The sequence below is a fragment of the Diabrotica virgifera genome, chromosome 1 (assembly GCF_917563875.1).
Source record: "Diabrotica virgifera virgifera chromosome 1, PGI_DIABVI_V3a".
Classification (NCBI taxonomy): domain Eukaryota; kingdom Metazoa; phylum Arthropoda; class Insecta; order Coleoptera; family Chrysomelidae; genus Diabrotica; species Diabrotica virgifera.
The window spans coordinates 135,430,117-135,574,295 of record NC_065443.1 but is presented as its reverse complement, the minus strand read 5'-3'; positions in this window follow the sequence as shown (position 1 = coordinate 135,574,295).

Here is a 144,179-nt window from a genome sequence, read left to right as displayed (position 1 = left end):
AAAAACCCAAAATAATGATGAAAGCCTGACAATTAAAGGTAAAACTTTAGAACAAGTTGAAAACTACAACTATCTTGGCACAATAATTAATCACACAAACGAGTACTCCAAAGAAATCACAGTTCGATAGAGAAAGCAAGAATTAAATTCAATAAAATGAGAAAGGTACTTTGTGCAAGAGAACTGAAATTTGACTTGAGAGTTAGGTTGGCAAGGTGTTATATTTTCTCGGCCCTGCTTCACGGGATAGAAGAATGGACACTTAACGCGTCGACTACTAAAAAGTTGGAAGGATTTGAACTGTGGGTTGTATAGAAGAATCCTGAAGATATCATGGACCGAGCATATAACCAACAACGAAGTCATGAGAAGAGTCAACAAAAGACTGGAAATATTGGAAACCATCAAGACACGAAAGCTGCAATACCTGGGGCATGTTATGCGTAATGAGAGATACAAAATACTTCAATTGATTATACAGGGGAGAATCCAGGGCAAGAGAAGTGTGGGAAGGAGAAGAATCTCATGGTTGTGTAACTTAAGGGAATGGTACGGATGCACATCAACCGAACTATTCAGAGCAGCAGCATCTAATATTACAAATAGCCATGATGATTGCCAACCTCAGTCGCGGAGATGGCACGTGAAGAAGAAGAAGAAGATCTCAGTCGCTGGTGGTCTTTTGAGATGTCTGGTATGTCTTGATGGATTGGTAATTGTACGTTGGCTACAATTTTCTGGTACTCTCTCACTAATGCTGCTGTACGGCGTAGATCTGGTGGAGCAATATTGCTCAAAGTAGGCAGCCATCTCACTGGGGTTGATTTTATTGTTCCAGTGATTACTTTCATGGTTTGATTAAGTTGGACATCGATTTTGTTTGTATGTGTAGTCTTTAGCCATACTGGTGCACAATATTCTGCCACTGAAAAAACCAAACCTAGAGCAGAGGTCCGAAATGTATCTGCAGAAGCACCCCAAGTTGTTTCAGCAAGTTTTGTTATTATGTTGTTTCTTGTTCTCCGTAAACCTGCTGCGTTTGTAAGATGACTTTGGAAGGTGAGTGTTCTATCAAGTGTGACGCCTAGATATTTGGGGTTGTTGTTATGTTTGATAGCTGTATCATTTAGAGTTACATTGAGAGTATCGCCCGCAAGTCGGTGACAAGTGAAAGTGACAGGTTTCAGTTTTGCTTATTGTTAGGACGTAAGCGCCAGTCCTTAAAGTAGTTATTTAGTGTAGTTAAGTCCTCGTTTAGAGCTTGATCTCTTGCTTCTTAACTATTAACTTGGAAGCCAATGGCTGGGTCGTCTTTTAAAGGTGATTGTTCTATTAAGTGTGACGCCTAGATATTTGGGGTTATTGTTATGTTTGATAGCTGTATCGTTTACAGTTACATTGAGAGTATCGCCCGCAAGTTGATTCGACAGGTGACAGATACGTTTTGCTTATTGTTGGTACGTAATCGCGCCAGTCCTTAAAGTAGTTACTTAGCGTAGATAGGTCCTCATTTATTTTGTCTCAGGTATATCTGCCGTATAAAGGTTCAATAAAACAAGAGCTAGCAGTGAGCTTTCCGGTAAGCCGTTGGTAAGTTTTATAACGTTCCTCCGTGCATCATTCATATATACCTGAAACAGTCTGTTAGTTAGTAGATTGTTTATCAGCTGACAAGTTTTAAGTCATGTACAATTATGAAGTTGTAAATGCACAAAACGGCCATCTAAAATGGGGGTACCTTTACATCTTTATTTTTAATTGATGGATTCGACCGTTACTTGATGGAAGTTCATTTTATCTCACAATAAAACACTGAAAAACGTTTGTTTTCTATACTTCCACAAAATTTATTACAACTATGTTATTACTACAGCTGTTTCGGCAAAGTGCCTTTCTCAAGTGATATATTTTACAATGGGTTTGCCTTTTTAAGTCTTTAACTGAAGAGGTTGAGGAGTGGGGAGCTGTTTGTCTCGAGTTGGTCATTCAGAATTATACCTGTATTTTTCAATTTATTAATTTCCATTGATTCTAAAAGTGATAGCTTAAGGCCTTTATTTTGAATATGTAGACACATTCTATGTAGACACATGTCTACATATTCAAAATAAAGGCCTTAAGCTATCACTTTTAGAATCAATGGAAATTAATAAATTGAAAAATACAGGTATAATTCTGAATGACCAACTCGAGACAAACAGCTCCCCACTCCGCAACCTCTTCAGTTAAAGACTTAAAAAGGCAAACCCATTGTAAAATATATCACTTGAGAAAGGCACTTTGCCGAAACAGCTGTAGTAATAACATAGTTGTAATAAATTTTGTGGAAGTATAGAAAACAAACGTTTTTCAGTGTTTTATTGTGAGATCTTTATTTTTGATATTCTCGAACTAGCGCCCTATGAACATAATTATCACCAGCCGCCACTGGAAATTTATCATGAAGCTTAAACATATGTTTAAGCTTCATGATAAAGTTTCACATATACATATTTACGCCAGTCAATGGGAGCAAGAATAGGATATTACCTCCGAATTCCATACTACAGCATGGATTTTAATGAAATTTTGGGCCTAGCCTCTACTTATCTCCTAATTCAAAGTCTACCCTATGCCGATGTGTGCTTTTATCTTGGGGGCGGTTCTCACTCCTTCTTAGGGGTGGAAAATTTTTTGGTTAAAATTACCACGGAATTCACTAGAGAACCTAATTCTGTGCAAAAACTGTTCTATAATTTTTTTTTTGAAAACTTAATACTTTTTGAGATATTCGTGGTTGAAAATTGGCCATTTTCAATGAAATATAATACCTTTTTGAACGGTTTTTGCGAATACCTTAAAAACTACGCATCTCACTAAAAAAAACTATATTAAACATTTTTGTGGATTATAAAAAAAACAAAGAGACACTTGCCTTCTAGTTATAATACAAAAAGAGATATGGTAGGTGAAAATAGTTTGTTTTTTGGTACATTCTCAAATTGGTGTATTCAACTTGAAATAACAGAGAAACGGTCGATTTTAGGTGTACAATGCTACTTATACCTTTTGTAGTTCTTGAAAAGACCTTGAAAAGAAAACAGTGGCGACGCGTGACTTTTTCTAAAGTGTTACCAAAACCAGATGCAAAAAATCTTATTTAAAAAAATGAAGATATGGCTAAATGATATACATATAGCTTCAATAATATCATTTTGTATATCACTTGAAACTCTCGAAAAAACAGTTGATGTTTCTAGATGTTGGCAAAATTTTTGATCTTTTTTGGCAATTAATGTTAATAATTCCCTGTAATTGCCTCGAATGTCAGAGCCGTCGCCCTCAAAATGACCACGAAACGCTAATTCTTGTTCGGCCAAAAAACATACGGTACATATCTATTCTAAGTTAGCTAAGGATATACGAGTACCTATCTATTTTTTTAACAAACTCATTATGTATAGCAATATTTGCTTTAAATGCTTGGTTAAGAGAACTTTTGATTTTTGTTTTGCCAAACTGAATCAAATTGGGTATACATCTTACATGTAGGTAACGGAGAAATTTCATGTCTCTTTTTTAAAACTCTAAAACTATTTAAATCGTGAACCTGGTCCACCCATTTTTCTGTAAAAACCAGAAGACATGGCCAACAATACAGTCTATTTTTCTTGCAACCACATAACCAAGGATTTTCACTGTATAAACTAAATTTAAAATATCGAGCTAATTTTTTAAATTCCTTTTTTAAATTGTTTAAAATAGGTCTTTCATTTTCAATAATCTCATTTTATTTTTCAATCAGAATTACTTTTCAAGTAGTTGACCGATTACGCAGCGACACTCATCCATGGTGAACTGCACGCACACTTTTTATTATAGGTACTGTTAGCAAATTTAAATCTGGTAACAGCCCTACTGATATACACAGCGCGCTTACGCCCATCGCTCCTTCAAAATTTTCACACTAGCCGGTCCCGAGCCGCCCGAGCGACAGCGATATAACCATTAATTTTCACCACAAATGAGACTGGTAACAGAATATAATAAAGTGCAACTGAGTCACATAAACTCGCCAATATTTTCGTGTGTCTGGCTATTTACTGAATTAGGTACTATTAACACATAATATAATAATATATTTCTATTGGTAAAAATAAAATAAAATAATAAATGGAATTATTCATCGTCATGAAATACATATTTATTTGCAATATTTTTAACTGTTACCAATGGTAACAGTGGTTACATGGAAGCTTCGCCAGTGCCTTTAAATGAGCTATATTAAAGATCCATTACATTAAAACTAAGCGAGATCTGCTGCAAACAAAATTGATAACTAATGTATTAAAAAAAAATGAGAAGAAATTTTAACCCCCATCCACCAAAATGTAAATGCATCGTTTTCGTTCCACAATACCTTTTATTATAGTGTTTTTTCTATGTTCAAAAAGTTAAATGGGGTTAAAATGAATGGTTTTTGAAAAAAAAAAGATCAAATTTAAGAGAGCATTTTTAAATTTTCTTAAAAATCTTCTTTTTCTCCATGTACCTTGAAAATGATAAGAGATACAGTAATAAAAAATAAAAAGGAAATTTTTTTTCTGAAAAGGCCCTACATTTTTGTGTGGTATCTTTTTTTCGTATCTCTTATATTTTTCGAGTTACATCGAGGAAAAGAAGATTTTTAAGAAATTTTAAAAATGAGCTCTATAATTTGATTTTATTTTTTCAAAAATCATTCATTTTAATCCAGTCCAACTTTTTGAAAATAGAAATACCACTATAATTACCACATTTCTTCTTAAAATACATTAGTCATCAACTTTTTGCAGAATATCTCGCTTAGTTTGAATATAATCGACATTTAGTACTGATCATTTTAAAGGTCTCTTCAAGTACTACAAAAGATATTGGTATCATTATACACCTAAAATCGACAGTTTCTCTGTTATTTCGAGTTGAATACACCGATTTGTGCATGCAGCAAAAAAACAAACTATTCTTACCTACCATATCCCACTTTGTGTTTTCACTAGAAGATTTATGAAGGAACGAATCTCTTTGTTTTTTTTATAACCTACAGAAAAATTTTATATAGTTTTCTCGTTACATGCATAGTTTTTAAGGTATTCGCAAAAATCCGTCCGAAAAGGTGTTATTTTTCAATGAAAATGGCCAATTTTCAACCACGATTAACTCAAAAAGTACTGAGTTTTCAAAAAATAATTATAGAACAGTGTTTGCTTAAAATTAGGTTCTCTAGCCTCTTCCGTGACTATTTTAACCAAAACATTTTTCACCCCCGAGAAGGGGTGGGAACAACCCCCAAGATAAAAGCGCACATCGGCATAGGGTAGACTTTGTTTCTTGAGCTATTCCCTACTTACTGTAAATATCAAGTAAATCGATGTAGTAGGATGGAATTCGGAGCCAAATACCCTCATTGACTGCCCTAATTGTAGTACATATTAAGGATTTATATAAGTAATTAACCTAAAAAAGATGTTCAAATTTATCAACAACACCTTATAAAATATTTAGGTATGCATCTCGTGAAAAGACACGATTTCTCGAGAAATCCTAATTGAACCGCCGGTCTAAACAAAGACGAACAGTACCAGATCCTCCAAAATATAATCTAATATACATGACTCCTCTGCCTACCGTTAAATCCATTAGAAAGGCAACAATCGTGTTATTTCGACCTAAATCTTTCTTTCATGAGCCTTTCGGGAATGCTCGTTTCCAATTCAATTTTCTGTCTACTTATTCGGTAGAAGGGAAATTAATTATTCAGATACAACACATCCCTCATCAATCTTTGGATAAAGGTTATGTCCGAAAAGGCACTAGTGATAAATAGGTCGGAGCATATAACTGCTCTGGATGCACCGAGTCGGATTTGGGCATTTTAAAAATAATATCATTTATCATCATAAAAACTTTTTTAAAAAATAAAATGGACATTCATCGAAGTGTGGCGCTTACTAACTTGTGAAAATATACTAAGTGTTGTATATAGAAGTATAATTTTTAAATAATTACAAAATGAATAACAGATATTACCTATTTTTATTTATTTAGCTCATTATACAATAGAAGTGATTTTAAAAATAAATTTAACTTAACCTAGCTTATAAAAGACCAGATCAGATGGGAGAAGATCTTTAGGACAGTCTAGGAAAAGGTGGAAAGATGCAATCAGAGAAGATCTAGAGAAAATGGAAGTACGACAATGGGTAATAGTGACACAGGACCGACAAACATGGAAGGCAATAGTAAACACGGCAAGGACTCACGAAAGATTGTAACGACATTCACGATGATTATGATGATGACATTATAGTATAAATGGACAAAAATGCATAGATGCTAAATAAAATTTAAGTAGTAACAGAACAAGACAAATAGGTCATCTGTCTAAAAGATGGACAGATGACCAAAAGCGAATATGCGGAAAATTGGATGCAAGTGTTTTTTTCTTTTACATCCTTCTCCCTAATCTTTTCTCCTTCGTAAGGATGTAGTGGTGTCAAGTCGTTTGACTATTTCTGTCCAATTCTCTCTCTCCTGCGCGTGTTGTTTTGCCTTGGAGAATAAGTCACCAGTCATGTCCTTTATTTGGTCCGACCTTCGTAATGCAGATCTTCCTCTGGATCTTCTACCCTCTACGTTGCCTTCAACTATCATTCGTTCCATGCCTTCTCTTCTTCTAGTTATATGTCCAAAATATCTCAGTATATTTTGGTTGATAGTTGTGGTGAGTCTAGTTTTTATGTTAAGTTCTTCTAATATTGAATTATTTGTGCGATGTGCGGTTTATGGTATGCGCAACATTCTCCGGGAGATCCACATTTCAAATGCCATTATACGTTTTGAATCTGCTTTTTTGATGGTCCAAGACCCTGAAGCGTAGGTGGCGATAGGAAATATTAATAAAAAAAATAAAAAACAATAAAATCCTTTATAAAAGGTATATACGCTCTGAGCTTCACTGGTGTCGCTCCTGGCGGATTACTAATTCAACTTTAACCGGTAATTTTTAAATTTATTATTTAATTGTTATCGCTTAATATTTACAACGCTAAAAAGTAATTAAATTGTAATCGATTTTTTTAAGATTTTGCTAATCATTTTGACGTTCTATTGATAAAATATGAATTTCTTACTTCGGATATTTTCACAATTATCATGAAGATGGCGCTAAGATTTTTAGAATAAATTATAATTACATATTACGGAACATTAAAAAAACTTAAATTCATTATTTAAAACGTAAGTATATTTAAGGTAAAAATATATACCACAGCTTTGACCAACTAATATTTTTTATAATTAATGTTTTTAATTTTAATTTTAAATTAATCACTTTGACATTTATGTCAAATTTCCGGTAAACGTTTACAGACTTGCCACTACTGGCGTTCGCGAATTTGTAAATATCCCCTCTACGTACGAGCTCACAGCGTATACGCTCTGAGCTTCGCTGGTGTCGCTCCTAGCGGTTACTAATTCAACTTTTACCGGTAATTTTTAAATTTATTATTTAATTGTTATCGCTTAATATTTACAACGCAAAAAAGTAATTAAATTGTAATCGATTTTTTTAAGATTTATCTAATCATTTTGACGTTCTATTGATAAAATATCAATTTCTTACTTCGGATACTTTGACAATAATCGTGTAGATGGCGCTAAGAGTATAATAGATTATTTATAATTAGATATTACGGAACATTAAAAAAACTTAAATTCAGTATTTAAAACGTAAGTATATTTAAGGTAAAAATATATACCACAGCTTTGACCAACTAATATTGTTTATAATTAATGTTTTTAATTTTAATTTTAAATTAATCACTTTGACATTTATGTCAAATTTCCGGTAAACGTTTACAAACTTGTCACTACTGGCGTTCGCGAATTTGTAAATATCCCCTCTACGTACGAGCTCACAGCGTATACAGTCGGAAAAATGAAAGAATACCCATGAACGATCACATCAATCACTTATTTTATATTTGCTGTCTTTTTCTATAAATAACAAACGTTTGTTACAGAAAAAGACAGCAAATACAAAATAAGTGATTGATGTGATCGTTCATGGGTATTCTTTCATTTTTCCGACTGTATTTAAAATCCCTAAAAAGGGCTACATCACAGAACTAGTTTTCGATTGGTTGACCAATCATCATCAGGGCTAACGTGAAATTTATATGCTAACCACCAATATATATTTTTACAAAAATATGTGGGTCAAAGCCCTTTACAAGTGATCCGTCAAGGAAACATCGCTTAAAAATGCTAACTTAAGCATGGATGTTAGAAATATTTCGTTAATACGCCCAGGTAACATCTGAGCTATGGTTTGACTTGTTCACATAGTGACAGTATGGCAGCAACACTTGCTGTTTTGAAATATTAATGCTCGAACGAGGCGTAATTTTGTGTTTTTTGTATTGTCAGTATTCTTCCATATTTTTGTAAGTTTGGCTGTTACCGATCTGGCCATTATGATCATAGTGTGTTCACTATATATATTGAACAGAATGGGGATATTATACAATCCTGTCGCACTCCAGATTTTAATGTGAAGTTTTTCGAAACTATATTATTAACTCTTACATTAGCGGTGGTATTTACATAAAGTGCTTGTAATAAATAGATTAGATGTTCTGGCGTACCCATTTCTCTAAGTATATACCAGTTTTTATCCCATTTTACGTTATCGAAGGCCTTGGAGTAGTCAACGAAACACAAATATGTTTCTATGTTAAACTCTCGAGATTTTTCGATAATTTGACGAATATTAAGAATGTGTTTTCTTGTTCCTTTACCTGGGACGAATCCGCCTTGTTCTTGGGGAATTTGCGGTAAGAGAATTGATTTTAATCTTTCATTGATGGTTGTTAAAATATTTTGCTCGCGTGAGATATTAACGCCACTTTACGGTAATTACTACAATCTGTCGGAGAACCCTTTTTATATATGGTTTACCCCAGTCATTTGGCCACTTTCCGGTATTCCAGATCTCATTGCAAATTATAAGCATTACTTCCGTCCCTAATTCTCCCAATTATTTGAGTATTTTAGCTGTTATTCCCTCTTCTCTTTGTGCGTTTCTACATTTTAGCTTTTTTATTGCCGACTCAATTTCTGGTTTCAATATTTGATGTTCTTTTTCATAACTCCTTAACTTCCTTTTACAGTTCCTTTTACATAACCTATTATTATGAAGAAGTTGTGTAGTTATCTGATTTGGAGTCACGTTGATGTGGGTGAATTGCACTGTCGTTTCTCTTTCTAGGTTTTCCTGACACTGCTTCTCATATTAGTGTTTGCATTCAATGCTTTTAGCGTTACAGCCTTTCAGTTATTTCCAGCATCTTGACTACTTAACTTAACTTTAGGGGCATGGACGTAATGTTTTAAGTGCGTTGTAGTAAAACCGAACCAAATCGTGCGGTAGCATTGAAAATGATATTTGAGTATCGGCTTAAGTACAGGACACAGATCAATTTTAACTATTTAGAATGGGAAATAAGCCACAATATTATTAAAAAATGATTTTTATTAACGTTTCGACGCCCAAATCGGGTGCCGTTGTCAAAATACAAAATACTATTAATATAAACAAAAATGTTGTTGCTTAGTAAAAAAATTCTTCTAATAATTTATTTAATTTGACTCATTTATATCGGCAATTCAGATACATATGATACATTTCAAAGTAGAAGACTTTAAAATGATATTGCCAATATTTATGAGTTGCGTTCCTGGGACGACTTTACTGAAAGATAGTTCATTCGATTACATGAAATCAACCCCAACTCAAGAATATCCGTCACAAAAAATCATAGCATGTGATCTGTCTTTAAAAAGACAACCACATGCAACGGTGACATTAAAATTCTCGCGTTAGAGATCTCATAGTAAATCACGAGGGAAAACCAGGAAAAACCTCGTGATACTATCCCGACATCGTAAGTATTTGGTCTTACATTTAATTTACTCTCAAAATTAATACCAAATTCTGACTTTACTATAATTTTGTTTAAATTATAAATAATATCAATAATACATGGGTATATAAGTAATACTAAAATATAAAATATGTACTAACTCGACTATTGACTTACTAATTGTGGTATTTTCTTTCTATTGACTTCCTCTTTCAGTATGGGTATCCACATCCTACTGCATTCCACCGAGGAATTTGCGACACAATTGGTTTCGTTTAGCATAATTAGAGCCGCTTCTTTGATTTTTCTCTTTTTATATTAGTATAAGTATAATATTTATACTTATATATATTATAATATATATAAGTATAAATATTATATATAGTATAATATTTATATATATTATACGGGATAGTATCACGAGGTTTTTCCTGGTTTTCCCTCGTGATTTACTATGAGATCTCTAACGCGAGAATTTTAATGTCACCGTTGCATGTGGTTGTCTTTTTAAAGACAGATCACATGCTATGATTTTTTGTGACGGATATTCTTGAGTTGGGGTTGATTTCATGTAATCGAATGAACTATCTTTCAGTAAAGTCGTCCCAGGAACGCAACTCATAAATATTGGCAATATCATTTTAAAGTCTTCTACTTTGAAATGTATCATATGTATCTGAATTGCCGATATAAATGAGTCAAATTAAATAAATTATTAGAAGAATTTTTTTACTAAGCAACAACATTTTTGTTTATATTAATAGTATTTTGTATTTTGACAACGGCACCCGATTTGGGCGTCGAAACGTTAATAAAAATCATTTTTTAATAATATTGTGGCTTATTTCCCATTCTAAATAGTTAAAATTGTAAAAATGCCACAAAAAAATAGCTTCAGAACAACACAGATCAATATTTTTAATTTTAACTAATGATATGCTTATTATGAGATGTGTCCACATAAACATATAATTGGATTTGCTGATGATACTGCTATTATCTATGATGCTGAGGCCTGGTATGACTTAAAAACAAAAGCAGAAACTGATCTACAACTAATAAAAGAAGGGTTTTTCTACAAAATACTAACAATAAATTTTAAGAAAACCCTTTATCTACCGATATTTAACTCGAACTTGACCATTGATCTTTTCAAACCCCTTCAAATATCACATAATAAACAAAATTTTTGTATTAAACCTGTAACAAATGTTAAATATCTAGGTGTTATTATAGACACACTCCTAAAATGGGACTCTCACAATTAATATATCATTAAAAAGCTACAGTTTATCCTGTATAAATTTAAGCATCTCAAAAAACACATAGTTGGAAGAGGTAGTGAAGAAGATATCGTTGGCAAGTTTGGTTTAGGAACGAGAAACGACCGTGGAGATAGAATGATTAGATTTTGCGTAGAAAAACAATTAGTAATATCCAACACTTTTTTTGACTTGCCTAAGCGACGACTTTACCCCTGGAAATCTCCCATGGACACTTGTGGAAGAATAGTAAGAAATCAAATTGATTATATCTGTATATCAAAAAGATATAGAAATGCTATCTTATCCTCCAAAACATATCCAGGAGCGGATGTACCCTCCAACCACAATTACTAGCAGCTAAAGTATTACTTAAATTGAAAAAGATTAAAAAACCCAAAATATCTCCTAGGATCAGCAAAGATAAACTTTCAAATGCGGAAGTGTAATTAGAAGATCAGTTTCAGAAATTAGGAAATAAAAATTCAGAAGAACAATTATGGGAGTCATGCAAAGAAACATTGAAAAAAGTCCAAGAAGACCATCTGATGGAAAATCAGCGTAGGGATAAGGAACAGTGGATGACAGAAGAGATATTGAATTTAATGGATGCAAGAAGAAAATATAAGAATGCTAATCTGACAGAATACAAAAAGCTAAACAGTATGATTCGAAGAAAAATAAGATCAGCTAAATCAGAGTGGCATAAACAACAATGTAAAGAAATTGCGAACTACGAGCGTATCTATGAAGCATTCAATATGCACAAAAAACTGAAAGAAGTTGCAGGACTGAATAAAAAATGTAATCTTCCACTAATCGAAAATAAAAACGGAAAAATTATAATCGATATCGAAGGTCAACTAATACGATGGACAGAATATACAAAGGAATTATTCGATGATGAAAGAAGCGAACTAGAAACGCTAGATGACATGAGCGGTCCTCCAATAACTAGGGAAGAAGGTCAATACGCTATAAAGAACGCAAAAAACGGCATGCTGAAGTGCAATAACTGAAATCAGTCATCGAATATATATAAACAATTGTGTAATGTGGGTTGCCTATCCATCTCCACTAACAGTATACGCAAATACATTTTTAACAACACTTAGCTTACTGAATTTCAAATGATAATTTTCACAATGGAGTGTGTCGTTACATCATTTTAATTTCAACAAGTTGTAAACCATAGTCTTTAAATATGACAGGCTAATTTTTCAACTTCCTGTGAAACTGTCATTTCTGTCTTGCCATCGCTCTAAGGTCTCCACCTATTTCATTGTCATTTGCTACCAGACTTTCACCATGTAATCAAGTCACACCACAGCTCAGATGTTACCTGGGGCATAATATTAAAATAGTTTAAACATCCATGCTTTAATTGGCATATTTAACTGATGTTTCCTTAACGGACCACTTACACGAGGGCTTTGACCCACATATTTTTGTTAAACTATATCTTGGTGGTTAGCATGTAAACTTCACGTGAATATAACCGACAGATTTTTTAACCATAGTCAAAATTTCAATCTTTGCATTATTTTATCAGGTTATATTCATTTTAGGTAAGCACTGATGATGACTGGTAAGCCAGTCGAAAACTAGGTATGTGATTGTGACGTAGCCCTTTTTAGGGATTTTAAATATATACCTTTTATAAAGGATTTACCAATTTTTTTGTATTACATGGTATACAGCCAACTACAGGAAAACTTTTTCCTTGTGGGTTTGAATAAAAATTGCGAAGTAGTGAACACGGTTAAAAGGCGCAAATTGGAATACTTTGGTCATATAATGCGTCACCCCGAAAAATATGACATATTCACCTTGTCATGCAAGGTAAAATAATGGGAAAAAGAAGTGTGGGCCGCCGTACAACTTCTTGGCTTAAAAACATACGCCAATGGTTTGGGAAAACTAGCACTGTACTATTTCGTGCGGCTGTAAATAAGACAATAATTGTTCATATGCTGGGCAACATAAGAGCCAACGATCGACAAACGGTCTCGGCACCTTAAGAAGAAGATTTATTTTTCGACTTTTTTTTTTATTATATTATAGCTGAACACTTTGGTTTTTTTTTATATTGTTAATAATACGATAATCAAAAATAAATGTAATTTAATGTCCATTATTCATATTTATATCATTATATCCATGTTAACTTACACGTTTATTTTCTTGAACCTTGCTTATTTCATAAAAACTTTGGTTATTTTTGCGACATTTTTTGGCGTATATAAGTGCTTAATTTGACCTTTCTGTCATGCTTATAATCCGTACTTTAATTATGACCTTCCCCTGCTCTATCCCATTTTTATTATAAAGAACTGAAAGTTTATTCATTTAATAATATAGAACAGTTTATATTATTATCCCTGAATATAACATTTTAACCACAAAAAACAAAATCAATGCAACCTAATAATTTTCTTTACCTACTTGTTTTGTTACGCCCGGCTTTAAAAACAGCCATTATGCCGTCACAACAAATTACACATTACACAGCACTAAAATAGCTTTCAAACAATATATTACTTACCTTACCATTTTAGTTTTATGAAAAATGTCTAAGATAGAAAACGTGTATCAAGCCGCCTGTCCTATATTTTTTATTTGTAGACTGTTTGGACATTGTTCGCTGAAATGCACAAAGGCAGGAATATCTATAGATAAAATTGGATTTACTTGGTCCGCCATACTCTTATTTCTTTATAGTACCGTACCTTTCTTCGATATTTACATGAGGGATACTAAGGACAAAGATGAAATTTATCATATAATTGAAGTGGTGAATGCACACGTTTTTATACTGAGCACTTGTAACTCTATTTTGATGGAAATGATCAGTAGAAATAAGGTTAGTGAGTTAATCTATATACAGAGTCTGTAAAGTGGAATAAATTCAATATCTCAAATACTAATTGTTTTTTTGGAAAATGCTCAGACCCGTCGAATAGTATTTCAAATTGTCCTTTTTGACATTCAATAATAATGTATACAGGGTGTCCCAATTTAGAGATATGACGTCATCGTCGATTTTCTTAAATGGCAACACTGTCATTTTGATAGCTAATTTGATAGGGTTTGTAAAGTTATACATAACTGCAAAATATCAAATTTTTATTCTCTACCATTTACAAGATAATAGAAAATAACAAAGTTATATCTGTAATTTGGAATATATTCAATAATTAAAATACTAACTGTTTTTTTGAAAAATGCTCAGACCCGTCGATTAGTATATCAAATTGTCCTTTTTGACATATAATAATAATGTATACAGGGTGTCCCAATTTAGAGATATGACGTCATCGTTGATTTTCTTAAATGGCAACACTATCATTTTGATAGCTATTTTCATAGGGTGTGTAAAGTTATACACAACTGCAAAATTTCAAATTTGTATTCTCTACCATTTAGATGATAATAAAAAATAACCAAGTTATGAAAAAGAAGTAATCAACTAATAATTGAATTTAATTATTTCAATAAATTAAGCAAAAACTCATAATGTTGCCCTCAATTATTGTCAAATTGTCAATGGGCAACGTTATGAGCATTTGCTTAATTGAAATAAATAAATTCAATTATTATTTGATTACTTCTTGTTCTTCATAACTTTGTTATTTTTTATTATCTTGTAAATGGTAGGGAATAAAATTTTGAAATTTTTCAGATGTGTATAACTTTACACACGCTATCAAAATAGCTATCAAAATGATAGTGTTGCCATTTAAGAAAATCAACGATGACGTCATATCTCTAAATTGGGACACCCTGTATACATTATTATTATATGTCAAAAATGACAATTTGATATACTAATCGACGGGTCTGAGCATTTTTCAAAAAAACAGTTAGTATTTTAATTATTGAATATATTCCAAATTACAGATATAACTTTGTTATTTTCTATTATCTTGTAAATGGTAGAGAATAAAAATTTGATATTTTGCAGTTATGTATAACTTTACAAACCCTATCAAATTAGCTATCAAAATGACAGTGTTGCCATTTAAGAAAATCGACGATGACGTCATATCTCTAAATTGGGACACCCTGTATACATTTTTATTGAATGTCAAAAAGGACAATTTGAAATACTAATCGAAGGGTCTGAGCATTTTCCAAAAAAACAATTAGTATTTGAGATATTGAATTTATTCCACTTTACAGACTCTGTATAATAAAGAAAGTCGAGTTATGTTAGTTACACCGTTAATAACTCGAGAACGGCTCAACAGATTTTTATGAAATTTTACACGTGCATTCTACCGGACTGGGAATAGGTATAACTCTGATTTCATGCCCGTACGTCATAAGGGGTTTGCCCCCCTGATATATTTTTTTAATTTTTTGACAAACCGCTTTTTCTTAATTTTGTATGATGTAGAAGCAAAAGATACATACAATCCTAAATTTTCACTTTTTTATCTTCAACCGTTATTATTTAATAGCCATTTAAATATTTTACATCTTTGTTACCATACTCCTCCAAAACGAATTGACCGATTTTTATGAAATTTGGCAGGTAGACTCCCTGCTAATACTAGGAGTTCCTTCTCAGTATGCAAATTGGGATATATAACTGCAATCTGATTCCATGATAAATAAAATTGCTAATAAAAATTTTTTTGAAATATTTTTTTACTTGAGAAAAAGTATTGTTTATAAAGAAAAATATATTTTGTGCCATATTGACTAAAAAACATTCGAAATATGTACTTATATTACTAATTGTATTACTATAATTTTGGCGTATGATATCCACCACAAGAAACAACAAATAATAAACTATAAATTACGATCTTCCTAGAACGCCGATTATAACGAAACTAAATCCAGTGTAAAGCACATTCCAGTGATAGGTTAGATAAATAAACAAAGACAAAAATTAAATTTTTAAATACATTTGTAATAGAATTCTTATATGTGGCGTACAAAAATAGGCCAGCGCGTGTAGTTAAAGGTTAAGGTATGAATTAAAATAATAAAATTTATTTTACTTTAAAAACTAAACAGTTTTTTCATTTTCTTAGGACAAAAATATTTAGTTACCTACTACATTCTCATATTTTGACGTTTATTTGTGTCAGTAAAAAGGATTTGTCAATTTTGAGGTTAATGCCCCTTAATGCTAACAACCATATTGTCATCGAGAAAGCTCAGTTGCCTCAATTATCTCAATATAATACAATGTATGTATTTATGTATCTATCTAAATCTATATATTGTATGTTCTCTATGTCCAGCTGAACGATTTACGTACTGTATACGTGGAATATCATATAATTTGTCATATTATGTATTGTTTTTATGTATTGTACCCTCGGAGATCGCTGGGAAAATTTACACTCAAAATAACAAAATCCAGTTTGGCAACACTGTATGAATGTTGATAGTAACATATCCCTTTTAAGATAAACAGAACTGTAATTTAGTCCAGACAAATTAATATATTTTTTAGCAAAAATGAGATTTTTCAACCAAATACTTTTTCAAATATGATGTGCAAAATAATTTTTAATTGGGTTCTGCTAATGAGCTTGCTTTTTTATCATTAAAGTAGAAAAAATTTAAATTTCACTCATTAAATCGTTATCGTCCAGTTATCGTCTTAATTATTTTAACTTTTAATAACCGTCGACTAATTCTGAATCATTAATGAGCTGTTAAAACATTTTATCTGTAGCGGCTTCTGGAATGCCTTAAAACTATCGAATTTCATTCGACCATACCAACAAATTTTGCATTATTGTGAAAAAATATTTGGACATATAATTTTTTTTAACCGAGCAAATTGCATTTCGATCAATTTTCATGTCTAGCAATTTATTTTCGAGCAGTTGATTTTGAGTAATTGATTTCTAGCAATTGCGTTCAAGAACTGATCTAGAATCACAATTATGACAGATTATTTAATTATGACACACTAAGGTGCAACGAAGTTGACTGGGTCAGCTAGTTTACGAATAAACTTAAAGTTAAAATCAATGTTATTACAAGAATTAATATTAAAATTAAACTCATCATGCTACCGGGTTGAAATGCGTCGATATTCACATGGCCCGAGCTTTCGACGTTCTCTATGACGTCATCTTCAGGGCTTCTAAAGTCTTAGTCTACTGAAACTCCAGACATGATACTCTTCACTGCTCACTACATTTCTACTGCGTCCAACGTTTAGAATTTAATCAATCCTTTCTTCCATTCTCCGTCCTCTCTTTTGTCTTCCTCTTTTCATTCTTATTTGTTTTTGTATTTTGTAATTTCAAATTCTTGTCCCTATTCATCTCATTGTTCGTCTTTGTATTTCGTTCGTCTTCTTTATTTGCCTTCTCTTGAACATTTATATTTATAATTTTTTTTTTCAAAATCCAGTATATCAACGCCAATACGAAAAATGTTCCATTTGTTCTTTATGTGTCTTTCCATCTCCCAGTGGTAGGATATACCCGTAAGCTTTTTATGAAAATTAGAATAGAATAGAAATATGCTTTATTTTCATGGAAAATTGTACAATTTTATAGACAAAGCTTACAAAAAATAAAACAATAACAGACACATTTTACTAAAAATATATAAATCGTCAATATAAATAAAAAATAATGAATTAAAACAAAAAATGAAGTTAAAGACAGACGTATTCTCAATCATTTATTGTAACTTCCGACGACCGGTTTCGCTCTCTATAATATGCAGAGCATCTTCAGGTCAACGGTCACTAAATGCTACAAATAAAAACCAGAGTTATTTTGTAGCATTTAGTGACTTGTAACCGTTGACCTGAAGATGCTCTGCATTCTTTAGAGAGCGAAACCGGTCATCGTAAGTTGCAATAAATGATTGATAGTACGTCTGTCTTTTACTTCGTTTAAAATGAACTCTCACATGCAACCCATTCAACATTTAAAACAAAAAACAATAACAATATATTGCAATATTTAAAAAAAATTGCAAATTGCATAATCTACCTTAATAAGTTTGATAAGTTATGGCTACTGTCTTCTTCTTTACGTGCCATCTCCGCGACGAAGGTTGGCAATCATCGTTGCTATTCTCACTTTCAACACTACAGCCCGAAAGAGTTCAGTTGAGCTGCATCCAAACCATTCTCTGAGATTTCTCAGCCAGGACATTTTTCTCCTACCTATGCTGCGCCTTCCTTGAATCTTTCCCTGCATAATTAATTTTAGGAGTTCATATCTATCACCACGTGTTATATGACCCAAGTATTGAAGTTTTCTTATTTTGATGGAATCCAGTATCTCCCTGCTGTTCTGTATCCTCCTTAGTACTTCCTCATTGGTTATTCTGTCTGTCCAGGGATTCTCAGCATTCTTCGATACGTCCACATCTCAAATGCTTCCAATCTATTGAGGCATTGTTTATTGAGAGTCCATGTCTCCACACCATACAAAAGAACAGAAATACATAACATTTTAGTACTCGCTTTCTAAGATCTAGGCTGAGGTCTCTACTACACAATGTTTGTTTCATATTAGTGAATGCACTTCTAGCCTTTTCTATTTTAATTCGGATTTCTTTGGTATAATCGTTTGTTTCACTAATGTTCGTCCCTAAATAGTTATAATTCTGAACTCGTTCTATCGTCTTATTATTTAAGTGTAGATTGATGTTTCTAACTAGGACTACTCTATATGATACCCAAATATAGAAAAAAAATTTTCCTTATACATAAGTTATGTTCATTTATATCAAATATGATGTTACAAATGTTAATGTTTAATTTGTGTTTAATTTCATTTCAATTTCTTAAAAAGATTTCCAATATTCCGAATAATTTCAAAATAATTTCTATCTGTCTATAGTAGCAGTAGACATTGCCACTTTCTGTCAACTCGTTCTGATTATGGATTTAAACTGGCTTGTCGCTTCTACTTGGAACTTAATTGATTGTGACCACCTCAAGGCATGTACATAAGTATTCTAGTTGTGATTCTATTTTCGTTGCGGTAATGCGTTTTCGTTTTTCTGTTGTAGAAAAATCGCCAATCAGGTTTGGAGCAAAGGACCATGTATGGTTGAGGTTTTCTGGTTGGTCGTTAGATTTCCTAGTCCATTTTATGGATACATTTAGAGAATTACACCTGTTACTGGGGACTAAGTTCGTGGATTTGCGGTTGGTATTATTATATTGTTCATTTTTCTCTATGAGGTTATTTTTGTTCTGAAGCTATTTCCTTGTGGCATTTTTATGATTAATTATTTATATGGGAAATAAGCCACAATTAAAATGAAAAAAATAATTTTATTAACGTTTCGACGCCCAAATCGGGTGCCGTTGTCAAAATACAAAATACTACTGAATAGTAGTATTTTGTATTTTGACAACGGCACCCGATTTGGGCGTCGAAACGTTAATAAAATTATTTTTTTCATTTTAATTGTGGCTTATTTCCAATATAAATAATTAATCATGAGGGTATTTGTGTTATGTTTGTCACCTCTGGACATATTTTATTTAATAGTGATCCATAAATCGTAAATATTCCGATTTTTTTGGTTTTGGTTTGGCGATTTACTACAGGGGCGCCCTTATAGAATATTTATTGGATTTAGGATTCCTTGTTGTGAAGAAAGAAGTATGTAATTTCCCTAGGAGAATACTCCCCTTGGAGATTAAGAGTTCTTAATAAAATTTCATATTTCTTAGCCGGAATTTTGATTCTTTTTACACTTTTAGTAAAGTAAACTATTTATTCGATAACAGTTGCGTTTATATAAATATTATTTAAATCGTGACAGTGAGTTAAATTTTAGGATCTGTAATTTCTGTTTATTTTATTTGCGCATTCGTGTCGTTCCGCATTATATCCTATTTTATAAGTATTTTCTTATGTTTCAGATGATAAATTTTTTTAACGAGATACATAAGTTCGATCAAACAATACTGAAACCGAAGTCATACTTTAGGGATTCCATTAAATTGACTCTTACCATCGCCTTTACTTTTACTCTCATAGCCATCTATGTCGTGTTGTGTGATGTTATTTCCTTTTTACCTGCCAGTTACAACATTTGGGCATGGAAAGGAATATTCACATACAATGCACCTATTATAGCAAACAATATGGTGTTGATACAGATAGTGGGCGGTATATATATTTTGTATAAAAGGTTTTTATGGATCAATAAGGAAATTAGAAGGTTGAAGAGAAAATGGAATAGCAAATTAATTAAAAGTAATAAATTTATTGAACGTGGAACAGAGAATATGTAAGTATGTATTAATTATTTTGCTACTGCACTTTTGAACTGCACTTTTTGAAAATGGAAATAAAGCCAGATAAGACCCAAGCAGTTATCTTGCTGCACGTGCGAAATAAACAGAAAGAAGGTACAAACAGTCCACAATAAATAATGCTTGATGACGAAGGTGCCCAGATACGCAGCTAAACCGTGGTCTCTAAAGCAACCAAATCTTTATGATATATTATTAGAAGCTGCAGAGATGTAACGTCTGTTGAAGCTTTGCGTAGTTTATATTTTGGACTAGTTGGTAGTAAACTTAATTACTGCGGCGTGGTATAGAATCCTAATCATGCAGAACTTGTCTCTAATCTTGAATCTGTTCAAAAAAGATTCTTAAGATATTGTTACTTCAAAAACAGATATCCGGTTAGAGGCTACAGCTATAATTTACTAATTTCTGAGTTTGGATTCCATTAACTGCGTAAGTAGCGTGAAATAAACGGCCTAATATTCATCGTCAAAATTGTCAATTGCCTAATTAATAGCGATGTTTTGCTTAGTCTTATAGACTTTAATGTACCATGAGCTGTGTCACGTTCGGGTGTAACTTTTCATATTTCGGTGCCTAATTCGCAACATAATTTCTATTTTCCGATAAAAAGTATGTGCAGAAGTGTAAATAACTTAGACTTAACTAAAATAATTAAGATCTGTGGACATTTTTTTTCTTAGCTTTAACATCTTTAAACGCGAAATATGCAATTGCTTATCGAATTGATGTCATGTTATTTTTCTTTATTAAGGTCTTTGTTTTATTATTATTGTGTATGTGTGTTAAGGGGGAAGTCTACTGTGACAAGGGAAAAAACGGACCGATTTTCCGGATTTTTTTTCTAACAAAATATGACTCGTACATTAAATTAAATTAAACCGTCATCTTTTTATATATTCAAGTATTTGTAAAAAAATTTTCAGATCGAAATATTCAAAATGGCCGTCGTGGCACTCCTTCAAGCGCAGGTCCGTTTTTATTTAGGTGCCCAAACGGTGTACATGAATCTCACGTCTGGGTAATCTGAAACAAAAAACAAAATATAGTTATCATCTACATAGTATTGACTATCGTCTGACGGAGGATTTTGTCGATAAAAAATTTTGGCGCCAAAAAAAAAATTCTTGAAATTTTTTTCTATTTTTTTGCCCAAATTTGATGTTATTGTTGTTTATAACAATTAAACAAAAACCGATATCAAAAAAATCCTCCGTCAGACGAGAGTGAATACTATGTAGATGATAACCATATTTTGATTTTTGTTTCAGATCACCCAGACGTGAGATTTCATGTACACCGTTTGGGCACCTAAATAAAAACGGACCTGCGCTTGAAGGAGTGCCACGACGGCCATTTTGAATATTTCGACTTCAAAAATGTTTCACAAATACTTGAATATATAATAAAGATGACGGTTTAATTTAATTTAATGTACAAGTCACATTTTGATACAAAAAAAAATCCGGAAAATCCGCCTGTTTATTCCCTTGTCACAGTAGACTTCCCCCTTAACAACAGAAAAATTTTTGGTTATTCTTTATTTTATTTTATATTGTGTCATCAAGTGTTCCGTCAATGTAGTTTTCTTATGTACACCTTTATGGGTTTATACCTGAGGGATGTATATTTCAGTAAATAAATAAACAAATAAATAAATAAATAAATAAATAAATAACTAAACGTATCCTGTACAAAGACCAAAAGCTGCTTGCTAGAGTACTGGAGATAATGTAAGAGAAACCCAGGGAAAAATTCGCTTAGTTTAAAAATCAGCCAAACCAGATCCTGCGAGAATCAATAAGATACAATATTTTACATAGATTTAAACACAAGACCAAAGCAACAAGTAATATTAAATGCTTAAACCTGTAATAAGATGCCAAAATATGTACATAGATCTATCCTAAGGATCAACGAAGTTTAAATCACAAGAACATCAACACCTTAACCCGAGTCAGGTACTAGGAAAACAAATAGGTGTAGACTTCTTTCAAGAATATAAAAAAAAACAAATAAAAAATGGCTCTAAACAAAACAAAGTAACAAAACGGCACAAGCCACAAAAAATACTATTGATAACAAAGACACAAACCGCAAAAGTGAAAGATTAAGTTAGTAGAGTAAACAGAGACGTATGTTGCCTGAATGAAACAATATGGAAAAATAAAAATATTGGAAAAGAAATAAAAGGAAGAATTTACAATGCAGGCATCAGACCAATAATGACAAACGCAGCGGACACACAGAGAAGACAAACATATTGCTCGAAACAGCAGAGATGAAAACCCTTAAAAAATCGATGCTACACTATGGAACACAGTTAGGAGTATAGATATTCGAAGTAGGTGCAAGGTGGAGAACATTAATAATCGGGTAAGAAACAGAAGAGTAGAATGGAATGACCACATAAGCCGAATGACAAAAAGTACAGCATTAAGGTTCCCTAATAGGAAGACGATCCGTGGGAAGACCACAAAAACTAACTGAAGTCACATTGAAGAAACAGAGAAACATGTCCATACAAAAGAAGAAGAAAAACAAAAAGTAAAAAGGGTACGGAGGAGCAGGACTATTGCGCTTCTATGGCGCTCTAGCTCAACTAGAATTATTTCATGTAGAAGTTTTTGTACCCCGGACTCCCATGTGACAAACATTTTGCCGATTTGTAGCCTCTGTAGTGCATCATTGAAAGACTATGGCGTTTCGATTCTTGGTATAAGTGAAACCCACTGGAAGGGGACAGGACACTTTCGTAGCATTTCCGGAAACATCGTATATTTCTCGGGTAATGAAAATGAAAGCAAAAATGGTGTCGCAATAATAGTTTCCTCAAAACTCCAAAAACTCTGTTTGTGGATACGATACAATTAATGATAGAATCGTTCACCTTAGGATTCTAGGCTCAACTTGTGTCTTACACATTATACAAGTATATGCCCCTACATCAACAGCAGACGACATAACTGTGGAAAATTTTTACACAACTTTGGAGACAACACTCGACAAAATACCAAACAAAGACATTGTAATGATAATAGGCGACTTCAATGCCAAAATTGGTAGAACTAAGCTTGATAATCATATGAGATTCACCTTGGGTCCTATTGGTCTTAGGGAAAGAAATGAACGAGGCGATAGATTAATAGAGTTCTGTGGCCAAAGAAAATTGTCTGTAATGAATACTTACTTCCAACACCACCCACGAAGACTCACATACATTTGGAAATCCCCGGGCAATAGAACAAGAAATCAGATAAATTTCATAATGATCAATTCAAGGTGGAAGTCCTCAGTTACTAACGCAACAGCTTATCCAGGTGCAGATTGTGAAAGCGACCACCAACTCCTTGTAGCTGTATTACGAATACGTTTTAGGAACAAACACAAGCCCACTCCTAGAACTCCCAGGTTTACAGAGACTGAACTTTTAACTTTCAAAGAAAGAATAACCCAGTATTAACTGAGACAAGTACTACCCCCATAGATGATATCAAGACTTTCTGTGGAGGTTTTAAAAGTGATATATATTAGATAAAGCTAAGAAAAGTCGCCAACCCATAAAAAACAACAGTCGTAAACCATGGATCAGTGACCAAACATGGAAAATTATAGAACAAAGAAGGCAACTTAAAGTTGGCAGTTTTGATTTTAAAGACTATCGAAGCTTATCAAGAGAAATCCAAAGAAATTGCCGAAAAGATAAAAACAAATATGTGTCTAACATTTGCCAGAAAGTAGAAATCCACTTCCATCGAAATGAAACAAGAGATCTCTTTCAGAAAATAAGGTTACTGGCTCGGGAATTCAAGCCCAGAAATTACGCTATAGAGGATGAGACAGGTAAAATGGTAAGAGATATGGAGGCGGCTTGGAGACTTGCAAGAAATACTGCACAGAACTCTATAAAGCTGAAACATCTAACATTAATCATATAACAGCATTGCAAGTCTCAACAACAAACCTAGAACCAGATATTCTAAGATCTAAGTCGATGAAGCCATAAAACATTAAAAGAAATAAATCACCTGGTTGCGATGACATCACGGCAGAACTTTTACAGAACATGGGTGAACAAGGTCTCCAATTAATGTGGAGACTGTGCAATCATGTATGGAGAATCGGCAAATTGCCCAGTGATCGGTGTACCGCACTATTTACTTCCATTCATAAGAAAGGCGTAACCACAAAATGTAGTAACTACCGAACCATTTCACTAATTTCACACCCAAGTAAAATTCTGTTGAGAATCATCAAGTCTCGCATGCAGACATACCTGGATAGACAAATACCACAAGAACAGGCAGGCTTCGTGAAGGGTAAAGGCACAGGGGAACAAATTCTTAATATGCGACAACTCATTGAGAAAGCACGAGAATACAAAATTCCGATGATCATCTGCTTTCTGGATTATCAGAAGGCATTTGACTGTGTAAACTGGACAGTTTTGTGGAAAGTTCTACATGAGATTGGGGTTCCTGATCATCTGTCAGCTCTGGTGAAAAGCCTATATGAGAACAGTGAAACCAGAATAAGGTTTGAAAACCATAAATCCGATCCTTTTAAAATAGGTAGAGGAGTCCGACAAGGATGTATTCTATCTCCAAGTCTTTTTAATTTCTATGGGGAATATATAATGAGAAGAGCACTCGACAAATGGAATGGCGGTATTTATATCGCAGGAAAGAAGATCTCAAATCTCAGACATGAAAAGGATACAACATTAATAACTGCATCCGAAGAAGAAATGTCCAGCCTGCTGCAGCTAGTGGAAGCTGAAAGCAATAGATGTGGTTTCAAGATCAATAAACAAAAAACAAAAATTATGATAGTAGATTATTCAAATTCACTTCAGACAACAGGAGCCTTAGACCAGTTTGAAGTGGTTAACGAGTTCAATTATCTAGGATCCTACATCAGTAATTCAGGATCTTGTGAAACAGAAATACAGAAGATCGCTCTTTGTCGAAGAACACCAAAATAAGATTAGTACGTGCCTTAATTTTTCCCATATTTAATTACGGATCCGCAATATGGACAATCAAATCGGACGACAAAAAAAGGATTGAGGCCTTTGAAATGTGGTGCTGGAGAAGAATGCTTCGGATCTCATGGACGGAACACAGAACAAATCACTCAATCCTCCAAGAGCTTAATATTCAGACTCGACTTTCCTCTATTTGCCTCTCTACCGTCTTAAAATTTTTCGGCCATATTGCAAGAAGAAGTGATGATAATCTTGAGAGACTTATAATTTCGGGAAACGTTGAAGGGCGCAGAAGTAGAGGTCGCACACCTACTCGATGGACGGATCAAGTACAGAAAGCCAGTGGAAAAACATTCTCTGAATCCATGAGGGAAGCTAAGAACAGAAGCCGATGGAAAGATATATTTGCTCGTATTATAGGGAATCACGACACTCAGCAATGAGGAAACGACTGAGGAGGAGGAGGAGTGCATCATTGTGTTCTAGATGGGTGAACGATGGTCTAGATCTAGAGCGTTGGTGCGAGGTGCAGTGGTTAGTGATCCAATCGAATCAATCTCACTCACTCCAATGAATTGTAAGATCTACATGTTATTTTATAATTATTTTATAATGGCGCATTCCCAGCTCACTTAGCTAAGTTAAATATTATCCCTTCTGGGTTATGCTTATGTGATAATATATCACAATGTGACATCAACCATATTCTTTTCAAGTGCGGTAAACATAAGTCTGAAACAGATCAGCTCTATTTAAAATTAACAGATCTTAAAATTCAGACTCCCATAAACATCACCCATTTACTTTCTTTAGACAGTAGAGAAATATTTGAGCTAATATGTAACTTTCTTTTTAAAGTTGGATATATTATTTAAAAACCAATAACCTTTACTACCATTCTGTGGCTAAAGGACTAGCTTCCAAGCCAACTCTTCAAACACACACACACACACACACACAATTATAATGGATGTGTATGTCTCATAGTCTGGATCCGATTCTATTGCTTGCTTGTTTGAAATATGCAGGTAGAAAATCATACTCGCTCGTAATAAATAGTTCTAAGAAGGAAAACCTACACTCATAAGTAATTTTAAAGTGGGGTGTGCCAAAATAACTGAAATACTTACGGCTCGAGGGTTAAATTAAATGGAATTTGACTTAATATTAAACTATTTTTAAAATTAAAAAAATACTTTTAAACATGATCTTTTTTAGGATTGACGAAGACACATTGACGAATCAACTGGAAGGCATTCGATCGAAATACCAAAATATAAATACCCTAACGGAAACACTTAACGAAATTTATTCCACGAGAATACTGTTCCTTCTATTAAGTATCCAATTAAGCCTCATAACAAACACTTTATTTTTTGCCAGACAAAGGAATACAGCATATCAGCGGAAACAGCATCCTCTTTACTACTTAAAAAGTGGAAGTATGTTGTTGATGAACGTTGCCTATTTAACGACTATGTGTGTGATTAGTTCTTTGATGTCAAAGGAGGTAAATGTTTTTGAAATTTGCGCAATGATGAAAAATTTGGACCAAATTACCTATTCTGTGCTTAAAAAACATTGTGTTGGCTTTGGTAGATCAAAAACTGTAAAATTTACAGTTAACATACATAAATACATTTTTAATGTATGTATGGTTTGTACATTTGTTTGCGATGTTAAATGTTGTTTGATTAAATGTTGTATTATACTTTATTCCAGTTGCCACAAAAGACTTTTTTGAGCTTTTGATATAAACTTTTCACTCTATTAACCCTCTATTAACCCAAAAAACTGTTGTGTTAAAATGGTTAATTTTAATTTATTAAATATTTTACCAGTTTTAAATTTCCTTTGATATTTTAAGATTCATTTTTTTCGAATCCTGAGAAAGCTAATAAGTATTTTTGAAAAATTTAAACGCAGAATGAAAGATTACGTTATTGGCAAGGGCCGAAAGTCCCTGAGAACTTCTATATTGTTTATTTTAATAAGTTACAGGGGTGAAAAACTAAGAGAAAATTTAGTGTGATATTTAATTTAAAATATCTCATTCAAAATAAACTTTTTATTTATTCTAAGGGACTTTCGGCCCTCGGTAATAATATAGTCTTTCATTCTGCGCTCAAATTTTTCTAAAATATTTATTCTGTACATGGGAAGCATACTATCTTAAGTCACATTTTCATAATTTTACAGGAGGAGCACTTAAACATTACATTTTATGTTTTTTCAAAAAATGATAAGTAACTAATAATTTTAGCGGGAACCATTGTCGGTATTTAAAAATAGTATTATATATAGTTTACTGTAGTATTATGAAAGTATAATAAAGGTTTAAAGATAATAAAATAATGGACTTAGGATATATTACCTCTAAATTATAAGACTCCTTATATGTATAATACTTGTATGCTAAGTCCTCATAAATTGGTTATCTGTGTAAAAAAACTCGGCAATATTTCTTTATTTATTTTATTTAGATACAACTAACACACAACCATGACTTACGGCACCGAAACATTATCATTAACGCAGGCCACTGCAGCCAAACTTCGAGTGGCTCAAAGAAGAATGGAACGGTCACTACTTGGACTGACTCTCAGAGACAGGGTCAGAAACGAAGAAATCAGCAGAAGGACGCGCCATGTAGCCAGAATGAAGGACGGGAGGTGGACCTAAAAAATTACAGTGTGGAGCAGTCGAGGTAGATCACCTACACGATGGACAGACGACGTCAAGAGGATTGCTGGGAATTGGTTTCAGGAAGCCTAAGATCGACAAAACTGGAAGAAATTAGGGGAGGCCTATGTTCAACTTTGGATGCAGAAGGCTGGATGATGAACACACAGTTTGAAAATTACACGTCATCATTATCGTTAGCACAATGTTATCGTTTAGGATTCTGTGATACTACAGAATCAATAATTGATTGTTTTGTCTTACTATTTGGCTCATGAGTTCTCCTGAGATCCCGTTAAACCATGCCGCTATCCTGTCACTTTGATAAAGCAGTCTTTATTACTTGTTGTGAAATACGTAACGTGTTTAAGAACATAGTTTTACATACTAAAGTTCATTTATTGTTAATTACCAAAGAGTAAATTAAAGTATTTGATCTTAGCTAAGATTTATCTCCTGAGCGCAACCTATGTCGTTCTGTAGGTTTCGTTTGGACACAAGATAATATAAAGTGCCTTTTGATGTTATGGTCTGCTGTATCATTCCAGTATTTTTTAAAAATATCTTCCCTTTGAGCTTCAGATAATTTTGAACTACTTTTCATGCGCCTAGATATTCCACATGGCAATTTTAAGTTTTAGCAAGAAACATTCCTACCCTTCTCACTAACATAGGCCCTTCCATCGGCATAGTTTCTCTTTCTCTGATTCGCCTTCCATTGAAGAAAATGTGTTCGTTTCGTTCCTCTCTGCTTTATTTTTGTTTTATTGACAACTTTTTTTTTGGTCAACAGAGGGATTTATATGTCTCTTCTACTGTATTCGTTAAGGAGTCTTGTATAGCATTAGATGTACACCTTCTGGCAATGCCGATAAAGGTGCAAGATATCTACCTTCACTTTGATCTGAATCAGTGTCTGAATCTGGTTGACAATCTTTATCCTTTATTGAATCATCGCTGTCACTTTAATAAAGATCTTACTACAAAGGCACTTACCACAGAAATTATGGTATGGTATGTTATGGTACATCGGGGCAGTGCCCACTTGTGAGCCCTTCAGACACTTAGACCTCCTACGGCGGATCCATTGTATCACCCCTATCTTACGGACCAGGTCCATAAGAAACTAACGTTCATAAGAAACTGAGCATCTAAACACCCAGAAAGTTTGTCTATAGTGTTTTTATTTTGTAACCCTAGCTGATTTGACGACTGCATCTTTGCCGCATCTATCGCCAAGTTCTTGATGTGGATTTCTTTATCTGCACTTTCAATAGATATTTTTGTTACAATGAAAGCAGAAATAAAATAATTATTAATAAAGATAGCTGTCGATCGGATAGCTCAGTGCGACTAGCGGCTGACCCACACTTCACTTCGCCTTGAGGTATGTGAGTTCGAGCCCAGCCCATGCCATCGGAAAAACAAAAAGGCTAACGCGCCAGTATAAAATTCTAAATATGAATCTGGCGCTTAGACTGGAATATGCGGGCATCTGATCGACCTATGAGGGAGCAGTACGGCAAGGGATAAGGGCTTGCGGCTCGGTGATACTTCCCCATAGATCCCTACCGAAGGGCGTTGACGCCTAAGAGCGGTGTAATACATACATTAATAAAGATGTTTTTTACTAACATTTAGAAAAGCAATAAACATTTCATTTACATTTTCTCGACTGACTGAAAAATAATAATTTAGTGATAAAGACTTACCCTTCCGTAATCTGGGGTCTGTGTTTAAAGGCAGGTATATCACAGAGCGATAAATCTAAGATCCTCAAAAGATCTTTTACGAAAAGCCATTGTTAAATAGATAAAACAATGTACATATACTCACTAAATACCTTGTCTAAAATTGTTTGGTTCGAATTAAACTGAATTGAATACAAATAATCTTAATAACACGCTTTCGACTTTAAATCTGTTTGGTATGCTGCTAGGTTAAAAACTAAATATTATATTAAAAAAAAAACAAACAGTAAATCCTTTATAAAAGATATATTTATAATATTATTCGGAATGCTCCTGACTGTCCTTTTTCGTTAAAGGAGTGCTTAGTACAATCTAATAAGTCAAGTAAAAATTAAATCCCTTTTCTAAAATTCGTAAACGCAATAAATTGGGGCAGTCTGTAAACCATAAAATTAATACATAATGTAAACAGTCACCACTTGATGTGAAGTTAAAGATTATACTACGCATTTAATTTGAAACTATTAAAAAAATATTAAGTTTTAAGCAAATACACTCGACAAGTGCATATTTTATTATGTACTTGATGTATTTTCATTGAGAAGCATATAATCCTATAATGGACTTAGGATCCAATTTATAATATTTCATTTGGAGGAATATAAGTTTAAGTCCAGATAAGATTATATACCTCTAAAGCAAACTGGACATAGTATACATAGTTTCTTGTTTAATTTAGTTTTTAAAAGCGTTTGGACTTAGAATAGTATTCCCCTGAATAAAATAGGGTATTCCGATGCCGGTTATGCGATAATGTATTTTTCTGAAAAATTGGACTTAGGATAGTATGCTTCCCATATACAGTATTGTTTTTTTCAGGATTCGAAAAAAATTAACACAATGTCCGTGGTAATATTTCCAAAGCTATCTTTGTCATACAACGCACTCAGTCGAATAGAATATTGTCAGCATACTGTCAGTCAGACAGTGATAATCAGTGACAATCTTAAATATTTGACATGGCATCGGGAATATTTTGAGTTGTTGATTAAATAATATTGATAATATAGTGTATTGTGATTAAATAATATAGTGATTTGATAAATAATTGATTTAAGACGTGAACTTAATACAATAGTTATTTTCCTAACAAGTGCAGAAAGTCATTCTTTTCCGCACGCGACTGTAGTTTGCCGAACGACGCGAAGCGGGAGTTCGGCAAGCAGTCGAGTGCGGAAAAGAGACTTTCTGCAAGAGTTAGGAACAGTATTTTTTCTAAGAGTCTTTAAAAAATTACCAAATCTTAATCAATTAATTTAATTAATATGAAAATACATACACAAATTAATTCTTTGACAAGGTTGTCAAAACCAAACTTTCAATATAATTAGTTAGCATGACGACGATCTTGGTTTCCATGAAGATGATTCCATCATTCCTTGGATGAGTCCAAAACGACTGTTATCGTCTACCGATCTGACTTTCGAATATTATGTCAAAATAATTTTATTTCATCGAATCGTCGCATTAATTTCATTAAAACAGGAACACAATAAGATATATTTGAAATAAATTAGTAAATAATATCTAAATATTAGTTTATTGCATGTATTATAATTACTTTAAGGCCACATTAACATATCTAAATTAACACGCGTGCGGAAAAGTAAAAACCGCGTGCGGAAAAGTAACACGCCTGCGGAAAAGTAACACGCGTGCGGAAAAGTGAAACTTTCTAAGCATGCGAAAGTAGACATTTTTGCACGCTCGTAGAAAAAGTTATTTATTGTGTATTCTTTGTGGAAAATCCTGGTGTATTCTCATCAGGATAATATATTCTGTGATCCAAGTATTTTGTTAAAGATGTTCAAAATTGTAAGCGTTCCACAGTAACAAAATATTATTAAAAAATCACACTTAAACAGTTTTCCTTTTATCTCGATTGAGTATTAGTTTTTGTTGTACATATAAATTATTACAATCACTGAATACATAGTTAGTGAAAAAATTATCACATTTATTAACTGAATTAATAATTTGCAATTATAAAAATAACAGTTATACAAGAGCATTCAAAAGCCATCTCTTTAAATTAATGATGACATTTTCAAGTAGAATGACATTCTAGTAATGTTTGCATATCAATACCAGTGTGAATTTTACTACACGTAATTTGCCGTGTAAAGACAGAAAAGTAGGGATACCCGTAAAATATTTGCGAATTATGTACCGATGGCCTTAAGTAAATGCGATTTTATTTTGTAACTCAAAGCATGCATTTGTTACTTTTGTGAGTTGCGTATTTAGCGGTCCCATGACATCTCGTAACGAAATGGTTCGTAACCCGACAAATGGTATCGGACAATTTGTAACGGAGACAGTCAACGGCGACATTTTGTAACGGCGCGCAGCGACATGACAGTTCGTAACTGTACATATTCGTAACGGTGAAGTTGGTAATGCCCATATTTAATTTTTTTTAGCAAATTTAGCTTTACTGATTAATAAAAAAATGCATTTTGCATACATTCCTATACTAAAAGTAATGTCACTTTTTAAGACCACTTCCATTTAGATACATTTCACACATATTCTTGCATATATTTATGTTAATACGTCAACTAAAGAATTTTTTTAAATTTCTATCTTGAATTATCTTTTTAAAGTTGTTAAACTATGTGTGAAAAATAATGTGAAATGTATTTACCATAAGACCATAATAATTAATACTTACCATTTACATTACCAAATTATATTATTTATGTTGAGCCACTTTTACAGACAATAATTATGTCCATAATTACTTCTCCACGAAATATGAAATGTGTTGAAAAGGTCTATCCTGATGCTCGTTAGTTAAATTTATAAAATTAATCGATAATTTCAATAATTGTAACTGTATCTAATAAAAGTTAGTTTCCACGTTAACAAAAATAAATAGAATATTTCAATTTTCACGTTACGAATTCTCCGTTAGGAATGTGTAGAGTTACGAACTGTCGCGCTTTCGAACTGTCGCCGTTACGAACTGTCGCCGTTACAAATTGTCCGTTACCACTTGTGTGGTTACGATCTGTCTCGTTACGAGATGTCTGGTCATGGGTACCCCGTCAAAATAGCCTTGTCAAAAAAGCTCCGACAAAATAGCCCCGACATAATATCCCGCACACAAAATAGCTCCGACAAAATAGCCTTCAGACAAAATAATAATAGCCAGCAAAGGAATAATAGCCCGCCGACAAAATAGCCCCGACAAAATAGCCCCGAAAAAAGCTCCCTTCAGAATTAATCATGAAATAATTCCTTAAAAATACATTGTTTCGGAAATGGTAATTATCCTCTATTCAGATGTTTATCTTAACCACATTAAATAAAAATTGTCTTTTCAGAGAACTCGAGTCCTGTCTTTCCTGCCTCTTGGAAGTTTGAATATTTAAGTTAAGCGAAAATCAAGGTTAATTTATAATATAAACATTTTTTTCTGTTTTCGGGCAACAGTAAAATGCATTTAAAATTAAATAAATTAAATACATTCTTCCTTTTTGTCAAATAATTTAAATTAAAAAAAGTTTTTGGACACCTTGTATAAATAATTATGTAATTGTTTATAAGAGGCTGTTTTAGCCGGGGCTATTTTAGCCGGGGCTGTTTTGACCGGGGCTATTTTGACCGGGGCTATTTTGTGTGCGATCTACTTTGTCGGGGCTATTTTGTTTGCGGGCTATTTTGTCGAGGCTATTTTGTGTTCGGGCTATTTTGACGGGGCTTTGTTGACGGGGCTGTTTTGACCGGGCTATTTTGACGGGTCACGCTGGTCATGGTATTTAGCATTTCTAAAAGCGCGTAGGCGCAAAATTTCGAGCCAATGCTTTTTAAATGCATTATTTTTTTTCGAATCCTGAGAAAACTAACAAGTATTTTTGAAAAATTATTAAGCAAAATTTTGTAATAGGTATGGGACATCATTCTTCTATTATTTTATTTATTTATTTATTTAGCGTGTGGCGCCTGACACATTTACATTTACATATATTTTGTATAAGACAATACATAGGTTCACACACGTACATCTAACTTATTTACATAATCTATCGACTCTGGAGTTGCCATCAGGAAATCCTCTGTCCTGCCATGATATGACCTTGTGTTCTGTGATGTGATAGATGGTTTGTGGTTGTCCACAGTCACAGAGTGGGGATGGTCGTTTACCCCATTTGTGCATCATGTAACCACATCTGCCGTGTTGGGTTCTGATTCGGTTCAGCATAGACTATGTGTTGCGGGGTAAGTCAAAGCCTGGTGATTTTTGTGTAATGCAGGGTAAGTTGCTATTTTGTTGTTCCATCCATTCTCGAGTCCATGTTGTCGTTAAATTGAACTCATTTTCCACAGCCACCTTTGCTGTTTTTATTGGTGGTCGTCTGGAGCGTAGACAGTTACCGTTGGCGGCATCTATATCTTGATGGACTGGCAGGTTCTCGTTATCTACTATCTTTCTGTACTCACTAGTGAGTGCGTGTATGCGTCGTAGTTTGAGTGGTGGAATGTGGCTCAGTAATGGGAGCCATTGCGTAGGGGTGGATTTGATAACTCCAGCAATCATTCTCATTGTATTATTCAATTGGGTATCTACTTTGTGTATATGTGGGCTGTTAAGCCATGCTGAAGAGCAGTATTCCGCAGTTAAGGAGACTAGGCCCAGGGCAGACGATCGCAAGGTGGAAGCTGATGCTCCCCATATTGTGCCGCACAGCTTCTGGATGATGTTGTTTCTGGATTTAAATTTCTCCGCTGTTTTTGTCAGATGTTCCTTGAATGATAGGGTTCTGTCAAAAGTCACCTCAAGGTACTTTAGTGTTTTATTGTAGGCGAGTGTGGTGTTCTCGAACTGAATATTGAGTATTCTTCCTGCAAACTTGTTATTTAGGTGGAAACTGGAAACACTATGTGTAAGTCCGCCGTAAGGATTTCTTCTGTTTCTTCAAATGATTTACACCTTGTTGCAAGGACCCAGTCATTGGCGTAACCAAACTTCCTTGATCTGGTTTCCGGTATATCAGAGATGTATAGGCTAAAGAGAAGAGGAGCCAGGACAGATCCCTGAGGCAGTCCATTCTTCAGTTTCATTGGGGTGCTGATGTCAGATCCCATGACCACTTGAATCGTTCGGTCGGCTAGCATGCTGTTGATTATTCGAGCGGTGGATTTACAGGGGATTGTACGGAGGAGCTTGTATATCACGCCTTCTCTCCAGACTGTATCGTAGGCCGCTGTTAGGTCTATGAATGCGGCTGCAGTTTTAAGTTTTCGCTGGAACCCTGCCTCAATAAATGTGGTAAGTGAAAGAACCTGATCTGCGCAGGCTTCTTTTGGGTAGGAAACCTGCCTTATCAACCAGTATTGTTTCAAGCAGCTTTGGGTAATTCTATTGTAGATAAGGCGCTCTAGAAGCTTAAACGTCACCGATAGTAGGGCTATTGGTCTGTAATTCTTAGGGTTGTCATCATTTGGTTTCCCTGGTTTATTATTCTAAACTGTTCTAAATATAGGAAAACATAATTAAAAATATACATTTAATATTACTGACGAACGATAGTTTTACTTTCAGTATTACCAATATTGAAAATAAACTTTTATTATAACTAATCGTCTGGTTACACCATTCGTGGCTTCTAAAATTTGCAAGCCAACGAATTGCCGGAGCTAAGAAGGCCGAGGGAGATCTATCAAATTGTATTTCACTTCTTGCCTGTCCCGCACGGTAAAGTATATTATTATTGAATTTGTAATTGGCTTTTAGTCCATTTACTCACGGTCTTTGCTCCGTATTTTAAAAACCCGCTTCGATTGACATGAAATTTGGCATACAGATGGTTAATTTGTCAAAGAAAAAAAGTAGTATTGTAGCGATGTGTGCGTATAACCTAGGATAAAAAAACATACGTTCAAGAGAAGGGTTGAGTCGTATATACACCGTGGGCCGAAATAAAGGAGTACATTTTTTAGTTCAAAATAACTTTTTTGGTTTTTGGGTGATTTAATTTATTTTCGCAGGGCTAATAGCCTAACACGTCCTCAACGTGATTGCAAATTTGGAAGCAAAAATAACGTACAGAGTCGGACTTATAAAAAAAATTATATAATGGTGCATTTGAGATCGTTGCAAATGAAAACTGTCTTAGATCAAATTGAACTGATGTGCTCTTTTGGTAGGTTAATTATCCAGAACACTTCAGTAAAGAGAAAATTTTTCAAAATGACCGGATTCACAAAATATCATTTTTTTAATTAAATTGGGAAAATTTAACATTTTAACAAATAACACATTTATCAAAACAGTTTAATAATTTTAAAACTTAGACTAAAGTATAATGAATGTGGCCACCATTATTGTTTACCACTTCTTGAAGTCGTCTGCGCCATAAATTGATAGTCCCATTTATTACATCCTGTCCAAAATTGTTCCAAACAAACTGCATTCTTTCTTGGAGCTGTTCGATGGTTTCAAATTGTTGTCCGTCATACAAATTTTGTTCGAAAATTCCCTAAATTGAATTGTCAACCAGATTTAATTCTGGGCTGTTAGGTGGCCACATTTCTGGCTCAATATAGTCCGGCCACTTTTCACTCAAGAATATCCTTGAATTGTGGGAAGTATGCGAAGGAGCACCATCCTGCTGGAAAGTGCAATCATAACGTACTTCTTCAATTTCCGGTAATAGGTGCTGCAAGATTTGTTCTTACCCCGGCATCAACAATAATCAGATCCTAGTTTATTTTGCGATTTTCCTTGTTCCAACAGATTGGCCAGGTTGCAAATTTCCTAAAACAACCTTTATATATCTTTCTCTGGCAATATTTTCTTCAGTTCTTGAGCTTCGCTTTCCTTCTCTTCAACTTTTATGTTTAATAGACCCATGGGTTTCCCTTAGATGTCTTAAGAACTTTCCTATCGTTCCAATATGCCAATTTTTCTCAGGAAATGCATTTACAATTTTTCTTGCAACCATAATTATATTTTTCACGGTAATATTCAATTAATAATCTGTCCTCTTTGCTGAAAAGTGGCATTATGAACTGGCCAATTTACTTATTAATGGCAAACAAATTGCATGGCCAATGGCAACCTAAGCAGTAATGGCTTATTAAGTAAAATTGACAAATTTGAGCGTTTTAGAAATTCTTAAGAAATTTAAAAAAATTACTACTAATATCAGGCAAAAACGATGGAACAGATGTAATTTAGTGTTAAGAGGGTTTCGTTCGGTGAACATATTAGAAAAGTAATCGAAAAAGATTTCCTAATTTAAGTAAAAAATGATATTTCACAAATTAGGGATTTTTTTTAAATATATGGCGAAGGCGTGTTCTGAACATTATTTAAATAAAAAAATGATATTTTGCGAATCTGGTAATTTCGAAAAATTTCGTTTTGGTTGAAGTGTTCTGGATAGTTACCCTACCCAAAAAGCATATCAGTTCAATTTTAGCTAAGACAGTTTTCATTTGCAACGAGCTTAAATGCACCGTTACATAAATTTTTTTATAAATCCGACCCTGTACTTTATTTTTGCTTCCAAATTTGCAGTCATGTCGAGGACATGTTAGGCTACTAGCCCTGCAAAAATAAATTAAATCGCCCAAAAAACAAAAAGTTATTTTCAACTAAAAAAGGTACTCCATTATTTCGGCCCACAGTGTATACTTAGGAAAAAAAATATAAATATCCAAGCTAACCTAAAAGCTGATTTAAATAGATTTTTCTTAGCATGGAAGCTGGATGAATACAAACAGCGTTGGTGACTGAAAAAGTTACTCGAGAGCTATGTAAAGCAAAATGCTCTAAACATTAAACTTGACCATTCCACATTCAATGAAGAAATAAGAAAAATAAGGATCAAATGGAATTAAGCAGAACACATAGGAAGAATAAAAGGCAACCGTTGGACGAGAAGCGAATTGTTGAATAGCAATCAAAAGCAAGTAAGAGAAGTAGAGGCGGACTTCAAAGCAGATGGACTGATGACAACAACGAAAAGAAATAATGAATGGACTCACTTAAGGTTAGGTACATCCTACGTTGGATGGAATAGCTTTGATGATATAAATGTTGTATTACCTAATTGTTTTTTTTTTATATTTATATTTTTTTATCTTTTAGGCCCAAAATACAGTTCATATCTTACATACTTTAAAGAACAGATCAGAAGATTTAAATGAGACCGTAAGTATTTAGTTGTATGTTATTGCAGTTAATTATAGGTTTTATTCTAATTAAGCACATCTTAAAAACTCTATAATCTTGTTTGTAAGCATATACGCTCTTCAGATAGCGATATATTGTATCACTAAGCTACTCTTTGAATATGACTCTTCCAAGAGCTTTAGTTTCCTTAGCTTTGAAGAGCTAGAGCTCTTGTAATTAATTTTTTTTAAACCTTCAGAACGCTTCTATTTATAAAAATGGAAACTTTTATGCCTATTTATCTATTCTGTCTAAATCCCGAGCCAAGGATTAGCGGCGTGTAATTTGGGTTGCTTATATAAACTTGAATCAACGAAATGGGCCTTGAGTGTTATTTAAAACGCCGAAAAGACCGTTTAGTGATAATAAAAAGGGTGAGTTGTGATTGCGCGCAGCGGTCAAATACCTCCTGCCCTGCGGTTCTCTCACTCTAATACCCGTAAGTTAGGTTTGGACCGAAGGGTTAGGTCTTCCTCCTTTCAGGCAAAAACCGATATTTACTGCGGTTGCATGATATTTAATATTAAAATAGTATTGGATGTGGTAGAATGTAGACTCTTTGTATAATTATCAATTGAACAGTGAAGCTGTTAGATCAATTTTCCGATTCAATCATTTCTACTGTTCACAGTTCTGTGTTTGTGTTTGCTTTTGAGTAGGTATTTCATTTTCTTGACAACGAAAATGTTCGGTGTGGAAATAATTAATAAGTGCTTGGAATGCGGAAATGTGTATAAACGTAAACATGATTTAAAAAGACATGTAAAAAGTTCGCATCCCGACAAATTGGATGCAATTGCCCCTTTAAAAGTGCTTAAAGGCAACGTCTATAAATTTAGACATAAGCCAAGTTTAAACTTTCATGCCAAAAAAATGCACAAAAATGTCATTGATTTGTACAGTTGTAATTTTTTGAATAATAAACATTCGCGATTCAAGTTTATATAGGCAACACAAATTACACGCCGCTAATCCTCGGCTCGGGATCTAGACTCGAGTCTATTTATCTTTCAGAGATAAATTTATTCCATAAATTGCGAATTCTTGTCAAATTCAAAAAACGAACATTTTTCAAATCTTTTTTTTAGAAAGCGGTGTATTCTACCGACTTGAAGCAAGAGTATCTTTAAGTATTAGAATATCTCACAATTTATTAATCCAGTGTCAAAAATGCATAAAAGTTAACGACAAAAAAGTTAAAAAAAAATACTTAAAAGGCGACATCTTCAAAGAGTTCTTAGGAGTTCCTAAAGGATCTTCCTAAGGGAGCTACCCTTAGGAAGCATTTTCGCACTAGCTGATTTGGGTTCAAACTTAATATCGTGAGCCCAGTAATCTACAGTTAAAATATTTCCAATTATTAATGAAACGTCTTGTAGTTATTAGAGTTAACAGTTACATAGAGTTTTTAGTTTATTTCATACTAATTTCAGGAATTATATGCTAAGATACTACAGTCACCGGCACAAAATTCCGCCACTAAAAATTATTGAATAAGTTTGATTATTTCATTCATAGGAGATTCTGACCAAAGTGATGAGTTTCAACCGTCAAATTAATATTTAAAACAACTGTTTGTTTAATTGTACTAATTTGTACTTACATAAATAAATTACAATAAAATTTTGGTTTTGAACAGTTTTATTCATGAAATAATATCAACAAATTGCACTCGATCTCTAAAATTAATATAGAATTCTTGCCCTCGTGACACTTTAGACATAATATCACTCGCCTTCGGCTCGTGAAATTAAAACTGTCAAGTGTCACTCGGGAAAAATTCAATAATTTTAGAGCTCTTGTGCAATTACTACTGATTATTTCATTCATAGGAGATTCTGACCAATAGAAAGCTACAGAAATCTAAATTAAATCGATAATTTTTGATAATTTCCTGTCGTCAAGTATATTACGTCCGATGCCCTTCGTTGCTACCAAAAAATACATTCAGTGACATTAATGAAAATTAATGTTTTAAAAATTATAAAAGTGATGACTTTCAACCGTCAAATTAATATTTATAACAACTGTTTGTTTAATTGTACTAATTTGTACTTACATAAATAAATTACAATAAAATTTTGGTTTTGCAGTTTTATTCATGAAATAATCGCAATTGCACTCGATCTCTAAAATTAATATATAATTTTTGCCATCGTGACACTTCGACATAATTTCACTCGCCTTCGGCTCGTGAAATTAAAACTGTCAAAGTGTCACTCGGAAAAAATTCAATAATTTTAGAGCTCTTGTGCAAATACTACTGATAATTTATAACTTATTTGTACTACGATTTTCAAGATTCTTACATCAGTGTGTAGGTTATATGTATTGACTTGGTTAATTTTTTTACAGGTAACAAAAAAAAAATTGCTTAGATGGCATTATACAGGGGCGAATGAAAGCGTTGTATTTCTTCTTAAATTTAAAAGATTCTGTGGAAAAATTCCTTGTCCGCCTTGCATCTCCGTCTTAAATCTGTACTTTTAGCTCTGTCCCATAGAGTCTTACCATCGATTTTTCGGAGGGTTGTCATCTCCGCTGTTTAGAGCAATATTTTTGTCCTCTCTGTGTCGGGTCGTGTCTCTGCCGCGTATGTCATTATTGGTCTGATGACTGTTTTGTAAATTCTGCCTTTCAATTATTTTCCGATATTTTTATTTCTCCATATTGTGTCATTCAGATAGTCATTAGATAGTGTGATGGCTAGATATTTAAACTCCATCACTTGTTCTATAATCTGACCCTCCAGCTCCAATTTACATCTTATTGGATTTGCTGTTATAACCATGCATTTTGTCTTTTTTGGAGAAATTAACATGTTAAATTTTCTGGCGGTTATGTTAAATTAGTGCAGCATACGTTGTACAAATATATATTAAATATATTATAATAAAAATATAAATTGTCAAACTTAATCAAAAAATTTTAGCTGCGGAATTTTGTGCCGGTGAGTGTATTTTGGATTTGGATATCTTTAAATTACCAGTTTCCACCTATTTGTTTATTTCTAAAACTTTTAGTTTTATTTTAAGAGATTCTTCGTGGCGTATTTGTTTACGGATTCGCATAAAACCTAATATATCTTTTTAAAACAGAGGAGAAAACAAGCTACACGAATTTATAACGATTTTGTTACTTTATTATTAAAATTATAGCACAATAAATAGGATTAGGGTTGCATCTTACACAGCTTGTTCTCTCGTTACGTGCATACTTCTTATTTCTTAAATGGAATTTATGTCTTGTGTTTTACAGTTTAAAGCACTAACACTGGGTTTTATTGTTCCTGTTAAAAATACTCGAGGATATTAGGAAACTATTGCTAGGTTCGTTTTTAATTTCAAATTAAGTACTTGAACATACGGTGTATTATAAAATAGTTGAAGAGATAGAAGAGCATTTTGCAGGTGATGAGTAATATGGACAAACTATACGGGGATATGTTGAATTAGTCGTGTACATGACGGCGGACACCTGAATGGGGGACGAGGGTAGTTATAAGGAGTCAAATTCGCGGTTTTTATTATTTTTTTTGTGAAGCTCATGATTGAGGTAGTGCGCCAAAATTTGGGAATAAATAGGCAATGACTTAACTAAGCAAAATCTCCAGGGGCGGAACGCTACGTGGGGGACAAAGGGGTGGGGGCAGGGGTGAATATAAAAATTATAAGGACTTTTTTGTGACGTTTGTGATCGAGATAGTGCACCAAAATTTGGGAATAAGTAGATCATAACGTAATTAAATAAAACCTTCAGGGACGGAATGCTACGTGGGTTACATAGTGGTGGGGGCAAGGGTGAATAAAAAAAATTATAAGGGATTTTTTTGTAACGGTTTGTGATCGAGAAAGTGCACCAAAATTTAAGAATAAGTAGACCATGACGTAACTAAGGAATGTCTTCAGGGGCGGAACGCTGCGTGACAGTTTCTTAGTTGGTTTGATTAAAAAAAAATCATTCACGATTTGATTAGCCAAAATATACTAAGGATTTTTCGTAAAGCTCCGTTGATGGTAACTGGTATTTTTTTACTATGGATGCAGATACCTTTCTAATATTACGGCCATATAATAATAGAGCTTTCAAATTTAGGTTAAAGATACTAGAAGAATAAAGAATGAATTTTGTCTCCGGAGAATTGAAAATGGAAGGTACCATCACGTGTGTCCAAATGACTACACCCTTTAGATTTCCACATTACACCTATATTTACTGATTAATTCTTCATATTCTAAACTGGAAGAACAGAAAACATTATTTAAATAATTTTACATTAACTACAGCTGAATATCTAAGTTTGATAATGAACATTTTTGAACCTATTTTGTTACCACGAGACGATATTTTAGCCTTAAAAAAAAGTGTATTTTTATGAAACTGAAACGAACAGCTATTATGTATATAAGAAAACTGTTTTAGGTTGAACATTTTTCCAACCAAGTAATGCAGTATCGAATTGGAATTTTCGTCTGTAATATGTTTCCGTTGAACTCGTCGATTATTTTTGCGGTAAGTGTTGAATGTACAAAAAAAACTAATAGACAACATAAAAACTTATAAATACATATCCTTCTATGAATTTACTGAATTCGCCTTGCAGCAATATATTTTCTTCCTTTTTCATCAGTATCTAGGGGACCCGCTACTTCAGGGGTGTAATTTGAAATTTTGATTTTTAGTCATTTTCAGGGTCAAAGGGGGGCAAATGCCCCCTGACCCTATCAACTGACGCCCCTGCGCTACTTCGATAAATATATTGTGACTTTAAAAGGTATAAACGTCCTAAAAATGCACTGCGTTCCAAAACTAGAATTTCTTTATATTCTTGTATGTCTTAATATACGTGTGAAATATGAAAATCAAATATTATATTGCATAAAAAAATCTGTGGTTAATAGATTATTTCCGAAGCCATCTACCACTTTGACACACACACACACACACACACACACACACACACACACACACACACACACACACACACACACACACACACACACACACACACACACACACACACACACACACACACACACACACACACACACACACACACACACACACACACACACACACACACACACACACACACACACACACACACACACACACACACACACACACACACACACACACACACACACACACACACACACACACACACACACACACACACACACACACACACACACACACACACACACACACACACACACACACACACACACACACACACACACACACACACACACACACACACACACACACACACACACACACACACACACACACACACACACACACACACACACACACACACACACACACACACACACACACACACACACACACACACACACACACACACACACACACACACACACACACACACACACACACACACACACACACACACACACACACACACACACACACACACACACACACACACACACACACACACACACACACACACACACACACACACACACACACACACACACACACACACACACACACACACACACACACACACACACACACACACACACACACACACACACACACACACACACACACACACACACACACACACACACACACACACACACACACACACACACACACACACACACACACACACACACACACACACACACACACACACACACACACACACACACACACACACACACACACACACACACACACACACACACACACACACACACACACACACACACACACACACACACACACACACACACACACACACACACACACACACACACACACACACACACACACACACACACACACACACACACACACACACACACACACACACACACACACACACACACACACACACACACACACACACACACACACACACACACACACACACACACACACACACACACACACACACACACACACACACACACACACACACACACACACACACACACACACACACACACACACACACACACACACACACACACACACACACACACACACACACACACACACACACACACACACACACACACACACACACACACACACACACACACACACACACACACACACACACACACACACACACACACACACACACACACACACACACACACACACACACACACACACACACACACACACACACACACACACACACACACACACACACACACACACACACACACACACACACACACACACACACACACACACACACACACACACACACACACACACACACACACACACACACACACACACACACACACACACACACACACACACACACACACACACACACACACACACACACACACACACACACACACACACACACACACACACACACACACACACACACACACACACACACACACACACACACACACACACACACACACACACACACACACACACACACACACACACACACACACACACACACACACACACACACACAACACACACACACACAACTTTATATTGTGCTTGGATTGTATTAAATCTTTATATATTTTTTCTTTAATATTCTAGTATTCTGCTCGTAATTCATTAATAATTGGCCAATTTTTATTATTTTTCATAACTAGTACTTCCTTAATATTCCCTGGTATACATCAATATGTCAAGTCTGCCAACCACGCTCATGTGCTGATGTTCATCGAGAGTCTTGATAATGAGTCTCACAACGACAGACGTTACTCGAGGATGTCCAATTTAATACATAAGATTATATCCTTCGCCGTACACATATAATCCTCATTTGGTCATTATATTTTTGAATGTACAATAATATTAAAAAAAAAAATAACTGCGATAGCATAACTGCGCAAATAACTGCATACCTGTGAATTTTAACAATTCGAATTTTTTTGCTTCTTCATTTGTGCTATTGTTGTTACCTATATATTCGTCTGTATGTCTTTTTTAAGGTGCTTTAGCTCTTAGTATTTTAACATTTATCTTCTTCTATTTTAATTATCAAATTAGTATTTTAGCTCTTAGTTTTTAAACTCTTTTAGTATTTGTATACCGAGTAAGTAAACCATAGGGAGGTAATATGTCTAAACAGATAATAATTCGTTCGCTTTGTAAGAGTTAGTGTCGCCATGTGGAAACGTTTCATATTATTGCTAAGAGTTCTTCCTCTATTGCTAAAAATTCATTCCTGCTGTACGTACTTACTATTCCACAAATTTGCTTCTAAAGGAATGACAAATGCATCCGTTCTTGGACTCTTCCAATAAACCTGGGAATTATATCACTAAAAAGTGTAATATACAATATTTTTGGCATTCCCATATTCATCCAAATTATTAAATCTCAATGATTGTATATATTTGAATATTCTTAATTTTTGTACAAGAGAAAAACATGTTTTGCGTTTAGTAATATAATTTTTAGACCTATAGTCTAGTAAAATAAGATTACACTACATGTAAATCAAAATGTAAATTCGTACAGGTTGAAACAAATTTTATATCAAAGTTTAGGTGAGTACAAAAGATATTTTCAAGAAAGTATCCAAATCATACAAGGAGATCATTGTTTAAATAATTAAAAAGGGGTCATTTTAGCACAATATTTATTTTTTAACTGCTGAGGTAATTTACATTCTAATGAAGGCCTTTAGGTTTTTTTTTCTACAAAGATGAAGGAAAAATTTTTCACCTATGACTTATTAAATGAAATTTGACCCTCTGTTTATTTAAATAATTATATATAAAATTTAAAAATCAAATTTGCAAAGAAATTTTATTTGCGTTTTATCTAGGCACTTTAAATTATTTTATTTAATAGAAGAAGTTGCACAATATTGCCAGTATTAAGCAAAAAAAATTGGTTAAAAATATTTAATAATCTATGAGATACTTAATTTGTTGATTAAATGTTACTATATTTTTAATTGCAAAAACGCGGTTGTTGCCAAATGAATTTAAATCTGTGTAAAATCGCATTACTTTTATTTTTATGTATGTTTTCGAGAAATGTTTCGAAAAATTCAAATTTCAATTTAATTCCTCTCTAAAATGGCATTTGAAGATTGTCCTAATTTGTTTAAAATTGTTTTTTTAATAATGTCACGGGGATTAAACATTTGAAAATGCTTTCCGATAATCGGGTTTCTGCGAATTTTTCACTAATTAACAAATTTTTTTGTCGTTTTTTCTTCTTTTTTTTTCTTATAGTAAAAGATATAGTTTTGCTTATAGAGGGGGTTTCATTAAAAATGCCCAATCTCTGGGTTGTAGATTCTATACCTCAGAATAATAAGATTTAACCAAAATCACTTAAATAAAATATGGCTCCTTAGTGAGTTACAGGGTGTTTTATTTAAAAATTATTTTTGCTCACTATTTTAAAACTATTCGACGTATCCTTTTCATACTTGGTAGAAAGTGTAAGTACTATACACCCTATGAAAAAACGACAAAAAAATTTGTTAATTAGTGAAAAATTCTCAGGAACCCGATTATCGGAACAACATTTCAAAAGGTTTAATCACCGCGACGTTATTAAAAAAACAAATTATAAACAAATTAGAACAATTTTCAAATGCCATTTTAGAGGGGGAATTGAATTGAAATTTGAATTTATCAATACATTTATCGAAAACATACATAAAAATAAAAGTAATGAAATTTTACACAGATTTATATTTTTCTGGTAATAACCGCATTTTTACAATTGAAAATATAGCAACATTTAATAAACAAATTAAATATCTCACAAATTGTTAAATATTTTTTAACCAATTTTTTTTGCTTAATACTGGTGATATAGCGCAACTTCTCCTAATAAATAAAATAATTTGTATTGCTTATTTAAAACGCAAATAATATTTGTTTGCAAGTTTGATTTTTAAAATTTGTATATAATTATTTAAATAAATGGGGGGTCAAATTTAATTTAGTAAGTCTTAGGTAAAAGATTTATCCTTCAGCTTTGCAGAAAAGAATTCTAGACCTTCATTAAAATGTAAGTTACCTCAGCAATTAAAAAAGTAAATATTGTGCAAAAATGACCCCTTTTTAATTATTTAAACAATGATCCCATAATATGATTTTGATACTTTTTTGAAAATATCTTTTGTATTCACCTTAACTTTGATATAAAATTTGTTCCAACCTGTACGGAAATACATTTTGTTTTTTTTTTATTTTATTAGGCTACTATCTTATTGTTTACAATAATGAGCAAAGTATGTTTCGTTTAAAACTATGATATTTGCAGTTGGAATATACATTTTTAAATTTTTTAGTCCCTTTATTATTGATTTGATTTCTTGGGACAGCACGGCTAAAATTTAATTTAATGTCCGACTGGTATATTATTTCACAAATAATGACATGATTTCGAAGTCAGTTAAGTATGATATAATTGATATTATTATTATTTATTATTATTATTTTGGCGTTGTTTTGAAAAATTAACGACCAGAAAATAATGCCCTAGAGCCTAGGGCATTAAATTTAAATAACTAACTAGTTAAATCCTGTCAAGTTGACAAATAAAAACATAAGTAAAACTATGGTTACCACAATTACGTTACGACTATTGCTGATAAATGTACTTTGTACTTATTTGAAAACTAATTAATTCAAAATTCATTCAAATTTTTTGCATATAAAGAATAATTTAAACGTTGAAGACACCACGGGTATTATAGATAATAACGCTTTCGGCCAACGTATATCCCTTGGGCCAAAGGCCCTCGGTATACACCATTGACCTCAAGCTTTAGTATCATTATAATACTCTTGGTACCTTAATAACTATAAAAACTGTCTATGGCTGTCTGTTTAAATTTATTTTCATTCATTTATAGCAAATTAATATATTATTATATAAATAAAATGCAAAATTTACTTTTGTTGGTTTTAGGTTCTTACCGGAGCAATATCGTATCTTGTTATATGTGTACAATTGGAAATTCCATAATATAGACCAAAATATATAAAGAAACAAATAAATAAATCAAACGATCAATTTATACTTAAATGGTGTGACATGAAGGATATAATATTTTCCAGTTAAAATACAACAGAAAATTAATTATTAAAGCGATGCCACATCCTTTGAATTCCATTGAATTTCGAACAGAAAGATATCAAAAGTTTTGTCAAACATGTCATGTATTTTAAACGCTTAGACCAAAAGTTGTCTCAATAAATACATAATTCTTAATAAAACTTTTACTTATTATTATATTCTAACCCTAATTAGATCTGTGCCTATCTGGCTGTTTCCTTCCATTCAGATTTCTTTTATGCTCTTTACCACATCCTTCTACATTATTCGACATCAATAGTAGTATCAGTATCAAGTTATCGTCCAAATGTGAGCGGCCGTGGAGTAACGGCAATACCGCTGGCCTCATACGCCAGTGCACGTGGGTTCGAGCCCTGCCAAAGACAAACCATTTTCATTTCCAATAATGACACGAGCCGTCTCACCGTGCCTCGGAGAGCACGTAAAGCCGTCGGTCCCCCTGGGCTAGTGTACATCGGCACTAGTTACTTGAAACAGGGTTAAAGATGTAAATGGCTCCGGAACTATCCGAAAGGATCTCCCCGGCAAAAATGCCATACGATATTATTATTATTATCGTCCAAATGGTTTAATTACCTAGTTCTACGTCTTCCTCTTGGTTAGTGCCTATTGGTTTCCATTACACTATTAATTATATGTAGATGCTTTGATATACCTACAGTATCGACCAAGTATGGAATAAATAAATTATTTCCGAAACGGACGGCTTTAAAAAAATCTTAAAACACGTTGATTCTAACTTTTTAAGGGCCATAAATGGCTGTATATGTGTTGGAGATTACGTCACCAGTGCTGCCGTAATGACGTAGTCGAAGAATTTTTAACTACATACATGCCACGGGATATCTCATTCGGAAGGTCTACTAATCTGCTTTGCAACGATATGCTTTTAAATATTTATTTCTACAGGGTTAACCAATATTATATACTTAGTTCAGTATTATGCAAAATTCAGTCTTTTGCAATTCGATAATTTACGAGACCAATAATAAATGAAATCTTTAAAGTAAATTTAATAAAAATTAAAAAAAAAGCAGTAAAATCCTGTATAAAAGGTATATTTAAAAACCCTCAAAAGGGCCACATCAAATTCACATAACTAGTTTTCGACTAGTTTACCAGTCATCATCAGTGCTTACCTAAAATGAATATAACCTGATACAAAGGCAAAGATGTTGAAATTTTGACTAGGGTTAAAAAATAGTCGGTTATACTCACGTGCAATATACATACTAACCACCAAGATAGTATTATACAAAAATATGTGGGCCAAAGCACAGTAAAAGTAGTCCGTCAAGGAAACATTGATTTAAAATGCTACCTTAAGCCTGGATGTTTAAAATATTTTCTAATTTACCCTAGGTAACATTTGAGATCTGGATATGACTTGTTCACATGTTGGAAGTGAGACGGCAAGTGAAAATGAAATGGTTGGGAACCTCGGAACGATGACAAGGCAAACGACAGTTCCACAGGTAGTTAAAAAATAACCTGTCATATTTAAAAGTAAGGTATGCAGATTGTTAAAATTAGAAATGATGTAACAACACACTCCATTGTGAAAATTATCATTTCAAATTCATTAAACTGGTTGTTATAGTAAAATGGATTCACGTAAACTGTAAGTGGAACTAGTTAGGCAAACCACATTACACAGAAGTTTTGGGTTCGACAACTAAATAGAGTAATAAAATATTATTATCAAGAGATCTTAAATTTAAAAAAGCAATTAGGTTGTGATTTATAGTTATCGAATTTATTTAACTTATCAGTAGCTGTTGGAATTTGTGTAAGGATGTAAGAAATCACAATGGGGGTGCCTGAGGTGTAAACATGTCTTAAATAATCTAGGGGATGTATCATTAAGAAAGCACAAACTCAGACTGAGGCGACTATTTCCTAAAGGCATCGCAGGCTGCCCGGATCCCTAAGGGTCCAAAAACCAAAACCGTAATATGATGATGACAGTAGGGGCTGGGGGGTATGAGATGTTTGTGAGGAAATTAGTGAAAAAGGAACAAGAACGAGACCCAGAAAGAAAAAATTAAACTGTTCATTTGGTTTTGCTAAAGATGAGTATTATATGTTGGTGATTACAGATGGAGTAGGTATGGTGATATAGTCATATGTAGAAATATAGTGGTGGGTTGTATGCAGATGAAAATTTGTTTAAAATGGATGTTTGCGGATGATGATATGAGTAATTTATTTGTATGTAATGAATGGATAAAATTGGTGAGATGGCTGAAGATGACAAAAGGATTATTGTGACTAGTAACAGATAAATTATTATAAGTGTGAATGAGAATGAAGTAGTTGAAGTGAGGTGAAAAAAATTTTGTAAATGTATTAAGAAAAAGTTGTCGATGGAGTGGTTGGAAGTCCCGAGTGAACGAAACATGCCGGTTGACACAATTAGGACTTTTTTGTTTTTCTTTGATTATTTCTAGGTCCTCGTACAAGTCTAATTTTAAGAAGTCTTTCTGCGGGATGTTGTGAAGTAGAGCAACATCATCTGGGATATTCAACGTATGTTTTTTTTGTTTGAGATATTAGGGTATTCTCTCTTTTGGTGTGTTCAAGAGAGCGAGAAGCAAGTTATCTACAAGTCCTTCCTATGTAAGTAGCATTACAGTCAGAACACCCTAGTCTATAAACACCACTACGATTCATGTAATTGATGCTATCTTTGGAATTAGATAGAGATTGTCCTAAGTTGTTGGATACTTTAAAATAAATTTGGATGTTATCTACTGATCTTTTGATAATGTTCGAAATATCCCCAGATAGCCTATCTTGGTGAAAGGGTATGGAAGCATAAGTAGGTTTGGTTGTCGAATCCCTAGGGAACGCAGCATATCGTAAGACTTTAAAAGACAGCTTAAAAAGACTCCATCTGTCATCACCAACAAATAACACTCATCTTTAGGAAAACCAAATCAACAGTTTAATTTTTTCTTTCTGGGTTTCGTTCTTGTTCCCTTTACACTAATTTCGTCAGAGACATCTCATACCCCTCCAGCCCCTACTGTCATCATTATATTACGGTTTTGGTTTTTGGACCCTTAGAGATCCGGGCAGCCTGCGATGCCTTTAGGAAATAGTCGCCTCACTCTGAGTTTGTGCTTTCTTAATGATACATCCCCTAGATTATTTAAGACATTTTTACACCTCAGACACCCCCATTGCGATTTCTTACACACTTACAGAAATTCCAACAGCTACTAATAAGTTAAATAAATTCGATAATTTTAAATCACCACAAAATTGCTTTTTTAAATTTTAGATCTCTTGATAATAAGATTTTATTACTGTATTTAATTATCGAACACAAAACTCCTGTGTAATGTGGTTTGCCTAACTAGTTCCACTTACAGTTTACGTGAATCCATTTTACTATAACAACTAGTTTAATGAATTCTAAATGATAATTTTCACAATGAAGTGTGTTGTTACATCATTTCTAATTTTAACAATCTGCATACCTTAGTTTTAAATATGACAGGTTATTTTTTAACTACCTGTGGAACTGTTGTTTGTCTTGTCATCGTTCCGAGGTTCCCAACCATTTCATTTTCACTTTCCGTTTCACTTCCAACATGTGAACAAGTCATATCTAGATCTCAGATGTTACCTAGGGTAAATTAGAAAATATTTTAAACATCCAGGCTCAAGGTAGCATTTTAAACCAATGTTTCTTTGTTGGCTTTGACCCACATATTTTGTATAATACTATCTTGGTATTTAGCATGTACATTGCACGTGAGTATAACCGACTATTTTTTAACCCTAGTCAAAATTTCAACATCTTGGCCTTTCTATCAGGTTATATAATTTTAGGTAAGCACTGATGATGACTGGTAAACCAGTCGAAAACTAGTTATGTGAATTTGATGTGGCCCTTTTGAGGGTTTTTAGATAGTTTTTTTTGTATCACATGGTATACAGCCAACTACAGGAAAACTTTTTCCTTGTGGAAAAAAATTTCTTGGTAAAAGGTATATTAGTTTAAAAAGCCCCTATAGAGCTACAAACATAAAAACAAAACGTTTTCGCTCTGTAACAAGAGCATCATCAGTGTTAAAACAACATGGTGAGCCACCCAAAAATACAAAGGTAAAAACCTGAAAATGGACTAAAAGTCTTTTATATGTGTTAACATCGTAAAATCCAAAGGATGGATATAAATCTTATGGATATGGCCTTAGGACAACATATGACTCCCACACGTGGTAAGTGGGTTACTAGGTAACAATTAATTAGGTCAATATATTAAAAGAGTTTAAAGACGACTAATAGGTCTAATAGGAATCTTTAAAGCAACTGAAAGATTTACAAGGAGAAAACTGAATTAAGAAATTACTCAAATCAATAATACTTAATTAGAAGTCCTCAATTTTTAGGAAATGCCTTGACCCACAAATGATAATAATTAACCGTTGTATAACCAACAAATTTCCTTTGGTTTCAATCCCCAAATTTTACGTATCTACAACTCGTTTGCAGTTCCAGAAGAGTCACCTAACCCTATTGGTTGTATGTTTGGGATCCAGGGTTACTCCTAGATGCTTGACCTCAATGGTTGTTTCCAGAAAAGCTACCAATTTAGTTCTGGAAGGGTTCATGGGGAGTTCCTTTTTCAGAACCAGTTCTCTATGTAACGAAGGGCATATCTCATCTGATCGTCAGCAGCGATGGGAAATTTTCTGCGAAACGCTGGACCAGATTCGTTGAGCGCTTAGCCCATGAATTAACCATTTAATTTCTTTTAGTACCAATGTCCGGAGTAAGTAAATAAGTGGCTTTTATCATACAAAATTTGACAAATTAATGCATATTTATGGTTGGTAATATGATGACAATATAATATATAACAATATACAAAACCATAAATCGTCTATTATAACAGTATGAATTCCAGCCAGTTTGTCCACTCTCGCAACGCATGCAAGTTAAAATAAATTAATAGTAAATTTTTTTGGGACCGTTCCACAACCCATTTAATTATCATTTTCCGCACTCCAAATGAGATATTTTAATGAGAATATATTATGGCAGTAGCTACGACCGAGTCAAAAACAAGTGAACAATGCCTAACTAAATTACATGGAAATGATTGAATTTATTAGAGTGCCGTTTGATTTCGATTCAGTCGCTAAAATGGCGGTTAATAAACGTTGATTGGCCAATATTAATGGTCAATCAAAAAAAGATTTATTTGGGCGGAAAAATCGATGCTAACTAAGCATGTTAAATGTTTGTGCGTAGGTATACTCAAATGTTAGCGATGTGGTAATTTATTCAATTATCCTAATTTTTCTGCTTGTTTTTATCCTAGAAACAAATTGGTCCTTTATTAATCCAGTTCCACTGGTTCTAGTAAATTTATTACAGTTTGGTACATTGACAATGTATTTAATCATGTTGTGTAGTTAATCAGAGTTTATCATATTATTGAAATTTTGCAGGGGCTTTTCTATATTTTTTGAAAAAAAAACTTGGTGAGGTCCTGATGGCGTCTTCCAATAGGTGATAGGAGAAGAATAACTGACATGTCAAGAATAACTTGACATACTACATTTTCATTTTCCCTTAATAATAATATTACTACGAGCACTACGAGCCTAGTAGGCCCATGGCTTGATGTACTATTCTTTTCCACTCCCTTTTGTCAGTCGCTTTTCTTTCCCAGTTCCTTACGTTAATTCTTCTCATATCTTCTCTAACTCCACTACTCCATCGTGACCTCAATTTTCCTCTTTGCCTTTTCCCTGCCAATGCACTAGATAGTACCATTCTGGTAATTCTAGATGGAATCATCCTCTGCACATGGCCCAACCATCTAAGTCTTTGCGCCTTAATTACTGCTAGTATGTTAGGATCTTGATAGAGCTCAGTTAGTTCCTTATTTGTCCTTCTTACCCATTGTCCATTTTGGTTTTTCCCACCGCAGATTTTGCGCAGTATTTTCCTCTCCTAATAACAACTCTTGGTGTTTTTTTGCTGTGACCCATGTTTCAGAAGCATACGTTACTATCGGCTTTATTACGTTCTTGTAAGTTCTTAGTTTTGCTCTTCCTGGGCTTTTGTTCATTTTTAATTTATCTATGATATTCTAAATTTCGTTTATAGTCAGAGCCTGCTCTTCACTCTGTTGATTTTGTATTTCATTTACTAGATCCTCTGTTTCCTCATTACTACCGTCTGTTTCTTCAGGTCCATTTAGAAGCTCATCAAAGTACTGCTTCCATCGTTCTATCTCTGGTTCACCCATAATCATTTTTCCATTTTTGTCTTTATAATGTACAGTTTTCGGTTGGTGCCCTCGTTTCTCATTTTTTATCGTTTGGTACAGGTTCCTAATTTGATTATTTTTGTAGCTTTTCTCTATATTTTTCAGTTTAGCTTCATAATGTTTCCTTTTTTTTTCTCGTAGTATTTTTTTGGTTCTATTTCTTTGTTTAGTGTAATTTTCCTGCGCTTCTCTTGTTCCTTGAGTTATCATTTTTATTCGTAGCTTGGCCCGTTCTTCCCATGATTGTTCACATTCTTCATCAAACCATTCTTTTTTTTCCTTGTTTCTTTCCCATTCTTTCACATGCATTATACATCCCTTTCATCCACTATGCTCTCTAATTTGTTGTTAATAATTTGTCCATACAACGTTTGCTCACATTCTGTCTGTAATCTGATTGGTTTGTTTCTTTCGTATTTTAATCTCTTTTTGTTTCTAATAGTTGGTACTAATTGTTCCATCCATATCCCGACCAAATAATGGTCTGAGTCCATATCGGGTCCTCTATATGTTCTCACCTTTGTTATGAAGCGTTCTTTGTTTTTCTCAATTAAAACATGGTCGATCTGGTTGATTATACGGCCATCTGAAGATTTTAATGTTCCCTTATAAATGTCCTTTCGTTGGTGGTACGTACTTTTTATTATAAGTCCCTTTTCTTTGGCTAAAGATACCAGGAAATATCCATTTTTGTTAGTCTCTGGATGTAAACTGTGCTTTCCTATAGTGGGCATTAATATTTCTTCTCTTCCTAATTTCGCATTAGAGTCTCCTAGAATGATCTTCATATCATACCTGGGTATAGCCTCATGTACTTCATCTAATTTGCTATAACATTGCTCTTTCAGATCTATTGCCTTTCCCTCCGAGGGTGCATGTATATTAATAAATGTTATTTTTTGGTATTTACCTTTTAATCTGAGAGTGCACAACCTGTCCGAAATTGCTTTAAATTCTGAAACAAATTCTTTCAATTTTTTACTTTTTACAAAACCTTTACCCAGCAATTTGTTACTGCCTCCACTATTGAAAAATATATAGTCGTTTATTTCCTGGCTATCCTGCCCCAATTGTTTTGTCTCTTGTAGAGCTACTAGATCAAACTTACATTTCCTAACTTCGTTTATTAAATGCTTCAGCTTTCCTTCCTGATAGGATCCCCTTATATTCCAAGTTGCTGCTTTTACCATTTCTTAAACGAGATGATCCACAGGCCAATAAATTTTTGGCATTTGGTGTTATCTTAAGGGTCATAAATACCAAATTTTGACAGAAATTCTCTCGTTCCCTTTAATCTTTTCACGTTGGGTTGAATCCCGTCTTCAGTTTTTATCTTTTTTTGTTACATTTTCCTATTTCACTCAGAATGTAGCTCCACGCTCCGTCAGTTTTTCCCTTACATGCTTCTCACTTTCACTCAGTTGTCAGGTTGTATCAAACTATTTTACGCCTGTTGGATATCAGATTTACTGGTTGATTTTACAGCTGTTCTATATAGTTTGTCCATACCAACAATTTGTTTTCTGTATCCATTACTATGTCTCCCTTTTCATCAACTAGTATATTTTGTTTGTATTCTGGTTTTCTAGTTAATTCTTTTATTTTCCTGTGTACATTAAAGCTGTTATGTTTATGTTGTAGCGTTTCTATTTCTATTTATGCACATGCAAAAGACTGTATATTTCAAAAATCTGATAATTTGAGAAGGGCGTAAGGTAATGGCTCAAAAAGTTCACAAAGAAAAGCAAATATTTCGCGAAATGAACGCCAGATCGAAAAACTAAAAAATACAAATTCAATATTTTTCAAAAATCTATCGAATGGTACTAAGCATGACCCAACACGGAGAGGGGTGGGGGGTAAATTTGAAATTTTAAATACAAACCCCGCGATATTTCACAAAATGAACATCAGATCAAAAAACTGCAAAATACACTTTCAAATTGTTTTTGAAAAATTTCTCGAATGGTACCAAACACGACGCCCCACGGAGGTAGGGTGGGGGGTTACTTTAAAATATTAAATGAGACCCCCAAATTTTTATTGCAGAGTTGGGTTCTTTTACAAATATAAAGTAATATATAAAGTAATATAAAGAAGTATACAAGCATAATTACAAATACAAATAAAGGTTCCTGCGTGCCAAAAATATGTTACCTAAACAATTTAAAAATTACCTTTTCTCGCCTTTATTTATTATTATTTTACTTCTTTATTTCCCATTATCTATCCTCTACCTTTGTTAACGCTTTTGATGATTCCATCCATGTTATGTATATAGGTTCTGTAAGTTGTCCATCTATTTTGACTTCCATTTTGTTGTTTTGGTAGATATTTTCAAGTGTTTTTATGATATTTAGGGGGATATAATATAGAGGATATTCTCTATTATAGGGAAGATGACTATATCTTTGAGCCTTACCCTGTCAAATGCTTTCTGCAAGTCAATCAGATATGGAAATTATGGTCAATTATACTCTAGTAATTTCTCAGTAACTTGCTTTATGATGAATATTGCATCTGTACATGACCTTCCAGTGCGAAAACCCAGTTGTTTATCTGCTAAACTTCTGTTGTTTATCCTCCGATTCATTAGTTCTGGCGGAATTTTAGTTTTATGGTAGTATTTAACAAGTCTATACTGTGTAGTTTTCTGACTACTATTTACCTCCTTTTTCAATAGTAGAATAAGTTCATAGTCCCGCAAGAATAATTTATACCCCTGGACTATGCTCATATTAAAAATTCATTAAAAACACATTTAAAATAGAGCAATGTTTTTAACAAAATATCTAAATTCCCTGGATATTAATAATTCTATTTACTTTAAATAACCGATTTGTTTTATTTTGGGTGATTAATAAGTGCTAGTAATTTTATATAATGCATATTTTGTAATTGTAAAATTAATTACTAAAGTATGCGTTTTATAACTAAAACACAGTTTACATAAAATATAAAGCAGTCAAAAACACAGAAAAGCTAACGATTTATATTATTATGAATAATTCAATGGATATTTATGCAAATAATATGCTAATAGGAGGGTATACAAAAACTAAAACAAATTTGGTTTTGTTATTACAATTAAATAAATAATCCGCTAAACTAATTAATTCGGTAATAACCAAAGAATATATTGTTAATTTTGGAAATAATTGTGTTTAGACTTTATTGAATACATTCTGTCTATGAATTGTTTACATTTTAATAAAACGCAAACGAAGTATTTTACCAAAAAAGCTATTTATTTGCTGATTTATTATTAAAACAACAATTAAATTATTATTTTGCAACCCCTTTGCAATTATATTGGGCGATACGAATCTGGTCACATCAGTCAGGTAATGAGGATTTTGATGTACGAAACTGGTCACACTGGCCAAAAAAGAGGGCTACGAATCTGGTCACATCAGTCAGGTAATAAAAATTGTAAGGAAACTGGAAACATTTTTTTTTAATTTATAGAAATTTATTTATATCGTAGTAGGTACAAGTATAATATTAAAATACAAAAAATATATCTTATTTTATTGTAGCACAATATATGTGAGAAACACTTTTTACAAAATGCATGGTTTTAATTTGATTGTCCTTAAGATCTTGTAAAAGATTCTCCAAAAAGCGCTTTCTTCGTAAAGTATGAGAAATCCTCGATTTTATAGGAGTACCTATTTATACTGTTACATTTGATATAAATCTCATTTTGAAATTAAGTCAAAACTGTCATGAAATCAGAAATTGATGGCGAACAGTAATGAAATGAATTGTTAAAGTGTGAATGGAAAGATTCACAGGCGTTTGTTGTTTGATTTAATTCGGCACTAGCATCCGCCCAAATGTTTGGGGGAAATTTAGATTCTTCGGAAATATAATGATCAGTTAGATAGTCCGCAAACCATACCAAAACACAAACGCAACCAATTTCCGATATCAGAACTTTTGTCTTTATATTCACAAGATAAGCCTAAACTTTGAATTTTGCGCCACCAAGATTGCGTTAGATGAAATCTGCACCCATGGATTATGATGTCAGTCCATACATATTTCACAGCATTGTGAATAGCAGTTTCGAAGTCTAATACAATTTTTGTGGGTCGAAGAAGCAAATTACGTTCAGAACACAGATTTTTAACTTCCTGTAAGCACAACTTGTATGTTAACTCGCACTTATCTTTAAGTAAGCAGAATAATAATGGAATGTAGTGTCCATCAAAATAACCATGCACAGTAAAAAGTCGGTTAAAAAATTTTGTGCAATATTGGAAAGTTCCGTCCGTGTATAAAATCTCTGATTTAGCTAAAACTGCTAAATTTGCTTTACATCCCAAAACAATTATTCCTTGTGAACATTCATTGTATAGAATAAACTCTTCATTTTTGGATGTCTTGTAATTATGATGAAAATCACTAAGGAACTTGTGTACTTCCTCTGCGTTGCGCGGTATAGTCGGATACTAGGTCTGGATCCCGCGTAGGAAAAAAAATTTGATTAATAACAAGCTGCAAATTTGTTAATAGCTTAAGAGTGTCTAGTCGGACAAAATTTGATATATGGGAACACTGGAACAGGGGAAGTTTTAACTGTGGAACAGGTTAAAAAATTGGAACGGTCAGACCACGAAAACGGCACATGTATTTTGTCCGACAGAACAGACTTAAACTCTCCGAACAGAGATTAAACTCTCATGCAAAAATCAGACTGCTATTTATCACCAAATGGGCGTTTTAATGAGTGGAACATGTAGAATATGTCAAATGACAGGAATTATGACAGGTGATAAATAGCAGTCTGATTTTTGCATAAGAGTTTAATCTGTGTTCGGAGAGTTTAAATCTGTTCTGTCGGACAAAATTAATGTGCCGTTTTCGTGGTCTGACCGTTCCAAATTTTTAACCTGTTCCACAATTAAAACTGCCCCTGTTCCAGTGTTCCCATATATCAAAGTTTATCCGACTAGACACCCTTAAGCTCATAACAAATTTTCAGCTTGCTATTAATCAACTTTTTTTTCATACGCGGGATCCAGACCTATACGTTTTTCGACGTTGATTGTACATATTTTCCCTTATACATTTTAAGTCGTTGCAGGTTAAACTAACGTGGTCTGTTTTATCTATAGCACTTCGAATAATTTTTGCTGGTTTTTCCACTATATCACTTTCTGCTTTCCTCTTGCATGCTGCAGTATAACAATTTGTCTTGATATTTTTTGTTTGGTTTCTGAGGCGTGATTATGCTGGCCTTTCACTGAAGTAATAACTAAGTTTTCAATCGGGCCCATTGTGTAAATAAACACTTTTGAACATTTTCGATTGGCACATCTCCACACTATTTCATTAATCATTTCAGTTTTAATTGTTCGATGTATAGAAAATTTATAATGTTCATATAAAATTTGGCTCTGCCCTCGCTGACTCGACATAACTTCAACATTAGAAAACATATTCGCTAACAAAATTTTTTCACTTGTTTGCACTTCAACCTCTATATTGGAACTGATGGATCGCCCGAAAATATTAAATAAAGTTATTAAATATTTACGAAAGTCATTAAATTTAGATTAAAAGGTACTTAGTGCCTACCTAATTAGGATCGTAGTACCTGCGCTTGTTGTGACCATTTTCTTACATATTCATTTGTTACCTGCACTTACCGGAGGGTAAAAGTATTAAAATGTGACCAGATTCATTACGCCCATTATATTAGTAGGGGTCGAGAGAATTAACATTTAAAATGTGTGATATATTGCTTTTGTTTGTAACTTTATGGATTTTGATTATATTGAGAGTAGATTGGAGATAATTTGTGCTAATCAGTTGACAGACGGAACTTAAGCTCGAAGACAGAAAGGACAGTCTTTCACTATCGTTGTCCACTGGACAAAAAACTTAGTCGACATAATATACAAGAATACTTATAGAACACAATTATTGTTGCCTTTGTTTAAAAAAAATATAAAAACGCTGAGACTAGTAGGTTTTTATGTGCACTTAAAAAAAGTTTACAAATGTGCACTTTTTTAACATTTTCAAGTCTTGTTTTCGGAGCCTTCAATCTTTAAAATCCATAAGGAAAAATTTCCTGTAGCTGGCTGTATACAATTAATTACAAAAATTTAAGAAAAAAATCTTCTGTGTAAAAGGTATATTTATTTAAAACCCCAATAAAGGGCTACATTAAAAGACAGAACGTTTTCGCTCTAAAGAGAGCATCATCAGTGTTCTAAGCAAGCTCTACATACTAAGCCACCAAAAATACATGGGCTAAAACCCTTAAAATGCCGACCAAAAGTCTTACATTGGCATATTATATATCAAACTCTGGCGATGGGTGAAATTTAAACCAGATATACCTCAAAGCATCATATGACTATACCACGTGTATGTGGGTGGTTGAGTTGATTTCTCTGTCGTCACAAAGAGAAAGGTACCTCCGTACATTTAATCAATTGGAGGTAGAAGCAAAGAAAACTGGTTGAAAGGTAAATGAAGATAAAACCAAATAGACCAGGGCGCATCTGTAAAAATATTAGTACATTTGGATGTTGAGAGGTGACTCATATTGTTTGAAGAGATTGCTTGAAAATAACCAATATAATAATATTTGAGTTATCCTCCCACTAAAAAATGTCCGGAAGATTCAAACACTTCGAAACATATTCAAAATGTCAAAATATGAAGGAAAAATTGGATTTTGTTCTTCGTTTTTTGATTCTAACTTAAGTATTCATTTCCGAGAATTGTTGTACTGACATAAAAGTTGCAAATTTTCTATAATATAGGATTAGTTGAAAATTTTAAAAATTGTCACCCCTGTTGCAAAATAGCAATAATTGCGTAGACCAATTAGACCAAAGACCATAAAAAACATGTATTCGCATTTTACGTTTTTCAACCATAGATTTGGTACCTTCATATTATTTCACTTAAAAAAACTTTATGATACAATAAAACAATACTGTGAATTTAATTAAGATCGGTTTAATACATTTTGTAAAATAAATTTTGCAATTCAGCTTTCGCAAAAAAAATCATTTTTCAAAATGTTGCAGGACTCAAAATAAAATAGACAGCAAGTTGAATTTTTTTAAAATATAGAAGAATACTGGGCCATTCATTTGCAATTTTCAAAATTAAAATCGATTAAAAACCACGGCGTCAAGATTTTTTAAAAATAAACATTAATTTTTGGTGCTACGTGCAAGACGTTTGCTCTGATTGGGCATTCCAATGACCTTTGGTAATGATTGATAGATTTTAATTTTTAGTATATTTCGATATAAATAAATAAATTTGTTTATTGCAAAATAAAAACACATACTCTGTCCTTTGAAATAATACTTTTTTTAGCAAACATTTTCTTTGTTCATATATTTTAACTTAGAGAATAAAAGTTTATTATGCTTAAACATATGCAATTGTTTAAACAATATTTCACAAACAACAATCAAATTAATTTAATTTTTGTGGAATTTAATATTAAAATACAACAAAATTTACAGTAAGAAAATAATATATTAGATGAAGATTGGAAGAAATTTTGGTTGAAATCAACTTGTGTGAATCGAACACCGGTGTCCTGGGCGTAGCAATAAAAATTAATGTTTATTTAAAAAAAATTCCTGACGCCGTGGTAGTTAACCGATTTATATTTTGCAGAATTGGAAATTGGGAAGGAAAGGTACAGTATTCTTCTATTTGTCAAAAAAATTTCAACTTGCTATCTGCTTCATTTTTAATCCCACAACATTTTGAAAAATTGAATTTTTTGCGCGAAAGCTGGATTGCAAGAATTTATTTTGAAAAATCTATTGAACGGATCTTAATGAAATTTACAGTATTGTTTCATTATCATAAAGTTATCTGGGTAAAATATGAAGTTCTTAAGTGTAGCATAAATGGTTTAAAAGCGTAAAATACGAATACTTGTTTTTTTATGTTTTTTTTTGGCAATTATTGCCATTTTGCAACAAGGGTGATAATTTTTAAATTTTTAACCAATTCTACATTGTAGAAAATTTAATTACGCAACTTTTACGTTCGTACAACATTTCTCGGAAGTAAATACTTTTAAAGTTATAATCGAAAAACCAAGAAAAAATTGAATTTTTTCTTAATTTTTTGATATTTTGATTATTTAAACAATGGTTCGGACTTTTTTGAGTGGAAAGATAACTCAATTATTATTATGTTATTTTCAAGCAATTTCTGCAAAAAAATATGAGTCACCCCTCAACGTTCATCTCAAAACAGATGCGCCCTGGACTAAAATACACGTGCATCAACAGACAAAAGGGACGAGATAGAATAGAACGAAATGTTACGATAGACCCATATAACTTTGAAAGAGTGGAGAGTTTTAAATACTTCGGAACAACAATTACTGCAAATAATGTATATGTATAGCCTCCACAATACTATTTAATCTAAGATCCTAACACGAGCATCAAAAATCAGAATATATAAAACAGTGATTAGACCGGTGCTCATGTGTGGGTGTGAGACGTGGACTCTGACCAAAGCAATTGAAAAAAACTTAGATGTTTTGAGAGAAAATGTTACGACTTTAAGAGCAACCAATACCGAATGAGAACAAATTCTGAGGTCAAGCAGATGTACAGGGCGAGTGATGTAGTCCAAGAAATTAAATCTCAGCGTCTAAGATGGGCTGGCCATGTCCATAGACTCCCTGATAACCGCCTTGCCAAACTGATCTGGGAGGAAACCCCCACAGGAAGGAGGCCCTTAGGACGTCCACGAATGCGATGGAGAAACAATATTATATGGTCAGATCTAAGAACAATGTGGTTACCCACTGACTCAACTATCATGAACGACCGTTCGAGATGGAAGCGAGTTGTGCAGTCAGCCAAGACCTAACCTGGGTTGTAGTGCTACCAGAAGAAAAAATAAAAGATGATAACAATATGTAATTAACGATTTATGTAGCCTATGTTATCAATTTTAGGACATGGACCTCCCCTTTTTGCCTCCATTTTTATCTATCCTGAGCTAAGTTCATCCATCTGGGACCGGTTTGCTTCTTAAGTCATCAGCCGTGTGTCTTCCTCTACTTCTTTTGTATTAGTACGGTCTCCAGTGTAGTACTTCCTTGTTCCACCTATTGTCTCTGTGTCTGATATTTTGTCCCGCAAACTTCTATTTAAATTCGGCCACTTTTTATCTTATATCCTTCAACTTGGTAATATTTCGAATACACTCGTTTCGTTTTCTGTCATTAAAGTGTATTTGCAACATCTGTCTTTCCATTGCTCTCTGTGTTTTTATAAGATTATCCATATTAGTCAATGGTATACATTTTTATTTATCCATATTGCTTGCGATCCATACGTGATTACTGGTTTTTTAATGTTGTTCTGAAGCTATTTCCTGGTGGCATTTTTATAATCAACTATTTTCAATTGGAAATAAGCCACAATTTTACAAAAAAAAAAAAAATTCTTTTATTAACGTTTCGACGCCCAAGTCATCAATATTGGCAATATCATTTTAAAGTCTTCTACTTTAAAAATATGTAATACATTATGTCTGAATTGCCGATATAAATGAGTCAGATTAAATAAATTAGTAGAAGAATTTTTTACTAAACAACAACATTTTTGTTTAATTTAGTATTATTTTGTATTTTGACAACGACACCCGAATTGGACGTCGAAACGTTAATAAAACCATTTTTTTTGTAAAATTGTGGCTTATTTCCTATTGAAAATAGTGATTACTGGTAATATATACTGGTTGAAAACTTTAAACCTAAAGTGTTGCTCAAATTTCTTATTCTTCAGGATGTAGCTCAATTTGCCAAATGCCCGTCTTAAACCTACTGTTTTTGCCCGATGTTCTAATTCTTCGAGCATATCTTTAATGTTACCTATCAGGAAGATATCATCGGCGTATCTAAGATGAAGAATTGCTCATTTATTTTGATTTCTTTTTATTTCCAGTGTAATTTCTTGCACATAAACAAGGCGAAAACGGAGGGTTCGTTGGGAAAAATATTCCCATGAGATTTTTTGCATAATACCATTTGTGAGACATCCCAGAATAAGGTACAAGAAATCGCCCACGTGAAAAGTGGTCCAAATTTTTTTAAAACAATTTTTTTTTAATCAAATTCCAAAAATCAATATTTTTGGCCCGGACAATTTTTTGTAGGTTTTTGGACCATTCTGGATAAAACGGTCTCTTATAATTTTTCTCTTGAATCTTTTCTCTTGAAGTTGATCGTTTTTGAGTTATAAGCAGTTTAAAATTGAAAAGAAAAACGAAAAATATCGTTTTTCAAGGCTTAATAACTTGGTTAAAAGTTATTATTCTGAAAGTCAGAAAGTGACTAAATCAAAGTTTAATGCCCCCTACAAGATCCTGAAGAAATGTTTGTTATTATTTTATTACTAAGCTGTTATTTTTAAGTAATAATAATGAACGCCATGCACGTGTTAGGCGTCCGTAAATGCTGAGTACGAGAGATATGCCATTCCGGCAGTCCAATTGTGCATCTTAAGTATAAGATTCTTACTTGCACTCACATTTACAGCCGCGTCAATACGATCTAACCGCCCATTGTTATTAATTAAAAATGAGAGCTTAGCTATAAATTTATAATACAGATTTCTTCAGGATCATGTCGCGGATGCTTTAAATTTTGATTTAGTCACTTTATCTTTCTACCTTTCATAATAATAATTTTTAACCGAGTTATTATATCTTAGAAAGGGTCATTTTCGCGTTTTTTAAATTTTAAATTGCTTATAACTCGAAAAAGATCAACTTTACAGAAAAATTATAAAAAACCTTTTTTATCCAAAATGCTCCAAAAAACCTAAAAAAAATTTGTCCGAGCCCAAAATATTGATTATTGCAATTTGATTAAAAAAAATTGAACCACTTTTCACCTGGGCGACTTCTTGAACCTTATTCTGGGATCTCTCACGAATGTGACTATGCAAAAAAATTTCATAGGACTATTTTTCCCAACGAACCCCCCGTTTTCGCCTTGTCTAATACGTTTTCTAATATTATTAAATTGCTTCGGTGATATGGTGTCACATATGACATAAGTTTCTTATCTTAAAATTTGTTTCAAATTCTTCCCTTTTTGCTGATGGACGGAACAAGCTGAGAATACGAGCATTATCATAACGAAAACTTTTAGTACGGAATCCGAATCTAGGTCGATCTTCACTGATTTGCTTTCCGGATGAAACTTTTTTTTTATTAAATTTCATATAGGTATAGACAAATTATGAGTCGCATGGGTTGCCTATCAAAATCTTGTCATAGCTATTCTATCCTTAAAATGGTTCAAGATATCGAAATGCCGATTTCAGATTTGGATTTAGGAGAAAAAACTACATATAAGAATGCATCGATAGATCGGCTCCATGCATTGCAGGGATGGCGATGTATAAACAAACAGACGAACGAACCAACAGACTTTGCGGATATATAAACGAAAACAAAAATTTTGTTGAAAATCAAGAATAATTTTGACCCATTTGTTAATAACTAATTAAGTCCAAAGAATCTACTGCAGGAAACATATTATAGTTTCCGGTTATATAGGTCCATACTATTTAAAACAACTGTCTTCTGTCTGGTCGGGTCAGTGTAACGAGAAAAGTCATATTTCTCTGGACTATAAGGCAATATTTCCGAATTAGTAAAACAAGTTATGATTTATTAATGGCAGTAATTCAAGATTTGCTTATTTGATTTATGGTAATGAGACCAAACATAAAAACACGGTAAAAAGTTATTGCGATTTTTTCATTTAATTTTTATTTATCAGACAAGGCGAAAACGGCGGGTTCGAAGGGAAAAATATTCCCATGAGATTTTTTTGCATAATCACATTCGTGAGACATCCCAGAATAAGGTTGAAGAAGTCGCCCACGCGAAAAGTGGGCCAATTTTTTTAACAATTTTTTTTAATCAAATTGCAAGGATCAATATTTTTGGTCCGAACAATTTTTTTTTAAAATCTTTTGGACCATTCTGGACAAAAAAGATCTCTTATAATTTTTCTCTAAAGTTGATCGTTTTCGACTTAGGTATAAGCAATTTAAAATTGAAAAAAACGAAAAATGGCGATTTTCAAGGCTTAGTAATTAGGTTAAAAGTTATTATTATGAAAGTCAATATATGACTAAATCAAAGTTTAAAGCCCACCCTACAAGATCATGAAGAAATTTTTGTCATTATTTTATTATTAAGCTGTTATTTTTAAGTAATAATAATAAGCGCCATGCACGTGTGCGGCATCTGTAAATGCTGAGTGCGAGAGTGAAGCCATTCCAGCAGTCCAATTGTGCATCTTACTCGCACTCACATTTACAACCGCGTCAATACGATCTAACCGCTCATTGTTATTAATTAAAAATCACAGCTTAGTAGTAAAATAATGACACAGATTTCTTCAGGATCTTGTAGCGGAGACTTTAGACTTTGATATAGTCACTTTCTGACTTTCATAATAATAATTTTTAACCGAGTTATTAAGTCTTAAAAATGGCCATTTTCGCGTTTTTTAAATTTTAAATTGCTTATAACTCGAAAAATATCAACTTTGGAGAAAAATTATAAGAGACCTTTTTTGTCCATAATGGTCCAAAAAACCTAAAAAAAAATTAGTCCGGGCCAAAAATATTGATTTTTACAATTTGATTAAAAAAAAATTGTTAAAAAAAATTGGCCCACTTTTCACGTGGGCGACTTCTTGAACCTTATTCTGGGATGTCTCACGAATATGATTATGCAAAAATATCTCATGGGAATATTTTTCCCAACGAACCCGCCGTTTCCGCCTTGTCTATATACATTTCAGAATTTATTTCATGTACTGACAACGTTGAAAGAGTGATTTAACGACAAAATAAAACTTCAACCTTATTATTAAATAATACTAAATAGTTATGGAAAACGTAGAATTTACTAATCCACCAAACCATCATCCAAAGACATCAATTTGTCCTAAAAGAAGTAATAAGAGCTCTGCAGAATAGAATTACTATTATTATATCGATCAAAGTATTTTCGCTCTTTCTGGGACATTTCTCTGAATAAACAGAACAGACGACATGAGAAAAACATCAATTTTATTGTCTGCGTTGGAGATGTCGGACGTGTCAAATATTTTTGATTGTTTGCACAGCATGTTCCTTTTCTCCAAAATTTTTGGATACTCATCGTTTCGAGTCTTAAAAGAGAAATATATTTTTAGCTGGATTGGTGTCATATATCCTCTTCTACTATGTTTCTTTTATGTTCTAATGTCAGCCCTCGATATTTACACGAGAGGACAACAAGACCGGAGTCAAATATATCATATTATAGAGCTGGTCAATGTCCATTCGTTTGCGATAAATACTATTTTAATTATGCTTTGTGGCGTATATTATCAAAAGAAGGTAAGAAACGATGCCATAGAAATTTTTGGATGTATGTATATAATTTTATGTTAAATCTAGGTAAAAATATTTTTGATGAAAAGTCAGTAAATAACTTTTTTGCACGATTGATCATTTTTGACTGTTTACCGTGACAGATTTTAAGTCAGTAAGTGACATTTACTAGCAACTCGACGGTAAGTAATCCTCCAACTCCACGGTAAGTACTCCAACTCGACGGTAAGTAATTCACTTACCATCGAGTTAAAAAATCTCTTAATTTTAATTTATTTTTTGAAAGAATAAAGAAAACTAACGAATTATTTATTAATATTGAAACTTATGGTACAATTTGTTAAATTATTTAATGAAATCCCACTTGTTTGGGCTGTGGTTTCACTTCTAACAGAAACTCCTGCAGAATCGCATACATTAGTAGTATTACTAGTATTGCACGATATTTTTTCGGCAAAATCTATTTTATTTTGAAGATAATTTTCTACACAGCTTTCTGCCACTGTCGATGAACGCCAACCTCCATGACGCTTTAATCCGAGGACATCAACAAACTTTATTAGCCAATTTTACATTATTAGGACTTTATTAGCCAAAAGCGTTGCTGATTTCCTCCTGAACGAATGGCCAGTATAGTTCTCGGGATTAGGCAAATTTAAGAATTTGGCAATTTGAGAAGGCCAGCCCCCGATTGTTCCTTTCCCTATTACTTGAGCACAACATTTTCCTTTGGCGTATCTTAAGAACAAATGATTTGATTTTACTTGTAATGGACGAAGTTTTATATACTTTTTATAATTTATAATGGTATCAATCGTGCAAAAAACGTTATAAGCATGTCGAACGTTAAGGGTAATCGATCTCAGCCAATAATTGGAGTCGTCGCTCCCTCCTCCAAACAATTGTTTTCGATCGGTATAAAACCTTACCGTTCTCCATACTTAATATACTATAACGCTTTACTACTGACGTACAAAAGATACAAAAAGTACAAAAGATACAATAAAGAAATATTTGTATTTGAAAGACTGATAAGTTTGTACACACTTGAATGAATAAAGGAAATAAAAATGTAGTATGTCAAAGTGTGTAAATAATTTATTTCTTTAGCTGAGCGCTTTCGACATAAACGTCATCATCGGAGCTAATTCTAAAATAAAAAAGAGATCTTGTAAGAAAAAGAAGTACAAAACTCTTTTTTTACTTAGGTCAAATAGTAAAAAAGTACCGCCACATTAAGTCAGATTCTAGAAAGTTAATACTATTGTTGATTTCATTCAGTCTCTAGAGTAAATTTGATAGATGGGTGTAGACCGTTGATCAGAGATAGGATATGATTGGGTGTGTTGGTGGGACTTTCAATGAAGGCTAAAAGTCATCTTCATATCTATGCCAAAGAATAATTTCAGGACGTGATTGAACGAACTTAGTTTCAAGTGAATCTAGGAAGAGATCAGCTAACAAGGGAGAGAGTGGATTTCCCATGGTTAACCCTTTTGGTTTTCTGTATAGTTTGTTGTCAAATACACAATGTTTTTTATAAAAGGTATATTTATATATAAAAGGTATAGATGTCATCGTTCGGAGGTCTCTATCCATTTCATTGTCACTTGCTGTCATACTTTCACCATGTGAACAAGTCAAATCCGCAGCTCAGATGTTATCTGGGGCAGATTAGCAAAATATTTTAAACATCCACGCTTAATGTAGCAATTTAAACCAATGTTTCCTTGACGGACTACTTTTACTGGGCTTTGACCCACATATTTTTGTTAAATAATATCTTGGTGATTAGCATGTACGTACAGGGTTATTCACTATATTTTGACCCCCCTGTAAACTGCTTTATTTACAGAATTAGAAAAAAAAAATGTAAAATAAAAAAGTTATTCGATTTTTAAATTATGATTTTTTGACATACAGGGTGGGGCATTAGTGTGCCAAAGTCCAATTACTCGTTTGTCGTAAGAGATACGAAAAAAAGTTATTTAGGTAAAAGTTGGGGCACACATAGTATCATATTTTAAAAATATTTTCAAATATACAGGGGCGTCCGTATTGACAGGGTGACACAAACTTATGTTTTTTTAATGGAACACCCTGTATATTTTTACATTTTTGGATTCCCCTCGATGTTTGCTTTCATAAAATGTATAGTTTTGTAATATTATATGAGGTAGTTTAAAAGTTAATTACGTTTTTTTGTTAATTTCGTAGCAAAATCTACACCCTGTAGAATTGTAGTGATTTGACATCGAATTTTCTATTTACATTCAAACGATTTTTCGTATAGTCTACTACTGTTAATCATTAATAGTATAGCGAAATGTTTAATTTTAGTATACAGGGTGGGTCGAAACTCGGAATGAGTATTTTCTGAGTTTTCTTAAATGGAGTATTTTAGTATTGTAGTGAAATTATATTTTATGGTACTTTTTTATTTCTTAATCATTCCCTATACCTAAGTGCTTTAATTTGTAAGTTACTCGTCATTCTTTAAGCAAACATTAATTGCAACAAAAATTACGTAAAATTTCATTAGGTAGCGCGTGAAAATATCCAATCAAAAGTAATTTTTCGAAAAAAAAAAATACATAATAAAAGTAGAATAATCATTAATTTATTAATATTGGATGACATATCCAAATACATTCGTAGTTAAGGTTGTTGGTGCTTAAAATATGAATCAAACATACAAAATTCTGTCTAGTTGGCTATGACACAAAATTTGCTTAAACATTTGACATTATACTATTTATATAGTTCCAGTTGATTTGATACCATTACTAATATTCATTTTTCTAATGAGGAATGGATTAAAATGGCTTTGTGCTAGGAGAGTATAACAAAAATGAGCTACTTGCAATAAAAATTTATCATCAGCAATTCCCTGATAGACGACAACCAAAAAGAGAAACTTTTGAAAGTATACTAAAACGGTTTTAACAGACTAGATACTTAGATTGTAAGAACGATTGTACTAATATGCAGATCCTCAGTGACACTAAGGATTACATTTAATTGCTGTTTTCTTCACTTACTCACGTTTTTATTCGAGCAGATTTATCATAATCTAAGTGATCAGTCCGTTGAAACCGTTCTAGTATATTTTTAAACGTTTCTCTTCTTAGTTGTCCTCTATCAGGCAATTTCTGATGAAAAATTCTTGTTGCTAGTAGCACATTTTTGTTATATTCCACTAGCACCAAAATCTTATTAATCAGTTTCTCATAAGAGAAATACATATTAGTAATGGTAACAAAGCAACTGGATCTATAAAAATAGTATAATGTCAAATTTTTAAGAAAATTTAGTGTCATAGCCGACGAGGTAGAATATTGTATGTTTTTATTAATATTTTGCGCACCAACAAACTTAACTACGAATTTATTTGGATATTTTATCCAATAGTAATAAATTAAGGATCAGATAGATTATGATGTATTTTCTTTTCCAAAAATTATTTTTGATTAAATATTTTCACAGCCACCTAATAAAATTTCACGTAATTTTTCTTACAATTAATGTTTGGCTTAAAGAATCACGAATAACTTAAAAATTAAAGCACATAGGTATAGGGAATGCTTAAGAAATAAAAAAGTACCATAAAATATCATTTCATTACAATACTTAAATACAGGGTGTTCCATTTAAGACAACTCAGAAAATACTCATTCCGAGTTTCGACCCACCCTGTATACTAAAATTAAACATTTTGCTGTACTGTTAATGTTTAACAATAGTAGACTATATTAAAAATCGTTTGAACATAAAATAAAAATTTGATATCAAATCACTAAAATTCTACAGGGTGTAGATTTTGCTACGAAATTAACAAAAAAACGTAACTAACTTTTAAACTACCTCGTATAATATTACAAAACCATATATTTTAAGAAAGGAAACACCGAGGAGAATCCAAAAATGTAAAAATATACAGGGTGTTCCATTAAAAAAACATAAGTTTGTGTCACCCTGTCAATACGGACAACCCAGTATATTTGAAAATATTTTTAAATTATGGTACTATGTGTGCCCCAACTTTTACCTAAATAACTTTTTTTCGTATCTCTTACGACAAACGAGTAATTGGACTTTGTCACATTAATGCCCCACCCTGTATATATCATACTAGTGATTTCATCCGTCTGGGCGTGATGACGTAATCGACTATTTTTTAAATGGGAATATGGGTCGAGTGCTAGCTCATTTGAAAGGCTATTCAATTCCCTATTCAGTGATATAAACATTAACATGATTAATTATACAGGGTGTCCAAAAATAATTTTTTTAATTAAAATAATTGACACAAAAAGAAGAATGTATGCAATTTATTTAATTCAAAATAGATTATACTCCTGTCAGAAAACAGAAATAAATATTTATTGAACAAATAAACATTACCTTTCACTTAAATTAAATGTTCAAGCTGCCTCCCATCTGCCTCTTGGAAGTTTGAACATTGAATTTAAGCAAAAATCAGTGTTTATTTGTACAATAAACTTTTATTTCTGTTTTCTAACAGCAGTAAAATATATTTTAAATTAAATAAATTACATACATTCTTCTTTTTGTGTCAATTAATTTATTTAAACAATTTTTTTTGACACCCTGTATAAATAATTATCTTAATGTTTATATTACTGAATAGAGAATTGAATTACCTTTCAAATGAGCTAGCACATGACCCCTATTCTAATAAAAAAATAGTCGATTACGTCATCACACCCAGATGGATGACGTCACTAGTATGTTATATATGTAAAAAGATCATATTTTAGAAATCAAATAACTTTTGTATTTACCATTTTTTTCTAATTCTGTAAATAAAGCAGTTTACAGGGGGGTCAAAATATAGTGAATAACCCTGTACATTGCACGTAAGCACTGATGATGACTGGTGAACCAGTCGAAAACTAGTTATGTTGAGATTTTGATGTAGCCCTTTGAGGGACTTTAAATATACCTTTTATAAAGGATTTTACTGTTTTTTGTATTACATGGTATACAGCCAATTACAGGAAAACTTTTTTTTTGTGGATCTTTTTTAAAGTGTTTAAAAAAAGCTTTTTTTCGGTTTTTATAAAAAATCGTTTCTAGTATTAAATGTTAGCACATTACGCTCAAATTTATATTGGTTCATTTTGCTTTGGCAAAAAAAATCTGGAAAATGACCCCCTAAATTAGCAACTAAAATGAAATTAATCGTTACCGCTTTACAAGTTACTTTACTTATGTTGTGTTTATATGATCTGTAAGTTTCATTGATTTAAAGTGCTTATTTTTGAATAAATTTGGTTTTAAAGTAAAATTTTTAAAATTTTTAATTTAAAAAAATGCGTTTTTTCCGAAATAACTTTAAAAATATTTAAACCATAAAAATAACAGTAAAAAAGTTGAACTTGATTTTCTGAATATTTTGTTTTTTGAATATTTTTTTGTTTTTCTGTAAGACAAAAATTGGTTAAGGTATGGCTATTTAAAATGTGCATATGCTCATGATTAGTGACTCCTTCAAGATCTTTCAACTACAGCCCTTTCAAAAATAAGTACTTTAAACCGAAGAAATTTACAGATCATATAAACAATAAATTTTTAATTTAAAAAAATGCGTTTTTCCGAAATAACTTTAAAAATATTTAAACCCTAAAAAATCTTAAACAGTAAAAAAGTTGAACTTGATTTTCTGAATATTTCGTATTTTTTTGTTTTTCTGTAAGACAAAAATTGGTTAAGATATGGCTATTTAAAATGTGCATATGCTCATGATTAGTGACTCCTTCAAGATCTTTCAACTACAGCCCTTTCAAAAATAAGTACTTTAAACCGAAGAAATTTACAGATCATATAAATAATACACACACGAGTAAAGTAACTTGTAAAGTGGTAACGATTAAGTTCATTTAAGATGCAAATGAGGGGGTGATTTTCCCGATTTCTTTACCAAAAAAAAAGGGACCAACTTTATCTTGAGCGTAACTTGTTTGCTTTTAATGCTAGAATTTTTTTTATAAAACAAAAATAAAGCTTTTTTTAAAGAATTTCAAAAAGTCTTAATGAGCTATCCCCAAAAAGTGCTTCATTTTTTATTATTTCAAGTTAAAATATTCGATTTTGAATTTGACGAATATGAACCTATTTTTCATTAGCTATAACTCTGCTTCTACTAGGTCTAGAGACCTAATATATGCACTATTTTTTTCACTTTTTAACAGGCTATATTTTTGTTAAGTATCTTTTTTCGACAAAATACTTACTTTATGAATTATTTGCGAAAAACTGTCTAAAAACGTGGTTATTTTGTTGAAAACTGAACATATTTACTCGCAGATAACTCGAAAATTATTGACTTAATAAAAAAACTCTATAGAATAAAAGTTTCTTAGAATTAGTTAGTTTATCTATTTCCGGACTTATTTTGGACGTTTATTTTTTTACAATCGAGAAGGGGTAAAACGCACCCCCAGGGAAAAAGCACACATCGGCACAATATCACTTTTTTTCTTTGACTTGTTAGCTATATGTATGCCAAATTTCAAGTCAATCCAAGCGGTTCTTTAGAAATTAGAGGTTTTGCAATATTTTACCGCTAAAGAACGTACTATATACCAACCGAGCTATCAAGCCCCGTGCTATTGACGTGTCGGATAGAATTACACATCACGATGACAAATAGATCGAAGTGAAGTATAAAAATAGATATTTTATTATCTTACGCCCGAGGAAGACAAATCCAAAGACATAAAAATTATAATAAATAATACATTTACTAAGAACACTAATATATTCTTTTAATGACTTATTTGCACTGATACATACATAATTTAAAATACTTAGCCTACGGCTCCACGGGCAAAACATTGACGCTAGCAGTTGCCGTAAAACGAACTTAAGGTTCCGCGGAACGGAACAGGAATAGCCGAACTGTACCGACTACAGGACTTGTGCGTAGTCGGTGCGTAGTTCGGCTATTCCTATTCCGTTCCGTGGAACCTTAAGTTCGTTTTACGGCTACTGCTAGCGTCAATTTCTCGCCCGTGGAGCCGTTCACTTACCCTCCACTTCAAAGTTGAATTTGTTCCGTTGGTTGCTTTTACTTGGGGAGGGGGGACAGTCACCCCTTCTCTGGGGTGAAAAAACATACCTTCAAGATAAGCCCGGAAATGGATAATTTGACTCACTATAAGCAACTTTCCTTTTATTGAATTTTTTTATCAACACTATACAGTTTTTAAAGTCAACACTTTTCGAGTTATTTGCGATTGAAAATGTTTATTTTTCGACAAAAAACTACGTTATCAGACGGTTTTTCGCAAATAACTCAAAAAGTAAATATTTTATGGAAAAAAATATTTTTAGCAAAAATGAAGCTTAACAAAATAAGAAAAAGAATGGGCTGTGTATTCGTGAAGTCTGTAGATTCAGCAAAAGCAAATTTGTAGCTCATGAAAGATACTTTTCTACTCGTCCAATTCCAAATCAAATATTTCATCGTGGAATAACCGAAAAACGATGCACTTTTCTTGAAAAACCTATTTAGACTTTTTTAAAGTCTCTGAAAATAGCTTTATTTTCGTTGTTTATAAAAGTTTCTTGAATTAAAAATAAGCGAGTTACGGTCAAAATAAAGTTAGCCCCTTTTTTTTCGTAAAAAAATCATGAAAATCTCCCCGTGTTTAGCTCCTTAAATGAAATTAATCGTGACCGCTTTACAAACAATTTACTTAACTTACCTATTTTTTATATGATCTGTCAGTTCCACCGGTTTAAAGGGCTTATTTTTGAAAGCGTTATAGTTTTGGCTGAACGAGTCACTAACCACACTACGAGTGTATGGAAACTTTGAACAGCCACATCTTAACCAATTTTTGTCCTACAGAAAAACTAAATAAATCTGACATATTTATATTAGCAAAACCTACATTTTTTTCTGCTTGAGATTTTTCGTATCACTAATACTGTTAAAGTAATTTTGGAAAAAGAAATTTTTCCAAAATTTTTTGAATTTTTTTTTATTATAAAACCAAATTTTTTTAAAAATAAGCACTTCAAAGCGGTCAAACTTACAGATCATATAAATAATATACATAAAAAAGACTAAAAGTGAAATTGAAAACGTTTATTCATTTTTAATATACATACATACATTTTTATAGTAAATGTAAAGCGGTAATGATTAATTTTATTTAGGTTGCTAAATAGAGGGAGATTTTCACGATTTCTTTTGGCAAAAAAGGGGCCAACTTTTTTCAGCGTAACTCGTTTATCTTTGATATTAGAGACTTGTGTAAAAAATAAAAATGAAGCTTTTTTAAACACTTAACAAAAAGTATAAATACGTTTCTTCCGAAAATTACTTAATTTTCGGTGATTCCTTGTTCGATTTGGAATTAGACGAATAAGAGCGTAGTTTTTATGAGGTACAGCTTTGCTTTTACTCGGTTTATAGACTTTACTGCTACACCATTTTTTTTCGCTTTTTTATAAGCAACACTTTTGCCAAGAACATTTTTTTCGATAAAATATTTATATTACTTTTATTTGAGTTATTTGCGAAAAACCATCTGAAAACGTAAATTTTTTGTCGATAAATAAACCTTTTCAATTCCAAATAACTCGAAAAGTATTGACTTACATAAAAAACTCTATAAAATAAAAGTTAATTATAATCAAACAATTTATCCATTTCCCCGAGTAGGGGTGACTGTCACCCCCTGAGTAAAAGCAACCAACGGCACAAATTCAACTTTAAAGTGGAGGGTAAATTGAAACTAAATCCAAATTTTCATGCAATTCGGAGTTGCCCCTGATTATTTCATTCATAGGAGACCCTGACCAATAGAAAGCTACAGAAATTAAAAATTAAACTGATACTTTTTGATAATATCCCGTCGTCAAGTATATAACGTCAGATGCCCTGCGTTTCTACTTCGATTCAGTGACATTAATGAAAATTAATGTTTTAAAAATTATAAAAGTGATGATTTTCAACCGTAAAATATTTATAACAACCGTGTGTTTAATTGTACTAATTTGTACTTACATAAATAACTTACAATAAAATTTTGGTTTTGAACAGTTTTATTCATGAAATAATAACAGCAAATTACACTCGGTTTCTAAAATTATTATCGAATTTTTGCCCTCGTCACACTTTGACATAATTTCACTTCCCTTCGGGTCGTGAAATTAAAACTGTCAAAGTGTCACTCGGGAAAAATTCGATAATTTTAGAGCTCTTGTGCAATTACTACTTAAAATTGCACTCCGAAACGGTCATTTACTGGGCTATAAGTTAAAAGTCAATTATCATTACCGAGATAATATTTTCGTACCCAACGTGCAAAAACATTTTGCGCAAAAAAGTTCGTGCTATTTTAAATCATTACAAAAATAAATCCCAAGAGTTAATAATCCCTGACTCGGATTTGTATGTCTTTTAACCTGGATATACGTCTATCTTTATTAGATTCTGACACGTTCGATATAAAAAAATGCAAAATCCTTTCGTTATAAAAGAACAACCAATGGTGCGCTATTTCAAGATATCACGAACTGAAAATAGCGCAGCGAACCATGAAAAAATAATTAGGTTTACTTTTGATTGGCGTTTATTTAATTAACACGAAGAGAAAACTGGAATGAGATCTGCTCTTAGCCTCTAATTAAATCATAACAAATATATTGGAGATATCGTGTCGGATATATTTCATCTGCAGATAAGGAAAAAAACAAAAAAACAAACTTTTATGTATATCTGTCAAAAAATATTAATTTTGCTCAAGAGTAAAATATTTTTATATTTCCGAACATCCAATAATAATTGTTAATATACAAATTATTGTTATTATCAAAAGTTGTATGGAATTAAAACTGTGTTTTTTATGTCATTGCATCTTTGTAAATGAAAAAAAAATTGCAAGTTTTTCTCAAATTTTCCGACCGATACCAAACATTTGTCAGTATAATTCATTACAAATATCATAACTTTTCCGTTCTTTGGAATAATCAGTATAGATGGGCCTATATCGTTGCCCCCGTTAGCGAAATTATACCGATTCGATTTTTTTGCACTAACTTTCTCAAAAAGAGGTCTTTATAACAAATTCACAGGGTGCCAGGCGGTACTGTGGTCGAAACATTGTTTAAACAATTTTTTTTACACAAATTCACAAAAAGTTTTTTATTTTAAACAGATTTTTTTAGATAATTTGGGTCATTGTGAGCAAAAAATGTCTTGTCATTTTTCTCTAAAATTAATTGTTGTCGAGTAATACCTGACTTAATATCTCAATTAAAAATTATATTAGGAAAGTCAGAAAGTGGTCATATGAAAGTTTAAAATCCCTCCTTCAAGACGATGAAGAAATTTTTGTCATTGTTTGATTACAAAGCTGTTATTTTTAATTATTAACATTGTTCTGAAGCTATTTCCTTGTGGCATTTTTATAATGAAACTATTTTAAATGGGAAATAAGCCACAATTTTACCAAAAAAAATAATTTGGGGTCGAAACGTTAATAAATTAATTTTTTTGGTAAAATTGTGGCTTATTTCCCATTTAAAATAGTTAATTATTAACAATTAGCACTATAGTCCAGGCTGTATCGTCGCCTCCGTTAGCGAAATTATTTCGATTAGATTTTTTTACACAGACTTACTCAAAAAGAGGTCCATATAACAAATACGCAGGGTGCCAGGCGGTACCTTGGTTGAAAAATTGTTGAAATTGTTGAAAAAAATTTTTTTAAACAAATTCACAAAATAATTTTTTCAGTTCAAACAATTTTCACTTCAAACTTTATTGAGATAATTTGGGTCATTTTGAACAAAAAAGGTCTCTTTTGATTTTTCTCTAAAATTGATTGTTGTCGAGTTATACGCGATTTAAAACTTGAAAAATGGCCATTTTCGCATTTTTAAAATTTTAAGTCGCCTTAACTCGGCAAAAATCAATTTTAGAGAAAAACTACACGAGACCTTTTTTGCTCAGAATGGCCGAAATTAGCTAAAAATGTTCAAAATGAAAAAATTATTTTTGTCAATTTGTTTAAAAAAATCGTTTAAACAATTTTTCGACCACCGCCCCGCCTGGCACCCTGTGGATTTGTTATAAGGACCTCTTCTTTAGTAAGCTTGTGCAAAAAAATCAAATCGGAATAACTTCGCTAACGGGGGCGAATATACAGCCTTGTCTAATAAGCAACTTTTCACAAAACAAAATTTATTTTTTCTACAACCACTATTCAAAATGCACTTTTCTGCACAGTTTTATGTTGACAAAGTTGACATTTTCTCACAGTATAAGATTTATGGCATTAGTGTGCAGAAAAGTGACGTTTTTGTGCGGGAAAGTACTTTTCTGCACAGTACCATTACACTACACAATAAAATCATTATTATTTATTATAACATGTTGTGATGAAATAGTTTTATTTAAGATATAGGTCTGGATCCCGCGTATGAAAAAAAGGTGATTAATAGCAAGCTGAAAATGTTTTAATAGCTTAAGGGTGTCTAGTCGGACAAACTTTGATGTATGGGAACACTGGAATAGGGGAAGTTTTAATATTGTGGAACAAGTTAAAAATTTGGAACGTCAGACCACGAAAACGTCCCATGTATTTTGTCGGACACAACTTCCAATTGATTTGTTACTCTTTCATTAAACTCTCCAGTAAAATGCCCAGTTGGTGATAAATAGCAGTCTGATTTTTGCAGGACCGTTTAATGAAAGGGTAACAAATTAATTGGAAGTTCTCTCCGACAAAATACATGGGACGTTTTCGTAGTCTGATGTTCCAAATTTTTAACCTGTTCCACAATTAAAACTTCCCCTGTTCCAGTGTTCCCATACATCAAAGTTTGTCCGACTAGACACCCTTAAGCTATTAAAAAAATTTTAGCTTGCTATTAATCAACTTTTTTTTCATATGCGGGATCCAGACCTAATATTAGATTTGATAGTAGGTACTTCAAAAAAGAACCGATTTAACTCATGTCCGAGAAATCTGCAAAGTTCGCTACTTTGACACATTATTTTCGGACTTTACATTTGGTGTTATGCAAATGACTACCTCATTCTGAGTAACGTTATACGTTCTGTTTACATCTGTGGTTAAAGTGTAGACAAATATACAACCTGTAAGACAATAATTATTATACTTAATTATCGAATAGAAATTAAATTATGGATGTTACAACTGTTTTATTTTACAATTTTATTCTTAATAAACATTTTATAATTATGAATTAACCAATAAGGATTTAGCAACCTCAGCAAGATACGTCGAATCAAGTAGGTATTGTGGACATCGGTGACTGCATAAATATAACGTCAAATGTGACATTATTTTGTAATAATAATTTAAAATAGTTTAAATTCAAACAAATTAAATCAGTGCATTAATTTTTTAACTCATTTCTGTGTAATTTGTTTAGCTATAAGGAATTTAAATTGATTAGTATTAATTACATACAGTTTAAAATTTATAATTTATTATTATAATAAATCTTCGTTTGGAAATTGTGATTTTTATTTTTAGCAAAAACTGTCGTTGTAAGAAAAGTATAGTGTGTAACACGTGCAGAAAGGTAATTTCTCACTCCTTTGAGTTGCGGCACTCGCTTGCGCTTTTTTGTGCTTGAACTTACTTCCGTCCTTGAAATAAGGCAGAACCACATCCAGAGCTTGGTTATGTAACTGTTTGTCTTTATTGAGTTTTAAACTGCCACGGAATTGATTCTCCTTTATTCGCATTCTCGCATTTTTGCACCAGTATTCTTAACCCTTTTCTTCATATTTATTCTCATCTTTCTCCTCTCACGCTACTCTTTACTTTTTCACCTTCCTTTTTGCACCAAAGGATCCTTTATATGGACGGCTTGCCTTTATTTCTGTTCTTTCTCTCTAACGTTCCCTCTAAAATATCTTTGGTCAACTCTATACCAATCCGGTAAAGTTCGCACTCTTCCATCATTTTTGTGGTGGTAGGTCGCTATCAGTCTCTCTGTCACATGCGTGTAACAGAGCGTGTGACATATCAACATAACAACTTACATTAATATAGTCTAAGTATTGGTCATATTTTGGCTTTCTGAACTATTGTGACATATCGATGGTTAAGAGCACAGATATAGTATGTCCACTTTTTGCTGATTTTAAGATAACATCACAAGAATATTCAGTAGGGTCATATTCATATGAATATTCTGCATAATTATTGTAAGTCCAGAATGATTGTAAATGGGTTAAACCGCCTTGCCAAAGTAGAGTATTTCCCATTTGTACTAAAAACCGACTTGCACAGATATATTATGTCCGTTGAAAGTTCACAAACATAATATGTTTTGGACATAAAATATTAGTGCTCACGCAATCAAACTTATCATGGCTGTAAATATTGTTTGTCCGGACATGCAATATTTGTGCTCTTCCACAGCTGTCCTTCCACATTCCCAAAAAGGATCAATGTTCTACATGCAATATTTATTATGATGCCCCAGAAAAATTTTCTTTGGAAAATAATTGGAAATTCCATAAGCAAAGGGAAGAAGAAGCTATAACAATGAAAAAAGCAGACAAGAAGAAAGCTATTGAAGTAAAAGGAGTCAATTATAAAGCGATCACGTTTGACTTAGAAGCAATTTTGACAGTGCCATTTTCTGCAGATTCTCAGATTTGTTACAAACGGAAACTTTTAGTTTTTAATTTTACCATTTACCACTTATTTGATTAAAGTGGCCACTGATATGTGTGGGATGAAACCCAGGGTTCCAAAGGTGCCTCAGAGATAGGTACATACCTTTTAAAATACCTATATAGTTTTCCAGAAACCGTTGAACACGTAGCCACTTTCTCAGACACATGTGGTGGGCAAAATCGGAACCAGTTTTTTTGTGCTTCGATGCTCTATCTCTCTCTCTCCTGTCGTTTCCCCATTACTGAGGATCGTGATTTCTTCCAATATTCCTAACAATGTTTCTCCATTGGTCTCTATCTTCAGCTGCTCTAAGAGCTTCGCAGAATGAGTTTCCAGCTGAATGCTTTATTTGGTCGGACCGTCTAGTTGGTGATCGTCCTCTTGATCTTCTCCTCGGAACGTTTCCAGAAACAATTAATCTCTCCAAACTGTCGTCACCTCTGCGAACTACGTGACCAAAGAATTGCAGAATTCGTTGCAGACATATTGTGGACAGCCTTTTTTTAATATTGAGTTGGTTTATAATGGAAACGTTTGTCCCATGAGCTTTCCAAGGTATGCGCAGCATTCTTCTCCAGCACCACATCTCAAAGGCATCAATTTTTTGGCGCTCGCATGCGCGAAGAATCCAAGTCTCTGCTCCGTATAGAAATATTGAGAATACAAGGGCATTCACCAGTCTCATCTTGATATTTTGAGAATTAGATCTGTCTTTGCAAACTTTAGTTAGGCGACTCATCGCATTTTTTGCCGTACCAATAGGTCTCCGAACTTCTGCTTCACAGTTACCATCGTTAGTTATACTAGACCCGAGATAGACAAAGGTGTTTATTATCTGGTATTCCTGTAATATGTTAGTCAGTTGAATAGTGTCAAATCTGTCGACCACCATTATTTTTGTCTTAGCTTTATTGATTTTCAGACCAACTCTATTGCTTTCGTACTCAACTCTTCGCAGAAGATCAAATATTTCTTGCTCATTTGCTGCTCTAAGTGTAGTGTCATTAGCAAATATTAAATTGGAGATTTTCTTACCAGCTACTGTTACTCCACCGGCCCATCCTTCTAAAACCATCCTCATGACATGTTCACCATAAATGTTAAATAAGTCAGGTGAAAACACGCATCCTTGTCTAACACCTCTCTCGGTCCCGAATTGGTTTGAGAACTTCTGATCTAGTCGTACTGTCGCTATATTAGACTGGTACAGATTTTTAATAAGTGTCACCAGGTGCATTGGTGCGCCCATTTCTATTAAAATTGACCGCAGATTTATCCAGCTTACACAATCAAATGCCTTTTGGTAATCAACGAAGCATATAATCATGGGTACTTGAAATTCTCTAAACTTTTCAATGAGTTGTCCCAGGTTCAGGATTTGTTCCCTTGTACCTTAACCCTTTACAAACCCCGCTTGTTCCTGAGGTATTTGGTAATGTAGATAGGTTTTGAATCTGTTTTTAATGATATGCAACAAGGTTTTACTAGCATGTGTTATTAGTGACAGTGTGCGGTAGTTTTCACATCTGGTAGTAGTTACCTTTTTGTGTAGTGGGATATAAATTGAGGAACACCAATCAGATGGCCATTTTCCTGAATTCCAAACAGCGACACAGATAGAATGGATGATATGTAATCCTTTTTCACCCAGTAACTGTAGTATTTCACATGGTATTGAATCAATGCCTGGGGATTTATTTCTCTTTAGTGATTTAATTGCATCTTTGACTTCAGCGAGTAAGACAGACAGACGATGCTCTATGCTGTGGCAAAAATTGGCCATTGTTATTTGGAAGCCGACTTAATTCATGCAACAATTGGCATGCTCAAAACTCAAAAGTAACACAAAAAGATTGAGTAAGCACAAAAAAATATTCACGACCGAAAAATGGGCACTTTTGATTAGCATGGCAAGACACAAACCAAAACCCTACGAAGTACATAGACTGAACTATTCAAATTTTTATGACCTGCAGAATCTTGCTTCCCTTATAATGCGAAATAAGAAAACAAATACGTTAGGTGATGTAATAAAATGGCTCCAGGTTAAGTGGTTCCGATTCGAAAAAACAAGGCCATTTGTCATTCAATATAAATATTCATTGACTAATGAACATTTTTAATAGTTTTATGTCATACAAAACAAAACACATACTAAACAAATAACACAAGTTGCATGAACAGATGTCCAGCTAAAAGACAAATATCAAAAAAGACTTTTCATATCTGAGGCAAAAAACAAATACTTATTTTATTTACTAAATAAGGAGATCATACCAACAGTTTATAAAACGTATTTTGAAAGTCTTCCGATATCAAGAAAAACAAAAGATCTTGTACCTTGGTGGACCCCTGAACATGAAGAAGATGATTCTGAATAAAATATATTGTTTTGTGTTTTACTGTTTTGTACCCACTTTTTGTTTTAACAAATAAAGCACAAAATAAAGAGAACTTTAACAAACTCATTATTTTACTAATCTAGGTTACACATGTTGTATGTCCAAACAGTAAGAACCCTTATGTTGTATGTCCATACACATTTAAAAAAAAATTAACCCAATAATACATAATATTTTTAAAAATATCTGCATTAAGCTAATAATGATACCCGAACTTATTACCCAAACATTATGATGTATCGGTATATCACCAGTCATCATCATTCTCTTTGGCTTATCCCTATGCGGGGTCGGCTTCCCTAATTGCATTTCTCCACACAATTCTTCCGCAATCGGTATATCACCAGTATCAAACAATAAGTAACGCGAAAATTTCAAAATGTTCTCCTCAGCAATTATTAAGGTATTTGGACATACTATATCTGCGCTCTTAACCATCGATATGTTATAGGTAGTAACGATTTGTATTGAATTTTCATATTGTAAATTATTAAGGTGCAGGCTTTCTGCACCTTCTGCCATTCTGGACTTTATAATTTTTCTAAATAAAATCCCTAATTAACGTTATTTTAATTACAATATTTTTTAGTTCCTCATATTTATGGACGACATTGATACATTTGACAAAACAATTCAAAGAAGTTTACCTAGCGGCTATCAGCAATCCAGCATTCAGAAACGGAAAAAATCTACATGTTTAATGACATATTTTCTCCACTTCTTTTCTATTAAACTTCTTGCCGTTGATCTCGTTTGCTTTTTTCCAAGAGACTTTAAATGGTACAATCCCCTTCAATTTAAATTTGCTCTTACCTACTGCGTACCACTTTTTGCTAGTAGTTCCTTTATTTCTGAGCTAAATGCTGTGTTGTCAGTTTTAACGGACCGATTTAAATGGATCAATGATGAAATGGTAAGAGTACATGACAAATTTAATAATGTCTTTTTGCTACTGGAATCTCTAAAAACAGTGGATCCAACAGTTTCTGATTATGACGAAATAAAAAAATGGTAAGTTTTTAATGTATTGTACACTCATTGAAAAAGGTGCGTAATATTTATAAAAATGTTAATTCAGACAGCAAAAGCAATACTTAAAATTTGTCCAATTCTTGATTTAATTGGAACAATAAAGCGATGTTCATCAATTCATTATGTTCGTTAGCTGATCCAATGTATTAGGTTTATTTAATGGATGAACATCCATTTATTAATATTACGAACACTGTTCACTGAGCCAACTAACACTATTCATTGAAACAACAACGTCGTTAATTGACCGACGAAGACTATTCGTTGTGTCAATAACAGTGTAATTTCCCCTAACGTATTTCGTTTATTTCTACAATTATTTCCGTTTATTCTTACAATTAATTCCGTTCATTCCCACAATAAATACGGTTATTTTTACAAGCAATTCTATTCATCCCTACCATAAACGTATTTTATATTGATAATTACTGAATGCATTAGCTGAATATATGATATTAATTGATTAACAATAATTTTGAAAATCCACCTTTTTTGTCCTAAACCTAATGGACTTTACACTGTGTGATTTCTCATAATATGATTTCACCTATACAGTGCGCTGGAAAAAGTGTTGTCTTCCCTTATTAACTTATTTATTTTTAGCACGTAAGCAAAACGCTCCTACAGCTCGATTTTTAAAATAATCAAAGTATATTATAACATCAATGTTTCGCACTTTACGCGATACCTCTTCAGGTGACAGCCACAACTTTGGTTTTTTTTTAAATGGGAAAGTACATCATGTGACAGCTCATTTAAAATCGTTTGAAATGGTGATTCCAAAAATGTATAACACTTTAATCCTTTTGGAGAGCGCAGGTGTAAACTTTCGATTGAATTCTTTTTAAACGCATTAATTTTTTTTGGAATCCTGAAAAAACTAATAAGTATTTTTGAAAATTTTTAAAGTAGAATACAAGATAACATTATTACCGAGGGCTGAAAGTACCTTAGAATAAACAAAAAGTATCTTTTGAATGGTATATTTGAAATTAAAAATCATACTAAATTTTCTCTTTTTCACCCCTGTGACTTATTAAAATAATCATTATAGAAGTTCTCAGGGACTTCAGACTCTCTATAATACTGTAATATTTTATTCTGCGTTTAAATTTTTCAAAAATACTAATTAGTTTTCTCAGAACTCGAAAAAAATGAATACAATAATAGACACACGAAAACTTCCTTCCAGTACGGACTATAAGGCGCGTTTACATGTATACAGTAACTGGCGCCAGTCGCACTGGAACGACAGTGCTGGCATCATGTAAACGCTTTTTTGTTCCAGTCCAGCGCTGTCTGTTTTAGTCTATCTATTTAGTCTGTCTAGTCCATTTTTCGTGCCAGTGGCACTCGTCCGCGTTCCCTCTAACCCCGTGCCAGTGGTTGTAGACACGTGTAAACACAGCGTTCCAGTCGCTGGCGCTGTCGTACCTGTGGTTTCAGTGGCCGTATTAGGATTTTTAATAAGAGTGCCAGTGAGATTGGCGCCAGTTACTGGATACGTGTAAACGAACCTATCCAGCGCTGTCTTAGTCAAGCACTCGCATTCCAGTGAGACTGGCGCCAGTTACTGGATACGTGTAAACGTTACTATACTTGGAAGCGAAATGAAATTATTCGACACTTCGGCAGAGGTAACAGCATTGTTTGACAAAGAACGATAAGGAGAAGCCGTTACATTTCAAATGGTCAAGCAAAACATTTATTGTTTCAACAACTTTGTTTATTGTTACCATGAACGCATTGACTGTGGTTATTAAACGCAGTAGTAGATTGATTAATGCATTCGTTGTCACAATAATCAGTTTACATCTATGGAATAATCAAATATTAAACTATATTAACAACATTTGTACATTGTTTTAGTGAAGTTGGTACGTTGTCACGATAAACCAAGGTAATTACTTATTATTTACGAAATCAAGAAAGTGCTTTGCTGTCAGAATAACCATTATTTATTAAATATACGAAACTAATTTATTGTCTGAATAAATTAATTGATTGGTTGACTTACCTGTTAAGGAGGGACAATCATAATTGTCCTATCTTACATTTCGAACATTTGTACTTATGGTAGTGGTATTTTCGGGCCGCTGATCACAGTTTAAAGAAGCAGAAGAAGAAAAAGAAGATTATCAAGCTTCTTGACAAGTGACGTCCGCGCATCACTGTTTTTTTTATTTTATTTTTATCGCACAAGACATGGGTGGGTTCAAAAGAATTAATGGGGGGGGGGAGCGTACAAATGTTCGAAATGTAAGAAAGGACAATTATGATTGTCCCTCCTTAACAGGTAAGTCAACCAATCAATTAATTGTCCTTCACAATACATTTCGAACATTTGTACTTATGGTAGGCTGTTGAAAGATTAAACAATATTGTGCGATAAATAAACAAAAGTACATTGCAATCCAAAAATGAATACTTAGCAATTTTTTTTTTAGGTACTTTACACAAAATATATATATACCTAACATATTAGAACAATTATTAATTAAGATTAATGTTTATACTTTAATTATATGAGATGTGTACCTTTAACTAGGTACAAATAAAAATAATAAGAAAATTAATGTTTTTACTAATATTAGTAACCTAAACATGTAATATAATTACAAAATGCATAACAAAAATAAACCAACCAAGAAGCATACAATTACATGGACTCACCAGAAAATACGGTTTTGCAAAGAGTCCGTAATCTTTTGCTAGAGGTTTATTATAAAAAATATTGAATACTTGAGAATTTTGTGTCCTTCTCGCCGTCTCTCTAATATTATCTTCTATAATCCAGTTCTAATTCCCGCTTCTAATTCTATACACTTTAAAAATATTAGTGTCTATATTTTTAATTTTAAAAAATCTTATATCCATCTACTCAACGCCTGGGTAGATGCTGCTTTATACGTCACTTTTTTTTTTTTTTAGTTATAAACAAATTGTCTTCTGATTGAGGCCGACTGTTTTAGAAATCTCTAAACACTCAACTATGTTTTTTTTTAATAGGTTGATATTTATAAATATAAATATCATTTAATATTTTTATTTCCTTTACTCGGATTTGAGTACTGAAAGTTCCTCTGCTGTCCGTTTTTCCTAGACGAATGAAAGCGAAATGTGATCGTTTCCCTTTCGTTTTCTATATTCGTCGTCTGCTGTCTTATTAATTGAAAAAGTCGCAGATTAAGGATGTACCAGTAAGAACTTTCAAACACGAAAAATCTCAGTTTTCTACCATTTTAATTTATTAAATTGGTGGATTCTGCATCTGAGATTCTTCAATTTTTTAGTAGATGTCGCTGTATCGCGTCTGATGGGAAATTTGAATTATTTTTCAGATTCCCTTTAAAATGATGGTGGAGCTATTTTTCGGTTCAGAGGTGGGCACACTTTGGAAAGCTACTGATGACGCCTGAAAGGGTAGAAACAGGGCCTGTCTAGCTGGTGTGCAACCCTCTGAATCGAAAACAAGCAAAACCATCATTTATTATTTTTATTTCCTTTACTCGGATTTCAGTACTGAAAGTTCCTCTGCTGCCCGTTTTTCCTAGACGAATGAAAGCGAAATGTGATCGTTTCCCTTTCGTTTTCTATATTCGTCGTCTGCTGTCTTATTAATTGAAAAAGTCGCAGATTAAGGATGTACCAGTAAGAACTTTCAAACACGAAAAATCTCAGTTTTCTACCATTTTAATTTATTAAATTGGTGGATTCTGCATCTGAGATTCTTCAATTTTTTAGGTTGATATTTGTTTATTTATTATTATTATTATTTTTCTTTTTTGGGAAGTCTTTATCGTATCTTATATCAAAATCTCAATTTTATCTTGATCCATGAAAATATTCTGAATTTTTATTAGGTACAGGGTTTGCAACCTCTGAGCTGAAGTAAGTGCAATCAACATTACAAGTTTGTAAGTAAGTTCTTTCAGGGAAAGGCTTGTGAGGCGAAATAATGTTTCTAAATAAAGTAATACTGGTAGAGGGTCCCACGTTAATTGATTTTTGGGTAATTAACGTTTGAGGTTATATACATTTATAAAGAAAAAATTAAATTTTTTTAAAAATTTTCTAGGATATCTTTTACCAACACCAATGCAGCTCTGTGAATGTTTATAGAGCTATAATTATAAAACTGTTCTACGATAGATTTAATCAAATTAAAATTTGATAATTCATAAGAAAAATGGTCATTATTTTTATACTATACCTCCACCATCTCTTGAAAACTGTATCATACAAATTTAGTGATTTTTTGTAATAGATGGGATGGAATCCTCAGGAATGCCTTTTCTTAAAAAGCTTGCCTGACAAGAATATGGAAACCCAAAGAAAGTCCTGGATATAAAAGCCCAAAAAGGGTTCTAGATTAAATTTTTCTCAGGTCCAAAATTATCTTTTTGGTTATGTAAGGCGTGGTGGTCAAAGGTTGTGTACCAAGGCTGAAAAGCGTAAAATTTAAAGCCATGCCAATCTAGAGTGAAGGCATTGACTTTCTCTGATCTGGGGTCAGGGTTCCAAATTACATACCTTGCACATTTTTTTTTATAGGATATGTGGCAGACATATCGATTTCTGGAATAAGAAGATGCTCAAAAATTATAGTAACACAATTATCACTTAAAGAATATCTACTCTGTTTCTATTTTTAAAGATCTTGATTCCTTGTCAGCAAAAGCATATTTTTTTACTGATATAAGATGCAAAAATTTTTAAATTCCTATTTTCACAGAGTTATTAAACTTATCTGCAAATGTTGAGTACTGTACGCTCCCCATCTTGTTAATGAAAGACACAGCTGTTGCGTTATTTATTCCTAAAAAAATGTTACAATTCCTATATTCTTTGAAAAAGGATTCTAAGCCATTATATGCTGCTAGTAACTCAAGTACATTTATATGTAGTTGTTCTTGTTCATGACTCCAAAAACCATGAGTTTTGTTATCAATACAGCATACCCGCCATGCTAAAAATATGTATCGCAAAATATTTCAAGTACATAATAATTGGATTATTGTATATTTTGCTCACTAATTGGTATGTTACTTAACCACCAATTTTAATCGTTTTTAAGTATTTAGGTATGGTTATTTTAGTGTTATAGCTATCAGTTTTAGAAAGAGCACGCTACTATTCTTTTTTATTTTTGTTTTTAAGTATAATTTTCAATATTTAACTTCCATAAAAGGACGAATTGTTACAAACTGACCGATTAAGGCTGCAAATGTTCTTATTTTACATGTACTTTAATTTTTGATGGTCTGAATACTATTAGATATTTTTTTTTGTCAGCAGGTGCAAAATATATCAGGTTCGAATCAAACGTAAAACCAAGGAAAGTTATATTTTGTGTGGGTGAAAGTATACTTTTCTTTCTTTTTTTTATTTATAGTAAATCCCAAGCGGAAAAACACAGAAAATGTTTAAACAATATTTTCTTTACATTTTAAATATGATTTTGAAATTGGTAAAGGGTCATCTAAAAAATTAACAAAAGTAACGCCACCTGTTATTAGATTATTTAGGGCTGGTTTTAAAGTTTTTGTAAATATAAAAGCCGAGATATTATTCAAACGAAACGGTAAACAGTATAAATGATATAGAAATGTTCTGTACTCAAATTTTAAATATTTTTTAGAATTTTCATGAACAGGAACAGCAAAATAGACAACTTTTATATCTATTTTTGCCATAAAACAACCCTTAAAAATGAGCTTGAGGACTGACCTATTATCGTCTTCCAGCTTAAAATATGTGGCTTCTATAAAGCAATTTAACTGTTTTAAATTCAAAACAAAATCTATGATGTCCGTCCTTTTTGGTCACAAAAACTACAAAGTAAGGAATTGTCCTTCTGTATGTGAAGAAGGAGAAATGGTTCCCTTTTCAAGTAATTTTTTTTTATAAGTCATACTACCAGTTTGGGTCGATGAGAACTTTTGGTGCTCTCTCTTCAGATGGCGTTGTTTTAAATAAAATATTAAAACTAGACCCAACTTAAAACTTTCTTGTCTGAAGTAATCTCTTTCCAGATTGTAATACAGTTAGCCATATTGCCCTATTAATTTTCTATTTACCTTTAGTACGACATCCTGTTTTTTTTTATTTGCTTTTGGTACTGCTGTCTGTTCGATTGTTTGTACTCGATGCTAGTTGTGGGTAATTTGAGTACTGACTTTGTCCAAATCTTGGTCTGCTCAAAGTTGGATTAAAGTTTAAACGCTGCTGATTAAAGTTGCTACATTCTGAAGGAACTCTTGATGGATGCTGAGTGGAAACAGCAGCTTGGCTTTGTGGTACAGTCTTTGGATAAAGAGTGGTTTTTTTTGTGGCTTTGTAGTAGAGATGACTTAATAAAGCTACTGATTTTGTATCTTTCTTTAATATTTTGAAAAAACCAAACAAAATTTATTGTAACTACACTTACTAACTTTGTAATATCAAGGTAGATGTTGTTCTGAAGCTATTTCCTTGTGGCATTTTTATAATTAAGTATTTTCGATGGGAAATAAGCCACAATTTTACCAAAAAAATGAATTTATTAACGTTTCGACGCCCAAGTCGGGTGTCGTTGTCAAAATACAAAATAATACTAAATAAACAAAAATGTTGTTGCTTAATAAAAAATTCTTCTAATAATTTATTTAATCTGACTCATTTATATCGGCAATTTAGGCATGTATAATACATTTTAAAGTAGAAGACTTTAAAACGATATTAGATATATTTAAAATCAAGGTAGATGATAAAACACAAGGTAGAATGTGCAAAAAATAGTTAAATATATTATATTCTATTCTAAACTTCTGGGCTACTCTAAGTAACTGTGCGAAATAGGAGTAGCTCAAAATAAAGATTTTCTGGGCTACTAAAAAGCACCCTATTCTATTTTATTGTTTGAGGACAAACCAAATAAAAATTTAGTGTAAGTTAACTTACTACCCTCGTAATATGAAATCAAGGCAAAATGTGCAAAAAATAGTTAAATAAATATATTCTATTGTATTCTAAACTTCTGGGCTACATTAAAGTACCTCGGAGAAATATAAGCAGATTAAATAAGCATAAAGATTGTCTGGGCTACTAAAAAGTACCCTCTGCTGTAGTTTTATTGTTTGAAGTGTATTGAAATTCTATTGTATTCTAAACGTCTGGACTACTGTAAAGTACCTCTAAGAAATAGAAGCAGATCAAATAATCATAAATATTGTGTGGGCTACAAAAAGTACCTCTGCTCTAGTTTTATTGTTTGAAGACAAAACCAAACAAATAATTTAGTGCAAGTAAACTTGCTTGAAATACGAAATCGAAGTAAAATTTACAAAAGCAGTTAAATTAATATATGTTGTTCTATTCCAAACTTCTGGACTACTGTAGAGTACCTCTGAACAATAGAAGCAGGTCAAATAACCATAAAGATTTTTTTGTACTACTAAAAAACAGCCCCTGCTCTAATTTTATTGTTAAACCCTTTATTTTATTCTATTCTAAACTTTTGGGATACTGTAGAGAACCTCTGAGAAATAGAAGCAGGTCAAATAATCATAAAGGTTTTTTGGGCCACTAAAAAATGCCCCTGCTCTAATTTTATTGTTAAACCCCTAATAATTTAGTCTGTATTACTTTGGGCTACCTTAAGATACCCTTATTAACACAAACAATATAAATTTTTGCATAATATCATGTCTGTTGGACATTTTGCTACAAAATAAACATTAATAGGAAAACCAGTGCAGTGTGGCAACATAGCGCCTGTTACATCTCTGTGTGTTTTGAGTATTTTGAATAGGAAAGTTGGCGAGATGTAGTAACTATGTCAACAGAGAAATATATTGATAACAACAAAAAAGGACTGAACGTTTGACTTTGATTAAAATTGTCATTTCGTAAATACTTAATATTTATAGCTCGATCTATTCACACACAATTTAAGTTATCTAACATAAAATAATTCAAAAATATCTTATAAATACCTTGCTCTTTTTGGATAAGCAACGATAAAACCCAAAAATATCATATAATAAATACCTTAACTTTACCAGTTTCTGTTGCAACTTTTCATATTTCCGTCTCTTTCGGGATACATAATTATTCTCTGATGACTTTTTTGATATTTTAAACACTTTCTAATAATTTTTATAAAACTATTTGGAAAACACTTGTGATCAGTACGCGCACAGAAAAAAACAGTGATGCGCGGACGTCACTTGTCAAGAAGCTTGATAATCTTCTTTTTCTTCTTCTGCTTCTTTAAACTGTGATCAGCGGCCCGAAAATACCACTACCATAAGTACAAATGTTCGAAATGTATTGTGAAGGACAATTGAGTGTTATTGATTAATGTACTCTAGTTATTTTCACAATTTATTATTCAATCATTGTGACAATCACCAAATATATTGATCAATGTCTAAAAGTTTGTTTATAACTCGTTACAAGTCTTCTTCATTGGAGGTAATCAGTACCGTGTCGTCTGCGTGTCTGAGATCTTTATCATTAATTTCGTTGATTTAAATGTTTCGTTAATTTTATCTAATGTTTCTTTGAAAATAGATTTGGAGTAGATATTAAAAAGTAGAGTTGATAAAATACAACCTTGTCTTACTCCACGTCGTATTTGTACTGCTTCCGTCGTATTTTGATCAGTTCGTACGTTTGCACATTGATATCAATACAAATTTTTGATAATACAGAGATCTTGGTTACACATTACTACTTGTTGCAACCCATCTATCAGTTTGTCATGGATGACTTCGTCAAAGGCCTTTTCTAAGTCGATAAAACACATATATGCATGTTTTTTATATCCATAAATCTGTGAATCATGACCAGAAAATTGAATAATACCTCTCTGGTTACAAGGTTGTTTCTGAAACCAAAGTATGTTTCGTTTAGTTGTACTTTTATTTTGTTGTCAATTCTCGAGTGCAGTAGGTATTTTTAAGAAAATTTCCTGTTTATGATTCATTAGACTGATGTACGATGTACTACAGTACGATTTTTTGGTATCGTTACAAATGTTAACAGTAGCCAGTCTAGTCTGTTGATATAATTGTCCTGTTTCGTATATTTTATCGAAGAGGCTTAGAAAATAATGTTTACACTTATCGTCTAGTAGTTTGATTATTTCGCTGAGAATTTCATCTGGACAGTTGCTCTCCTATTCTTTGATAGCTTTATAGCTCTTTCCGTTTCATCGAAGGTTATGTTTGGTTATGTTCATCAACTTTTTTCTGTCATTTTATTGTTATTTCATCAGAAAATCACGGTGTGTGCGTCTTTGTTGTTTAAATTGTTATTACTTAAAACTTTTTACTTAAAAATATTTACAAAATTATAAATCCGCAAGAAAGCTTTTAAATTTTTTCTTTCTCTGTGTTTGTTTGCTTTCATTTTGTTTTTGTCTCTTTTCAGCTACTTGAACGAAGCTATATCATCTTTGGAAGAAGTACGACAAAACTATGATACTTTACACACAATAACACAAAAATTCAATAGCATCTATTCTCTACGATCAATGTGTCAAGTGTACCAAATATTTATAAGTTTGATTACAAATACTCTCTTTTTCGTAAAACAGCAGGGACCCCAAGCCAACGCACGAAAACAGAGCTTTTCTTACATTTTCATCATGATTGTAGTGATGGTTATGAATGTTATTCAATTGATTTCTATATGCACGTATGGAATGAAGTATTCAGAAGAAGTAAGAATAAAAGTTTTTGATCAAAATTAAAGCATTAACAAATAGTCGAGGAAATGAAGCATTTTGGCTCGCAATTTTTTCGTCCAGCATGGATTTACTTGAAATTTTCACAGAAGTTAGGGAATCGTCCAAGGATCACTTTCTATATCATGCTGCTGTACGCTAAGACCTTGGGGGTAGTTGCCACCCCATCTCGGGGGTGGGAATTTTTTATTACATTTTAACCATGTAAATCAATGTAAGAAGTCATTTTAAGAAAAAAATGTTTTATACATTTTCTTCGTAAAACTAATATTTTTCAAGTTATTCGTGGTTGAAAGTAACAGTTTTTCGACTCAAAAATCGACTTTTTTAGAGGGTTTTTTGAGAATAACTCGAAAAATATGCATTTAATAAAAAAACTGTAGATATCAAAATTGTATCTTTTAGTAACACAAACGAAGCTGTTCTTTATAATATTTTTACGACCAATACAAACCGAGATACGGCATGTTAAAAGTTAGCTTTTTTCGTCAAATGCATAATTTGAAATAATCAAAGCCAAATAACGGAAAAACTTTGCATTTTTCCAGGAAAACTTACATAATATTTTTTCAAGCATACAATAAGATTTTTCAAGAAAAAATAATAAAAAGTTTCTAGCATAAAAACTGAGCAACTTATGATAAAAAAGTCGGTACCTATTTTTCTCTACGAAAAAAAAAAAAAATAGCGAAAACAACCCCCTAACTACCCTTGTAAGTAAAAATTGTTCTTTGTCTTTTTGCAATTCCTTTTATATTTATATTATCAATACACCCAAGAAGTTTGACCTATTTAAAAGGCCTAATTTTAGGAAAGTTGGAGTTTAAAGAAAAATTGATTTTTTGCAATTTTGCATTTTTTATCATTTTCTTCAAAATATCTCCGAAAATACTAGAGACACGAAAAAAATGATAGACTACTAAATTGTAGCTTTTATAATAGTTAAAGTTTTCTTATGTATAGATTTTCATTACAGTGAACAGTTAGCGAGATATAGCTGTTTAAAAAATCTATTTACGAGCAAACATCCCCTTATTCGAGCCCTTTAAACCCACCTCAATTAAAAATTAAGGGATCTAACGGAATTTAATTTACACAGTCTTATTACTCGTCAAAATCCTACAAAACTATTATTGAAAAAACTTTTTATCGCCAAAAATGAAGGAGCTATGTTTCTAAAACTAATTTTTTTTTGAAAAATTCGAATAGAATTCTTATAGAGGATTTTCAATGTATAGTCCTGTCGCCAGGGGGGGTACAACGGCCTCGTTAATTCAGATGGACTTACCCAAGTTTTTTTTATGTATTTTGACCCGTAGAACACGAATTTTTTGGGTAACAGTTGATCCGGATGTCGATAAGATTGTTATAGACCAAGAACTTGAGGAATCAAATAACAGCGATTTTTGGCAAAACAAAACAATATTTTGTATTTTTTGGGTCATTTTAAGCAAAAAATATTTCTACAAGTTTTTTAGTAGGATGCACAGTTTTCGAGATAAACGCGGTTGAACTTTCAAAAAATCGAAAAACTGCAATTTTTAAACCCGAATAACTTTTGATTAAAAAATAAAATAGCAATTCTGCTTAGCGCCTTTGAAAATTCAAGTCAAATTATGTCGGTTTTGATTATTTGCATTGCTAAAAATTTATTGTGTTATTGTTAAACAAAGCTACAAACAACTAGTGCGTGAGTGATGTTTCTATGATTTCTCATTTAAAATCGAACGAGTAGGTAGAATAGGTACTAGTGCAATCAAGACTATTTCTACGTTACATGCGTTAAAACGCATGTAAAAGCACGGGAAACCCTACGTGTTTATAGCTTTGTTAAACAATAAAAAAATAAATTTTTACCAATGCAAATAATTAAAACCGATATAATTTGACTTAAACTTTCAAATGCGGTAAGCAGACTTGCTATTTTATTTTTTAATCAAAAGTTATTCGGGTTCAAAAATTGCAATTTTTCGATTTTTTTAAAGTTCAACCGCGTTTATCTCGAAAACTGTGCATCCTGCGAAAAAACTTGTAGAAATATTTTTTACTTAAAATGGCTCAAAAAATACAAAATATTGTTTTGTTTTGCCAAAAATCGCTGTTATTTGATTCCTCAAGTTCTTGGTCTATAACAATCTTATCGACATCCGGATCAACTGTTACCCAAAAAATTCGTGTTCTACGGGTCAAAATACATAAAAAAAACTTGAGTAAGTTCATCTGAATTAACGAGGCCGTTGTACCCCCCCTGGCGACAGGACTAGTACCTATATAATACCACAGAGCCGGTTCGTATACTGGATGACTAAAAAACTATTTGTATGTGTATTTTTATATATTTTTAAATTCGGATTTTTGTGTAAATAAATGTTTCTGTAATTCTTTAATTCTACTTTTTTTCTGTATAGATCTATTAAATTGTCTACTTATAAAAATTGCTATTAAGGGTGGTTTTTAAGGGTTAAAATATTATGAGATTATATCCTAAAACATAAAACAAACATTATTTAACCAGTCAAAACCAAATTTTACCTGTATTAAAGTTTACAATGTTTTTATATAATTCTTGATAATAAGGGTAGTTTACACCCCTAAAAATAATCAACGCCCTTGAGCATGATATAGAATATAAAGTACAGGGTAAGATGATCCTAACCCCAAATTTTTATGTAAATTGATGCAAGCCAAAATTACTCTTTTAGAATAAGTAAACTTGTCATATATAGCTCCAACAAGGGTGGTTTTAAGGGTTGAAATATTGTAATATTATATCTTAAAGCACAAAACAATCATAATGTAACTAATAAGAAGCAAATGTTGACAATATTAAAGTTTAAAATGTTATTTTATAACTTTTTACAATTAGGGGTGGTTTTCACCCTTAAAAAACCAAAAGCGTACAGCGGTTCAATATAGAAAATGACCTAGAGGGTGAAATGAGCCTAATCCCAAATTTTTGTACAAATCGATGCTGGACGAAAGAATTGCGAGGTTTTACCATTTTTCCAGCTTCATTTCCTCGACTAAAACCATTTTATTTTAATTTGTATGAAAAATATACGCAATTGTAAAAATAGAGACAATTGTACCCAAATATACCTTTGGCAATAAAGTTTTATGGTCATTAGTCTCGTAACGGTCAGAAAGTCAAAAGGTAATATAAATCTTGTGCATCGTTTTGAGATAAGATGGTTATAGTCGAAGCAATATAGCACTGAATATCCGAAAAAAAAAACGACAAGACGGATCTTAATAATTATTTTTGCATTCTTAAAGTGCATGTCAAACTGACAATAAAAAAAATTCAGAACGAATTATCGGCGGAAATGAGTTCAATTTTGTTACTCGGGGGTTTTTGAGGTCGCTGAAAACGAATATGACATCGCAAGTGATCTCCGGAGTACCTGGTGCCCAGTGTACCTACTGTTTACCTCGTGTTGTGGAGTTTTCGGCCAATTCAATAAAAAATAATCAAAAATCATTACTTAAGGGATTTTTAGGGTCGCTAACGACGAATTTGACATCGGAAGTGATCTTCGGAATACCTGGTACCCAGGGCACGTACTGTTTACCTCGTCTTGTGTAATTTTCGGCAACTTCATTAAAAAATTAGTCAAAAACCATTACTCGGGGTTTTTGGGGCCTCTGACCACTAATATGATATTGGAAGTGATTTTCGGAGTACCTGGTGCCCAGGGTACCTAGTGTTTACCTCGTCTTGTGGAGTTTTCGGCAAATTCATCAAAAATTAGTCAAAAATAATTATTCGGTGGTTTTTGGGGCATCTGACGACGAATATGACATCGGTAATGATCTCAGGAGTACCTGGTGTCCAGGGTACCTACTGTTTACCTCGTCTTGTGAAGTTTTCGGCAAAAAATTTATTAAAAAATTAGTCAAAAATCATTACTTGGGAGGTTTTGGGGTCGCTAACGACGAATATGACATCGGAAGGGATCTCCGGAATACCTGGTACCCAGTGTACCTATTGCTTAACTCTTCTTCTGGAGTTTTCAGAAAATTGACTAAAAAATTAGTCAAAAAGCATTACTTGGGGGTTTTTGGGCTCGCTGATGACGAATATGACATCGGAAATGACCTCCGGAGTACCTGGTGCCTAGGGTACCTACTGTTTATCTCGTGACTAATGATTTTTGACTAATTTTTTAATGAATTTGCCGAAAACTCCAGAAGAAGAGGTCAACAGTAGGTACCCTCGGCACCAGGTACTCCGAAGATCACTTCCCTAGTCATATTCGTCGTTAGTGACCCCAAAAACCCCGGAGAAATGATTTTTGACTAATTTTTTAATACATTTTTTGCCGAAAACTTCACAAGGTGAGGTAAACAGTAAGTGCTTTGGGCACCAGGTACTCCGGAGATCACTTCCGATGTCATATTCTTCATAAGCAACCCCAAAAACCTTTGAGTAATGATTTTTGACTAATTTTTTAATGAATTTGTCGAAAATTCCACAAGACGAGGTAAACAGTAGGTACTCTGGGCACCAGGTAATCCAGAGATCACTTACGACATCATATTCGTTTTCAGCGACCCCAAAACCCCCGAGTAACGAAATTGAACTCACTTGCGCCGATAATTGACGAGTTCTGAATTTTTTTTATTGTCTGTTTGAGATGCAATTTAAGAATGCATTTTTTATGCAGTTTTTCTACAGTGCGGTGGAATAAGTGTTGCCCCCCCCCTGTTAACTTGTTTATTTTAAGAATATAAGCAAAACGCTCGGACAGGTCGATTTTTAAACTAACCATAGTATATTATAGCATCAACGTTTCGAACTTTACGCGATACCTCTTCAGGTGACAGGCATAACTTTGATTTTTTTAAATGGTAAAGTACATCATGTGACACCTCATTTAACAGCTTTTAAAATACTGATTTCAAAAATGAATAATACTTTAATCCTTTTTGAGATCGCAGGCCCAAAATTTCGGTCGAACTCTTTTTAAACGCATTTATTTTTTTCGAATTCTGAGAAAACTAATAAGTATTTTTGAAAAATTTAAACGCAGAATAAAAGATTAGATTATTACCAAGGGCTGACAGTCCCTTAGAATAAACAAAAAGTTTCTTTTGAATGATATATTTGAAATTAAAAATCACACTAAATTTTCTCTTATTTCCACCACTGTGACTTATTAAACTAAGCATTATAGGAGTTCTCAGGGACTTTGGACCATCGAGAATACTGTAATATTTCATTCTGCGTTTAATTTTTTCAAAAATATTTATTGGTTTTTTCAGGATTCGAAAAAAATGATTGCATTTAAAAAGAATTCGACCGAAATTTTTCGCCTACGCTCTCAAACAGGATTAAAGTATTATACATTTTTGAACTTAGTATTTTAAGAGCTTTTAAATAAGGTGTCACATGATGTATCTTCCCATTTAAAAAAATCAAAGTTATGGCTGCCACCTGAAGAGGGATCGCGTAAAGTTCGAAACTTTGGTGCTATAATATACTATGGTTAGTTTAAAAATCGACCTGTCCGAGCGTATTGCTTATATTTTTAAAATAAACAAGTTAACAGGGGGGGGGGCATCACTTATTCCACCGCACTGTATATTATTTCATGGCTAGGTGTCAAAAAGTTTCCTGGCACATTCACGAATCGAATGCAAAAATAATTATTAAGATCCGTCTTGTCGTTTTTTTTTCGGAGGTAAGGCCGATTTTAGTGCTTTGTTGCTTCGCCTATTGAGTGATTGTTTCAGCATAAAGATAAAATTGATTTCTGAACTAAATTACACTACAAGTCAAAGAACTAAAAACATTGTGATTTTAAAGAAAACATCAAGATATTATAAATTCTACTATTCTATCCTATTGAATTGGGGTAAACAAAAAGGTTTTCTCATTTTTTTTTTGTATTTTTGTCCTTGTGATGGAGAATATTATATTATATCATAATATGTATATTCATATTATTTTCTACTGAAGAATATCAAGCAATACAGCTAAAAGTTTCAAAAACACTCCCAAAATTTTCTGGTATTTATTTAAATGACTAACACAGTTTTATAGTGTTTCATCCAGTTTTTAACACGATCAAAGAACAATCTGACCAAAAAAAAATAAAGGAAGGATGAAAATTTGGGAATAGGTAGTTGAAATTGTCTATTATTATATAAGAAAAAGTTTAAAATTCTACATCCCCTCCATTTTTCAAAAATAGAGGGGAATACCCTCTCTCGAAGGTGAAAAATACATATTCAAAATAAGTCCGGCATTGGATAAAATGACTAATTCTAAGCAACTTTTGTTCCATAGAGTTTTTTTCCCTAAGTCAATACTTTTAGAGTTATTTGCAAGTAAATGTGTTCATTTTTAACAGAAAAAAACATGTTTTTGGACGGTTTTTCGGAGATAATTCAAAAAGTAAGTCTTTCCGCGAAAAAATATTCTTAGAAAAAATATAGCTTATAAAAACTAAAAAAAAATTGTGAATTCTTGAGGTCTGTAGACCCAGTAGAAGCAGAGTTGCAGCTAATGAAAAGTGGGTTCTTCTTCATAAAATTCCAAATCGAATATTTCAATGGGAAATAACCCAAAAACGGAGCACTTCTCGGGAAGATTCTTTTTGACTTTTTTAAATTGTTTAAAAAAATGATTATTTTTGTTTTCTAAAAAAACTTAAACATTAAAAGTAAGTGAGTTACGCTCAAGATATTATTGGTACCTTTTATTTTTTGGTAAAAAAATCGCGAAAATCCCCTCCCTAATTAGCATCACAAATAAATTTTATCATTATCACTTCACAAGTTACTTTGCTTATGTATTATTTATATGATCTGTAAATTTGATCGGTTCAAAGTGCTTATTTTTGAAAAAGCTGTAGTTAAAATGGCTTGAATGAGTAACTAATCACGAGTTTGGGCAAATTTTGAACAGCCATAGCATAATCAATTTTAGTATAAAAAGAAAACAAAAAAGGAGAAATATTCAGAAAAGCAAAACGTACATATTTTTACCTTTTAAGATTTTTGGTATTACTAATAATTTTTAAGTTAATTCCAGGAACAATTCCATTTTTTTTTTCAGAATTAAAAAAAATGTTTTATTTTAAACCCAATTTTTTCAAAACTGACCACTTTAAATCAATGAAACTTATAGATAATATAAACAAAAATTACATAAGTAAAGTAACTTGTGAAGCGGTAACGATTAATTTTATTTGGCAAGCCCATTAGGGGGTGATTTTCGCGATTTTTGTACCCAAAAATAAAAGGGACCAACAATATTTTGAGCGTAACTCACTTATTTTTAATGTTGGAAATTTTTTTAAAAAACAAAAATAAACCTTTTTTTAAACACTTTAAAAAAGTTGTAATGAATTTTCCCCGAAAAGTGCTCTGTTTTTGGTTACTTTACATTCAAATATTCGATTTGGGATTTGACAAAGAAGAACCTACTTTTTATAAGCTACAACTCTGCTTGTACTGGGTCTACAGACCTCACGCGTACACCATTTTTTTCAATTTTTTATAAGCTATATTTTTACTAAGAATATTTTTTTCGCTAGAGCACTTACTTTTTGAGTTATCTGCGAAAAATCGTCTATAGACATGTTTTTTTTTGTTAAAAATGAACATATTCAGTCGCAAATAACTCGAAAAGTATTAACTTAGTGAAAAAACTCTATAGAACAAAAGTTGCTTAGAATTAGACATTTTATCCAATTCAGGGCATATTTTAAACGTATATTTTTTCACTCACGAGAAAATATTTTTCACCCTTATTTCCCAATTTTTGTAAAATGGAGGGGATGTAGAATTGTAAACTTTTTCTTATATTATAATAATAGACAATTTCAACTACCTATTTCCAAATTTTCATCCTTCCTTTATTTTTTTGAAGGTTTTCGTAAAATTTTTTTCCTTGACCGGGCTATTTCCGCAACAGTAGCTATCATGACTTAGGACTTTTTTGTTGACACCGATTCATTTTATTTCTGTCTCCAATGAATAATCCCAAATAAAGAAATACGTCGTGGATTAAAAAACAACAGACGCTATCAAAATAATCGCAACCCTTAAGTGAAATTGGGTAGGACACGTCGTCAGATTATCAGACAACCAATTGCCAACTACCTATTTCCAAATTTTCATCCTTCCTTTATTTTTTTGAAGGTTTTCGTAAAATTTTTTTCCTTGACCGGGCTATTTCCGCAACAGTAGCTATCATGACTTAGGACTTTTTTGTTGACACCGATTCATTTTATTTCTGTCTCCAATGAATAATCCCAAATAAAGAAATACGTCGTGGATTAAAAAACAACAGACGCTATCAAAATAATCGCAACCCTTAAGTGAAATTGGGTAGGACACGTCGTCAGATTATCAGACAACCAATTGCAAAACTTTGTGTCGAGTGGAGGCAACCACAAGAAGCACAACGTAGAAGAGGACATCCACCAACCAGATGGACTAACCTCAAGCATGTTATCAGTTACATAAGACCGAAACAGATAGCAAGAGCTAAGGGAGATCTATATCCAGAAATGGATGCGTATAGGTTGATGATGATGAAGAGCTTTATTACTTTTGTGAATGCTGATCCTAAAGTTTCAATTCTGATTTTAATCTCTACGTCATCGGTTTCCACTTTTCATTTGGCGTACCGTACCAGGGCCTCGATTTTTGACCCTTCGCTTCGTTATCGAACGTATTTGCTACGTATATTAAACAGATACAAGCGAATACGTTTGATAACGAAGCGAAGGGTTAAAAATCGAGGCCCTGGCGGTACGCCATTAGTCTTGATGCTTTTTCTTTGATTGAACAGCAGTGGAGAAAGAAAGTATTAATACCTTGACCCATCATATTATAATATGACCCATCGGCTATGGGTTGTTTGATTCCGGTACAGATTTTGAATAATATGTATGAGTAAGTCCTAAAACATTTAATAATTATATAAGTTTGACCTGTTTTATAGTGTCTAATGCATTCTTGTAGTGATCAAAACATGAGTAATTCTTTTTGCTAGATCTAGATATTTCAGGTTGCATTGTAAAGAGTGGAAACTTCTAAAACCAAACTGTATTTTACCAAATTTGTGTTCTTATTTGACTGGCACTAAAACAGTAGAATATAACAAGTGTTTAAAGATAACGAAAAGGGAACATATAACAGGGTTAAAGTGGACATTTGCGTAGGATGCTTGCAAAAAAAGAACCTGGTCCAAACGATATTAATACAATACGAGGACTCTACTGGAATCAAAACGCTTCTGTTAGCACCGAAATGGGTGATACTGAAACTATAAAAATCCAAAGAGGAGTTAAACAAGGTTGTATACTATCACCATTAATATCAAACTTGTACTCAGAGGATATCTTTTCACGAGATCTAGATGAAGCACAAGAAGGAATAAAAGTCAATAGAAAAATCGTGAACAAGATCAGGTACACCGATAATACAGTACTGGTTGCTGTCAGTGAAGAAGAACTACAAATTTTGTTAACCAAAATAGTGCGAGAAAGAGAAATGCAAATGGTAATAATTAAAAAAGCACACACTAGCTACAAACATACTAGTCAACAGCAATCTCGTTGAACGAATGAAAAAGGTTAAGTACCTAGGATGTTGGACACATGAAACGTTAGACCAAGAAAAACAGGTTAAATGTAGAATATAGCAGGCAAGACCTTCTTAAAGATGTGACAGTTACTCACTGCCCGCAATCTTGGTCTGTCCCTACGATACCTCATGATAAAGTTTTTTTGGTATATAGTGTACTATTACACGGCGTGAAAGCTTGGACGTAGACACTCAGCTCCTTATGACTTTTAGAGAGCTTTGAGATGTGGGTATTTCGTCGTATGCTGGAAATTCCATGGTCCTACCGGGTTAGAAATGAAGAAGTTTTAATGCGTATGAATAGAGAACGTGAACTAGAAATTGCCAAGAAACTTAAAATATCTTATCTTAGACACAGATTTAGACACGACAGGTACAACTTCCTTCAACTTATTCTAGAAGGAGGATGCGGCCCCGGCAGACGACAAATGACCTGTCTGCGCAACATCAAAGAATGGACAGGATTAGACTTTTAAAGTCTAATAAGAAAAGCCCAAAACAGAGAAGACTTTCAAGAAGTTATCGACAACCTTCGCTAAGAAGAATATGTTCTCTTACATTTTTTACTTTTGTTTTTTCTCTTATTCATTTGTTTAATTTTCTGTCTTGCAGTTCTATTCCTAATATGCATTTTTCCATGTTTATTTAAGTTATTTCAATTTCGTTTATGTCGGCATTTGTTAATGTCCATGTTTTTGAGCTATACGTCAGAATAGGAGGGATTCACTAATTAAATACACGGGTTTTTAGGTACTGTTGTATCTTTGTGCATTTTAGTATTCATCTTAACTTTCCAAACGCTGCCCATAGATTGGAAACATAGAAGAATCAGATTGGCGTGAGCAGCGTTTGCAAAGAGACTGATGCAAAAATATGTAGATATACTCAGAGTTATATCACGAGTCACGAAACGTGCAGTGCTGGGCATGAGCCTTCGAGACCACATAACAAACCAAAAAAGCAGGCAAAGGTCGGGCATTCAATAAGTCGTCGAAAGAATAAGGACGCTTAAGTGAAACTGGGTAGAGATACTGGGTAAGATAAGACAAATCATGACAAATCATGACATGGAAGCTCATAAAATATAAAAGAAACTGAGAATCACCACCGGCTCGATGGATTAATGAGGAGAAAAAAATGTAGCGGGAAACTGGCTACAAACTGACCACGAAAACTAATAATTCTTATTTGGAAGCTATTATTCAAATCAATTGTTCAAAGACAATAGAACAGAGCAGATGGAAGTCGAAGTAGAAGATGATAGGGTTTTGAAGATATTAAAAGAAGAAATTAAATCGGCATTAAAAAACAGCAAAAATGGTAAAGCAGTAGGTCCAGACCAAATCCCAGTAGAAAGCTTAAAATGCATAAATAATGAAACCTTAGACATTATCGTAGACTTGTTTAACACAGTGTACAAACCAGGAAACATACCAAAACAATGGTCACTCTCAACCTTTTGTGCTAGCCCTAAAAATACAAACGCTTAAGATTGAAGTGAATACAGAACAATATCATTAATAAGTCACATTCTCAAATTATTCTTGAAAATAATACATGGTCGTATAAATAAAAAACTAGAAGAAGGAATAGATGATAGTCAGTTTGGGTTCAGAAACGGACTAGGAACCAGAGAGGCGTTATTTGCTTTTATTGTGTTAGCTCAAAGATGTATGGACATGAATGTGATGTGCATGTTTGTTACGTTGATTTTGAGAAAGCTTTTGACAAAGTAAGACATGAAAAATTAGTCCAAATTCTAAAGACAAAAAAAATAGACAAAAGGGACTTACGAATAATAACAAACCTTTACTGGAATCAAAGAGCACAAATTGTCATCGATAACGAACCCAGTCCAGAAATTGAAATCAGGAGAGGAGTTCGGCAGGGATGTATTATGTCTCCATTTCTCTTTAATGTATATAGTAAAGCCATTTTTGAAGAAGCATTGCTATCTCAAAGTGAAGGAATAACAATTAACGGAAGATCTATTAACAACATAAGATATGCAGATGACACCGTGATTATAGCAAGCTCTGCTGAACAACTCCAACTACTACTAAACAAAACAAACAATTTCTGTGAAAAATATGGACTAAAAATGAATATAAAAAAGACCAAATACATGATAATAACTAAGAAAATACAACTAATAATATAACTAAGAACACAAACATACAAACAAGCATACATTTGGAAAATGTACCGATAGAAAGGGTTGATAAACACAAATACCTAGGAACCTGGATTTGAGAGAAAAATGATCAAACAATAGAAATAAGGACCAGGATATAAATAGCAAGAAATGCGTTTAAAAAAATGAAAACAGTTCTTTGCAACAAAGATCTTAGCTTAGAAATGAGAGTAAGAGCTTTGAGATGCTACGTGTTTTCGATACTACAATATGGACTTGAAAGCTGGACATTAAAGCAAGAACAAATGAATAAGCTACAGTCATTTGAAATGTGGTGTTACAGAAGGATGCTTAGAATAGCATGGACACAGAAGAAAACGAAAACGGAAATATTGCGAGAAATGGGAAAAGAATGCGAAATAATAAACAAAGTAAAAATAAGAAAGTTATAATATCTGGGACACTTAATGAGGGGACCGCGATATGAAATGCTAAGACTGATAATACAGGGAAAGATAAGAGGCGGAAGGAGTATAGGAAGAAGGAGAGTGTTATGGTTAAAGAATTTAAGGGACTGGTTTAGATGCAGTTCGAAGAAGGAAGCTATTAACGGTAAACAACTAAAGATTTAAAAAAATCTCCAATGGAGAGTTTTTATTAATTTTTTTGGCTTTCTTGTGGATTATTGTTAAAGAATATTATTTTTTTAACACTAAACATTGGTTCCGATATGCTGGTAATAAGTAACTCAAAAATATATTTTATACAAAACAAAATGGTGTTGTTGATGCGTTAATTTTTTCCGAGAAATATATTTTTATTTATTTCATGATCGAGTGTAACAAGAACGATATTTTTCAGGCCTCAAAGACATCTTTGATTTTACACGAATATCGAAATCATTCAAATGAATTTGATGAATACGTAAGTATCATACACACGCACAATTTCGTCCAAACCACTCTGCGTGAAATCCTTTTCAGTGATAATAAAAAAGTTATCAAATATATATCGATTCTTAACACATTTCTTTTAAATCCATGAGAGTTTTTTTTTTCAACGCAGATGTTTTTGCCACGTAGAAATTTTGAATGTAATTTCATTGTTATTCACCTGCACACGTGTGTGTCGCACACGTGTGTGTAATTAACACAAATATTACTGTGAGAGTTGTCTAAATAGGTTTATTAATATGAGTGGCTTCATATCAAAGATGAACACGTGTAAATAAATAAAAATTTAGTTGGTAGTGGTTTCTTATATAACTTTTCCTGTTCTTTTCAACGGTGGTAATAGTGACCTCCAAACACGGACAAAAATACGTTATTTTTAGCTTCACAATTAAATGTTTGTTTCAAAAACCGATTCCTGCTATGAAGGTTTATTTTTAAAACGGACATCTCCCCAACAGTCCAATGAGAATGCTGTATTGTGATCACATGACTGCGAAATCAACAAATTAACTAAAATTATAGGAAGTTAGATATTCATAAAACTAGAAAATATACGGTTTCGTTTTGATTTAAATCTGTCTCCTGCCATTCCCCGATAGCGCTATTTCTAGGTCTACCTGTTGTCAAGGAGGCTATGCAAGAAGTAGTCGGTCAAGTAGTTTTTAAATTACAATGTCTACATGATGCACACCGAAATATATTTTTGAATCGCGGAGTAATTTTCAAAAGAAAATAAGAAGAGCTGTTGGCCGTTGTTCATTACGTTAAAGCATGCTGACGCAAACCTGCTGCAAAGCGAGTCGAAGATAGGGATATCCAACACTATCTCCCTACCTTCGACTCGCATTGCAGCATTTTCGCGCCAGCGCGCTTGAGCGTAGTGAGAAACAATTAACAGCTGTTCTTATTTTTTTTGTAAATTACCCCGCGATTCAAAAACATATTACGGTGTGCATCACTTTACGATTTGACAGACAAAAAAGGAATTGAAAATAAAAGTTAACAATATTTTAAACACGCTTTTCTCAAAACTGCTTTTTTCAAAGCCTGTAGATATTGTAACTCAAAAACTACTTGACCAACTCACCTGAAATTTTGTATATCTTTCTTTAGACATTCCTCGAGGTAAAACTGTTGAGATATTGTTTGTTTTATGCTTATTTTTTTAACAATAAAAATATGTTGGTTTTCAAAATGTTTTGCAAAAAAATTATTTATTTTGTCTTCTGAGTTATAGCAATGAGTCAAAATTAGATAAAACTAAAAAGCGCGACAGCGTTAGCTCGAGAAACTCATAAGCTAATAAAATCTTGAATTTTTTGTTTACCATGATCCAACGATGAGTTCTGATGTCCACCGCAAAATTTATTGTTTCTTGAGGTGGATTTAAAAATTTTCCACCTTTGGCTTATGGTAGGGGACCCCAAGCGGGGATTTTTGCAGTTACTCGAGCGCATCAGATTATCATATGGGGAGAAACCTGGTACCCTGCAGATGTACCTATACCGTATTATTGGATCTTAACACAGGGGAGGTCGTTAAGGGGGCCCGAAAAAAAATCTATCCTTAAAAAAATCGAAATTGTCAGATTAAGATAAGGAAAGTTAAGTACATGCAAAATAATGTATATTTAAAAAATCTGACGATTTGAGCCGGGCGTAAGGAAATGGGTGAGTCCCAAAGTTTCACAAGAAAAAAGTTAATATTTCGCGAAATGAATGACAGATCAAAAAACTAAAAAATATGTGCTTAATATTTTTTAAAAATTTATCGAATGATACCAAACACGACTTCCCACAAAGAGGAGTGGGGGTAAATTTAATATTTTAAATACGAATCCCGCGATATTTCGCGAAATGAACGTCAGATCAAAAAACTGAAAAATAAACTTATTCAATATTTTTGAAAAAATCTATCGAATGGCACCAAACACGATTCCCCACAGAGGTGGGGTGGGGGGTTACTTTAAAATCTTAAATAGGAACTTCCATTTTTTATTGCAGATTTGGATTCCTTACGTAAAAATAAGTAAATTTTGTTCGAAACATTTTTTCAAATTATGGATAGATGGCGTTATAATCGGAAAAAACGATTGTTGGAAATGGAAAATTAAATTAAAAAATGGCAAGCGCCCACTAAAATGGAAAATTTTATTTAATTCTTTTTAAGTTTTAGGACCTACTCTTCAAACCCAATTGGTCCCCATTGCGCTCGAGTGACTGCACATTTAGCATACTTTACTCCCCTACTATTATTTTTCAATATTTTTCCTTGAATTTTTTTTCGGATAATCCATGAATTGTACTCAATATGCCTGTTTAATTTAAAAATAAAATAATTCTACTTAAAAAAATGTACTTGGAATATTGAATTCAACCCCTACGCTAGGGATGGCGGTTTTTGACAAAACACCGGTTTTCGGTTATACCGGTTTTTTTTTGCTTACGGTTTAACCTGGCGGTTATAACCGGCCAAAAAAAACCGGTTTTTGGAAAAACCGGTTTTCGGTTTTTTTAATCCAATAGGTTACAAAGTTACATTTACAATGCACTTTAGTGTACGATACTCCATTCGACTCGATATCAATATGATCAAAATTAGTACTATCGAAAGAACATCAATATCAATATAAATAAAACACAATTTTTAATAAAACCATTTTATTCTATTAATTAATATGTTTATTTATTATTTTATTATTATTATTATCCCAGACTCTTTAAAATGGGATTTTAAAAAAATAATATCAACATAAATATTTTACTTAAAAATAAATTTATTAATGCAATTAATCTTTTATTTTTACTACCATCAAAAAAAATTTATCATAATGTATTACTTTTAACACGTTTATATATTTGTAGAATATACAAACTTTGTTTTGAAAACGTAGGGAAATTCTTGGAGATTCGTATTCGTAATCAGTAATACGATATTTATAGTCAGAGCATTATTTTTGGTAATCAGAAAAAGTCATTCACCCACTTTCAATGCCAAGAGTTAAATGTGAAAAATAGATGATGTTTGCGTCTAATTCAACCAGATCACTTCTTATGTAAATATTATGATTACAAATGCCTTTTCAAGGAAATATTATAATAAAACTTAATAATTGTTTCTGGCTGATACGAGATTGCACTTTCAGTTTGCTTCTGTATTTATAAAATAAAATAAAATTTGAATTATGGTTTTGTTTGGAATAATTACTTGAGAATAATAATTATGATTGGGATCCAAAGTAAAACCTACTAACCTAATCCTAATCACCGTAAAAACCTAATAACCGGTTATTACTTTAAAAAGAAAAAACCCGTTATAACCGGGACAAAAAAAAAACAACCGGTAAAACCGGTTATTGCGAAGTAAAAAAACCGGTTTTAGGTTTAAACCGGTAGGTTTTTCCCATCCCTAATCTACGCCTCCCCTAAAGGATAGCTATGACACGATTTTGATAGGCAACCCATGCTAGAAATATTTGTCTATGTATGAAATTTAATAAAAAAATTTTTCGTCCGGCAAGCAGATAAATACAAATCGACCTATATTCGGATCCCGTACTATAAAGAAGTATAATCTCACAAAAAAAAAACAACAAAAAATATCAAAATAAGCAAAAACATTTGTGCATGTGACATTTAAAGGTGAATACAGTAATCAAAATTAAACTGATATACATAAATGATAGATGTAACTGTGATTTACATTAATTTCATTCATTTTCTAGATTAAATATTTTTCCAATCAGTTGTTGCATACCAACGTAGATGTAATAACTGGGAATATGGTATCGTTAGATATGACACTATTATTTGCTGTAAGTATGTATTATTTATTTTATTTTACTTATTTTATTTATTTTACTGATAAGATTGGTTAAGGCTACAATGCGTAAAGTCGTTTGCAAAGTCGAAATACAGGGCGAACAATCACAGGCCTTTGAAACGAATATTGGGCTGCGACAGGGAGATGCGCTGGCGTGTCTCCTCTTCAACATAGCTCTGGAAAAGGCGGTCAGAAATGCCAGAATAGACAACAGAGGAAATATTTTTAATAAATCATCCCAAATTTTGGCATATGCCGATGACGTGGACCTAGTTGCCCGCACAACGCGCAAACTAGAAGAAATGTATACCACCTTCTCAAATGCCTCAAAAAATATGGGCCTGACAGTAAACGAGGAGAAAACTAAGATGGTGGCATCAACACCCAACAATAGAGCCATAAACATCGGTCACCAATTCTCTGTTGATAACTCTACCTTTGAAGTGGTGGACAAATTCACATACTTAGGCTCCCTGATCACCAAGGAAAACGTCATGACAGAAGAAATCAAGCGAAGGATAATCCTAGCGAACAAATGCTATTTTGGACTGAGTAGACATATGAGAAGCAGAAACTTAAGCCAACAAACAAAAATAACCATATACAAAACCCTTATACAACCAGTGTTGACATATAGATCGGAGACATGGACCATCTCCAAGGCAGATGAAAACCTTCTGCTTATATTTGAACGAAGGATCCTGAGAGGCATATTCGGTGGCATCTGTGAAAATGGTATTTGGAGGAGGAGGTACAACTACGAGGTATACCACAGATATAAACATATATTTGGTGGAAAAGACGTAGTATCTCTTATAAGAATAGGACGACTAAGATATGCAGGACATCTAGCAAGATCACAGCATAACAACCCTCCTAGAAGAATCCTTATGTCACAACCTGTGGGAAGTAGAAATAGGGGTTGGCCAAAACTTAGATGGAAAGATGGTGTAGATGAGGATGGGAGAAAAATAGGCGCAGCAAACTGGCAACGGTTGGCAATGGATAGGACTGACTGGCGTAATAGACTTGGGAAGGTCGAGGCTCTTTCATAGGGCTGTAGCACCATTGATGATGATGATGTATTATTTGATTCTACTTATTTTCTTTATGTAAGCATTTTAGTCCAGGGCGCATCTGTTTTGTAATGGACGTTGATATGTGACTCAAATTTTTTTGCGTAAAATTGCTTGAAAATAACTCAAATAATAATATTTGAGTTATCCTCCTACTCAAAATGGTCCGGAAGATTGTTTAAATAATCAAAATGTCAAAATATGTAGAAAAAATTCGATTTTTTTATTGGTTTTTTGATTATAACTTTAGAACTATTCATTTCTGAGAAAAGTTGTACTGACATAAAAGTTGCATCATTAAATTTCCTAGAATATAGAATTGGCTAAAAATTAAAAAAATAGTCACCCTAGTTGCAAAATAGCAATAATTGCGAAAAAAACCATACAAAAACAAGTATTCGCATTTTACGTTTTTCAGCCATTTATGCTACATTTAGGACCGTCATATTTTATCACGAACAGCTTTATGATATAGTAAAACAACACTGTAAATTTCATTAAGATCGGTTTAATAGATTTTGCAAAATAAATTTTGCAATCCAGCTTTCGCAAAAAAAAATCATTTTTTTTAAATGTTGCATAAAGCAGATAGTAAGTTAAACTTTTTTTGCTTATAGAAATGTACTGTACCTTTCATTTGCAATTTGCAAAATTAATATCGATTAATTACCACGGCGTCAGGAAATTTTTTAAATAAACATTAATTTTTGGTGCTACGCGCAGGACAGCGGTGTTCGATTCACACAAGTTGATTTCCACCAAAATTTCTTCCAATCTTTATCTAATATATTATTTTCTTACTCTCTATTTTGTTGTATTTTAATATTTTAATTCCACAAAAATCAAACTAATTTTATTATTGTTTGTGAAATATTGTTTAAACAATTGCATATGTTTAATAATAATAAACTTTTTATTGTCTACGTTAAAATATATGAAAAAAAAATTTTTGCTAAAAAAGTATAGAGTAAAAAAGGATAGAGTATGTGTTTTTATTTTGCAATAAACAAATTTATTTATTTATATCGAAATGTAATATAAATTAAAATGCATCAATCATTATCAAAGGTCATTGGAATGCCCAATCAGAGCAAACTATCCGCTGTCCTGCGCGCAGCACCAATAATTAATGTTTATTTAAAAAAATTCCTGACGCCGTGGTAGTCCATCGATTTTAATTGTGCACATTGCAAATGAAAGGTACAGTACATTTCTATATGCAAAAAAAATTCAATTGCTTTATTTTCAATCCTGTAACATTTTGAAAAAATGAATTTTTTTTGCGAAAGCTGGATTGCAAAATTTATTTTGCATGATCTATTGAACCGATCTTTAATAAATTTATAGTATTGTTTTATTGTATCATAAAGTTTTTCTGTGTAAAATATGAAGGTCCTAAGTGTAGTATAAATGGTTTAAAAACGTAAAATGCGAATACTTGTTTTTCTATAGTTTTTTTTCGAAATTATTGCTATTTTGCAACAAGGGTGACTATTTTTTAAATTTTTAACCAACTCTATATTATATAGGTCTGGATCCCGCGTATGAAAAAAAAGTTGATTAATAGCAAGCTGAAAATTTGTTAATAGCTTAAGGGTGTGTAGTCGGATAAACTATGATATATGGGAACACTGGAACAGGGGCAGTTTTAATTGTGGAACAGGTTAAAAATTTGGAACGGTCACATCACGAAAACGGCACATTTATTTTGTCCGACAGAACATATTTAAACTCTCCGAACAGAGATTAAACTCTCATGCAAAAATCAGACTGCTATTTATCACCTATCATAATTCCTGTCATTTTACATATTCTACATGTTCCACTCACTAAAACTCCCATTTGGTGATAAATAGCAGTCTGATTTTTTGCATGAGAGTTTAATCTCTTTTCGACGAGTTTAAGTCTGTTCTGTCGGACAAAATAAATGTGCCGTTTTCGTGGTGTGACCGTTCCAAATTTTTAACCTGTTCCACAATTAAAACTGTCCCTGTTCCAGTGTTCCCATATATCAAAGTTTATCCGACTAGATACCCTTAAGCTATTAACAAATTTTTAGCTTGCTATTAATCAACTTTTTTTTCATACGCGGGATCCAGACATAATAGGAAATTTAATTTTGCAACTTTTATGTCAGTACAAATTTTCTTAGAAATGAATACTTTTAAAGTTATAATCAAAAAACGAAGAAAAAAATCGAATTTTTCCTTCATTTTTTGATATTTTGATTATTTAAAAAATGTTCCGGACCTTTTTGATAAGGAGGATAACTCAAATATTATTATTTGAGTAATTTTCAAGCAATTTCTGCAAAAAATTTTGAGTCACCTCTCAACGACCAAATGTACTAATATTTTTACAGATGCGCCCTGGTCTATTTAAAATTATACTTTTATTTTATACATTTATTTTTAATTACTAATATAAAAAATATTTTATTGGGCTAGCTCAAATTAATAAATTATCTCAGGGTCATCCAATCACAGAAATGCAAAACCAATACTCAGAGAAAATTCATGGAAAAATAAAAGTCTATTAAAAAAATTGTTTATACCAAAGAATTAAACACAAATTTTAGTAATAGAATAAATTGTAAAACCAACAATCTGAAACGATTTTGTAAATAAATGTAAAAGAACATGAAAAATAACGCAAATTATTTTAAATAGAAATTTACCCAGTATAGGTACAATAATGCATTATAGCTGGTAAACACAAATTAATTTAAAAAATTACGAAATTGTTTATGTAAAAGAATAAAAGTTTATGTCAAATTACACTGGAGTCTTTATGTAGACGTCGATGAGCCAAAGTAAACAGAAATCCTCGCCACGGAGAATATTGATAGAGAAAATAATAGATCTTAATACCTGGGTACAACTGCTACCATTTATCACTGATTTTAATTTTAACTTTAAAAACATTTACTTAGTACTTTTTGTTTATGGGGCCTATAAGGCTTTGATTAACGAAGACTGACACTTTTATTTTTTTTAAACAAAATGGCCCTTTCGGCTATCGGGAATACCCTGCCTTTTTCTCTCTTTGCCAAAACTGTCTTGGCTCAATTTCCCCTTCCATCAATGACATCAGTCAGGGGGAAAGACATGAAAGCAAATACGATCACCGCTCGTATAGGATAGGTGAACGAAAAAACCGTCGGATTCGTTCAACGCATTAAAACGACGGGGGAAAATGGTCGGGATAACTCACCTCTTATACCTCGTTGTTGTTTATTATTCTTCTATCAACGCCCCAAAAATAATCAGTCAACTGGGCTATTCGTTTCGTCTTTTATAAAAGCGTTTTGCTTTAATCCTTGGCGTACTCTAGACGATAAAATTATATTATCGTCACAAATAGTTATACAGGGTGTCCAGAAACTCTACCGACAAACGAAGAAAGAAGATTCTTCAGATAATTTTAAGACAATTAAACCCAATTTGTTAGTCCAAAAATGCTTCCTAAGGGAGCTAGAGCTCTTTGAAGATGGCGTCTTGTAATAAGTTTTTCTTAAATACCTCCAGAACGCCTCTATTTAGAAAAACAAAAATTGGTACGCGTATTTATCTTCTAGAGATAACTCTATTACATTGATTGCGAATTTCTAGTACCGACCATAGGCGTCCGTTTTGGGTAGGGCAACGGTTATTTTATCGCCCAACTTTTTTGTCTTTACTTTTTAAGCATTTTTGACTCTGAATTATTAAATTGTAAGGTATTGTAGTACTAAAAGGCACTCTTGCTTTAAGTCGGTAGGGTACACCGTTTTCTAGAAAAATCGATTTAAAAATTTTTCGTTTTTTGAATTAAAAAAAAAAAAATTAAAAAAAAAAAACTATTTAGAAAGACGAAAACTGGTACATTTATTTATATTCCAAAGATAAATCGATTTCATTAATTGCGAATTTCTAGTACCGGTCAGAGGTGTCCGTTTTGGGTATTTTTGCATACCTTTTTTGTCTTTAATTTTTAAGCATTTTTGGCACTAGAATATTCAATTATAAGGTATTCGAGTACTAAAAGTTACTCTTGCTTCAAGTTTGTAAAATATTCTTTTTGAAAATTTTTTCAATTTTTTTTCAAATTTCCAGAACGAAAAATTTTCAAATCGATTTTTCTAGAAAACGGTGCGTCCTACCGACTTAAAACAAGACTACCTTTTAGTACTAGAATACCTCACGATTTAATAATCCAGTATCAAAAATGCTTAAAAGTTAAAGACAAAAAAGTTATGCGATAAAATAACCGTTGCCCTACCCAAAACGGACGCCTATGACCGGTACTAGAAATTCGCAATGGATGAAATCGATTCATTTCTGGAAAGTAAATATGCATACCAATTTTCGTTTTTCCAAATAGAAGCGTTCTGGAGGTATTTAAGAAAAACTAATTACATGACGCCATCTTCAAAGAGCTCTAGCTCCCTTAGGAAGCATTTTCGGACTAGGTGAATTGAATTAAATTGTCTTTAAATTTTCTGAGGAATCTCCTGTCTTCGTTTGTCGGTAGAGTTTCTGGACACCCTGTATACAAATATGAAGTACGAAAAAGGCAGCTAATTAATTGTTGCATTTGTTACGAGTCGTGTTAAGAGACATTAGTCGCGGAAATGAAGCATTTTGGCTCGCAATTTTTTCGTCCAGTATGGATTTACTTGAAATTTTCACAGAAGGTAGGGAATACTCCAAGGATCATTTTCTATATCATGCCGCTGTACGGTAAAACCTTGGGGGTGGTTGCCACCCCATCTCGAGGGCGGGAATTTTTTATTACATTTTAACCATGCAAATCGATGTAAAAAGTTATTCTAAGAAAAAAATGTTTTTTACATTTTCTTCGTCAAACTAATATTTTTCGAGTTATTCGCGCTTGAAGAGTAGCAGTTTTTCGATGAAAAAATCGACTTTTTTAGAGGGTTTTTTGAGAATACCTCGAAAAATATGCATTTAATAAAAAAAACTGTAGATATCAAAATTATATCTTTTAGTAACACAAATCAAAATATTTTTCTGTAATATCTCTAAGACCAATACAAACCGAGATATGGCATGTTAAATGTTAGCTTTTTTCGTCAAATGCATAATTTGAAATATTTAAAGTAAAATAACAAAAAACTTTCTATTTTTCGAGGAAAACTTAAATAATCTTTTTTCAAGCATACAGTTAGGTCTTTCAAAAATAATAATAAAAAGTTTCTAGTCTGAAAATTAAGCGACTTCAAAATTAAGCGATGATCAAAAAAAGGTCGGTACCTGCTTTTCTCTATGAAAAAATCAGTGAACACAACCCCCTAACTACTCTCCTAATTAAAAATTGGTCATCACCTTTCTGTAATTCCTTTTATATTTGTATTATCAATACACCCAAGAAGTTTAACCTATTTAAAAGGCCTAATTTTAGAAAAGTTGGAGTTTAAAGAAAAATTAATTTTTTGAGGTTTCCCATTTTTCACTTTTACTTAAAAATATCTGTGAAAATACTGGAGATTCGAAAAAAATGCTAAACTACTAAATTGTAGCTATTTTAATAACTAAAATTCCTTTGTGCATAGATTTTCATTACATTGAACATTTAGCGAGATATAGCTGTTTAAATCCTCTATTTACGAGCAAACATTCCCTTATTCGAGCCCTTTAAACTCAACCCAATTAAAAACTAAGGTATCTTATGGAATTTAGTTTACATAGTCTTATAACTCTTTAAAAATCCTATAAAGTCATTTTTGAAAAAACTTTTTATCGCCAAAAATGAAGGAGCTATGTTTATAAAACAATTTTTTTGTTCGAAAAATTCGGATAGTGCGCTTAAGAGGAAACAGTAGCGATCAACAGGTAGCAAAAACGCGTTCCAAGATTGCGGCTATAGTTTTGAATATTTTTTCGAGATATTTGGCACACGTATTCGTAATATAATAGAGAATGGCGGTATAGAGCCCAATTTGAACAATATATTAATATGTGGAAATTACTCTGTAATTAAATACAATATTAAAAAAACGAGCCTGTACCGCCATTAAGAAGAACAAAAAAATACACTTTCTTCAAATAACTTTTTTATCCGATGCCTAGATTTTGTGTCATTTTGGAACTACTAATGTAATAAAAAATTTTAGTAGTTCCAAAATGACACACAATCTAGGCATCGGATAAAAAAGTTTATTTGAAGAAAGTGTATTTTTTTGTTCTTCTTATTGGCGGTACAGGCTCGTTTTTTTAAGAGGAAACAGTAGCGATCAACAGGTAGCGAAAACGCGTTCCAAGATTGCGGCTGTAATTTTGAATATTTTTTCGAGATATTTGGCACACGTATTCGTAATGTAATAAAGAATGGCGGTACAGAGCCCAATTTGAAAAATATATTAATATGTGGAAATTACTCTGTAACTAAATATAATATTAAAAAAACGAGCCTGTACCGCCATTAAGAAGAACAAAAAAATACACTTTCTTCAAATAAACTTTTTTATCCGATGCCTAGATTTTGTGTCATTTTGGAACTACTAAAATTTTTTATTTCATTAGTAGTTCCAAAATGACACAAAATCTAGGCATCGGATAAAAAAGTTTATTTGAAGAAAGTGTATTTTTTTGTTCTTCTTAATGGCGGTACAGGCTCGTTTTTTAATGTTGTATTTAATTACAGAGCAATTTCCACATATTAGTATATTTTTCAAATTGGGCTCTGTACCGCCATTCTTTATTATATTACGAATACGTGTTCCAAATATCGCGAGAAAATATTCAAAATTACAGCCGCAATCTTGGAACGCGTTTTGGCTACCTGTTGATCGCTACTGTATCACCTTAATATTCCATTTAATTACAGAGTAATTTCCACATATTAATATATTTTTCAAATTGGGCTCTGTACCGCCATTCTCTATTATATTACGAATAAGTGTGCCAAATATCTCGAAAAAATATTCAAAACTACAGCCGCAATCTTGGAACGCGTTTTTGCTACCTGTTGATCGCTACTGTTTCCTCTTATGGATAATTTTCAATGTATGTATAATACATAAGATGACTAAAAAACTATTTGTATTTGTATTTGTACATATTTGTAAATTCGTATTTTTGTGTAAATAAATGTTTTTGTAATTCTAATTCTACTTTTTTCTGTATAGATCTATTAAAATATCTACTTACAAAAACTGTAATGTTATTAAGGGTGGTTTTTAAGGGTTGAAACATTATGATATTATATCCTAAAGTATAAAACAATCATTATTTAACCAATCAAAACCAAATTTTTTCCGTATATAAGTTTACAATGTTTTTATATAATTTTTGACAATAAGGGGTAGTTTACACCCCTAAAAATAATCAACACCCTTGAGTATGATATAGAATATGAAGTACAGGGTGAGGTGATCCTAATCCCAAATTTTTATGTAAATCGATGCAAGCCGAAATTATTCTTTTAGGATAAGTAAATTTGTTATATATAGCTCCAACAAGGGTGGTTTTAAGGGTTGAAATATTATGATAGTATATTTTAAAGCATAAAACAATCATTATGTAACTGATAAGAACCAAATGTTGACAATATTAAAGTTTAAAATGTTATTTTATAAATTTTTACAATTAGGGGTAGTTTTCACCCTTAAAAAACTAAAAGCGTACAACGGCTCAATATATAAAATGAACTAGAGGGTGTAATGAGCCTAATCCAAAATTTTTGTACAAATCGACGTTGGACGAAAAAATTGCGAGGTTTTGCCGTTTTTTCAGCTTCATTTCCTCGACTACATGTAGTTTATTTGGATCAGTATAATGATTCACTTTATTATCATTTTATTATCAAATCAGTTGGCAATCTAATGACCTAAGGACTATAATACATTATCAGTGCTTATTTCAACACACAAATATGATATAATATTTGTGTATAATATAATATATTATACAAATATATTGTTTTCCTGTTTCAGGCGGTAGCTGAAGCAACTTCTTACTTAATCATATGTGTTCAACTGGATATACCTGACAAATATGCAGTATAGTAGGTTCGCTAAACTCCAACTTTGCCAATTTTGGCAAAATTGGCAAAATTACTAACTATTTATTAATTATTATATTTTAGTAATTATGGCAAAATTACTTACTAAAATCACTAGCCAGTTGTGTCTGAGTTTAGCGAACCGACTATAGTTGCAATTTAAACGATTTATTTTTTGGACAAAATATTTATCTAAGATTAAACAGGAACAACATTATTTATGGAATTACTTGTTGCTTGATGGGAATTCAAAAATAGAATGGATGGAAATACAAAAACACAATTCTGGTGGAGTTCAATTGTGTCTGCAGACCAAACGTGGGTGAAGTTCCGGCGAGGTACATACTGTTCTCGGAAAGTTAAGTCTTTAACCATAGATATTTTGTTGTTTAAATTTATACATTTAAGTATCTACTATGTAATTTCAATACACCCACTGCTTGGAGTTTAGGTTATTTTACAAGTACTTCAAAGTTCACTGAAGATGGTCTGATAGTAACGAAAAGGACGATATGAACAACTCATCTAGATTTTTAATTTAATGTTTTTTTTTTAATTTTTTGTCCATTCAGGCAAATTGATTAAAATTTCTTCTCTTTTTTTTTATTTATTTAATATTTCTGGTTTAGCTCTAGTAGCTGTCATCTTATCATTTTTCTTCTCGTGCTTCTCTCAAAATTTATTTTGATTTGTATACTAGTTGAAATATCCACCCGAACATTTCTTCTGACTCTGAACAACGCAACCTCCTTCATTTTTTTGCCTCAAACACTGTCTATTGTTTGTTGTGTTACACCTTTGGAATCACTATGAACTACGTTTCGTATTAAGAATATAGCTCTAGCAAGTGTAGAACATAAGTAGCCTCTAGTTGCTCGAGTTCAGACTATCGTGTAGAATGATTCCTAATAGTTTAACTCTATTTGCTAAAATACACTTGATAAATTTTGTAGCAATTTAGTTCCAACTATTTCTGTAAAAATTAGTGTTTACTTAGTTTCCTATTTTATGAGTATTACTAACTATTTTTATTTTTAAATAACGTTGATTATTTCAATTATAGGAGATTCTGACCAATAGAAAGCTACAGAAATCTGAATTAAATCGATAATTTTTGATAATCTCCCGTCGTTAAGTATATTACGTCAGATGCCCTTCGTCGCTAGGAAAAAATACTTTCAGTGATATTAATGAAAATTAATGTTTTAAAAATTATAAAAGTAATGACTTTCAATCTTCAAATATTTATAAAAACTGTGTGTTTAATGGTACTTACATAAATAAATTACAATAAAATTTTGGTTTTGAACAGTTTTCTTCATGAAATAATCGCAACAAATTGCACTCGACCTCTGAAATTAATATAGAATTTTTGCTCTCGTGACACTTTGACATAATTTCACTCGCCTTCGGCTCGTGAAATTAAAACTGTCAAAGTGTCACTCGGGAAAAATTCAATAATTTCAGAGCTCTTGTGCAATTACTACTGATAATATCAATATTAATGAGTGTTGTATCGTCTGCAAAGCATACACCACACCCCGACTTCATTCGTGCCATAACCTTGAAATCGTAAACTTTTCAGGAGATCAAAAATAAGATGTTGTGTGAACCCTTCATATTGTTCTCTGCAACTTCTTTATCTAGTTAATCAAATTCTGCACTCGTGTTAATTATGTGTGAAATTATCTAACGCTAGAATTTATTTATATAGTTCTTTATATCAGTCTTATTGATATTGCTTTACCCTGAAATAAAATATGATCAGGCGCTACTGCTAAGGCACCCACATTTAAAATTCGAGGAGTAGGGCTCATCAATCTGCCATATCACAGGAACTGAACTAGAGGAGAACTGCACAGAACCTGCACTAGAGAAGAACGGTACTAATCACACATCCACTCTCGATCTCAGAGTAACGCAAACTGCCTTGTCGAGCTTTTGCTTCTGCTAAGAGAGCCACGTATGCAAACACTAAAATAACTAAATTATATGACCTTATTCAAAAATGAAGGCAACACCTCAAGGAAGGTGTTAGTCCAAAAACTGATCTTCCTATGGCCTCATAGGATTTTACCTAAGTGTTGTCCTAAAAATAGGTTTTTCAGTGTTACATGGCCCCATTGAAGTCGGGTTGCGACAAATTTCGAAAAGTATAGCGAAACAAAAAAGTGAATCCTAATATCCAACCTTTAGGTTGGATACAGTTGCTTTTGATTGTATTTATTAAAATAATAATATTTTTTAATGTTGTGTTAGTAACCAATTACAAATTAAACAACATTTTTAAATTATTACACCTATAAAATTTAATTTTAGGGCAGTCAATGAGATCAAGAACAGGTTATTACCTCCAAATTCTATCCTACTGCATGGATTTTAATGAAATTTTAGGAATAGCCTGAAAATAACTCCTTATTCAAAGTCTACCCTATGCCGATGTGTGCATTTAAATTCTTGTGGATGAAGGGTTAAATTTAATATACTTCTCATTTTTTTCTTAAAATACGTTAGTCACCAAATTTTTTTCAGTTTATCTCGCATAGTTTGAATGTAATCGACATTTAATATTGCTTATTTTAAAGGTCTTTTCAAGCACAACAAAAGTTATTGGTAGCATTATACACCTAAAATCGACCGTTTCCCTGTTATTTCAAGTTAAATACACGGATTTGAGCATGCACCAAGAAAACAAATTTATTTCACTTACCATATCTCTTTTTGTGTTATAACTAGAAGATTCATAAAGGAATCAATCTCTTGGTTAGTTTATAAGCTACAAAAATGTTTTATATGGTTTTTTTTAGTTAGATGTATAGTTTTTAAGGTATTCGCAAAAAACCGTTTGAAAAAAATGGCCAATTTTCAACTAGAAATAACTCAAAAAGTATTGAGTTTTCGAAAAAAAATTATAGAACCATTTTTTCTTAGTATTAGGTTCTCTAACAACCTCCGTAGTTATTTAAGCAAAAAAATTTCCACCCCCGAGAAGGGGTGGGAACTGCCGCCCCCAAGACAAAAGCACACATCGGCATAGGGTAGACTTTCTTTCTTGGGCTATTCCCTACTTACTGTGAAAATATCAAGTAAATCGATGTAGTAGAATGGAATTCGGGGTCACATACCCTCATTGACTGCCCTATTTGCTTTATACTGCAATGTTAAAACACAATGTTAAAATTAAAAATGGTAATTTTCGCATTCCTCAAAGCCCGAAATAAAACAAAATGTGATTTTTCACCTTCTGACTTTTTATTTTTTTGCCTTATCTTTATATTCGTGTGGATTTTAAAATCTTGCTGTATCGTACTCTACGACCTAAGGCATCATTATTGATCGAAGGAATGTAATTAAATTTTTTATGTCTCTGTATCAGAAAACTCGAGACCCCGGAGATTTAAGATGGGTTATAAACAGGGACGTAGATATCATTTCTCTGGAGCATGTTAGATAAATTTTTCGCAACGTCGGAATTCATCTGAAGGAAAAGTTCATACCGTTGCATAAGAAATATTTAGTTGACTAATATCTTATACTGACGATATGATGAAGTATAATAAAATTAAACATAATCCAACTTGAAATCGAATATTTGGTGGATGCATATGAGAAATAAATCTAACCTGTTTAACCTGATTACTAAATTTTTACAGTTTTCTAATACAGACGGGATACTTTAGGCACCAAAAGAATTATTATTTGTATTGTCGTCTTCTTGTCACTGTAGTAAAGTAATACACTTTTTAAAATATAATTGTCTATCTCTTCTATTCTAATATATGGCGGATGCGCAGGGAAGTACATATAAGAAAAAAATTTAATACCTGCAATACCTAAACTGAGCAAGACAGACGAAATAACATAAGTATGAAAATTATAATAATTTGTATTATCTGCTTGTCATTTTAATTGTAGCTTCTGCTTGTGTAAAAGTATTGTAACTTCTTTCTCCTCCTCAGATTTTCCCTTTTCAGAGGTTTTAATAATAGGTCTGGATCACGCGTATGAAAAGAAAGTTGATTAATAGCAAGCTGAAAATTTGTTAATAGCTTAAGGGTGTCTAGTCGGATAAACTTTGATATATGGGAACACTGGAACAAGGGTAGTTTTAATTGTGGAACAGGTTAAAAATTTGGAACGGTCACACCACGAAAACGGCACATTTATTTTGTTCGACAGAATAGACTTAAACTCTCCGAACAGAGATTAAACTCTCATGCAAAAATCAGACTGCTATTTATCACGTGTCATAATTCCTGTCATTTGACATATTCTACATGTTCCTCTCATTAAAACTAAAATGGAGGAAAGGAGCCAAAATATGCAAGAAATATGGAGGCTCCAAAGAACGAAAGGATAGAAAACCCATTCCCCCACTACATGGAGAAAATGGGATCGTCTACACAGAAGAAGATAAAGCCGAGGTGATGAGAAGGACACTTGAAAGAGAGTGTACACTGAATTATCACCAAGATGAAGATATAGACTTTATCGAAGAAGTCGAAGAAACAGAACTAGAAACGCCCGAAGAACAAGAAGAAATAATAAATCCCACATCACCAAGAGAAATAAGTGAACTGATTCGAAAAAGTTCACCAAAGAAAGCACCTGGTCTAGACGAAATCACTAACAGAGCTCTGAAGTATCTTCCCTCGAAAGCAGTTGTGTATTTGACAAATATAACAAACGCAATACTAAGATACAGGCTCTTCCCAAATCGATGGAAGGAAGCCCATGTAATTATGATACCCAAGCCAGGAAAGAACCACATATTTCCTCAAAATTACAGGCCGATTAGCTTACTTCCAGCAGTCAGTAAGATAGTGGAGCGGGTCATCCAAACCCGGCTCCAATCAGAGACAGACAGGCTAGGCATAATCCCAGAATCACAGTTTGGATTCAGAGCTCAACATTCCAGCGAACTTCAAATATTAAGACTTACCGAATATATAGTAGCTGGATTCAATGACCAACAATATACGGGAGCAGCCTTTCTGGATGTAAGCAAAGCCTTTGATAGAGTGTGGCATGAAGGACTGACATACAAAATGAGAGATTATGGATACAGCGGGGTCATGACGAAACTCATCTCCTCGTACCTAAGCGACCGGAAGTTCAGGGTCCGGATAGGACCAGTTCTATCAGAACACGGAATGCCGGAAGCTGGAGTACCACAGGGGGCAGTTTTATCACCCCTTCTGTATAGCATATATACAGCAGATGTTCCAAGAACACCCGGAACATTGATCAGCCTTTATGCAGACGACACTGCAATTGCTGCAAAACACATGAACCTAGATATAGCTGTAAGAAATCTACAGACGGCATTGGATACAATAGAAGAATGGAGTATCCAATGGAAAATAGCAATAAATCCAGATAAGACCCAAGCGGTTATCTTCAAAAAGAGAAGAGATAACCCAGAAGAACAGCTAACATTGCAAGACAGACCCATCGAATGGCAAAACGAAGTTAAATATTTAGGAGTCACAATGGACCAAGGTCTTACATTTACATCACATGTCAACGCAACAGTCCAGAAAACAGCAGCGGCCAGATCGGCAATAGGAGGACTCAGAGGAAGAAGAAGCAAATTAGCTATGAAAACAAAATTAAGACTGATAAATAGCATTATACTGCCAATAATTACATACGCATCTCTTGCATGGGTCACATAAGTCAAAGTAACAAAAAGAAGATACAAGCGGCACACAACAACTGCCTCAGAGAAGCTGCAAACGTGCCCAGATACGTCGCCGAACGATTCTTATTTAGAGACCTAAAACAAATAAGAGTACTGGATATTATGGAAGAAAAAGCCAGAACAAAATTTGCTTAGCTAGAAAACCACACAAACCGAATCTTGCAAGAGATATTAAGGTATGATGTGTACCATAGATGGAAACATAGGAGACCCAAACAACAAATATTAGTAAATATATAATAAAGGCTAGATAATCGTAGCTCTATCAAAAGAAGACAACTTGCTCACCTTTGGCATCTCATTATATTTATTAATGTTGATTTTTATAATTTTCAGACATCCCTCAAAAAAAATATACAAAAAACTTCAAAACGGCTTCAGCCACTAAACAAATCAATAAAATATTAACAATAGGCGAAAGCCACAAAAAATATTAGTAACAAAACCCAAAAAACGGGCATGAGGGGCCCACATCCTCGAGCGCCGAGTCGCCGAACTGGACATAGCCCAGAGCGGGGACTCGGCGCCCGAGCAAGCAAAACAGATCGAAGATAAGTCACTAGAGATAGCGGGAATAGAGCGCCTCACGCTGGCCTGCATTGATCGGGGTAGGATTTCATATGGGAGTCCGTGTACCCAAGACTCCCATATGATAAGCACTTTGCTGATTGAGAGCCCCTATAGCGCATCAGAGTGCTATCGGGGGGTAAGTGGATGGTCTGGAGCATTGAAGCGGGGTGGAGTGATTCCTGCTTACGGGAGTTAATCCTCCTCGCCCCAATGAATTGTATCACCCGAATGTCATTCTCTAGGGGTGAGCAAGTCTCTCAGGCTGGGTTAAATCACTATGCTTGCTTGCTTGCTCTCATTAAAGCGCCCATTTGGTGACAAATAGAAGTCTGATTTTTGCATGAGAGTTTAATCTCTGTTCGGAGAGTTTAAGTCTATTCTGTCGGACAAAATAAATGTGCCGTTTCCGAGGTCTGACCGTTCCAAATTTTTAACCTCTTCCACAATTAGAACTGCCCCTGTTCCAGTGTTCCCATATTTCAAAGTTTGTCCGACTAGACACCCTTAAGCTATTAACAAATTTTCAGCTTGCTATTAATCAACTTTTTTTTCATACGCGGGATCCAGACCTATAGTTACCGCCAGAAAATTAGAAAATTTAATATGTTAATTTCCCCAAATAGACCAATTGCATGGTAATTACAGCATATTTACAAATGTAAATTAGAGTTAGTGGATCAGATAAAAGAACACACTATGGAGTTTACTAGAGGAAGCTCGAAACAGAAGTGGAATTTCAAGTGAATACAGCAAACAGAGCCGCAGTTTACATGAATGAAACAATATGGAGAAATAAAAATATCGGAAAAGAAATGAAAGGCAGAACCTATAAAACAGTCATCAGACCAATAATGACATACACGGCAGAAACAGGACCTGATACGTAGAAGACAAAAAAGAGTGATAGAAACAGCAGAGATGAAAATCTTTCGAAAAATCGATGGTAAGATACTATGGAACAGAGCTAGAAGTGTAGATATACGATGGAGATGCAAAGTGGACAATATTAATAACTGAGTAAAAAACAGAAGAGTAAAATGAAACGACCCCATAAGCCGAATAACAAGAAATAGAATAATAAGTGTAAAATATTTTATAGTAGTTGGGCTCACGTAAAACAGACCATTCACATCTAATGTGATAAAAATAGTGACTAAATAAAAAAAACTCTATTTCAAAACTGCCAAACATTTTTATAAATAAACATTTAGTACGTTCTTTAACGGTAAAATATTGCAAAACCTCTAAATTTTAAAGAACCGCTTTTATCGACATGAAATTTGGCATACACATAGCTAATAATTAAAAGAAAAAAGTGATATTGTGCCGATGTGTGCTTTTGCCCTGGGGGTGAGTTTCACCCCTTCTCGGGGGTAAAAAAGTATATGTCCAAAATAAGTTCGGAATTCGATAAACTGACTAATTCCAAGCAACTTTTTTTCTATAGAGATTTTTGGCCAAGTCAATATTTTTCGAGTTATTTGCGAGTGAATTTGTTCATTTTTAAAGAAAATAACCACGTTTTTAGACGGTTTTTCGCAAATAACTCAAAAAGTAAGTATTTTGTCGAAAAAATATTCTTATTAAAAATATAGTTTATAAGAAAATGAAAAAAATGACGCATATATTAAATCTGTGCACCCAGTACAAGCAAAGTTGTAGCTAATGAAAAGTAGGTTCTTATTCGCCAAATTCCAAATCGAATATTTCATCGAGAAATAACCAAAAAACGGACCACTTTTCGGGGAACACTCATTTCAACTTTTTTAAAGTGTGTAAAAAAGGTTTATTTTTGTTTTTTAAAAAACTTCTAACCTTAAAACTAAGTGAGCTATGCTCAAAATATTGTTGGTACCTTTTATTTTTTGGTAAAAAAAATTGCGAAAAGCATCCCGTAATTAGCATATCAAATAAAATTAAAAGTTACCGCTTCATAAGTTACTTTACTAATTTATTCTTTATACGATCTGTAAGTCTCAGCGGTTCAAAGTGCTTATTCTTGAAAAGGCTGTAGTTAAAATGGATTGAACGAGTCACTAATCCCTAGTGTATGCAAATTTTGAACAGCCATAGCATAACCGATTTTTGTCTAACAGGAAAACAAAAAGTCCAAAATATTCAGAAAAGCAAAACGTACATTTTATAACCTCTTGAGATTTTTGGTATTACTAATAATTTTTAAGTTGTTTTGAAAAAGAGCCTTTTTTTCAAAATCAAAAATTTTAAAAATTTTATTTTAAAACCATTTTTTTTTCCAAAATAAGCACGTTGGATCGATGAAACTTACAGATCATATAAACACAACATAAGTAAAGCAACATGTGAAGCGGTAACGATTAATTCTATTTAAGTTGTTAATTAAAGGGTGATTTCCCGATTTTTTTATGCCAAATCAAAACTGACCAACTGCATTTTTAGCGTAGCTTGCTCACATTTGATGCCAGAATATGTTTTTGTAAAAATAGAGATAAAGCTTTTTAAACTCTTTAAAAAAGTTGGAATGTGTTTTTTCCAAAAATTGCTTCATTTTTTGGATATTTCACGTTGAAATATATTTATTTGAAGTTTGGCGAATATGACCCTATTTTTCTTTAGCTATAACTCTGCTTGTACTAGGTCTACAGACTTCATGTATACACCATTTTTTCACATTTTTACAAGATATACTTTTGCCAACAACGCTTTTTTCGATAAAATATTTACTTTTTGAATTATTTGCGAAAAATTGTCTAAAAACGTGTTTAGTTTGTTAAAAATGAACATATTCACTCGCAAATAACTCGAAAAGTATTAACTTGGTGAAAAAACTGTAAAGAATAAAAGTTGCTTACAATTAGGCATTTTATCGAATTTCTGACTTATTTTGAACGTATGTTTTTCACCCACGAGAAGGGGTGAAACTCACCCCTAGGGCAAAAGCACACATCGGCACAATATCACTTTTTTTCTTTGACATGTTGGCTATGCGTATGCCAAATTTTATGTCAATCCAAACAGTTCTTTAAAATTTACAGCAAAAACCGTCAAATAATGTACTAATTATAATTTTTAAAAATCCGCAAGGAAAAAGGTTTTCCTGAGATGGCTGTGTACCATTTATCACAAAAAATTTAAGTAAAATCCTTTGTAAAAGGTATATCATTTTTATGGAATTTTAATAACTTATATAGGTACCTACTTTTTATAAAGGATTTTACTTAAATTATAATTTTTGACAAATATAAGCTTACTACTACTATTTTCTTCCCTTTCCCACTATGTACATTTTCTTTACTAAGCATCCAATGAATTTTCACGAAATTTATGTATTTGTGAAAAACTCAACATTTTGTTCTTTTTACTATATATGCAAAAATACAAAAAAATGTTAAGGAAAACTTCTTTAATTTAAAAATAATAATCATGAAAAATCGAAGTTTCTACTTAACCTATTAGGGGAGTGCATATAGATTTTCACTTCAAGATTTTCACTTTCAATCAAACAAGATAGAACTTTTTGTAATTTTATTAAGAAATGTTTATTAAACAACATATCAAAAAGTTCTGCTCGAGAAGTGGGTGCTTCATTTTTTATTAAACAAATGAACTACGAAGTTTGATGTTTTTTTAAATATCTCCCAAAATATAAATTTTTGAACAAAACTGACTTGCCCATTGAAAAATTCAGAAAATTTTACAAAAAGAACCTTATATAAAGAATTTCCTAAAATTAAATCTGTATCTTCTATAATTTTTTATTTATAACGCTAAAATCACCCTTCTCACAAACACTGGCGCACTGTGTAAACTAGCGTACGGCGAAGTGCATGGTTGAGTTATTTTAATGTAATTCTTTAACTAATGGATCAAATGGAATTTTGCTAATTGAACCCAAAAGAAGAATAATTAAGCTATATTATAGTTAAAATAAACAGACATAAAATATACGGGCATACGTACGGTGGGGGCGGAAAATGAGCCTTACATGAATTTTGTTTAAAATTGATTTAAAAATGTGTAACTAATACAATTTTTCCTATAAAATCCTCAATTTTGCACAACTTACCCTTCAAGCATCGTACTAAATTATTTTTTATTCAAAAAAAATCTCAAAAATTTAATTCAAATGATATGACGTCTTAAAAAATGTAATTTTTTTAAATTTTCGTAGTTTTATAGAATTACCACCATTTTAAGACGGTATTACTCAAGTTTAAACAAATCTATTACAGATTTATGAGTGCTTTTTTAAAGCTTAGGATGTAATATTTAAAATGCACTAAATGATTGTACTTTAGAAATGAAATAGAATATTTCTTTTTGAGAAAATTAAGAAAGATAACAAAAATTTAATAAAAAAACCGAAAATTACCAGCTAAAAAAATGTTTATATAAAGTGATCAAAATTTTTTCTGTAAAACTTACCTAAAACACTTTTAATAATAAACTTCAACAATAATAAATGTTCAGCAAACAAATTTTTTTTAGCTCTTATACAGTATGTCTGCGTAACTTGGAAAAGTTATTCCTTATAAAATACTCTGCATCGTATAAAATCTAAGATGCAATCATCAAATATCAAATTTACTGAATTTTATACGAGCTATGTCAAAAAATATGAATTTCACTCAAGAGTAGTATCGTTAAATTTCACAATATTGAAAATTGTTAATTAAAAAAGTTGTTTGGAATTAAAAAATTTGTTTTAGTGTTCAATTACATCCTTCTAATTAAAATATTTTGAATAATAAAGGCACTTAACTCTTAAGGAAAATTCACATTTTTACATATCTCGTATAAAATTTAAAAAGTTTAATATCTGATGGTTCTATCTTAGATTTTAGACCAGGGAGAGCATTTTATTAAAAATAACTTTTTTTCGTAAAAGTGATAATAAAATAGTTATCATAATTGTAATAAAACGATTATGAGTATCCGTAATTTGAGAAAAAACTGAAAAAAATATTCGATTAGAATAATGGAATTTTACATTTAAACATAGTGTTTAATTTCAAACAACTTTTCATAATATCATTTTTTGATATTCTGAAATATAAAAGTACTTTACTCTTTAACGAAATTCATATTTTTGACATAAATCGTATAAAATTGATAATATTTGATATCTGATGGTTGAGATTTAGATTTTTAACTATCCAGAGCATTTTTTGAAGAATAATTTTTTTTCGTAAAATTGATAATACAATAATACAGAAACATATTTGATCATAGTAAAAGGATGGATTTAACGATATTTTTAAAATTATTAATACAAAAAAATTGTTATTATTTAAACAATTAATAAACAATTAGCGGCCAAATCTGAGAGTAGAACTTTTTACTTTAACATGTATATAAACTAACAAAAAAGATTAGAAAAATATAAGCTTGTTTGAATTATTCCGAAACAATGCATGTTTTCGTTCTAATTGCACTCCCCTAATTTCATATATTGTTCAAATAATAGGTACATATAAAATACGGTATGCGGCAAAATAAATAGTACTGACATTCGTATGTGTCAAATTTGTATGTGCCATGCGCCGAAACGTACTTAGTGGTTTCCGAACATCTTTATAAAATATGTGAATGTCGTGTTAATGTTAGATGCTTCAGGATGTTTCTCATTGTTGCAGAAATAAATTTTTCCACCTACCTCTACCGAAAGTATACTTTTCCGGACCTGATTGTAGAGAGCAAAGTTGTACTTTTCCTCCCTAGGGAGGAAAATATTTTTCTTCTCTAGGGAGGAAAAGTAAAAGTGACGTCAATGTATTTCATTGATGAAATGTAACTTATTGACGCCCTGTACAATATCTATTTTCTATTACGTAAGTTTCTACACATTTTAACGTTTATTTATAAAACACTCTGTATTTTGCAGAATGATAAAAAACAGTAAATTGTTATTTTGATTTAACAATGTTTACATTATTAATTTGACTTATATTTGACAGTTGACAGTTATATTGTACGTACTTGTTAGTTTTAGTTCTAATAAATTTTGTTGGTTAGTTACATAAATAAATTAAGTAAAAATGAAAAAATTACTTGTTATTTGAGGAAGGTGGAAAAACCATATGTATAACATGGGAGTAAAGTGCCCTCTCCTCCCTTGAATGATTACTGCCCTCCGCTACGCGTCGGGCATTAAACTTCATTCTCGGGAGGAAAAGTAGCACTTTCCTCCCTTGTTATACAAATAGCTATTATTGTGTACTATTTTAAGTGACAAGGAAAATTCATGAGGAAAATAAAATTCCTGTAGCCGGCTGTATACCATAATTCACAAAAAAATACAAGATCCTTTGTAAAATGTATATTTAAGGGACCCCAATAAGGGTTACATCACAAAACGTTTTGTGATGTAACCCTTATTGGTGTCTTTTAAATATACCTTTTACAAAGGATCTTGTATTTTTTGTAATAAGGAAAATCTCGCGAAAACGACTAAGTTTAAAATCAGCTGCCGGCGCTTTTAGGCTAAATAAGCAGATCACACGTTTTCTTGAATTCGAAGGCCCCATCGTAATCCTTAAGCACCCCTTTAAAATAATTGTGTTACTATTTGGTGTGCTGGATTAAGTGTATTTGCAAATGTCATATTGAGCTTTTAATGAATTGAAGCAAATGATGGAACGTGGTTAACTATTAACCAGGAATGCTACAGAGAACAGACCATCACGCCATTTCTATATAATATTCAGGGATTTTCTCGTACCAGGAACCTACCATAAAATTCAACAATGGTTTCAGCAGGACGAAGTAACCTGTCACACGACCAGGGCCTCGATTTTTGACCATTCGCTTCGTATCTGTTTAGTATATGAAGCGAATACTTTAGAAAACGAAGCGAAGGGTCAAAAATCGAGGCCCAGGTCTCTTCGAATGCTGTGTAATCATTTTAGGGATATGATCACCTTATTTTTAGTGGCAGTGATTCTTCACACCCATCGCACTCACTAGACCTAACGCAACCTGATTCGTACATGTGGAGAGTGCTAAAGAAGGCTGTTTTTCGTACCGATCCACCGTCTGATGTTCCAGAATTGCGGTTCAAAATTCAAGATTTTTTCGTGCCATTCAACAGCCTTAGTCCACAGACATAATTAAGAACCTTCGTGAAAGCGAACGCCACAAAAAGGCTTAAACTGAACAGAGGGCATCTTGAACATCTGTTCTATTGGGAACGTCCCGTCGTCGTGAATACTGTTTGCAAGGCTAAAACATATAAAATAAATATATAAATTATCATAAACATTTAAATATTCAATAAAAATGTATACCATTTTTATTCAGTTGCAATGCGAAGGCAAAACAATCTTATTGTTCACTTAGAACAGGGAGCGCAGTCCATCAATCTGAATCGACGATTTTCGACTCTTATTGGAGTCATCATCGGAGAGGCGTAGGCCTGCTGCTCTCTGCTAAAAATGGTATACATTTTTATTTTATATTAATATTACTCTTACAGAGTGTCTTGATCCATCTTCCGTTGGAAATATACCAAGCTGCAGACGGGGGTTGTGAATTGCAACTTTTTATAATTCCCTACCTTTGTCTTCACTGCAGCATCCATATGGATTGCAAATTTTAAAAGCCATGGAGGTGTTACCAAGGAAATGGACCAACAAGTTTTTAATATTATTAATCTTGCTATTAGGATTGAAAACTTTACTTTTCAGTTGTCAGATGACGCTAGTCACCTAATCCATACACGTCAGTTGCAATGTGTGGATAAGCTTTCAAGGTTTCGTCACTTCGAGCAGAGAGCAGCAGGCCTACGCCTCTCCGATGATGGCTCCAATAAGAGTCGAAAATCGTCTATTCAGTGTGCTGGACTGCGCTCCCTGTTCTAGGTGAAAAAAAGATTGTTGTGCCTTCGCATTGCAACTGAATAAAAAGGGTATGAATTTTTATTTTATATTAGCATTACTCCTATAGAGTAACTAGGTCCATTTTCCGTTGGAACTTTACCAAGCTGCAGACGGGGGTTGTGAATTGCAACATTTTAGAATTCCCTCGTCTTCACTGCAGCATCCATCTGGCTTGCAAATTTTAGAAACCATGGAGGTGTTACCAGGGAAATGGACCAATATAAGTTTTCAATTTAAAAATCTTTTAGTAATACTTTTAATATTTTTCAATATTCTTAATGTTGCTATTAGGATTAAAAACTACTTTTCATTTAAATATTCATTTCAGTACTGTTTATTTTGCCGCATACTGTACAACTGTTACCGACATAATAGCCAGGCTACAACAGATACGCAAGTCACATTATATTTCGGTTTTCAATTTTATTTATTCCTGATATGTACACTGGATATGTAAAAATGCTATTGTTTCGAAGTGTGTTTCATCAGTTCATTGTGTTTACAATACCCTATGACGAGATTCTTCATTTTATATAACAATCACTGTTGTCTCGATTCAATTCGTTTCAAAAGGATTGAACAACTTTTCAATATGTTGCTGTGATCGATAACATCGTCCATTATGAACGTACATATAGATTTTAATTAGAGTTTGTATTCATTTACTCGAAAATAAAGGTAGGTACCTATTTAATATTGGTACAATATATTTTTAAACTCTTCAACCACTTGTGATATTAGCGGGAAGGTTTATTTTTACCGTAGAAAAAGTTTTTTACATATAACATACACTAATCACAAAATACTTTTATTTTCATAACTTTTGAAACAGAAAAAAAGTTTAAAAAAATTTTTAATTTTTAGCAGAATGTTATAATATTCGTCTATCTTCTTCTTTAGGTTAACTATTTTCAATTGGAAATAAGAAACAATTTTACAAAAAATGATTTTATTAACGTTTCGATGCCCAAGTCGGGTGTCTTTGTCAAAATACAAAATAATACTAAATTAAACAAAAAGGTTGCTGCTTAGTAAAAAATTCTTCTAATAATTAATCTAATCTGACTCATTTATATCGGCAATTCAGACATGTATTATACATTTTAAAGTAGAAGACTTTAAAATGATATTGCCAATATCTATGAGTTGCGTTCCTGGGACGACTTCATTAAAAGATAGTTCATTTAATTACATAAAATCAACCCAACTCAAGAATATCCGCCACAAAAAATCATAGCATGTGATCTGTTTTTAAAAAGACAACCAAATGCAACGGTGGCAGTAAAATTTTCGCGCTAGAAACTCCAAGTAAATCACGAGGGAAAACCAGGAAAAACCTCCAATACTATCCCGACATCGTAAGTATTTAGGCTTACATTTAGTTTACTCTCAAATCTAATACCAAATTCCGACCTTAATATTTTAAATTATAAATAATATTAATAATACATAGACATTATATACTGTTATGATCTGCTTCTTATTAATTTTATATTAATTATTATTTATTTGATTAATTATTTAGTTGTCGCAAATCATACATAAAAATGAATAAAAAAATCTCAGGGTGCCTTTTTATAGTATCAAGAAAATGTCTAAATTATCTTACGTTATACTTATCTTCTCTCGTGGGTTCAGTATCTCTTAGTTGATCCTAATCGGGATAAAATAGGGAAAAGAAATAAAGCAAAATATAAAATAAACATACAGAATTGTCTTTTATTTATCAAAATCGATACTCTAAAAATCTATCCAATCTAAAACCTGTGGACACAGATGTCTGAATGAAATTTCTACCATTTAAATTTATTCTAGTTAAAAAAAAAACAATTTATCGGTTTATTTCCGATGACTTTAGTACAACAAAATAAACAAAACCAAATTATGTATTCGCAAGATTAGCTATATTTCCTATTTACTTTTTGAAATATTGGAATTTTAATTCCTACTCTTTTTAATCAAAATTTTAGTTTCCGAACATAAAAATATCTTTCACGTAAGTTGACTGACCTTTTGCTTCATTCACTCTGATGTCTTCTCGTGACCCAAAACAGCTCTCCCTCGTTGACTATGTTAAAGGCTACTCATCAAAGCCCTCTCCGTTCTCCAGCTTCAAAACTATCAGCATACCAGCACCAATTCTCCAACGAGCCAAAGCTTCCTTTGACCAGTACTCGATTCACACAAAACTCCAAAAATTCTCTGCTCTCCTTCTCAAAATAATACAGAATCAAAGAGGTATTTCGTCTCAATTTGATCTGTCTCTCGTTCCACTTTTCAGCACTATTCTCCACTATCAAACAGCCACTGGTACTTGTTAACTATCTATCCACGAAAACGTCGAACTGCTCCTCAGCGATGCCAATAACATACCGCCTTCTTTTTCAAATTCAATCAACATTCAAACCACTTTTCCCCTTCCAAATTGCCAAGAATCAGAAACATTTATCTTTTCCATTCGACAAACAAACAGTCATTTTCAAAATTATTCCGACCATCCTAATTATTTTCGGGGAACCCTACAACATTTACTCGGGTTGAAACAAAGATATTAAAATTCCAAACTTTCTTTTAAATCATTTTTCTAGAAAATGATAATTACCTCTACCTGTGGATTCTATAGTTCCCGTAATAAACAATCTTTTTCCATTTTAAATCTAAATCCATCTTCTTTTTCACTTTAATTATTCACAAAAGTCTTTAATGGTTCATCGGAAAGCTCATTAAAAAAGAAATCCACTTACATCCAAACTAAATTCTAATAATTATATACAGATCAATATACAGGGTGTATCAAATTTATGTGCCCGCGTTATTTAAAAAAAAATTAATTTAATTTTCATTTTGCCTTTGTTTGATAAATTGAAAACACAATAATACATAATACTAAAATAAAAAATACAGTCCCTGCTATTATTATTATGACCACCTATGAATTTTTACAAAAATTAACTATTCCACTAGGTAAGTTTTGTTTAAAATATTATTTTTAAATTTAGTTTTGTTATGCAATGTTAATAGAATTCCGGTCCTGATAAGGAAAGAGTAAACACGCAGTGAAACTAGCTCCTAGCAAAATTCAATTTTAGTAGTGTTAACAAAAATAATTTTAGAAGTAGATTATCATAATAGTAAAGTTAAAGTGCAGTAGTGCAGTGGGAGTAAAGGCAGAGCTAAACGTAAGTCGTTGCATGCTTTTTCAAAATTTAAAATCTGCAAATAAATAAAAATTACATTGCCATATCATTATCAGTAAATTTCTGCTAATTAGGTTTTAAAGATAAGGAAAAGTTGATACTGGTTTCAAAACCTGATTATAATAGCCTGAAAGAAACAGAGTCGGCTTGGAAAAAATAAGCAAAAATTATAAAATTTGAAATAATTAAATTATTTTATAAAGTATAGGCAATTAAGACTAGTTAATTGAATAAAGGATAAAAGAGGTAGATTGTTGATGTAGATAAGGTTAGCTCGTGCATCGGTCGTGGGTTGGATTGAGTAGGCTCAGGATTGCGGTGTGCGGGACGCCTGATCTGTATCTAGCAAACACAGCGGAAGAACTTATCCTGCTAAAAGTTAAAATTCAATTAACAACGACAAACATAGCTTAAACGAATGAGCAACAAAAGAGATAAACCGGAACACGAAAACTCATTCGACGAGGAGGAAGTCTTTAAAAGAAGCAAATCAACGACAAGAACACCACCAAAGGACAACAAAGAAGAGCAAGAAAAACAAGAAATGGAAGAAATAAAGAAAATGTTAAAAGAAATGAACGAGGATATCAAAACACAAATAAAAGAACTGAAAACGGAATTAAAGGAAGAAAATGAGGAGATTAGAAACAACATAAGGGAGGTAAAAGAAGAATTAAAACAAAACAACGAAGAAATAAAAAACATAAAACAAGAAATAGAAAATATGAAGAATGAATGGGCAAAGGAGAGGAAAGAGTTAAAACAAGTGAATAAAATGCTCAAAGCAGAAAACAAAAAGATAACAGAGGATCTATCTGATCTTAAACGATCAATGGAAAGACTAGACAAGGAAAAAAGAAAAAATAACCTAATCATAAGCGGATTAATTATAGACAGTGAAGATCCAATAGCTCTAAAACAAGAAATGACAAGCATGCTAGAAAACCATCTAGGAATTAAGACCGATATCAAGAGAGCACAAAAAACTGGCACAGAAACCTGCCTAGTCGAATTAGGAAATGAAGAAGAAAAAGTAGCCATACTACGAAATAAAAGCAAGCTAAAAGAAGTAAAGCATAAGAAAATATGGATTACAGAAGACCTCACAAAAAGAGAGCAACAGAAAGCGAAAGCCTTAAGAGACATAAGCAGAGAGATGAGAGAAAAAGGGAAAATAGTAAAAATGGGTTATAATAAAATTACAGTAGACGGAAGGGAATGGAGATGGAACCAAAAAGAAGAAAAGGTAATGGAAATAGCGACTCCAAAAAACTAACACAGTCACACGGAAGAAACGACGTAGGGACCATCCGAGGAACAGGGAGAGAAGATATTGCAAGTGAACAGGACACTAACAAAAAATGTATAGAATTAAGTAGTGATAAGTTTAGAAATAGGAAAATAAATATTAATTATTATAATAGTAATATGATTGGTGGTGGGAATAATAATTTTAGGAATAGTATTAAAAATCAAAACAAAAAGAAACAAAAAAGAAAACAGAAAATAATGAAAATATGCACCTGGAACGTGAGAACAATGTTAACTGCAGGAAAAATGGAAGAGATAGCAGAAGAACTGAAAAGATACGGTATAAACGTAGCTGCCATACAAGAGACCAGATGGAAAGGAAGCGGCGAATTAGAAAACAAAAACCTCAGCCTCAAATACTCAGGGAGCGAAAGACAAGGGCAATACGGAGTAGCATTTATGATACTCGGAGATGTAAGGCAAAAAATACTACAATTTAGACCGATAAGTAACAGACTTGCATACTTGCGCATAGAAGCAAAGCCAAGCAATTTGTCACTACTAAACGTATATGCGCCTACAGAAAATGCGAACAGAGAAGAAAAAGAAAAATGGTACGATGATATAGAGGAAGAAATAGAAAAGATACCCAAAGAAGACACGATCATGGTACTGGGAGACTTCAATGCCCAAATAGGAAAAGAACAATGCACAGAAATTGTAGCAGGAAGATACACAATACATGAAAGGACAAATGACAAGGGACAACGATTATGCAACCTAGCAACAAGAACAGGCATGGTCATAAGCAGTACAAAGTTCCCGCATCCTAACAAACATAAAATAACATGGATATCACCAAATCTGCAAACTAAATCTCAGATAGACCATATTTTGATAAACAGGCGGAGACAATCTTCAATTAAGGACGTAAGATCCTACAGAGGAGCCTGTGCTGACTCAGATCATTTCATGGTAACAGCAAAAATAAAACAAAAAACATGCAGGAGTAAAAATAAAAGCAAACAAACGAAATGGGACATTGAAGAACTAAAAGAGGAGCAAGTAAGAAGGAGATATCAGGAAGAACTGGAAAAATATCTAAGAATGGATGACAATCAAGAATGTGTCGACGTGAAACGGGAGTGGAGCTGCATAAAAAACAATTGGCAAAAAGAGGAAGGAGAAGAAAAAAGAATGGTACAACATCGAATGTCAAAAAATTATGAAAAAAAAAGTGGAAGCGAGATTAAAATGGATAAGAACGAACACGGTAGAAGACAGAGAAAACTACGAATTACTGAGAAATGAGGGCAAAAAAATTAACAGAAAACAAAAACGACAATGGATAGATCTAAAGATTCAGGAAATAGAGAACGAAAAATACAACAGAAATTCAAAAAAATTCTATAATAAAATAAAAGAAAACAATAGAACATTCAAAGGTAAATTAAAAGGAATAAAAAACAAACAAGGTAAAATTGTCGAGGAAGAGAAAGAGTATAAAGAAATATGGACAAGTCACTTTAAAGAATTACTAATTGAACCAGTTATAAATGATGAAATAGAAGACGTGGACGAAGAAGAAACGAACACACAGGAACCAACATTAGAAGAAGTAAAAAACATTATAACGAAAGGAAATAATGGAAAGGCACCTGGGAAGGACAGAATAAATCTAGAACTAATAAAATACGGAGGAGACATATTGCATGAAAAAATACATGAATTGATTAAGAAAATATGGAAAGAGGAGACAATGCCGAACGAGTGGGAAATTGGACAGATTATAACGATCCATAAAAAAGGCGACCAGCATGAGTGTAAGAACTACAGAGGTATTACACTATTAAACGTTGCCTATAAAATATTATCGTCAATAATACAAAAAAGGTTAACAGATGAAACAAAAAATATCATAGGACAATACCAATGCGGTTTCGTAAAAGGCAGATCAACAACAGATGCAATACATACCATTAAACAAATCATGGAAAAAGCTCACGAACATCAACATGAAATAGAAATATTATTTATAGACTTTGAACAAGCCTTTGACTCAATAAAGAGAAAGGAAATAATGAAAGCCCTAAAATATCAAGGAGTAAGTAAAAAACTAAGAAACCTAATAAAAATGTCTATGAATAAATCAAAAATAAGTATCCTAACACAAAAAGGGGAAACAGAAGAATTCGAAATAAATAAAGGAGTGAGACAAGGTGACTCACTGTCAGCAACACTATTTAACCTGACAGTAGATTTTGTGTTAAGAAAGATCCATAAGGGAAACCTAAGAGCATCAGGTTACCAACTAATCGCCTATGCAGATGATATAGCGATAGTAACAAAAACACGAAAAATCATGAAAAAATTATTAATGGAGATAGAAGAAGAGGGAAAGAAGATGGGACTAAGAATTAATGAAAAGAAAACAAAATTAATGAGACTCGGAAAAGCAGAACAAAGCAGAGAGATAAGGATAGGAAATAAAAAATTCGAGGAAGTACAGAAATTTAAATACCTGGGCGTTATGATAAATAACAAAGGGGAAAGAAAAACGGAGATCGAAGAAAGAATAACTGCGACAAACCGGGTATTCCAAGCAAATAGAAAACTACTAAAGAGTAAAATATTGACCAAACAAACAAAAATGAATATATATAAAACAATAATAAGACCAATAACGATGTATGCAGCAGAAACCATGACTATGACAAAAAAAGAAGAAGAGAAATTAAGGATAAATGAACGAAAGATAATAAGGACAATACTGGGTCCAGTGAGAATCGAAGAACAAGACTATAGAAGGAGAACGAATAAACAAATTTTAGAAGAATGAAATGGTGAAGATATAGTAAAGAAAATAAAAGTACAAAGAACCAAATGGCTAGGTCACATATGGAGACAAGGACCAGAAACAGTATCAAAAGCTATGATATTGTGGCAACCAGGAGGAAAAAGGAGACGTGGTCGACCCAGATCGAAATGGTTAACTGAAGTAGAGGAGGACCTAAGAGGAGCAGGAATTACAAAATGGAAAGAGAGGGCAATAGACCGGAAGAAATGGAGACATATTAGTGAACAAATACAATGATCATGGGGACTGATCCACCCCGTAAAATGGATCTAGAAAGCGAAAGCGGCGAAACCCCACATGGGGTGTTAAGCCATATACTATACTATATGCAATGTTAATGCTATGCATTAACTATAATATATTTAATAATAAACAACAATAAAATATTTGAAAATATTACATATTTATATTTTTTAATATTTTGTTGAACTTCTGACCTTAATCAGATGGAAAATATTTGGGAGCTTTTAAAACGAGAAATTTCCGATGAAAAAGTCACTAGCGAAATTGTTTTGATTTAAGAACTAATATATCATTAAAACCACAATGACAAATTAAAGAACAAAAATTAACTGCATTCAAAGTATGCCAGTATGGGTACTAGCGGTAATCAAAGTTAGAGAGGGCTCAGCGAAATATTTAAAAAATGCAAATATGTGATATTCTCGAAGGGTTTATTGCTGTTTATTATTAAATGTATTATATTTGATAATAAACACCAATAAAATATTTACAAATATCACATATTTTTATTTTTTCAATATTTTGTTGAGCCCCCTTTAACTTTGATTAGCGCTTGTATCCGTCTTGACATACTCTGAATGTAGCTAATTTTTTTGTTTTAATTTGTCATTGTGGTTTCAATGATGTATTAGTTCTTTAATCAAAACGATTTCGTTAGTGACCTTTTCATCGCAAAATACTCGTTTTAAAAGCTCCCAAGTATTTTCCATCTGATTAAGGTCAGAAGTTCAACAAAATATTAAAAAGTATATAAATATGTAATGTTTTCGAATGTTTTATTGGTGTTGATTATTAAATATAATATAGTTAATGTATAACATTAACATTACATCACAAAATTTAATTTAAAAATCATATTTTAAACAAAATGTACCTAGTGGAATAGTTGATTTTTGTAAAAATTCATAGGTGGTCGTAATAATATGGCCAGGGACTGTATGTTTTAACTCGATATGATACTGACTTACTAATCATGGTATTTTCTTTCTATTGACTTCCTCTTTTAGTATGGGTAACCATGTCCTACTGCATTCTACCGAGAAATTTGCAAAACAGTTGGTTTCATTTATCATAATTAGAGCCGCTTCTTTGATTTTTCCCTTTTTACTATCTGTTTCTTTCAGGACTATACTTGAATCTGGCCACTGAACTCTATGTTCATTATTCCATGCGTGTTGACATATTTGAGATATATCAAATTCTCTATTTTTAATATAAGATTGATGTTTATTTATTCTAACGTTTAATGGTCCTGATGTTTCACCTAAATAAAATTGTTCGCATTCAAAAGGTATTTTATAAATACAATTTTTTGTTCTTTCTTGTTCATTGTTAGGTTTAGTTTTAGATAGAATAGATCTCAATGTGTTTGATGTTTTGAATGTTGAATTTATTTCCTATTGTTTTAAGTTTCTCGGATAGTCCTTTTATATATGGTATTAATATTTTCCTCGTATTATTTCTTGTGGTTGTTATAGGATTCCGTTCTACGTTGTTCTGTTCTATTCCGTTTTCACTCGTGATTTACTATGGAGTCTCTAGCGCGAGAATTTTACTGCCACCGTTGCATTTGGTTGTCTTTTTAAAGACAGATACTAGTACGATATATATGTCAAAAAATCATAATTAAAAAATCGAATAACTTTTGTATTTTACATTTTTTTCTAATTGTGTAAATAAAGCAGTTCACAAGGGGGTCAAAGTATAGTGAATAACCCTGTACATTCACTGGGGCCGACCGACCGGCTCTGTCCCGTCATACAGCTGACCGACTATAATAACTTTTATTTATATTTAATTTAGAATGTGTGTACTGATTTTCAGCCTTAGTAAATGGATTTAATTACCTTCGTAGGAAAGCAATTTTGATACTCTCTCAGTAACCCCTGTTCTACGTTTCGCTTGACCGACCGCAGTATGCTATGATTTTTTTTGTGGCGGATATTCTTGAGTTGGGTTGATTTCATGTAATCAAATGAACTATCTTTTAGTAAACTCATCAATATTGGCAATATCACTTTAAAGTTTTCTACTTTAAAATGTATAATACATGTCTGAATTGCCGATATAAATGAGTTAGATTAAATAAATTATTAGAAGAATTTTTTAATATGCAACAACATTTGTGTTTAACTTAGTATTATTTTGTATTTTA